The 113373-nt window shown below is 40.9% G+C and overlaps 3 protein-coding genes across 11 annotated transcripts; 2 read left to right on the top strand and 1 right to left on the bottom strand.

The window, feature by feature from the left end:
* The first annotated feature begins 7978 nt into the window (after positions 1–7978).
* Positions 7979–36659, top strand: btaf1 (BTAF1 RNA polymerase II, B-TFIID transcription factor-associated). The gene is made up of 38 exons (XM_040139078.1): positions 7979–8396; positions 9541–9664; positions 9940–10054; positions 10431–10574; positions 11507–11706; positions 12832–12965; positions 13276–13405; positions 13549–13617; positions 13941–14030; positions 14114–14209; positions 16316–16492; positions 16686–16826; positions 16945–17069; positions 18922–19042; positions 19279–19383; positions 19602–19751; positions 20408–20550; positions 20702–20876; positions 21016–21219; positions 21811–22231; positions 22508–22692; positions 22789–22945; positions 24122–24231; positions 24462–24663; positions 25224–25372; positions 25507–25659; positions 27364–27485; positions 28530–28697; positions 28868–28945; positions 29031–29160; positions 29271–29412; positions 29545–29675; positions 30045–30164; positions 30612–30764; positions 31116–31327; positions 31476–31635; positions 34505–34675; positions 35864–36659. The coding sequence occupies exons 1-38, from the start codon at positions 8383–8385 to the stop codon at positions 36011–36013; spliced, it is 5571 nt and encodes a 1856-aa protein (XP_039995012.1). The 5' UTR covers positions 7979–8382; the 3' UTR covers positions 36014–36659.
* Positions 36660–44757: 8098 nt separating this feature from the next.
* cpeb3 (cytoplasmic polyadenylation element binding protein 3) lies at positions 44758–84821 on the bottom strand. Of its 8 annotated transcripts, XM_040140006.1 has the most exons (12): positions 84114–84217; positions 82561–82608; positions 81270–82231; positions 72387–72540; positions 63398–63454; positions 59365–59388; positions 57309–57476; positions 55973–56062; positions 48033–48151; positions 47692–47806; positions 46995–47176; positions 44758–45360 (listed from the first exon to the last, which is right to left on the bottom strand). In XM_040140006.1, the coding sequence occupies exons 3-12, from the start codon at positions 82218–82220 to the stop codon at positions 45133–45135; spliced, it is 2088 nt and encodes a 695-aa protein (XP_039995940.1). In that variant the 5' UTR covers positions 82221–82231; positions 82561–82608; positions 84114–84217; the 3' UTR covers positions 44758–45132. The 8 variants fall into 8 exon arrangements, with proteins under 8 accessions (XP_039995940.1, XP_039995936.1, XP_039995939.1 ...); XM_040140002.1 differs by lacking the exons at positions 82561–82608; positions 84114–84217 and adding an exon at positions 84765–84821; XM_040140005.1 differs by lacking the exon at positions 82561–82608.
* Positions 84822–84946: 125 nt separating this feature from the next.
* march5 (membrane-associated ring finger (C3HC4) 5) lies at positions 84947–111623 on the top strand. Of its 2 annotated transcripts, XR_005708384.1 has the most exons (7): positions 84947–85444; positions 96456–96658; positions 107356–107486; positions 107801–107984; positions 108414–108580; positions 108834–109042; positions 110054–110162. XR_005708384.1 is itself a non-coding variant. In XM_040139315.1 (6 exons), the coding sequence occupies exons 1-6, from the start codon at positions 85401–85403 to the stop codon at positions 110168–110170; spliced, it is 846 nt and encodes a 281-aa protein (XP_039995249.1). In that variant the 5' UTR covers positions 84947–85400; the 3' UTR covers positions 110171–111623. The 2 variants fall into 2 exon arrangements, 1 of the variants encoding a protein (XP_039995249.1); XM_040139315.1 differs by lacking the exon at positions 108834–109042 and having other exon boundaries at positions 110054–111623.
* The last annotated feature ends 1750 nt before the right edge of the window (positions 111624–113373 follow it).

The following is a 113373-nucleotide window of genomic DNA, read 5'->3' as shown; positions in this document are numbered from 1 at the left end:
GACGTTGAACTAAGTAATGCCATAAGACATGTTAGCAGTCTACGTATTTCAATATTTCTGAAATGCTGCTCCTGCACTTTGGATATTGCCTCTTAAAAAATCACTAAAATAAGCCTTTGTTCTCAAGTCATAAGTAAAAGTAGCACATTTTCTCGTTTGAATAAATTGGACTGGTTAGTCAAAGCTTAGGAAGGGATGAGCTAAATATTTAATCTAGTGAATCAAAGCTGTACCTCTGAGGGTCTCTCCTGGACATAAGAGAAGGACTTCGGAATGAGAGACACAAAGTCTTTCTCTCCTTAGTTACATAATCTTTGTTTTTCTTCCACTTCAACATTTTGTTCATTCACCTGTGAGTCGGGAATCATGACTATACTTCAGGTCGGGGCTTGATAGAGCCTAATTAAAGTCATTTCCTGTTAGAAAACAATGTGGTAGACCCTGACGGAAACAACCCTTCAAAGTAAACTACTGATTCACTCCTGATTCCTACAAGTCATGATGTGGAAGTATTACAAAAATAGCATTTCCGTTCGGGGAATATACGCAGCTTATACAGCTTCCTGTGAAGGAGGAAGCAGACTGATGAACACGGTGAAGAGGAACCACAGTCTTCTCACTGTTTATGATTCGCTACTTCCCCCTCCCAAACACTGTGGATATCAGCTCAGTAGCCAAACCAGTAGGTGGACCAAGATTTATGAAGCCATCCAGGCAGCTTTACAACTCTGACCGGGTAGAGTAGCTACCAACTTCACACACCTTTCAAAATACATATTGGCTCTGTTTTAATCCTTTTGTCCGTCAAAAGAATTTTGTTTCTGTTCAGGGGGATGTAGGCAAACCACAATGAACAAGGAAAGAGGAATTAAAGTGAAAAAACAAACTCATCCCACCAGGCAGCATGGGAAACTTGAAATCTCAATACCATATGAGCTGCTTTACATTTCCACACAAAGTTCAGGAGAAAAGCTGTCAAAGAACTGAGGTCAGTCCATTTCCATACTCTTCTGTGGTTGCTAAATGTTTTATGTGAAAACCCCAACCACCCACCATCCATCTGTTACTCCACACACACTGAAACAAGCACTATTTTAGCAGCTTAGTGTAATAATGAGTGTGAGGTAATTCTCTGATAAATCAGGGTGACCTTGGAAAGAACTTCTGTGGGTTGTCTTGGTGCCAGTGGTCGGCCACAACACAGCAGGTCTCCAATGAGCATGATTCTTCCTGAGGAGCAAAAACAACAGTAAACCTGTCACTAGCAATGAATCATCCAGTCAAAGATGAAAAGTAAAAAAATGAAACATTGGTTAAATAATTGGTGGTACTGAGAGGAGCTTGAAACTCCCTAATTTCCCTGGGATTTCCCTTTATGTTGAGTATCGTGTTTTCCTTTCTAAATACAGCATTTTAGAAATACACAAGTCTTCGCCACCTCCTTTAGTGTAATTCTCAGTACCCTTAGTCATGGAAATGCTGAAATTGCACAGTATAAATCTCTGATTCTTTTATTCATAAGAAAGCTTGTGCCAACTTGATAGATAGGCCATGAAGATAGCCAGACTGTTGGAGTCTGAGATGCTGAGTCTTAAATACGGTCAGCTTAGAGAGATTGCACTGAAGAATATCATGTTCTAACATAAACATGCTGACTGAGACAGAGGGGGACCTAAAATGAACCCCTGCGGACTCCGAAGGGAAAATATATTTAGATATACTATAAGTAAAGCTGAGGAAGCACAGAGGTTTATCTGAAAGCTACAAATGCAACAGGGTTGCACAGTTAAAAGATTGGCTCTGATTCAGGTTTGTCTCCCAAGTTTGTCTTAATATCTAAATTTTCATATGTACGCTGAGAAAGTAAGAAGATGCTTTAATGTGAACTCCAGATGAGGGGCAATACCATAAAGAGTGAATTCTAAAAAAGACAGTAACCCACTTAATTTTACTAACTCAGACTGCTGAAGCCTCATCTTATCTTTATCTTTTCGATTAATGCTGCATTTAAGCCCCACAGTTTTAGAATTAAACATTAGTTGGTCATTAGTGACCTTTATTACAGCTGTTTAAGTATGTTGTTTTGAGTTGGCTTCAACCACACTGGAAGTGTGACAGCGGCTGGAGGGATACCACCTTTTTTTAAATTGGTTAAAAGTGAGTAAGCAACGAGGATTTAGTTAGAGAAATAGAAGTACCAACAGAATAAGCAATAACAAAGAAGTTTTGGTTCAGAGAGTAAAAGCTGCTAAACTTCAAACACTGAAGGCAGCCTGACTCTGACTCATCAGGCTGTGACACAGTCTTTGGGGCATCTAGACAAAAGCTCACGTTTCAAGAAGGGGACATTGGTGTGAGGAATGCTCCAAGGCACACTTTGGTACTTTACTAGTACCAACACAGTTGGTGCTTCATTTTGCTAGGGCTAAAAAAAAACCCTTTCTCTTTTAGAGAGATAATTATACAGATGATTGTAGATTATAAATGTAACAAAAACGTTTACGTCATTTTAACTAAAACAAATAATACCTTCTCCCATTACCACTAATGCCAGAGTAATTAAAATAGCAACTTTATGTTTGGTCGGAGGCATAAAACAGTTTCAGGGTTTGAGAAACAAAAGGTGGAAAAATTTAGCAGATAATTGCAGTGACCACTTCAGTAGCTTATTTATCATGTAGTCGTATAGTTATATAGATATGAACTGACTTTCAAGAAGGCTTCACTGAACAACACAAGCAGCACAAACATTTATAAGAATCCATTTGATGGTTAACTGTCTAATAGTAGCCAATGGGAGAAGGAACTCAGTTAAGACATGCTGTCAGGTATCACTCGTCTATGAAGGCCCAAAGTGTTCAATACTAATTAAGTAAATAGGTTATGAATTAAATGGTCATATAAATAAACTGTTTAAAATATATGAATTAAAAAATTATTTGGGAAATTATTTAAGAAATTATTAAAGCTCAACTAAACAAGGCGTTTATTTTTATTTCATATTAGAAATTTATATTTCAAAATACTCTTTATATTATTTCATTACTTTCATTTTCTGTGAATTTTTTTTTTTTTTTAATTTCATACAGTAATTTCACTTTTTATTTCAGAAAGTTTTTTTTTTTTCAGAACGGTGGCATTTTCACTGCCCTCTCATTTTTCAGCCAGTCACAAGCCCCCTGCCTTTTAAGCATGCAGAGTGCTACCAAATTTAGACAGCTAGCTCCTGTTAGCTAGAGCGACAACAATATGAAAGTCTTTCTGAACTATCTAGCATCTGCTGTAAATAAACACAGTACAAAAACAGTAACTAACATCCACTTGTATTTACTTAGCTTAACAAGGTCGCACATGCTACCTTCCTAGGTGGATAACTAGCTAGGCAAGGTTGTGAGCGTGGTTCATTATTAGCGAGAAGGAGTTAGCTAACAGTCCTAACATTGGCTATTCACTTTGAGTAATAATCCAAGCTCACAACCTGGCCCAGCCAGTTAGCCAGTTTGGTATGTAGCAATAGCAGCCTTGTTAAGCTAAAGCTTATCAGCCAGACAAGTTTAATATTAGTTACTGCGTCCATATTCTGTGTTTATTTACATCAGCAGCCTCTAGTTGGTTAATTCCCAGTAACTGTAGCATTGTTGCTCTGTTGCACAGTTGCTAACACAAGCTAACTAGCTAAATTTGGTGGCAGTGGTTAAGCTTGCTAACTAAAGAGAGGCAGAGGGTACCTGATTGGCTGAGAGGTGAGCGGGCAGTGTAACACTTTCATGAAAAGTTACATTATGAAATATAACGTGACATGAAATAAAACTTGACATGATAGAAAGGTGTAATTTGGAAAATTGCCAATGCGAAATAAAAACAGAGTTGAATAAGGGCATGTTGAAATAAAATTGTCTGTAATTAATAAAAATTATATCCAATAAAACTCTATATTATTATTTATTTAAACTGTCCATAGTTAGTTAGTTAGTATTTAATACTTTGGGATTCCATACTCACCTGGTCATTCTATGTTCCTAGCATCAAATTCCAGATTCCTGATCCAGGCTAGCAAGTTATCCCTTGTATCATGAGTCAATGTGCTGAAAACAAGAAAACCCTGTAAAAACAATTGAAGGACACAATTGCTCTACTTTCCCCCTGTGTGTGTCTTGTTGCAATATCCTGCACAATAGTAATATAATAGTAGGATGGCTGCAGGTTTTTGCAAATACTGTATAAAGGTGTATAAAGACGTTTTAAAGACCAACAGTAAATCCCACAGGTAAAGGTACATACTGATGAGCTGTCAACAAGTCAGATTGAGATATTTGATATAAGCAGCACCGCACTCACAGTCAAGCATTTACTTGCTGCTCTGGATGACTTTAAGTCAAGTTTAGGCAAGTTCTCTGCAGATGAACTCCACTGTCTCTCCAGCTCAGACATACTGCTGGACTATTTCTGTCTAAAAGTGGAACACACACAGACCACATCCCTGGACTTCTGGCAGTCTGCAAATTGAAGACCAGCTGGATACTAACTTTGAGGTCACTGTCAGAAATGGCTGCAGTATGCTCTGTAGTATGTATAGTGTTACAGTGTTGAAGCTCTGTATGTTTCAAATGGCTAAAGATAAGATCTTTTTAACATTGTAATAACATCAAAAAGCTTTGCCTTGTAATAGCATAAGGACGTATTATACTGTAGATAATAGAGTGATGTGATTTTCATGTAATGGAGTTACATGGGGCAGCTTTGTGACTACCTAACACACACAGAGGTTAAACAGGGATCACATCAGGACATTGCACATGGAAAAGAAAAAAGAGGGAAAAAACAACGTCGGTCACATTTTATGCTACAGGGACTGATGCATCCTCCTCCTTTAGATTCATGAGCTCATTACACACAAAGTGCCTCATGAAAATCACATTGTCCACCTTCTGAAGGAGGATTAATAAGCCCATTACATAGATTCAGTTGATATATTGCGTTCAAACTTTTGAAAATATATTTTCTATCATTACATTACGATGAACTCTTTCTTTTTTTATTCAGTTTTAATGATCTATTTCCCTTCAGAAGGCAGATGGTGCAAATGTGAGCCAGGATGAATATGTCACTGAGATCTCAGCAGTATATTCAAATGAGGTGAAGACGCCTGATATGACACACAATACAAAGCAACATACCATTTGTGACTGTAGTGATAGATACTTTTGCAGCTATAATTTGACAGATTTCAGCTGTACATTTTATGATCAGCTCCCATAATATTTTTCATAAGACAGATCTGTCTCTTTCTCTCTTTTTCCTGGAAGAAAATTTGCCTCAGGCATAGCTGAACAAACACTCGTTCAGTATTATTTGGTCTGAATAAAACTCAGCATGCCATTTACACACATTTTGATTCTTAAACTTTGTCCATTTTTAAACATGTTTTTTTTTAGCTGCTTTTGGACTCTGCAGCCCAATTTACTTACATAAGTAGGTGAAACAATGTTAATTCAGTTTGAAACACAATGTGCATCATCGTCAGTTCTGAAATAAATGTGCTCAGTATTCGTGCGTTGTAGCTTGTGCTGCAAGGCATTGCAATGCTCTGATGGTGTACTGAGCAAAAGCAAGGTGTTGAATGGAGGGTGGTAGGTTACATTAAGCAAGGCTGTTCAAGTCAAGCTGCTACATCTCAATACTGCAGTCCATATTGAACATATTTGTATTCTATATACAGTATTGTTTTTAACCTAACTGTCAACACAAAAAAATGTGTTAAAAGATGGACACATTTTTACACGTTTTAAGCAGTTTTGACTCAATCACGTCCTAACCAACCTTTAAATAACACGAAAAATTGTGTGTAGTTCGCATCTTGGTCACAGACAAGTTTCAGTTCTGCTTCAATATGAGCAAACAGATAAATAGATAAATACAACCACAAAGTAGGCTAATCATATTGGTTTCTTATTTAGAAAAGCATTTTTATCAATAAATAATACTTAGGTGAAAATGACTTTCACTTTGGAACCTATTCAGATTCTATACTTTGTATTGGCACATGGAACTAAAACAGGATTGACTGCAATCGAAATGTGAGCGAGCACACATAGTACTCCAAACTACAAAGCCCTGTGCTTATTTTAGATATTGCATAACAAGGTTTCATAACCAAAATTCTGCAAACAGACAAGATGCTCATTATGTGATACAATCATTTCAAATTCAAATGCAAGTGCTGTCTGCAGTGATGCTTTCATACAGTGGTGTACAAGATATTAGATGCATCTCAAAACCTGCCCTCCTCTGTAAGATATGTTTCACTTTTGGTGTTCCATCCACATCCACCATGTAATATTGGGTTGATCATATGCATGCAGTGTTTCTGCCCTTCACATTTTTTGGTGTGGTTTTATTTGTCTTTACAAGATTATCAATAATATTATTTTGGATATTTTGAAGACCTAAAAGCTGCAGTTTTCAAGTTTTCTGAACCTTGGCCTGTGAATTGAACAAACACCTGCCAGCAGAAAAAAGGAATAAACTTTCAAACAATAGAGGTCATAATGCGCTTGTGATATTCAGTCATCACATTTCCAAGAGAAGCATAGGACTCCTCCTTCAGGACACTTCAACTTCTGAGAAAGAAATAAATTCTATGGTATGAAAGTCTCCCAGTTTAAAAGACCATGAAATATTATGAGGACAGACTGAGACAGGTCACCCATAGAGTTATGCTTTCTTTTCCTGGCCTATCATGCAATGAATGCTAATAACGTCAACTATGAGGAAAACTGCTCACATACACAGCTACTCTGAAAAAAAAAGGTGTTTGTGCTCCAACCCCCATCGTGTTTCATTTTGCTCCTGTAGTCTGTGAAAAACATTGTGCTGCATTATACTGCTGTGATGATGAAAGTCATCACAGACAACATTCAGTAAAAATTGGCATGACAGCAATCAGCAAAATGTGAATGTTCATAGTGAGTGTGAAAATCTCATTGGAGAGTTTTCTGGATGTGTTGGTTTAGATCTGTTTTTAAACACCTTCAAGCACCGCTTGTCTGAATAATACAGTGTATGCTGTAGATTGCACCCGCTCCAGTCATATGGAGACTTCATTTTTCCTGACCTGTTAGGACCTGTAAGGAAAGAGTCAGTGGTAATAAATGAAGTTAATATGATCTGATAAAATATTAAAATGCAGTTGTAAAGTGTGTGCGTGCACGCGCGTGTGTGTGTTAGGTGTGTGTGACTGTGTCTGATAGGTGTGCTAACAGTCACACTGTCATAGTGCTAGGAAAATAAAACACGTATTTCATTTGCATCTTGCAAATGCTGGAACTATGAGATGCCAGCAGTACCATTGAGTTGTCTGCATATTTGTCCTGTCGGTTAATCCTTCTTAATACCACCCAGACAGCAGCTATCTGAAACACGAAGCATGATTAACCTATGCAGAATGCCACTTGTGCTGTTTTCTAGAGCACCGCTCTTTGCCATCCCTAACTCAAAGCTAGGTGAAGGAATGTTTGTTGAACCTGAGAAGGTAAACCTTTGGCTTTTCAGGACCATGGTCAGCTCAAGGTTCAATTGCAGGTATAACTGTAAACAACGTCAACACCACCAAAAGCAGAGCGAAATAATTGCAAAAACAATTAAAGCAATTTGGTTAATAGAGACGCAGTATTTTAATTCAAGATAATAGCGGTTGAATGACACCTGGCTTGCACATATACGTGCGTTGTACACAAGCACACATACCTAAATCAGTTAGTGCTGGTTTTTATTTGTAGATCAAATTGAGCCACATAAAGTGCAACAAAGTAAATAACATCAGTAGGAAAAAAAATGTAAAGTAGCCGTTTTCGTTTTTTTCCCCTTTCCATTCGTTTCCTCTTTTAACGCGCTTTTTGATTGGTTCTCCGCGATGCGTCTAGCCAATCAGCCTCCGCCTGCTATGGAGGAAGGAATAAATGCAAGATGGCTCCTCGTATAAAAACAGTCTTCTGGGTCGCCCTCAACGTGCAACAAAATAACTCTTTACATCTTATTAGGTTAAAATATTTGTCCGCGAAGAGTTCTGAGGGGTAGCTTGAGCTACAGATTGATATGCGTATGGTACTTGGCGATATTTGTTGGGAGAAGATACCGAAGGGACAAGAGGGACAACTTTGAAGCCATGAATTGGTGGTGAACTCACTCTCCTCGATAGACAGAGTTGGGGTGGTCATTAGCAGAAGCCTGGGCCTCAGCTAGCTAGCCATAGCTGCTAACTAGCTAATGACTTCATCTACTGTTATTTGTCGCTTTGGAAACGTTAAAAAGCAAAGAGGGAAAGCCTCACATTACTGGTTGCCTGTTGCATGCGGGACGTGAAAGGCTATACATTTTTTGACCATGGCTGTATCAAGGTAAGTTTGAATTACGCTTATACTGACTCGGTTCTATTTGGCTGACTTTCATTAACAATTAGTTAGCTAACCTGCTAATATCTGCTAGCTTTTGATTTGGCAAAGAATGGCATGGCGACGGCCGATTAACGGTAGCTAACAGACTAACGTTATGGTGTAACTTAGACACTACTCATGGCTTGGGTTTGCAGGCCGGGGACGGTCTGGGCTCATAACTCAGTTTGGATTCATGCTCACTCACAAATGTCAGTTAAATTAATTTCACAGTTTAGTGTTTTGCAGTCCTCTGCTGATGCCCTGCCGTTAAATACAGTCTACCTATCGTTATTGTGCAGTTGTGTAAGGAAAGCTATTTTGCAAACATGAAATACTATTATTGGTTACCTGTGTAGAGTTACAAGAATTTTGGTAAGCGGAACAGGAACACTGGTTAGTGACACAGTTTCTCACTAAGTTCAAACACACCGGCTTGTCAGGTTGCAAGTTTGCAGCTCGCCCTTGATGCTCAAATCGCGGTAATCTTAAACGTCACCTTACAATGCACTAGTATTATCTATGGCTAACATAGTTTTGCTTTGTACTTCGCTAATGTTTTCCGTTGTGGTTGTTGTGATAATCCCACGTGGTGTCAGGGTCTTTTTGCATAGAGACGTAGATTTCTCTAATTTAATTTAATTTATTTTAAGTATTAGTGGTACGTGGAGTCACGCCCCGTGCATCTCTAATCCACTTTTCTTTATTAATAGACTGCTAATGACTTCAGCGAAAGACCAGGATTTTTAAACAGGTTACCTTGGTGCAAAGACAAACAATTAATAATGCATAATTGTTTTATCCATGTTGGCATTGTGTTGCCTTGAGAGCATCTGCCATAAGGAATGAAATTGTGATATTTTATGTATTTGATTAATTATTTAGAATTCAATTAAAAAAAGCAAAGATGATAATAATGTACTCAAACAAAGATTTAATTAATGTACTGTGGTTTTCTCAAAGCTTGGAAGTGGTCCTTGCACAGTAAAGCATTAAACATTGGAGAAGACGAACCAGGATGTTGTTTGTTCTGTGCTGTGCATTGTGCAAGGTCTGTAAGCTTTATGTTGGCCTTGTGTTGTTTTTTTTTTTTTTTCTAACCTGTCTTTAGGCTTGATCGTTTGTTTATCCTGCTTGACACCGGAACAACACCAGTAACCAGGAAAGCAGCAGCCCAGCAGCTTGGAGAAGTGGTCAAACTCCACCCACATGAACTCAATAACCTCCTATCAAAGGTGTGTATGCTATATATTCTTGTTCTAACAATCTCTCACAAGCCTCCATAAGATAATGTCAGCCTGGGCATATTTGGCTGTCACTCTTGTCAAATGTGTAAAATATTTTATAATGGAAAAAAAAGACCCTTCATTTCTTGACAAAGTGGCAAAAAGCAACGGCAGGGATTATGTTTTGTGTTTGCCTTTTTATCTTTCCTTCACCTTATAGGTCAGACGGTTTCAGTTTAAGTTGTATGTGTAGTAAAGTAAATCCATTTTCTGTCAATCATAAGGTCTTGACCTACCTAAGGAGTCCCAACTGGGACACTCGTATAGCAGCAGGCCAAGCTGTAGAGGCCATTGTGAAGAATATTCCTGAGTGGGACCCGGCCCCCAAGCCTAAAGAAGGTGAGCTCCTAGCCTTGTTTGCCAAAATACCCATATTCTCCTAAATTTTGGGGACTCAAGGTTGTGCATACGTGCAGCATTAAAAACTGCCTTTGCAGTTAGAGTATATGTTTTTGTGAAATGATCGCCAACTTTGTTGAGCCCCTTCCCTTTAGTATAATTGTTTATGAGAAGGATCACTAATGTGTACCCTGGTGTGTGCTGTTTTACAGTTCAGTTAATTGGTACAAGAATTGGTCTGGATGGACGGCCAAACTGGAGGGAAAAGTTGCGTTGTCAAATTTATCTGCATTAGTGTACAAGTGGTCTCAGATTCATTTAACTCATTAGTGGGACAAATGTGTAGTTATGAGACGCTTTTGTTTGTTTCCTGTAGAGTCTTGTGAAGACTTATCTCCAGAGGACTCCTCTTGTGATCGCTTGAGTTTCTACCACTTTGACATTTCCCGCCTACTCAAACATGGAGCCTCTCTGCTGGGATCTGCTGGGGCTGAGTTTGAGCTGCAGGATGACAAAACTGGTTTGTTGTCTGTATTTTATTGTGTGTGTTTTGTTTTTTGTTTTTTTGTTTTTTGAGCTGATGTAAAATCCACACTGTTACACTTTACTCCAAAAAATATGATAAATTGTTACATTGTGTTAATTCTTTTTGTAGATTGTAACATGTGGAGAGGTGTCAGTGATTTGAACTGTGAATATAAGAGTAGGATGGTCTTAGTTATTGGCTGTTCTTTTTGGGACCCTGACTACTGGACAACTTTGGGTTTGACTGTGTCTGACTTTGAGCAAATTTGGAGATTTTGAGTCTGTACTTTCCAACCTGTTAGTTTTGACTTGTAGAACTGGATTCTGTCATGACCTTTGTCTGCTAAACAAACTTTGTGCATCCGATTTACTCACTATCCCTATCACTACACACACTTGTATGTAGTGAAATAGGCTAATTAACTGAGACTGGACCACTGAAACATCACCACTAATATTTAGAGCTGAGTCTGATGCAAACACAAATACCACACAACCAGCTGGGCTACGTAGTCCTTGAATTTGAATGCAGTTTGAATAAGGAAAGCTGCTCATCCTTATCTTTTGATGGTCATTTGAATTTGAAAATCTTGTCTGGTTGTCTTTTCCCACATTCTGCTGTCATAACAGCAGTTGCTTCTCTATGATCCGATTTCACTTCTCATTCAAGGTGCCCTGTGCTATTGAAGTTTACCAAATTTAGCAACTTTTAGGTGACTTTAAGGGCCATTTTTGATACTGTCCCTGTATTTATTTATTTGTGGCCCTAGCTTTAATCATTCTTCCACCTAGCTGCATTTAGCTCCAGAATGACACTCTAGTTCACATACACATAATCAGTATTCCTAATATGGCTGCAATGTGCTCTACCTTCATGTTTCCATGCTATCTAAAGTTTTCTCATGACTTCTTGGCATTTGTTCTCAGGTGAGATGGACCCTAAGGAACGTCTTGCTCGCCAGAGGAAGCTTCTTCAGAAGAAGTTGGGTCTAGACATGGGTGCTGCTATCGGAATGGACACAGAGGAGCTGTTTAATGATGAGGACCTTGACTATACCTGTCAAACAAGTGGACTTAGAGCCCATGGAAGCAAAGCCACAGCTGGATCCAGCTCCCGCAACCATGTAGTGGGTCTCATTTTATTCTCTTAGCTTTGAGTCAGCAGATTCTTTGTGCATTCAGTTTGTGTCCTTTGGTTCAAAATGGTTCTTACTGCAAGTGGTAGCCTATGGTGGACTGTAAAGTTAAAACATAGGTTAAGTTAATCAGAAGTTTAAGGCAGGAAGTGAGCACCTGTTGTCATCACTTTTGTCAGCAGTTTGAATGTTGCCCTGTAGTGAGATACTGTGGCTTAGGGTCAAGGCCTAACTTATCTGGCCAACTTGAGTTAAGTTAAGACAAGAAAGGCAGGCTATAACTTGTCTTGCAATGACAGAGACTGTTGCTGTGAGGTGCCTAGTCAGAAATGTGACTTGTATGTTATTGTACACCTTGTCTATTGCAGCAGTAAGGCTTGTCTCTATCTGCTCAAAAAGCTGGATTACAGTCATGCTGATTGGGCCATATTCTTTCTGGTGAATTGTTTTTTTTCTCAGCCTGTTCTGAATCAAACCTGGCTTTGTTTTTGTTTTGTTGTTTGTTGTTGTTTTTCTTTCCAGTTTTTGTTTTGGTTCATGTTTTCTGTTTTTTTTTTTTTTTTTTTTTTTTTTTTTTTCCATATCTTCCAGGCCTGTGTGCCTTTCTTCTGTTGTGAAGGGCTGCAGATATTTGAAGTTGTTATGTCAGTATTGCCATTGCAATAATACAGTAGAGTGAACAACTTTTATATTCTGTGTCATTGATATGTAGTGTGTTAAATGTGCCACAAATAATAATCCTCTAAAGGTTTGGGTGGCAAAGGTAATTGCAATGGACCCGGCAGTATGGGGCTTCATTAACAGTCTATGCCTGCAGAAAGTCCTCTACAGTATAAAACAATATAAATTACTTGTGCATGAATAGACGGGGAGAATGTAAGCCTATAAGAGCTGTTGTTGATTTGGATAAGGAGGTTAGATTCACTTGAAGAAGTATGAGTCACTCAGGGAATTTCATGATGTTTTGATCTACAGAATTAATTTGTTTAAATGATTGAGTAATGTGCTCTATATCGTAGTGAATCTGATGATGGATCTGTGTGTGTGTGTGTGTGTGTGTGTGTGTGTTGAGTAATTTTTCATAGTGTATCATCAGCTCCGCTGTTTTGTTTTCAGCCCATTCATGCTGCTGAGTTGATTGACTCAGAGTTCCGGCCTGGCATGAGCAGCCGTCAGAAGAATAAGGCTAAGAGGATGGCTAAACTAGTGGCAAAACAACGATCCAGAGACATGGATCCAAATGAAAAAAGGTATGACAACTACAACAAATTTGACTATGGCTAGAGAGTTTTATCATTATTTATCTTCTAGATCTCTTAAAAGACATACCCAAGTAGAAATAATTGTACTGGGTCTTTAACAAAATTATACAATTTGAATCGGATCCTTGTTGGCTCTTTGTTTCTTCATATACAGTTAAGTGTGTATTTGTTAGCATCAATATACTACAGTTTGTCAAGGATTGGACCCATTTCATCTTGAGAGATCTGGGCATTTATATGTAAAGTTGATTAGTTCTAATGATAAAATGATTTACTTTGTGATCTCTATCATTTTTAGTAATGACAGTTTTGAGGGTGAACCTGAAGAAAAACGAAGAAAAACCACCAATGTAGTTATTGACCAACCGGCAACAGAGCATAAAGTCTTAATCGATAACGTTCCAGATAACTCCAGTCTTTTAGAAGAGGTAAGGAATCAAAAACAGGCCAGCAACTTTGCAAATTTGACATCAATTTCAACAATTTCATTGTTAAAACTGCTATAAATGACAATATAAAAAAGTGCAAACTCTATAAAGGAGTAAATGATGTCTCATTGTATTGTCTTTAGACACATGAGTGGCCTCTGGAGAGCTTCTGTGGGGAGCTCTGCAATGACCTCTTCAATCCTTCATGGGAGGTAAAAACAATGCACTTTTTAAATTACGTGATCCTTAATTTAAAAAAAAATTCCCAATTGGAACCTGTCACTGAAAAATTGATTGACAGGTATTTTAATACACAGTGACCAAATCTGTCATCATTGGTGTGAATAATCTATATGTAATACTTAGATTTAGGCATACATACATGCATACAGTCAAACAAACTTGTTTTTATTATTATTTTTTAATCTGCCCACAAAATGGTAAAATCTCATTTTCGTATGAGCCATGCAAAATAAATGTCAGCAAATTCTATTGTATTGTATTGTATTGTATTGTATTGTCTGGTTGTTTACAGATTCGTCATGGTGCTGGTACAGGTCTTAGAGAAATCCTTAAGTCCCATGGTGCTGGGGGTGGGAAGCTGGTGGGAAGCACTGTAGAACAGGTATATCTTATCCTTGACCTCAGGTTTTTCAACATTTTGGTGAGAATTAAACATGACATGAACTGTCTGACGTTTTGGTTAAGATGTTGCGGCAGCATCAGGAATGGATAGAGGACCTGGTGATCCGGCTACTCTGTGTCTTCGCTCTGGACCGCTTTGGGGATTTTGTATCGGATGAGGTAAGTCTTTCTTTTTCCCGGACAACAGAACGTCTGAGGAAAAGTTAGTGACTTCAATGTTCCAGTTTTATTTATATCTGTATTTAGAGTCTCAGTGACATTATTTAGTGTCTTTGTTTCTCATTGTGTGTGATTTTGTTTTGTATAAGGCAGTGGTTATTGGTATTTCCACATGTCTCAACCAAATATAACAATTGTGTCAGCTCTTGATGCATGGCATAGTCACTCACGATGAAGTAGTTTTTGTTTTTTTTCCTTCTCATCATAGTAGCACTATACACAACACTGAACTGCTCTGAAACGTTATGTAGTTCAGGAAAAGACTTTTGCCCATGTAAAACGAAAGAGAAAGTGAATCAGTGTATTGACCTTGTGTAGTTTTGGTTTCAAAGTGTAATAACAACCCCCTATGGACATACTATTATACAATTAAGTACATAAGTATTTGGACAGTGAAACTATTTTCGTAATTTTGCCTCTGTAAACCACCATGATATATTTGAAACTAAGCTATCAAGATGTGATTGAAGTGTAGACTTTCGGCTTTAATTCAAAGGGTTTAACAAAAATATTGCATTAACCGTTAAGGAATTACAGCCATTTTTATACATACTCCCTCATTTCAAAGGCTCAAAAGTAATTGGACAAACCAACATACTTATTAATATAAGGATTATTTTTAATACTTGGATGAAAGTCCTTTACAGTCAATGACTGCCTGAAGTCTGGAACCCATGGACATCACCAAAAGCTGAGTTCCCTCCTGTTCGTTTGTGGGTCTTCTGCTCTGAGTTTTTTCTTCAGTAAGTAAAAAATATGCTCAAATGGTTGAGGTCAGGTGACTGACTTGGGCCATTGAAGAGTATTCTGTTTCTTTGTTTTGAGAAACTCTTGGGTTGCTTTCACAGTATGTTTTGGTTCATTATCCAGCACTTCATTAGTTATGCAGCATTTGCCTCTGAGCAGAGAGTATAGCTATATACACTTCAGAATTCATCCTGCTATGTCTATAAGCAGTCACATCAGCATTAAACACCAGTGACCCAGTTCCATTGGCAACCAAACATGCCCATGCCATAACACTGCCTCCACCATGTTTGACAGATGATGTGATGTGCTTTGGATCCGGAGCCATTCTTTTCCTTCTCCATACTCTTCTCAAGTTCATCTTGGTTTCATCTGTCCAAAGAATTGTGTTCCAGGACTGGGCAGACTTTTTAGATGTTTTCTGGCAAGGTCTAATCTGGCCTTTCTGTTTTTGAGTTTAACCAGTGGTTTGCACTATGTGGTAAACCCTCTGTATTTACATTCCAGACCTGCCTAGATGTTGTGAAGGGTTTTTCTTCCCAAATGAAGGAATTCTGAGATCATCCACTTTAGTTGTCTTCCGTGGCCTTCCAGGTCTCTTGTGAGCTCACCAGTTCATTCCTTTTTAAGAATGTACTAATTTATTGATTTGGCCACTCCTAAAGTTTCCTGCCATCTGTCTGATAGCAGATTGTTTTTTAAGCTTAATGGCCTCCTTTATTTGCATCGAAACCTCTTTGGATTGAAAGTTCCCATGAACAGCTACCTAATGCAAATACAACACTTGGAATCAACTAGAGGGTTTTTTTATAATGAGGGAAACGACCAAACTTGGCCATGAAACTGTCAGTCAATTTTCCAATTACTTTTGAGCCTCTGACAATGAGGGACTATGTATAAAAATGGCTGTAATTCCTAAACCGTTAATGCAATATTTTTGTTAAACTCTTTGAATTAAAGCTGAAAGTCTAAACTTCATTCACATTTTGATGGCTTTGTTTTAAATCCATTGTGCTGGCGTACAGAGGCAAAATGACAGTGTGTCACTGCCCAAATCCTACAAAACTCTCCACTGAGACTTAAGATAAAGCGCTATTGTGAATAAATCATAGTGTAACGAATTTGTAATCAAACAGCATTTTTTTTTATTTATTTTTTATTTATTTATTTATTTATTTATTAATTAGTGGCTGATGGGCCTACTAGACCAATGTCAGCCAGATATATTTGGCAAACTGCTGAGTCTAAATAGTTATCTTTCTGTGTTTTCTTTATCCTATATCTCTCTCCCTTGTCCAGGTGGTGGCTCCTGTCAGGGAGACATGTGCCCAGACGCTTGGCGTGGCCCTTCGCCACATGAATGAAACTGGTGTTTCAATGACCGTAGATGTCCTGCTGAAGCTGCTTAAAGAGGATCAGTGGGAGGTCCGTCATGGAGGCCTGCTGGGGATCAAGTATGCCCTGGCTGTCCGACAGGTACCACCAGTTCTGTATGTACATAATGAGCTATTAAATAAACATAGCAGGGTTCTACAATGTATTTGATTTGACTGAATATGGACATGATTTTTTTGGTCTACGTACTCGTTGTGGAGACATGGCACTGTAGAGGCCATTCATTCTGATCTCATAGCCATACATCTGTCTCTTCCTTTGTTTTTTTTTTCAGGACTTGATCTCTGTCTTACTGCCCCGGGTGCTCCCTGCCATCACTGTAGGCCTACAGGACCTAGATGATGATGTCAGAGCCGTGGCAGCTGCATCCCTCATCCCTGTGGTGGAAGGCTTGGTACAGCTACTGCCCAATAAGGTCAGAGAGGCAAAACAAGTACCCATAACAATTGAGTTGTCACTCTCTAAGTGTGTCACTTCCTAGGTAGTTTATTTCTGGAGGTCTTAATTTAGTTGTAAAATGCTGTGTGTCTCAGGTACCCTTCATAGTGAACACACTATGGGATGCTCTTTTAGACCTGGACGACCTCACTGCTTCCACCAACAGCATCATGACATTGCTGTCCTCACTGCTCACCTATCCACAGGTCCGACAGTGCAGGTCAGTCTCTGAAGGTTATATAATAAATATTGCTGTCTCAAAATTATACTAATTGATTTCCTGAATAATGGGAGACTCCAAGATATGTGTTGTAATTGAGGGGGACAGCCAGCTTGCTAACAACTACTTATTGGAATATTGACATTACCTTAAGATGGGATACACAGGGGAAAAAAGTAATCTAAGATAAACATGGTGTTTAGACTACAAAGTAGGTAATAAATGAATAGATGTTGATTTTCAAAATAGAAATTTTCTTAAATATAAGGATTTGTGGTATAAAAGTGAAATGAATGTCCTTTTTGTCCTGTTGAATACAAGCAACAATGTAGTGTAAAAAAAGCGAGGCAAAGGAAACCAGTGAAGAGTGCCATGAAGAGAGAAATTGTATTGCAGATGGGCGATAATTTTATCCATGTAGATTTTTTTTTTTTTTTAACTTTTATGTATGCTGAAACAATGGTAAACTGTATGCTTTGGGTCCACTTGTTCCCTCAGTGGACCCAAAGCATGCCAGCAAAATGCCCCCCACAGCATAACAGACACACCAGATCCCCTCACTGTAGGGGTCAAACACACAGGCCTGTACCATTTTCTTGGTGTACGCCACACAGGCACTCATCCACTTGTGGAGAACATGGTGAAGGATGACTCATCTGACTGCTTTTTTCCACATCTCTGTGGACTAGTGCCAATGGGGTTTGCACCACTGAACTCTCAAATGTGCATTCATCTTTGTAATGAAAGGTTTATGCACTGCAACCCTACTATAATAGCCCTCTCTATGTAATTGTCGAGTGACGGTTCTTGCTTACACAATCTGATCAAATTCTGCAATGACATTCTCAGTTACCTGAGAAAGAGTTGGTCTTCTGTTTTTCCTTACATATCACACTGATGCACGAGCATCGCTATCATCATATGTGCCTGTGGACCATAATATCTGATCCTATTTTCTGACGTCTTTCCCATTGATCTAAATGCAGATGTCACTTTAGGCACTGTTCCTATTGAAACACTAACCAGATGAGCAGTCTTTGTGACTGAAGTTCTTGCCATCCCTGCCCCAACAATGAACCCTCTTTCAAATTCACTTAGATGTTTTTGTCTTGCCATCTTGATACAAAATCAGAATCAACTGTTCCTGGTCGGCATTTTTATACTTGCCACAGAGCATGACAGGGTGTTAACAGCTTAATTGTACCATGCAGTGCACCTGTGGACGCATCTGCATTCATTAGGTTTCTCCACTTTATTCCATTTAATTCAGGGTTTTCTTTTAATTTGTCACCCGTCTGGACCTGGCTTCTTCAAACAGTAGATCTTTTAGCTGTACTCGGTGTAAATAAAGACTGCAGCTGGGGTAGAGATTCGCTTACTGTTCTGTTAAACACTAGATGAGAAGACGTGTGACTGTGTGTCATGTGAAATACAGTTTTACATATTGGGATTAATGGCCTCAGCATATGTTCAGTGTCACTAGAAGCTCACTATGGACTGATCTGTTTTGTCATTAAATTGAGGGTAAGCAAATTGTCTGCTCTGTATTCTCGTGTCTTGTGTTAGGTGGAATATCACCACTGTGCCAGGAGGTTGGCTGAACTTCATTTGAACTTGATTTACATAAAAGCACACAATCTGACAATGCATTCCCACCACTGAGCAGGCTTGCTATAAAGACACAATTAGATGAGCACTGACTATTGAGTCTAAGCATAGGTTAAGTGTGCAACCTTGTAAACATGCATTATTTTATTCTTTTTTTTTTTTTTTGTATTTTCTTTGAGATGATGATTTTGCATGACCTTTTCTGATTGTGTACTTATATTAATACACTTTCTTGCGACTCTAGCATGCAGCAGTCCTTAACAGTTCTGGTTCCTCGGGTTTGGCCGTTCTTGAGACATACTATATCATCAGTAAGACGTGCAGCACTGGAAACCCTTTTTACTCTGCTGTCTAAAGCTGACCAGGTAAATTTTAACTAAGAGCAACTGAACATCAGAGTAATATTAGCCGAATAATAATTGTCAATTTTTCTACATAGCTACCGGATTTAACAAAGTACAAAAAATGTTATCCAATTGTCTTACTTATAATCACAACAACCAGTGTTATGTTCATATTTTTTTCTTACAGATCACAGCTTGAATAGTAGTTAATATTAGTGTAACTAATATGGTGGTGGTTTATGTATTTTGTTCTTCAGAGCTGTGCAGTGTGGATCAACCCCATCCTACAAGATATGCTCCGGCACATCTTCCAGTCCTGCATACTAGAGAGCAATGAGGAAATCCTTGAACTGATCCAAAAGGTTTGTATTACCTGCACTTCATCTGAGCACTAAAACTAATAAGATGACCCAGAGTTTGACTATTGGAAAAAATGAAACAGTACAGAAATTCTCCCAATGCCATTTTAACCTTTTTTAAATATTGTTTTCTAATTGGGTGAGTCTCATTTTTCATTTCTTGTATATGAATGACCTTTTGGATTTTGCCTTGTATTGTTAATGTGTTTTCCTGTGTACAGGTGTGGATGGAGCTGCTGTCTCAGGCCCCCCAGCAGTATGTGGTAGCAGCCAGCTGTCCATGGATGGGTGCATGGCTCTGTCTCATGATGCAGGCCTCGCACATTCCTATAGACCTGAACATGCTGCTGGAAGTGAAAGCGCGCTCCAAGGTTGCACTCTTTCTTCGTAACTAAATCATACTTTTAAATTTTATATTCTTCTGGTCTCAACTGATCATTTGCATTTATAGTGTGTGAAGGTGTGCAGTAGTTATGTCAGTATGATATATGTCAGGACCGTAGGGGGTTTCTGTTGCAGATTTCGCCAACAAGTTCAAGAAAATAATGCAAGTGATTTCGAGACATAACACAAAATTAATGCCCCTCGCTGAGGTTGCTAGGCAGCAGACTGTCAGACAGCGTGACGGTGACGGGGGAATCTTATAGCCATGGTTAGTGTGGTTATTTTTTTTGAGGCAGAGGAGCTTTAGCAACCTGAACAGTCTGAGGACATAAAAATACAGCAGAGGAGTCACACTCAACCCAACATGTAACTTAATAGCCACTTTGTAAAATGAGGTGTGACTGAACGCTGAGGGAGAATAAATGCAAGTTAGAAATAGGAACAGCTTTACTTTGCATGTGCCAAATCGATTCAACATGCTTGTATTTTAAACAGAGAAGGAGAAGCACGTTTTAATTCCATGATGGCAATAAGCTGCTCGTTACTTTGCGTGCCCAAAGCGGGATTTTATAATATCACATGAAAATTATGTGGAGTTCCATTTAATTTAACTGTAATAGTTAATGTTTTGCTGATGCAACAGGATAAGGCTGGTACGAAGGCACGTCAGGGGACCAATCAGGTGAAGGAAACGGTCCAGGAGTACATAGCGGGTGCAGAGACGGTGACGGATGACCCAGTGACAAGGGACTATGTAGTGGTTCGAGCTCGCCTCATGGCTGCCAAGTAAGTTTTGGATTGTTGCACTAGAAGGAAAATTTTATCTGTTCTGATCTTTTGGTGAACTTTTGATTTTCAAATTGCCAAATAAATAGTTATAAAGATGCTAACAGTCCTGATGTTGTTTCCCTGCTTTTTTTGTATCTCTGTAATCCAGATTGCTGGGGGCATTGTGTAGGTGTATCTGTGACCCACAGCTCAATGCTGCATCTCAGGAGATCCGACCAGCTGAGTCTTTAGGCCAGCTGTTGCTCTTCCATCTCAACTCCAAGTCTGCCCTGCAGCGCATAGCTGTGGCTCTGGTGCTTTGCGAGTGGGCTGCACTGCAGAAGGTGAAATGCTCAGGCATTTAGTTTGTTCATTGTGGAATCATTACAAATTGAGCACTCTTTGGAGGTGGTATGAGCAGAACAGAATCAGGCATTCGGAGGCTGAATACCGCTATTTACCTTTCCGATTCCTTTCTTTCAGGATTGTCAGGTGGTGTCTTCCATGGTGCAGCCTCGTCTTCTGGCCATTCTGTCTGAGCACTTGTACTATGATGAGATTGCCATCCCCTTCACACGCATGCAGAATGAATGCAAGCAGCTCATTGCATTGCTAGCTGACGCCCACATAGACCTTCAAGACCGCCTCAATTGTAGTGTTTTCACCATTGACCAAGCCAATGAACTGGTACGTCGATGCACACACACATGAACACAGATAAAACAGAACATTTTTAACAGTCCACTGTAATCCTGAACTGAATAGGAATTGGGTAAGTGAAGAGCGAGAGATCACACCTAAAGTAAACTATATGGGATTTTTTTGAAACTTTACTCCATGCCAAAACTATTCCTCCAGTTTGCATATTGATGAGGTGTGAAGAGTGCAATTTAGTTCTTCAGATGTGCTATAATTTCCAAAGAATCATCAAACGGGAGTATTACTGTTTAGTGTTAAGGTTTTATAAAATAAATTGAAAGAGAACTAAAAAAATTTGCATCACACCACTAACTGTAGCAAATGTCAAAAAAACTAATTTTTGTTTCACTATCATCTCTTTAAGCCGTCATAGTATTTGGTTGTTTATCATGACAAGTTTTCCATGTTCTCCAGCTGTAATTTGCTTTGTGTCCAGGTTTTTATTCCCTGAGCTGACAACTTGGTATGAATGATTTGGTGCCCTGTTGATTCTCACCTCCAAAGGTTAATGGATATTACACTCTGTAACAGATCACTCCCATCCCAGTCACTCACTTTCTGCTCTTGCTTGTTCCCTAGGTAACCACCATCTTTACACAGACAACAGCAGGGCTGAATGCAAAGTCTAAACAGTGGCAGGCGCTGGACAGTAAAAGACAGCAAGCTCAGGCAACAGTGATGGAGACCAGCACAGAATGGCAGCAGCTGCATCTGCGCGTCCACATGTTCACAGCCTGTGCAGTGATTAACCTGCAAGTGCTTCCTGACAAGCTCAACCCACTGGTCAGGCCTTTGATGGAGGCCATCAAACGAGAGGAGAACACCCTGATTCAGGGTTATGCTGCTTCTTTTATAGCCAAGCTGCTCCAGCAGTGTGCTGGACGCTCACCGTGCCCCAACCCCAAGATCATCAAAAACCTTTGTGCCTCGGCCTGCGTGGACTCTTCGGTCACACCCTCATCTGCTTGCCCCGTACCCCCCACACAGGAAAATGCCAAAGGCAAGAGCTGTTGAAGCTTGGGCCTATTTTAAGTAATTTTACTCAACTTGTCAGCTACCAGCAGGATTTCAAAATTGGGTTCTCAATTACATTTTAATCATTCACTTGATGTCCTTTAAAAAGTGACTTAAATCTACACAACATAGTGACTTTGGCTTTCGGCATTTTTAAAAAGAAAAGTACAACGACAACCCTCCGATAATCATGTGTAGCACTGATGTGCTTGCTTGCATGCTGCTGACCATTTTTCTCCCTCTTCGTTTCTCATGCTCTTAGGTGGTGGGTTGGAGAAAGACGGCATGCATCACATGGTCAACAAAACCCGTGGCATCATTACACTGTATCGTCACCAAAGGGCAGCATTTGCCATCACTAGTAAGAGGGGGCCAGCCCCTAAAGCCCCAAAGGCCCCCTCCACAGAGCTTCCACCTGGCAGCACTATCAGCACTGATAATGATGAGGTACAGAGGGTTACTAAAAATGTTTACCTCACATTTAGCTAATATTGACTACAGGTTAAGTTAACCCTTTTTTTCTATGCTCTTTATATTTTTTAGAGCAAGAAGCCATTTCTTATTCAAAGAAGAGGGGCAGAGTTCTCCCTAACAACTGTTGCCAGGCACTTTAGTGCAGACCTCACCAAGTCTCTGCCGTACCTCTGGGAAAACACAGTGGGACCATTGAGGACAGTGGTGACTGAAAATCAGTGCATTGGTATGCTGATTGGGTTAATCAGATTTAAATCTTCAATAGACATTAGCAACAGGAATGTCTTACAACTTATTTTTGCCATCATAGCAACCTCTGACTATACTGTTTTTAGAGTGTTTTGTAAAAACTTTATATACTCTTTAGCAAGTATTGATATCGGCTTGTTGACTTTTGGCCTTCAATGGACTTGAATGCACATAACTGTAGCATTTTAGGTTCAAAATTCAGTTTAAACCTGTACTTGTCTTGAGATCATTCATAGTACTAAAACGGTTTTTGTATCCTGACTGGATGAAAGGTGTGTGTGTGTGTGTGTGTGTGTTTGAGAGAGAGAGAGAGCGCTCTCTGCAGTATATCTGTGTAAGACAATTCAGTTCACTTTATTTTACCAAGATAATCCACTCTATTCATATACTAAAGTACAGTCCAGACATAAGTATTTTGACACTTACACTTTTTTTGTTCTTCCCACACTGTGCTCCAGCACATTCAAGTTGAAATAAAATAAAAGATACTACATTAAAGAGCCACGTCTCCGCTTTAATTTGAATAGGTTTCCATCAATATAGAAAGATCTGTGTGGGAGATATAGCCCTTTTAACACACAGTGCCCTGTGAGCCATAAACGTCCAGGCTATAACACCATGTTTGAAACATGAGGTGGTGGGTTTGAGTCCTGAGCTGTCCCTCTTTTCTTTTTTTTTTTTTTTTTCTCCACACTTTACTCTTAACATAATTTTGATAGTTTGATTTTTGTTTCATCAGTCCATAGAACATTGTCCATGGTCATGAAGTCCTCTCTTGATTGTTAACACTGCTGTGCTGTCATAAAGGGGTTCTTTTTCACCTACCTTTAGCTCTCTGCTAGATTTTCGCTTTTTTTTTTTTGTGAGCTCTTTTGTACATGAACTTAAGTTGAAACGACATGAAACTGGCCAAGAAACATTTAGTAGCCATAGTTCTTTCTGTGTTGATGTAAACCTAATCAAAATAAATCTTAGACTTGGCACTTCAATGTAGTATCTTTTATTTTATTTCAAATTGAATGTGCTGAGGCGCAAAGGCTGAAGAACAAATATTTGTATCTGTGCAAATACTTAAAGTACTGACTACATACAGTCCAGACCAAGAGTGACTGTGTCCCACTGAATCACTGTCTCTCTCTTGTGTGTGTTCTAGATAGGCAGGTCCAGCTGGAGAGGGGAGACACTGCAGCCCAAGACCTGGTCAACTCCCTGCAAGTTCTGGAGGTCATGGCTGGGGCCATGGCGTCTGAACTCAAACCTTTGGTAAGACTGACTCAACAAGACTGGTGAACAGGACTGCTCTATCATTCTTTTGGACCATTGGAGTGTCTCAGAGTTCATTTACCAGAGTAGTTAAACTGCATTTAGGATGGCAATAGGGATTCCCTAAGGAGAAGGTGACGAGGGCATCTTTAAAACAACTACTGGAATTTAAGCCATGTCTTGAATCACCCTTGAATAATTGTTTCTGCTCTCTTTGTGGTGTACCGTAGCTACTGGAGCACCTACCACATCTGTTCACCTGCCTGCAGCACCCATACACAGCAGTGCGTCACATGTCAGCGCGCTGTGTGGGTGTGCTCAGTAAGATAGCCATGCTGGAGACAATGAACAGTTTCCTTGAGTGTGTACTCCCCTGGTTAGCTGCTATTGATGACTGCACCAAACAGGAGGGTGCCATTGAGGCTTTAGCCTGTATCCTTCACACAGTGAAATATCTTCAGATTCCATTTTCATGCTCTAATACCTACAACAATGTAAATGCATTTCATAAGAGATGTGCACGAAATGTCATCATCAGGGTACAGTACATATCCCCAACACAGCCTCTTTACACTGCTGCCATCAGGCAGATGCTACAGGAGTGTGAAGTCCAGGACAAAAAGACTGACAAACAGTTGCTATCGAAAGGCCATCAGGCCTTTGAATGACTCTCTCACACTGCCCCCTTCCATCACATCACTCTGATCAGTTGACCTCTGGCTAACATACGCACACCATACGCACACACACACACGCATTATTTACTGAATCCTTCCAAATGTTAAATTTTGTGCATGGTGGACAAACAAAATAAGAATTTCATTGTACAGTGTAACCATCTGTTTTTACTGGGCAGATAATGATAAAACTTCTTATCTTATGTGCACTGATGCTGTTTTAAAACTAATTGTTTGGGTGAGGAAAGTGTGGGGCCTTGCAGTTGTTGCTGTGTTATTCCTGTACAATACTTTCCTTGACCAACATCTCACCAGGTGTCATGGAGCAACTGGATGTGGACATCGTACCCTACATTGTTTTGCTGGTTGTACCAGTTCTGGGCCGTATGAGCGACCCCAGTGATAGCATTCGTTTCATGGCCACACAGTGCTTTGCTACACTCATCCGGCTGCTGCCACTAGAGGTAGCAGCACTCAAACAGAAGGCTAAAGTGTAGTTTTTAAACAGGCCAATCACTTACTTAATACACTGATATCATAATGTCATTATTTAGTGTTTAGCTTCTGAATGTAATATTTTTTTCCTCTTGTATACCAGGCGGGTATACCAGACCCTCCAACCATGTCTGCTGACCTCATCCGCCAGAAAGCCAGAGAACGCCACTTCCTGGAGCAACTGCTAGATGGCAGAAAGCTGGAGAACTATAAGATCCCTGTGCCCATTAAGGCTGAACTCAGGAAGTACCAGCAGGTATGTGTCATTTTTCTGCGTTCACTGTCTCTGTGATACCTCCCCAAGCTGTAGATGAATGATTCATGGCCTGTGTTTTTACACATTTAAACGACTCCTGGAACACTTCAGTGTTTTGTGTCTGACCTGCTTCTAGACCTCGAGACAGAAGATTTTTCTGCCAGATTCAGGAATGAGGTTTAGCTTTAAAGCAAGACCATGTAACTTTGCTGAGCAGAGGCAGCAGTGACATCTGCAGCCACAAGTGGTACTTACAGGATGCTGGCGCATTAAATTCTGTGGGGCTCCGAGTCAGAGTCAATATCGGTCAAAAGTTTTAGACAGTTTTACACCCTCATTTTTTTAGTTGAAGTTTAAGCAGTACAAGTCCAGCGAACAACCTTAAATGGTACAAAGGTCATCAGTAAACTGCCTAAGGTTTAAAAAAATAAATAAATAAATTTAGGTCACCAAAAACTGAAAAACCCTGTAAATGTCATAGAAATCAGGCTTTTTAAGAAATTGTTTACTAATGGAAGTATATGAAGACTTGAAAGTTAATGTAACCAATTTTTACAGGTTCCCCAATTTTTGTTGATGACATACTCTACCGTTACCAGGCCCTCCGATGCATTATTAGGACAATACTGTACTGCAGGAAGTAGAACTATATATTGTTACCAGAATGGTGAGAAAAAGACAAGTAACACAGGAAGACAGACTGGTTGGTCAGGGGTTCTTCTTACAGCAAGTAAATGACCCAAAATATTAGAAGAAAAAGAACCAGACGGTGGCTTCAAATTATGGTAGACCAGCACAGTCTTAAGACTTAAACCCCGTGGAGCTGGTTTGGGATGAACTGGACAGAAGGTGAAAGCAAAACAACCTACAAGTGCAACACATCTGTGGGAACTTCTGCAATAGTGTTGTGATGAACTTTCCAACTTTCCATTATTTCATTTCAATTGTAGAACTCATGGCATGAGTGTGTTCAGCTGCTGAATGACGCAAAAAATTAGCTTCAGTTTAGGATTTAAGATTCCATGTTTTCTTTAAAAAAAAAAAAAAAAAATCTTTTATTTGTTTTATGCTTTAATTTCAGAGCAGACTTAGACATTACACTATGTAAATTTCAGTAACAACTGGAAAAATTGAGTTGTTCTAAACTTTTGACAGTAGTGTAGCATGCTGAAGCCCCATACTTGATGGTGTGTGATGTAGTGCAAGAGCAGGCATTCGTGGCACAGTGGGAATGAAAGAGGCACCATTCTCCCTAGTGTGTGTTGATGTACCATCAAAATGATTTTGAAGCTGTTATTTTAAGGTAAAATAGTTGCATAATTTGGATATACACAGCAGATACTGATACTGAGATACTTATTTAAAAAAGATGGGTCTTCGAGACAGAGTAAATTTAAAGCAGTCAAATAGAGATGTGTATATGTGCATGTTCTGTCTAGAAACAGGCAGCTCAGCTGAGACAAGCTGTCCATCTCTTTAATGGACCAGGGCAGATCCAATCCAGTTTAAATGCTGCTACTATTGTTATTACTGTTGGGCAGCACACTGTTGCCAAGTCCTCAACAACTCAAACTTAACTGAGTCACAAGAAAATGTCTCTCTTAAATCAACTGCAGTTAAAATGGTTAGGCTGCTTTTTATGTCTATTTTAGTGAGCAAATTTTTGTGTTGGTATTTTCAGTGTTGGTCTCTCTCATTTTGCAGGATGGAGTGAACTGGCTGTCCTTCCTGAACAAATACAAGCTGCATGGAATCCTGTGTGATGACATGGGCCTCGGCAAGACGCTACAGTCCATCTGCATCCTGGCAGGAGATCACTATCTCAGGTACACATTCCAAACGGTGCTATTAGTACTGTTTGACTTTCAGCTGCAGAGTGTCAATACCCTGACTCAGCTCCTCTGTCACTTGATGACATACGTACAGGGAACAGGCTACACCTGTCCATGAACCTTTCAGTCAGTCAATTGTCCAATTACGTTTGAGCCTCTGAAAATGAGGGACGATGTATAAAAAAGGCTGTAATTCCTAAACGGTTAATGTGATATTTTTGTGAAACCCCCTGAATTAAAGCTGAAAGTCTACACTTCAATCATGTCTTGATGGCTTTTGTTCAAATCCATCGTGATGGTGTACAAAGGCAGAAATTATGAAAATTGTCACAGTCCAAATATGTATGTACTGAATTGTATATCAAATCATTCAGAAGCAACATCACTCGCATGGCTGTTTGCTGTAGAGCACATCTGTATGTCTTGTTAAGAACTTTAATAATTGAACAGTAAGATGTGTGTGTGTGTAAATAAGTTACTAATTTAAGCAGATTTTTAATGTTATTGTGTGTCAGATACTGATGTACTCTTATTACCACTGCTATCACTAAATCACAGAAAGGATTACTAACTACTTACTAACTACTTTATCATAATATAGGATTGTTAAGCCTTGCTTTTTTCCTCATTTTTGAAAGTTAATGTAAAGTAAACAATTGGCAATGCAGACAGAATCCACATTTCTACATGAGACTGAATTCTTGTCAGTCATCTAAATGTAGTGACATCAACTATTTTCTAAACACAAAATGCCTTTTTCAAGTCAACAGATGAAATTTCTCAATGAAGTTGAACCACAGTTTAAAAAAAAAAAAAAAAAAACCCTTCAAAAGGCTAATTATGTTAAACGTTGTGTATATGAAAGTGTTGTATAAGATGCTATTCATTTATAACTAAAATGTTACATCCAGTACTGTCAAATAACAGTTTTGATTCATTTGTTTGATCGCTTTCTTTTTTTTCTTTTTGTCTCTCTATGTTTAAAGTGCTGTGTAAGTAGACGTGACTCAGCTTTCTGTATGTATGACGTCTTTTCAGGGCACAGGAATATGCCAAGACTAAGGCTGCAGACTGCAGCCCCATGCCCTCCCTGGTTGTATGTCCTCCCACACTGACTGGCCATTGGGTGGATGAAGTGGGCAAGTTCTGCAGCAAAGAATACCTCAACCCGCTGCACTACACTGGGCCTCCTACAGAACGAATGCGGTAAGGTTTATTGTAAGAGAATGGTTCATATTCATTTTTGTAACAAGACATTCTTTTTAATCTAGATAATAAATATTTGGACATAGAGTTTATAAACTAAAATTTGCATACAGCTAACTTACCAAGTTTAAGTCGTCTTAAGAGAATTCATGAAGGTTTTTCTTTTTCAGGTTGCAACACCAAGTGAAAAAACACAATCTTATAGTAGCCTCTTATGACGTTGTAAGAAATGACATCGACTTTTTTAGGTGAGTACTATTCCAGTTATAATAATTTGTTTTTGTTTAGGAAGAAGGCATCTCCGTTGTTAAAATAAATTCTCCAATTTTTCAGAAATATCAAATTCAATTACTGTATTCTTGATGAGGGTCATGTCATCAAGAATGGGAAAACCAAACTTTCCAAAGCCATTAAGCAGTTGGCTGCCAACTTCCGAGTCATCTTGTCAGGAACACCCATTCAGGTGAGATGCCATCTTAGATCTCAAATAAAATTGGCTTTTGAAATTGTAGTTCTTTCGTTGTATGTTTACAAGTTAAATCATGATTAATTTCCTACTCTGTCTATCCCTAGAACAACGTCCTAGAGCTCTGGTCATTGTTTGACTTCCTCATGCCGGGCTTCCTCGGAACAGAACGGCAGTTTGCTGCTCGCTACGGTAAACCGATCCTCGCCAGCCGTGATGCCAAAAGCTCCTCACGGGAACAGGAGGCAGGTATGTCAGCTCTCTATTTTTTTTTTTAAAAAACACAGACATTTCTTTTCTTAATTTCCCATTATTACCTTTCCTAAAATCCCATTTCGATTAAGATATTAACCGTTGTTAATATTGGTTTCCTAACTCTAGGTGTCCTGGCGATGGAGGCCTTACATCGGCAGGTGCTACCTTTCCTTCTGAGGAGAATGAAAGAGGATGTCCTCCAGGACCTTCCTCCTAAAATAATTCAGGACTATTACTGCAACCTGAGTCCTCTACAGGTACTTGTGGCCCCTAATGACTATCTAATGGACAATTCCAGTGCACATAGGCAAACAGTTGGTCTGCACTACTCACTTTTAACATTGAAAGGACATGCATATTTTACCTCTTGTCTGGGTGCCTCAGCTCTGCATTGTTCTTGCTATTGGTTGTAATTTTAGTGATATATACTGGTTTCTTCTATTGACTAAAAGTAGCTAATAATATTGGAGGCCAGCTAAAGGCCTTCCATGTAACGCATTGTAAATGGGTTGAATGCTTAGATAATTCTATTTTGGAAGCTATGTGATTAATTTCCACAGGTACTACAACTGGATAATGGCACAGCCTTAGTGTAACATCCTGGTATGCTTTCTCACTACCTGCAGGTCCAGCTGTATGAAGACTTTGCAAAGTCTAGAGCCAAGGCCAGTGTGGAGGACAGCATCTCCATGGCCTCTACAGAAGATGAAAAGCCCAAATTGAAGGCCACAGGCCATGTCTTCCAGGTGCAGATTTTTTTGTAAACGTTTATCTCTTGCGGCCATCAAATATAAACCTCCTCTACAACAAGAGTTAAAGGTGACCTGTGGAGTTTTTGTGTGAGCAGACTTTGTTGAATGCATGAGTGTAACCTTGAGGTCTAACAGACATGTTGAATGCATTTCCCTCCTCCATTCTTGTGCACAAGACAAACAAAACAGGCACCCACTCATGAAAAATGATAGCGTTACTAGAGGTCAAATATTGTAAGTGCAGTTATTTTCTTAGAAATGCGCAACATTTCGTAGAATGCATTTCAATTTTGGATAAAACTTTTGTGTTAAAGAGCAGATGTTTATTGATTTGGAATCAAAGCATTAATTGTTATTTCCTAACTGTATGCCTTTTATCTTTTGCAATGCATCTCATTTTGACCATGCGCTTATGTTTTCCCTTATTTATATTTTCTTCAGGCCCTGCAGTACCTGCGGAAGCTGTGTAACCACCCAAGCTTGGTCTTGACCCTGCAGCATCCAGAGTACAAACGCATCACTGAGCAGCTTGCAAGTCAAAATTCCAGCTTGCGGGACATTCAGCACGCCCCCAAACTCTCCGCTCTCAAGCAGGTAATGTGCTGGGAAATCTGCTTTTAGATCAATTGCACCACATCATTGCTGCTTGTGAGGGCCACAGTTTGGAATATGTTTCACATCATCCATCATAATGTGGATTTTGTACAATTAAGTTCATTAATGTGTAATTAAAGGAAGCAACTTATACTATACACATTTCCTGGTGAGAGGTGTGTGTTTGTGTGTTTTTTTTTTTTTTTGTTTTGTTTTTTTTAATTAATGAATTTTATTTATTTTTAAATGAAATCATTTTTAATGAAACCAATTAGAAGACATTTGGGACCCCTCAGGTTGTCTGCCCATGGTATCCCCGATGATCATCTTTTTTCACCCCTTCTTCTCCAGTTGTTGTTGGACTGTGGTCTTGGTGGTGGTGGAGGATCAGAGGGGGGCACTGAGGCAGTGGTGGCCCAGCATCGTGTGCTCATTTTCTGTCAGTTGAAGAGTATGCTGGACATTGTGGAGCATGACCTGCTGAAACCCAAACTGCCTACTGTCACCTACCTGAGACTAGATGGCAGTGTGCAGGCCGGCCTGCGGCACTCCATCGTTTCCAGGTCAGTGGATTGTTTTTTACAGTTGCTTTTTTATTAACAAATTTGACATTTGGTTGAAAACGCCGCCCACTGCTGCCTGTTATTGTGAATGTGAGCTTCCGCTTAAGTCCAGTTCTTTTCCTTTGCTTTTTTTCTATCTGTGACTCAGGTTTAACAATGACCCTTCCATTGACGTGCTGCTGCTGACCACCCATGTTGGTGGTCTGGGTCTGAACCTGACAGGTGCAGACACCGTGGTGTTTGTGGAACATGACTGGAACCCCATGAGGGACCTGCAGGCCATGGACCGTGCCCATAGGATAGGGCAGGTACTGTTGTTGGATACACTTAGCATACAGCGGACCACAGGACACATACAGCAATGTCATTGTTAACATGAACATAAACAGTATGGGCCATGTCCCAAGCCAATCATCTGCTTTTTAACAGCCAAATGGGAAACACATCAAGACAATCGTGTTGATGTAGTGACGCAAGCAAAACCTTACGCATGCATAGTAGAAGTATAAACTGTTGGGGGAAAAAAGCATTTTAAATCTTATTATAGGGCAAAGTCATCAAATTTTTAAAGTGTTTGTTTTTTTTTTTTTATCAGATTTGACCGCTGATTCTGTACATGCAGTTTTTATGTCCGGGTGACCATTGAAAGTGAAGATATGGCTGTCTTCCCAGTCATTTAGATAGGGGCCTGATATTGTTAGCCCAAAATAACTGCCCAGGGGCATTGTCAAGGTGGCTGTCGAGTTTCGAAATTTGTTTATAGGGGCTTTGGTAAAATCTTATTTCATTGTGGAGCTGGGCACAGCGCATTGATTCGCTCAGCACCTCCTTGCCCCGCTCTCGCTCTCTCAAACATAACGAACAATGGACCCGTCTGTGAATAGCCCCTCCAGTAGGTGCACCCTCTGAATCAAAATATGATCCTGCGCGGAAGGAAAGATTGTTGTTAGCTTTCCCTGCAGAGAAGATGCAAAGCTGCTAGTCAGTATCGAGAGCTGTTGCAAGTGGATAAACGCATTATGTAATTTTCTGCCTTAAGGGCTCTGTCAATTAAAACAATAACGGGATGGAGTCTGTAAAAGTCGTGAAGTAGCGTGGGATCATGGGAGTCGTTCTCTTCGCCACCATTGCCATCATTGCAGTCAGCTTCTCCTGGTTAAGATTACTTCAGTGTTAATCATTCAGGAGATTTTTATCGGGAGTGGCAGGTTGAGCTGTCGCTAACATTTGCTCAGTTTGTTTCTCTGATAACTTAAGATCCAAACGTCCGATGACTGACTAAAATCATTCATCCAGTTCAAATATATAGTTTTTAAAAAAAAAAAACAAGATCTAAAAGGTGTATCATAAAACTGTGGCTTAAAACTGGATACAAAGTCAATTTTGACCCATGCCTGCCATTGAGAGGCAACCAAATGAAATGGACTGTTACTTTGATTTAAAATTAAAGGTTTCTCTAGGTTTGAAAATTGCTGGAAACATTTGGAGTAACAACTCAACAAAATATACAATATAACATAGGTCTAGTCATTTTTATACATTTTAATACGGAAAAGCTAAATATACCTTTTTTTAATGTTAATTTTTTAAATCTGCTGCTGCATGTTTGCTCCCTCAATCCAGATAAATATTTTTAAAATATTTTCGAAGCTTTATGAATCCTCTGACTCCTCTAACCTCCCAACAATCAGCAGCCATGGACTCCTCTATGCAGCTGCCAAGCACTCTGAAAATGAAAATGATTGATGCCCACAAAGCAGAAGATGGCAAAGATTTTTCAGGTAGCTGTTTTCTCTGCTCATAATATAATTAGAAATGGCAGTAAACAGGAATGGTGGAGGCCAAGTTGAGGTCTGGAAGACGAAGAAAACTTTTAGAGACAACTACTCGTAGGATTGCTAGAAAGGCAAAGTGGTTTCTGTGCAGCGACAACTTTACAAATATGACCTTCATGGAACAGTCATCAGAAGAAAACTTTTCGTGTCCTCACAACAAAATTCATTGTCAGAAATTTTCAAAGGAACATCTAAACGACCCTGATGCATTTTGGAAACAGGTCTTGTAAACTGATGACGTTAAAATGCAACTTTTGGCCACAATGAGCAAAGGTATGTTTGGAGAAAAAAGGATGCAGAATTTCATGAAAAGAAAACCTCTCCAACTGTTAAACACGGCGGTGGATGGATCATGCTTTGGGCTTGTGTTGCAGCCAGTGGTACAGGAAACATTTCACTGGTAGAAGGAAGAATGGATTCAAATAAATACCAGCAAATTCTAGGAGCAAACATCAGTTTTGTGAAAACACCGAAGATGAAAAGAGGATGGCGTTTACAACAGGATAATGATCATAAATACAACTCAAAATCCACAATGGACTACCTCAAGAAGCCAACGCTGAAGGTTTTGCCATGGCCGTCACAGTCCCCCTAAACATCATCGAAAATTTGTGGATAGACTTCAAAAGAGCAGTTCACGAAGGACGGGCCAAGAATCACACAGAACTAGAAGCCTTTTGCAGGAAGAATGGGCTGGGCGAAAATCCCCCAAAATAAGCACTGAAAGACTCTTAGCTGCTACAAAAAGCGTTTACAAGCTATGATACTTGGCAAAGGGGGTGTTACTAAATAAAAACTGGAAATAAAAAAAAGTAATTGTGCTTAAAATATTTTAAGAAACATGTAATGTTTAACTTAGTCTTTTGGAAATCAGGTCATCTTTTACTTGCTTAGCTATTCACACGAACAGAAATTTTGACCAGGGGGTGCCCAAACTTTTTCATGCCACTGTATTATTCAGTTATTTATTTGTACTTGGCAAATAAAATACTTGCAATGGGACACCAAATATATGGTATTATTAAATAATTAATTTTAAGAGAGCCCCCCCATCTGGTCAGCTACCACCATAAATAGAATCGACATCTGTGGGAAACTCTAAAGATGAGACTGAATCCGAGATGCTTCTGCAGCTGCCACAGTAGGAAGTGACTTGTTCATCAGTGTTTCCTTGATGCATTATTTAAAAAAAGGCCTTTAAACAGCCTTGGATTATGTGTGCTCTTTTCTGAGACTAGCGATACCAAATGAACCTAATTAAGTTGACAGGGAGGCAGACTGTCCTTCACATCTCATACGTTCTCTGAGCATTTAGCATTGTTTGTTTGTTTGTTTTGTGCAGAAACGGGTTGTGAACGTGTACAGGCTGATCACACGAGGCACACTGGAGGAAAAGATAATGGGTCTTCAGAAATTCAAGATGAGCATCGCCAACACTGTCATCAGCCAAGAGAACACCAGCCTGCAGAGCATGGGCACAGACCAGCTCCTCAACCTCTTCACTCTTGACAAGGTGAGACTAGGATGTCAGGGAGCTAAATTCAGCATGTTTTTGTCATGTCAGTCAGATCTTTACATTGTGCGTTGTCTCTGATGTCAACACAGTGTAAAATGTTCTAGGAAGATAAGTGTATCTCACAAGTGCCTTGAATTCTTTATTTTCCATTGTTATTCATTTGTTACCGTATCTGAATTCTTCCACAAGTTAAGTGGTCATATCTTTATCTCACAGGTTCTAACCTGACGAAGCCGAGCAAAGTCACTTCAGCTAGTTTACTTCTGTTTAAGAGGGAGTGAGACTAAACACACGTGTGTCATCATCACAATTTATGCAGAAAAAAACTTTTCATTTAATAAAGTGTCCATGTAGTAAATAACATCTTATCTTGTCTAACATATAGTAAATGCATTGGGGAACTAAAAGTTAAAAGCAGGCTTATGAAAAGAGAAAAGAGGTAATGAAATATAAGGTGCTACTATGATGCTAAGCTGTTTTTTGCCCTGTTTCATCAACAGTTGATCAGGTTGTGTGGTATGTTTGATTTATTGTTATTATTCACAAGTGTATAACGCAAGTATGCAGTGTATGTTGAGGACATAGTGCTGGATGTTCCCACCGAGTTTAATCAGGAGTTCTCAGAGTTACGGCCGATTTTCCTTCTAAGCCCCGCCCTTTGCAAAGTTTACTGATTAATGGCGGCCATTTTTTTTGTTTGTTTGTTTGACTGATCTTGCCCATTTATAATAGATTTGTGTATCTCAGTCCTGCAAGGCCGTATACCACATTTGGTGTTGATAATCGAAATCCAAAAAATGGATGTCACTTTACTGTTTTTCATATTATTCGAATTTCCAAAATACCATCACTTTTATGGTCCAAGAGGCTTTTTTTTTTTTTTTTTTGTAGTGCACATGGAGCTGGGTTTGTGTTTGGAGTTGAGTGAAGCTGTTGTTTTTAGAACAGCGTCTAGTAATTAAATTAGTTGAGCAATGCAAATTATCAGGAGAACAAACCCTGGTAGAGTTGGCACTATTTTCATCTAACAGAATGTCCGCAGTTCAGTCTAGTTGGGGAAAAAAACATCCGACAGAAGCCTGTTCGCTCACATTTCAATGTATTCCTGACATACACACCTCTTCATGCATCTTTTGAACATACATGATGTTTGGCTGAACTTCCTGGTGTATAAATGTGTTTCAGGACGATAAGGGTGAGAAGGGTGGGCAGACGCCGTCGACCTCGGGGAAGGCCTCCATGAAGTCGGTGCTGGACGGCCTGGGAGAGTTATGGGACCAGCAGCAGTACGACACCGAGTACAACCTGGACAGCTTCATGCACTCCCTGCAGTAGCACCCCACGCGGCCTCCATGTGCTGGCCAAGCAGGACCTGGTCAGAGCCCGAGGAGACCCCTGCTGCTGCAATTATCTGCCCCACTCCCAAGCCCACCCCCCACACCTTAAGCAAGCTAACTATAAGCAGTCACTGACAGTCAGTAGTTACAGTACATGTCCCAAAGCAATAACCAAAACAGCCAACATAAGAACTAAATCTGTATTTTAGTGTGCTCCAAAATCGACAGGTATGCTGCGACAGTGTCGAAACATGTCCTTCAGATGTTTCTGAACATTGTCAGACATCCCATAATTCCTTGTCGACAGCAAACCAACCAGGTTTTCAACAACCCTTTTACAAAATTTCTAACCGAATAATATAAGGTATGAGGACGATGTACCATCAGCGACAGACATCTCCAGTGTTGGTTTACGTCGTCCAACAGCAGCCTCATCGCTGTGTACGATGTTACTCTGCTCTCTCAAGCATGCAGTGTGTCAGAATTCTAGTTATCCTTTACAGTTACAGCACCAGGTGCTACTTTTACAGCCCACCGCCCGCCTCTCACGTCGAATTGCCAGAGTATACAGTGTTAACTACTTCAGACACCATTACACAGTTGCACCTCCCTCTTATCTGCCCCCCCCCCTCCACAAAAAAAAATCACAATGTCTTAAAAACACTGCTGTACCAAGCGACGCCTGTCAGCGGCTCTCTGATGGATACAAACATGTTTTTGTATGACAAAAGGAAATGGGGTGAGAGTGTCAAGCTTTCTGGAGAAACCACAGGATGTCGTCACAGAGCTCTGGCTTTTTATAGCGCACTGGAGACCGCTGAGCTCAGGAGCTGTTTGTGCTCAACAAGATGACTCCCATCCTCCAGGCGGCGCTAGTTTTTTGCTTTCCTCAGGAGAATCTATTCACATGACCTGTGGCCATCAAGAGGCTTTGGTGGAGAATTGATCCGTGCGGTGCCCGGTGTAAAAAGGGCCTGGGAAAGCACTGCACTTGAAGCAGCATTACAGAGACTGAACATGGGGCCAAGCGGAAACTGGTACCTGAAACTTGTCACAAGTATTTTAAAAGAATAATAGACTTGTACATATTTCTGTAATTGCTGCTTTTTGTTTATGATCGTGGAATTGTAATAAATTCTACAGACATTTGAACTACATCTTTTTTTTCTTTGCATGTTAATGGTGATGGCCAGTAGATGGTGTGGTTGTACATCCAAGAATAATAATACTGATTAGATGTGAATGAACCTAGTATATAGTCACATCATTCTTCTTTTAACACAAGTGTGTGTGTGTGTGTGTGTGTGTGTGTGTGTGTGTGTGTGTGTGTGTGTGTGTCTGTGTATATTTAAGGACCCTTTCCTGCTTTATTACAGTCATAAACTGCAAAGGAAAATGTTAGAAAATGATGCAGACACAGCAGAAGAGAGTTGTTACAGATTTTTCATTCCTCTGAGCACTTGGGAGTTTTTGTCCATGTTGGCCTTAAAGTTGCTCATCAAAGTTCATTCTTGACCTGTTAAAGCTTCTACGTGGAGCTTGGGGTGAGTTTGCTTTGTCTGCTTCTGTTTACAAGGTCAAGATTGAACTTCAAATCTCAACTTTTAAAGCAGCATGAACAAGAAGCCTTTAAAATCCTCAGAAAAGTGGATATTTTATGGAAGCAGAGACAGGCCAAAATAACTAGAATTTTTTTATTGTGTAGTCACTGCTGAATAAACGTTGAAATTTAAGTACCACTAAATTTCTAACTTAAAAAAACATCTCTTTTGATTAATGATTTGAATTCTTTGAAATTTCCAGAAAATAAGATCAAGTTTTTCAATTTCAAAAACCTTTTTTCGGGTTAACAGTGTTGGACAGAATATGTAAGAATGTTGGGTTCCCAGTCCTTTATCTGAACTTGTTGTTCTTGGGTTGTGTGATTGGCAAAATGAAACCTGCTTTATCTGCTGTAGTCCAGAGGCTCAAGCTTAATATTTTTCACCTTGAATTTTGGTGCCTGAGTTTTATCAATCCACTTTTAGCAACTTGATTTTTTTTTTTCTTTTTTTTTTTTTTTTTTTTTTTATAAACTTTAAATTCTTAGGTCAGACTTTGACTCAATTCAGTTCGAACAACTTAAATATAGTTGTAGGGTGTTTTTTTTAAAAAGTATTACACTTGAAATGACTTTCCATGAATTGCAAAGCATAAAGTAAGACAGATGGGCTTTCAAAGGAGTACTTTGTGTGGTGTAGTGCTGGTTTGCTGAGGAGGCCTTTGTGATTTGGTCAAAAGCTTCATAAAAGCTACTTAATGGACCTTGTGGTGAAATTGTCTTGTCCGATACAGAAACGGTTCATTATGGATGATTTGTCAGATTACTGCCTCAGCATCTGAACCTCAATGAATCCATTGTACTGAAAGGGCAGATGAATGAATACACCAATCAGCTGCAACATTAAAACCAGTTACCCGTTTTAATGTTGCTGCTGAATGGCGTGTGTATATACAGTATGTATATAGATCATTCAGGCGCAACATTAAAACCAGTATAAGGACAGTAAGCTGCCACGGTCGTAATGCAAAGTTAGTACTGGCCAGCTCTCGGTAAATAAAAAGGACAGAGATGGGAAAGGATGCCATGCAAAAGACCACAAGGTTTCACAGCGTCATACAACTACGTTTAATAAGATTTGCTTATTAGTACAGAAAAAGGAAAAATTAAGGTGGGAACTACAAACTCTGAAGCAGTAGTAAGCAATAGCAGCATCGAGCTCCATGTTTTCAAATCACAGTTATACTGCAAAAAGTTCAGACAACCATAGGCCCAAGTCAACAGTCTCAAAAGCCTCGCCAAGTTAGAGCCAGTGTTCAAGTCAGGAAATAAAAACCTAGAAAGTAAAAGCACAGATGCCTTCATAAAAAAAAGAAAACTACATTTCAAGAGTGGTGGGATGTTTGTTAAAAAAAAAAGAAAAAAGCACATTACCAATCTTTTTTTCATCTATTTTCAGATCACAACATGACGAGACCTACAGTGTTTACCTACCCAGAGAACGCCCATGAAGCAGAAGTGAATACACAGTTTACTATCCAAGTCTAGTTACATGAAATACATACGTATATCTATAGAGAGGAATATATAAAATGGTTGCCATCATCCAAATCATGATCTTTTTCATTTGCACATACACTTTATTTTATAGTTAAGGTATAAATTCGTTTGCTAAGTGAAAGGAAAAAAAACTTGAAAAAAAAAGACCAGGAGATAGATAAAATACTCGGTGATGTGGTGGTGATAAACACTGAGCCCTGGGAGAGAGAAAAGTGTGGGACTGGCTGAAAGACATGAGCGGGGGTTGGTGTCAGCGTCAGCTGTATAAACTGGTAGAAAAGGCCAGCCAGAAATAACATTCTCACATGAGCACTGGAGTCTGTCGGATGAAGACTATCAGAGGAAGGGACATCCAAAACATTTCAAGCCGGCCGCTTCAGCCTGAACTAAAGAAACCGTTCTGTTAGTTTGGGAAATGTGCCTATTTACTGTCTTACTGAGCGGTAAATGAGAATATAAACACCACTCTCATGTCTGTGCTGTGTATACGAAGCTCCAGCCTGAAGCTCGTTAGCTTCGCCAATTAGCATAAAGACTGGAAACGTTTTAGGCGGGCTCTGTTAAAAGTTTACAAAACCTGCTTGACCGGCACCTCAAAAGCTCACTGATTAACATTTTACTCCACAAAACTGTACAAAAACGGCCCATTATACGTTACATTATGTGTAGTACTTGTTCTCGGGCAGAACTCCAGGAAGTCACTGTCCCCGGCCAAGAAAAGGTCCAGCATATGACCCCCCCCAGCCCAACACCGAAACCTGTGGTTTTTACACTTTAGTTTTTGTATGGGTAAAAAAAAAAAAAAAAAAGATACACGTCGATCAGTGAGCTGTAGAGGTGCTGATAGGCAGGTTGTTGTTGCTTTCGGACAGAGCCGGGCTAGCTGATCCCTCCCGTTCCCAGTCCTTATGCTAAGCTAACAAGCCGCCGGCTGTAGCTTCGTATAGATCAAACGGTGGTATTGATCTTGTCACCTAACCTCGGCAAGAAGGTGATAAGAGGATGGATGCTGATCTGATTCCTCTCCATTAAATATGAGGCCGCCGCCAGAACATTTGCCTCCCAGCAACTCATTAATTACCATGTCACAGCTCGTGTTTTTGCTCCACACAAAAGGTCGAACTGCAAAAACCCATGGGCCGCAGTGAACAAGCATATTTCCCAAAACTATCCTTTTAAGGCTGAAGATCAGGAGGGGAACTGTAGGATTTTTGAAAAAAAAAAAAAAAAGGAAAGAAGAAAAGAAAACAAACCAAAAGTTGAAGAAAACAAAAAAAAACTTTAAACCATTGCCTCCTGTGCATAATTAAGATTCATACTTGCTCCTCCAAAACTGTATATTGTACAGTGCATCTCATTACTTACATTCAAACCTAGATACAAGAACCCTGGTGCACCCTGCGGGGACTGAATCAACTAGAGAGAGGAGGACGTGTGACGTGGCTGTTTCTTTAGGAGGTGCTGTTGAATGTTTCACATGTGACCGTGTGTTGCTTCCCCACTGCACAAAGTGAGGAGGAGATAAAGTAGCAGTAGTACTGGAGTAGCAGAGGCAATGGGAATGGTCAGTGGTGTTGTCCATCTTCCACAATTACATCACAACGAACTGCGTGTATGCTCCATTCGGCCATTTTTATTTTATTGCCCATTCATTTGTTTACATCGCGAATCACTTAAACATCACCAACCACCAATCTGTTGTTTGTGAGTAGTTTGTTTTGTTTTTTTCCTCCGGAGATCATTTTCACACTAATGTAAGCAACATCAGCGAGTTAACACATAAAGCTTAGCATTTCAAGAATTGAGACACTTTAGTAACAATATTACAAAGTTGTTTTTTTTTAGCTTCAAAAAAATGAAAAAAGTGAACAAACCAAAAAAATAAACTTTTAAAAGAATTAGCATCATAAAATTAATTTATTCCAAGTAAAAATACAAAATAATATTAATGACATTGACCAGATATGAAAGTCTCCCCCAGAAATAACTATTAATGGTTGAGAAATAAGTCTGTAAAGAAAAATATGAAATAAAAATGAAAATATGTAAATATGTCTAAATTCTTTTCTTTTTTAGCAAAACTTTCTAAAAATAATGAAAATTTCTCAGTACAAAGGCTACATTACTACTGGAAGGTACTAGCAGGTAGAGTAGGTAAATACACAGTAGAAAATGATTTTAGTGAATCACAATGCTTGCAATGAAAATAATTCTGCAATAAAGATTTATGCCTCTTTTTCTTGTTTTCTTCTTTTCTACAAACAGTACAAACAGTATTGCACATTACAACAAAGAGTCAAGGTTCTTAGCCTTAAAAAATGGGACTAATTCAAGTCTTGCGTGAATAGAAGGCCACCAGTCAATTGATGCACCTCGGGGGGCTTTCGGTCAAGTTACAGGTGAAAACACTTGTGTCTGTTTCGTGTTAAAAATCACATTCTTTTCTCTCTACCTCCAGCTGTTCAGTGACTCTCACAAGTCTCTCGTCGTTTTTTTCTCCCAACGTCGTCAGGCTAACAAATCGGGGTCGCGTTGCTTTTTTTTTTTTTTTTTTTACAAAACAAAAGGGAGCACATGCTTTTAGGAAACATAAAAAACTTCTCTTAAAAAAATAATGAACAGAAGATCTCTTTCACAACTCTGGTCAGCATAGTAAATGATTGATTATAAATATACAAAAAGGTGGGAAATATGTTCAGTTTTCTCTCCGAGCACCTGATATTTTTCTTTTTCTATAGAGCTCTTCTCTGATGTTTCGTCCAATTTGACCAATGGGACACTCACCCTCACTTCCACTGTAATAAAGTAGACTGTACTTTCGCTAACTATGTCATTATATTAGTTATAAAGCTCTAGCTCCTTCAGTTGTTGTCTTTTTCAAAAAGAAAAAAAAAAAAAAAAAAAAAACCTTAAAATAATAGCAAATAAGCATGATAAAAATAAAAAAAAATCATCCATCTGTTAAATCATTTCTCTTGAAGAATTAAATTAATATATATTTTTTCATCTGAATAAACTTACTTAGAAAATATCAGTTTCTCTCCTAATATATTTCAAAATTGAGGTATTGCAAAAGATCTTGTCAGTCAGAAAGCACGCTTTATCGTCTCTTTTTTTTTGTCTTTTAACAAAAAGAACTGCTGACTGTCGAAAACTGTTCAGATACAAAGAGTAGTGCATAACAAATATCTATCATAGAGAAGGAACAAACATAGAAAACCTGTCTGGGTGGGGAAAGAAATGTCACAAAAACACCCAGAATTCACTTTCATAGGGATACGTATTATTACTCATGGTTAGCCTCTTGTTTTTAAGTCTTTTTTATTCTATCAGTAAAAAAAGTATCGTCTGCTTAGTTTCAATTAGGTTTTTCTTTTCTTGGACAATAAAACAAAACATCTATTATAGAGCAAAAAACAGTTTGCGACTAAAACGAGAAAGGGGAGAGGGACTGCGGGGCGCCAGCACGGGACAATCACAACTCACGGACAAAAACAAAAAAACAACAACAACAACAAAAAAACAACAAAAAAAAAAAAAAAAAAGGGGGGGCGACGACACAGATGCAATGATGTAGTATCGCGTTCAGATTGTCCACAAAACTGCTAAACCAGTGTAACTTGCCCCCCACCCCCTTCCCAAACCAGAGCCGCCCTGTCTTCAGCAGCCAATACTTAAGTTTCTATGCATTGCATTCAGAACTACCAAACAACCCCCCCCCCCCAAAAGAAAAAAATCCTGTTTGAACTGTGCACCATCACCTTTTGATAAAAACAAAAAAATATATATGTCCACCATTTTTAAGCAGGTCCATTACTTCAAGCTTTGCAGGAAACAAAAAAAAAATCTGGATAAATATGCCCCCCCCCCCCGAAAGTTGCACATCTGCACATTCTGGCAATGTTATCCCCACCCACCCCCACCCACCCCAGCCATGTAGTGAGAGCATGTGCAGAGCTCAGTTTATCAACCTCAAGTCTCCAGTAGCTTCAATGTTTCATTTTAGCCCCCCCCCCCAAATTCTTCTTCGCAACTGCCCTCTTTCCTCATCTAATCCACTGCACCTTCAGCTCCTCCTGCAGGAGGCCGTACGAGCAGCGCAGCCTCCTCCGCGGTGGGGGGGGCCGTTCGCTGTGTGTGTGTGTCAGGTGGTCTGTTAAAAGTCGAACATGTGAGCTCTTTGGTTGCATTCTGGGACGTAAACGTGCGCTTTCGTCAACGGTGAAACGAACAAACGAACAAACGGACAAACAAAAAAAAGACCTCAGTTCTCAGTTTAAGCTCACATTGTTGCGTCTTCTCTTCGGATCAGACTCGTGTGTTTGTGGGCCTGTTTGTGTGCGTAAGAAAGACAGCCGTCCGTGTGTGTGTGTGTGTGTGTGTGTGTGTGTGTGTGTGTGTGTGTGTTCGTATGTTTCGAGAGGCTTCTGTGTATACTGGTGCAAGTGTGTGTACAAGAGAACATATATACGTGTGCATACACTAGTTATGAAGTTTCACAGGACTTCTATGTCGGACATTAACGACAGTTAAAGCGAATCACAGTTCTAGGCATACTCAGACCTAACTACATACGGTATAAAAAATTGCACAATTATATCAACAATCACTGCAAAAAAGTACTTCACCTATCATAGACAGTTTTAAATGGTAATCCTACATTTGATTTGATTTGTGATTATTAAGATCGTTTTTTTTTTGCCCCCATTGTCTGGATGTGTTCGCCGCCTGTTTGTGCAGGAACCGTCTGCTCGGGCCGCCCGGAGGCGACGCGGCCTTTCGGCCCGGCCCGCGACCCGCGACGCCGAGCCGCCGTGATTCCCTTGACCGGTCCTCCCCGTTTCTGTCCAGTTTCGCGCGAGTCGAAAGTACGCCTATGGTGTATTGTGCCAAAACATGGGCAGAATCGAATAGTAGACATGATACGGAAAAGTGTATCGCATGCAGCAACCTGATTGAAATAAACATGCAGTTAGGGGCGACCCACCCCGACCCCCACAAAAAAAGGTAGCCATCGTTGTCTAGGGGCGCCCCCTCCCCCTGCGATAGCTCGTCGTTCTAAAACACCAGGTGCTTCTCTAGATCCATTATTTATCATTTTACACCCTAGCCTGAATAAAGTACTTATGGTATCTGTTTATACCACGGATTTAGCAGCAAAGCTATTGCAGCATTACATTTACATAACACTAAAAAATAATGTTATTATAAAAATAAAGACCTAGAAATCGAAAGCAAACTAATCTGATTGTGAATATGAGGTATTAATATTTTCAGAGTCAAGATTGAGAGCAAATATAGCCGTGTTATTTTTACTCTGGGCGATACGGGCCCACTCTACTGGATAGTCGTTAAACCTTGCTACATCTTATGCCACCTATGTTGCTTTTCTCTATGCAATAATTTCATTTGCCTTTGGTAATTGTTTTTTTTTTTTTTTTTACTAGGGGCAATATAACTAAAGCTTTTGAAAATAAGTGCATGCTCCTTTTACATAAAATTTAAATTATCTATATATGTATAGATAGGTACAAAACAAAAAATATATATTTTTTAAAATATTTTTATGGTCCCACCTCTGTCTCAGTAAATGGGAGGGGGGGGGGGGTCCAACAGGACATACCACACCACCCAGTCAACAGAATGGGGAACTGAAAGTTGCCAGGTGTCTAACATACCATCCTGTGTGTGTGTGTTTTTAGTGAAATTTTGTGCCAAAGTGCAAATTCTAAGCTGATAGACTTTCGCATTTCGTTTCCCCACAATGCTTCATCGGAAGGGAACACTAGACAATGAGTTCAGAGCCATGTGGTATGAAGAAAGTCCCATGTATTTGATGGTATCCTTTTTGCTTTTTTCATGAGGTGTTTGTGGGGAGCAGGGTGGAGTAGGTGGGGCTTTGGGCGGGGGTAGGGGGTCGCAGCTCTGTCCCGGCCTGTAGGATAGCAGGGGTGCAGGAGGCCTTTTCTGGGGTCAGGTGTGGTTTCACCGGGGCAGGGCTGACTCGTGAACCCCCCTCAGCTCCAGCGGAAGGACACGTGTCGAGGGCGGTCGCCCCCTTCCTTCACCAGTGGCTTGTGAAACTCGCGGCCGGCTCGCGAGTGGATGCTGGCCCAGCAGTACTCACAGTAGTACTGCAGGCAGGTGACGTTGGCACAGAAGAAGGGGGCGAACTTCCCCCCGCAGCGTGCCCCCTGGCACTCGTCACACATCTGGTCGTCCAGGACGTACGGCTTCACCTCCACCTGGGAAGGAGACGACAGGTAGAGTTTAGTTTATTAACCTCCACAGACACGGATCGCAACAAAATCGATGTAAGTATTTTAATCTTATATTCGCTCTAATGAAAATCTCATTTTTCTCTAAAAAAATGCAAAAATCGTCACCAAATTTTTATCATCTTCTTCTGACCCATTTAACCAGTTTTCTATGCCAGATCAATACACTGCAAACCCCAAAACAAATAGTATATAAATATGCGAAAATCACAGCGATGTCGATCCAGTTGTGTTGGCTCCTCTAAGCCATTATCCACGAACCCCATGCAAGGCAATCTCTGCGCAGTTTCCTAGAGTAAAACCCAGGCAGGTATCCTCCTGTCCACCAGTGAAATGAGTTGGACCACTAAGCCAGGAGACAAGAAATGAGAGCTCAGTCTCCATGGAGACGCCTCAGTGCATGAGTGGGCAGGGGTGGATGCTAACCTTGTTATAGTGTGGCCACAAAATGAAAGGTTATCGAATCCTTCAGCAGCAGGAGGCCGTCGTTCTTAGCTTGACTCTGCAAAAAGCTACAGTGCAGAATCCACTGCTGTGAGCAACGACCTTCCACAAGAAAGGTGAGGAGAGGGCCAGGCAGAAATGGCAATGCTGCCATGCTACTAAATACCAATATCAACCCAGTGGACATGAAGCTGAGCAGGGGTGATGAGCTTCCATGTGCTACCATCGAGAGCCATTTGCGGCTAACGGACTTGTTAATGCTGAACGCTAGAAAGAGAAAATTAGAAAGAAAAGTGGCAACAACAGGCATCCCTTGTTCCATACCACAACTCTGAAGTCAAGCTAACAGTGGTTCTCAAGGATGTCCTCCCCCTGTGCCTCACTCTCTGCACTCTGCAATGGATACACATTCTTTAAAAGGGTTATTTCTGTCAACATTTAAAACATTTTGGTTCTGACCCCCATTAAGTTGACTGAGTTGAGAAGTTCTGTTTACAACTTAAAATGAAAAATCTTTGCCAATTAACTGGTTCAAAAGGCTGTTAAAAAAAAGACATATTTTGGTTGTGAATAATTTCTAAGGGAATGTCTTTATTAACACCCTTTGACGTGTTTTTTTTCTTTCATTATATGTACTCCATCCATTTCCAGTCGTAATAAAGACACCCCCACAAGGAACCCCCCGCTTAGAGAGAGATGTTGATAGCAGAGGTGGGGTGGACTGCCCCGCCCTAAAGAGGCTCGGCTTCCTGGCTGACAACCAGTCTCTCTTGGTCCCGATCTGTCCCGCTGCGATTGGCCGGCGTGCCTAAAATAACCAGGCTGCAGCACAGCCCGAGTGGATATACATGTATAGGGAACTGCTATAATTGAACCAACCGTATGTGTCTGCAACTTGAAACATCTGTCGGGACCCGTGCAGCCAAAGGCCATAGTGATTACACAGCCAGGCCTGGCCTTCCGTTATTGCAGGCTGTGCTGAGTAGTTGGCTAAAAAACCCGCCTATAATGAAAGCTCTGATACATGGGAGAGGGCTCCGGCCGAGTTCAGCTCTGCTGCATGCCATAGGAATGACTGCGAAAACCTCAGCTGTGGTGGGGATGCTGCTTTCTTTCGGGGGAAGGATATTGTGAATGAAGCGCATGAACTCGCTCACCCTTTTGTCGATGTCATTGTGCTGCAGCTGAACGAAGCGAGCGCTGATGGCAGCAATGTAGCTCTGCTGATTGGAGAAGGCCACACGGCCGGCTCCCTTTGGGTATTTGAGCTCCGGGTCGGTGTCGATGCCAGCGTAGCAGACACCTCCGTACAGCCGGTCCATGATCATAGCCAGCTCCACTGGGGAGGGGAGGGGAAGAGAAGATGGAGGGGGGGTGATTAGTGCCGCAGCCAGTCCTCTCAGCAGTTTTTTTGTGATTTAAAGACCGTTTTGCCCTTGCTTTTGTTCTCAAATTGAAAGCCTTCAGCGTCTCTCAAGAAACTAAAGAAAAGGTTTAACTTTTGTGACTGCCGCTGTTATTAACTGATATAAAAATCCACCCTACTTCACTATTCATCTGAGCAACATTCTCAATCTGCTGGTATAATTAGTAGGGGTCACATTGCAGACAAGCTAGCGATGTTTATCCCCAGAACAGAGAGACTGAGCCTTCCATTACACCATGAATTCTTAACATGGTGACCACTTGGCCTGCGTCCTGGAAACCCAAGTAGAGGATTGCTTTCTCTCAGGGAGAACTTTTCATTATACCCTCCAGCCTCTGTGCTCTATGCCAGTCAATGTTATGAATCCAATTTAGAGGCTTTTGGGGGATCTCAAAAGAAAAGATATTACATTGGTATTAGTCAGTTACCTGCACGCAGGGGCCGTGGCACTCCCCCTACAAAGATGGTCTTGCGGGGGTCCAGAGGCTGGGAGCCGTCCATGACAAAGTCGCTGTCGCTCAGGTTCCAGGGACGGATCTGGACCTGCGTAAGAGAGAAGGAAAAAATTCAGGAATTTAGAAGACTCTGTGGTATACTTCCTGTATATGTTTTAGCCATCCTAAAAAATGTCGGTTTACACGATTGGATTCTAAGCAAACATTTTGTGTCCTAAAAAAGAACTGTAGTGTAGGACAGATAGGGGGAAAAAAAGCGTCATAACGTAAACGTACTTACTTTTTATTTTAATAGATGAATGTCTGCCACTCACCGGTTTGTCTTTGATGGTAGGACTGGATACACACAGGTAGAGCTTGCTGTCCTCTTCGATGCAGGCGTCAATCAAGGCCTGAACAGAGGACTCCTCCTGGAACAGCAGGAAGGCATAGCCTGGAAAGAAGAGCAAACACGGATTTAAAAAAAAAAAGCGGATATTCACCAACAGAATCTACATCTGTTGTGTTTACTAGTCATAACCTTGTGACTCTGTTACTTTAAACCCTGTCCTCTGAGCAAGAATTCATAGACACTTTTTTTTGTGTCTACGTTGTACAAGTCACAATCCCATGACTAAGCCCTACACTTTTGTCCTTGTAATTCATAGTTTCCGACAACTTTGTCTCCACTCAGGCTTACGGCCTTGCGGCCTGTGCCTCTGTCCTCATTTGCTTCGCCTGCCTCCATAAGATGCTCTACACCTGGCACCTTGCTGCTCGAGCTGCCTCTGATGAAATGGCTCAGAGTGCCCCACTCCTACAGGAACCATGCAAAATTGATCAGCCTAACACACTGCAGATCTTCCCGGAAAGGTGGGTCAGGTAGAGAGAGTTTGGTGAAGAAAGAAAGAGTAATTCAGACAGTCACTCTGTACGATTGAATTATTTACCATTGAGAGCAGAGACCTTGTCCAAGGTCAGAGCTATTAAGCCATTTTGGGAGGGACAGAGAACCAACTCAATAGGGTACATCCATCACACAGGGCTACAGGGGTTGGCAAGCAGTAGGGATCTGATTCATAGGCCGAACAAAATGAACACCACACAGCGAGAAAGGACGAAAAAACACGACAGCTATGATATAAGTAAGAATATATATATACCGTCAAAAAGCAGCAGACACTGGGGGCACAAAGTCATCGCTGAATGGGCTGTAAATTACCAGTGTATTGCTCTGATTCTGTTAGCAGACGCCCAGCACCACCTGTGGCACCCATGAGGCAGGGGAATATGAGCTGCTGTCTGAGCAGTGCAAGCGGGATCGGCAGATATTCACAAGTGCACACGATCACATATACACACGCAATGAATTGTTTCCACCGGAGTGCACTCTGTCTCCAGCTTGCAATCACTCCGTTTGTAGTGTCTCTTGAGACTACGACAAAAGCCATGTGTTCCGGTGTCTCTTGAGAAGCCCGCTTATATAAACTGTCTCTCAGTATCATGCTCGCGCACACACATCAAGTCAGACACACATGCTTGTGTCAACAAATGCATGAGTGAAAATGGCAAAGAGGAATGTGCAACTGTCATGTTTCACTTTTAAGATTCCTGAGTGGAGCTGCTACAGATGGGATGAGGGGAAAGGAGGGAAAAAAACAAAAAAAAAACAAAAGCCTGACTCGGCAGACCCAGTCAACTGTGGTATGTGGATATGTCTGAGTGTGTGTATCAGGGCAAGTAGGGGGGAAGGGTGTGTGTGTCTGCTGCTGTAGAGGGAGGGAGACGGGAGGAAATAAAAGTAGGACAAGAAAGAGAAGGCAGCCAGTATCAAAGGTGGAATGGAAAAAAAGCAGGTGCGTCAGCAGGTGTGTGTGTCCTCATGAGGACTCAAGCAGCTGCCGCCCTGAGAGACGGCTTTTGTCTGCGCGTGACTGCATGTGTGTGACGTGTGTTCTGATGCATGTGACGTAGCCCCTGTCACAATGAAGTGCCAATTGTCCTGCGTAGAGCAGTGATGACAACCGTGTCTTCCTGACATTTGCCTCTTTATGTGCAGACAATTCTTTAGGTAACCATGTGGTATACAAAGCGTCAGTAATATAATTTGATGAATTTTAAGTGTAAGAAAACCACGTACGTGCACTGATTAGTGGACAAAATGAAAATAGGGATCCAAAAACAGCATTTTTATAACATCCACCAAACATAAAACTGTTGTTTTGGTCATTTTTCAAGGAAAAATGCCAAACATTTGATTGTTCAAGCTTCTTAACAGTGAGGATTTACTGCTCATCTTCGTCATATATGACAGTAAACTCAGTATCTTGGGGTGTGAGTCTGCTGGTTGTAGCGATAAAGCAATGTGAACATGTCACTTTGGGCTCCATTAAATTATAATGGGCATTTTTTTGCTATTTTCCGAAATTTTCAGAAAAAAGCAATCTATCAATGAATCAAGAAAATGAACAAAAGATTCATAATAATAATAAAAATCTTGGGTATAGCTGATACCCTATAATGAACACATCAAAAAACCTTCACAATATTGGTTGCTGAGAGAAGAGAACATTAGAAAGAAAACAGCAACAGCGGCTATCCTTGCTCCATACCCCAACTTTGAACTCAAGCCAACAGTGATTCTCTCTTTGTACCCCACATGCAGGGGTCTGCAACAGATCTTGATTCTATAAAGTCATAATTCTGTCAATGTTAATCATACTGTTGCTGACCAGTGTTACCGCTGTAACAACATGACATGGATGACTTCAGGAAAAATCCTTGAAAATGAAAATTAAAAGCTGTTGCAGCCTAAAATGAAAAATCCTTGTCATAATTAACTTACTCAAAAGGGTGTTAAATACTTCATAAAGGGCCGTGGTGCAGGGATATGCCATTAACAGAAAACAATAGTGTTACGATAATGGTAACAAAGAAAAGGCAGTCAGTCAGGAAAGGCAGGTGCGTAGGGTGGCATGTGTGTCCTCACAACAACTGAAACTTAATAATTAAGTAACTAAACACAGACACCATGTGTCCCTTTTGGATCAATATCATATTTTGCTCCATGCTAACACATTAACATACAGAGTGTAAAGCGATTGTATTCATCTAGTGTTATGCAAAGAAACCACAGAGGCTCTTAGAAATTAAAGGTTTTTTGCTGTTCTTATTATGAGCCCTGTAGAGTCAAGTATAAGGCTAATAACCTCAGTGGGGCTTTAATGTTTTCTCTAACAACAAGCTGTACCATCTTGGGAAAAACAAAATATTCACAGTGAAAAACTATTGCAATCAGCTGCTTTAAGTGACTAATAAAAAAAAGCAACTAATCTCTAAGTCTTTTTGTAATTGGTCGACACACAGCCAACTCCTCTCCGGACCTGCCCGAAGAAATACACAAATAGATTCGACATAAATAGGATTCAAAACAGTTTGTACTCTTCTGTGCATCGTCATCTTTCTCCATGTGCCTCGTCATCACCCGACATAAGACCCCTGTCTCTATGTTGCTGGGTTACATAAAGAGGGTTTGTCATTGGGAGAAATCATGTGGCTTAGCACTGACATCCCCCTCAGAGAAAAACAACTGCAGTCGTGCACACACGCACACACGAGCGAAATGGCATGAAAAGGCAGAGCTAGCCAGCAGCTCATACAGTCTGAAGGAGGGAACAACGTGTTCCATGACCCAGGGCAGGAGAGAGGCAGAGAGAGAGAGAGACACACAGAGAGAGAGAAAATAAGGAGGGGGAGAGGAGTGAGACACATGGAAAAAAGTGAGAAAAGGTAGGAAGGGAAGGAGAGCATGAATGACTGCCATACAAACAGAGAGTTTGGAAATACATGGGAGGGGATGGGAAGCAGGAGGAGTGAGGGGGATATAAAGGCAGACAGATGCAAAGCTGCTACTGTTAGAAAGTTACAAAACTGATGCAAGTGACATGGACTACCGTTTTCCATATGCTACACTCAATTCCACACTGAAAGTACTGTAATAGTGCTGTGTTAGCTTCTATTACAGCATTCAAACCGGTCAGGGCAAAATTAAATTTACAGCTGAGGACACCTAACTTCCAGGCAAACTTAACATTTTTAATAGGGAGCAAATTTAAGAATTTAACAATCATAAAGATAATTCATTCATTAATTCTCTTTCATGAAAATCAGCTGTATTACAGTTCAATTGTGGACAAGTGAACTGGAATAAGATCCTCAAAATTGTATGTATCACCTTATAATTGGGTTTTTCCGGGTCCCAGGTTACTGGTCTATGTTATATAAAATTGTAAAAAAAAGAAAAAAAGAACAATTCATCTACATCTGTGCTAAAAGCTATGAGGGTTTAATGTCTCACCTAATATGTCATTCTCAATTTCAACTGTTTTCTGGTAATACAGTTTACATCAAGACACAGTTTGTACTCTTCTGTGCATCGTCATCTTTCTCCACGTCCCTCGTCATCACCCGACATAAGGCCCCTGTCTCTATGATGCTGGGTTAAAAGAATGCTTCATTGCCCCAAACCTCCCGTTAAAGCAGACTGTACCAGATTCTATAGGGCACAATGCCACTTTAAGGTTCTGATATTTAGTCTGAATGTTGCTGGGGATCTTTCTCTTTTTCCATCAGCCTTGCGCAGTGCAGAGGCTTACACCATGGGAGGAGAGCGCAGATCTGCAGTGGCTCGTGCCTGAGATTTATAGGGCTTTGATGCTGAGCTCCCAGCACTGTCCAGGGAGGGAGAGAATATGTGCATCCGCATTATTTTCCACCCTAAAGAGGTGTTTAAAGACAAACGATAGGCAGAGTGTCTCATGGTTAGCGCAGACAAACCAATGACCTCATGCAGGACCGAGAGTTTCCTGTAACGGTGGCCAACAGATTGACTCATGGGGAGAGAAACGTTTACGTAAACAGCAACCTGATGACAATTCCTATGAAAACAGAGACATTAACTTGTTAAATGCTACCACTTAACTACAAAACTGCTACCAAAATATAATATTAGGCTAGGCTTTACTAGGGTAAATGGGAGGCAGGTATTAATGGAATAGTCAGAGACCACTCTCGTGTCTGTACGTTCACAAAGACTGGAAGTGGGGGAACATGCTAGCCTTGTTCTGTCCAAAAGTAACAAAATCTACCAGTACCTCTAAAGCACTTGTAAACTCACCTGTAAATTTAATCTGTCAAAAACCTGGGGTTATGTGCTGGACTATTTCTTGGCTGGGGGCTAGTGCAAAGCTAACCTAACCATCTCTTGGCTTCAGCTTCATATTAAGTGTACAGCCATGAGTGGTATCAGTCTTCTCATATAACTCTACAAAAACTATTCCGGGACTTAATCCACAACATGTCATTCTGACACTTTAGTTTTTGTAGAGATGAGACATAACATGTTAATTCATACCTTTGGAGGGAGCCAGGCTAGCGGTTTCCTCCTGTTTCAAGACTCTATGCTAAGCTAAGCTAACAGCTGCTGGCGGAAGCTTTATATAGTAAAAGAAAGCAAATAAGTATATTTCCAAAAATGTTTAACTATTCCTATAAGTACTTTAGATAGCATGGCAGTCAAATATAATATGTCAGAGTTCAAGACAAAGCAAACTACAGAAAATGCTACTATCGCAGTCTAAAATATACTGTTGAGTGAAAGTATTCAGTTGGTATTTGGTGCAAGGTGATAGTTTCGTTCTTGGAACAGATTCTGCGGGGTCAGTCACTAAGCAGTATACCGACATCTCTCCACTGCTATATCAAAGTCCCACTTAGCGATCCAATTCTCTCCATTACCTCACCAACTGAAAGTTGTGTTGACTCTGCTGAAATCCAATCCATGATGACTGAAAAAAACTGAGCGAACATAGTCACAGTGTGCATCTCTCTGGCTTTAATAGTGACATCTGAATCCAGGCTTATCTTTTCATGCTCAGCAATCGACGTGTGTCTGCAGATTTATTCCACATAGGTGAGGACGCAGACCTGTTCAGTCCCAGTGACCAGAGTGACCAAGAAATTAATCAGTCGCTCGCTATCAGAGATACATATGAGCAAACAAGAGGGCAAACCTGGGAAAAATGTCTTAAGAGCATCAAAAACACATGCACATACACACACGGGTCTGCTCCAGAAGTCTGGAGGCAGATTTCTATGGAAGCATGGATGAAGCCAAACCTCCCTGTGTACTCCCATATCCCCTCAGAGTAGGGAGAGAGACGAGAAAACTGCAGAGAGCTGTGACTCTGCCACAAAATGTAAACAGACCGACTGCTGACAGCCGCTTACACGATGAGGGGAGAGAAAGAGAAGAAGAAGAAAAGACCTTGGCAGGATGGATGAAGGGAGACACAAACATCTGCTCTCCTAAAAACAAATACGGACCCTGAGGCTTTGGAGCAATTGGAGAGTAGTCAGTAATAAAGGAGAGGAGGGGTGAAACCAAGCATTGCTAATCATCTCAATTTGAAGTAGTTACTCGCTGGATATCATCCCAACAAGGGGGCGAAAAGATAAACTGAGGCCTGAGAAATGCAGTAGGATGTGATACGGCAAGTGTTGCCACTGCGGCGCTTCTCTGCTGCCACTCTTTGAACCCTGCTGCATTCATATCAAATGGAAAAGAGAGAAAACTGTTTTGAATGGACATTTTGTATTGTGACATTATTAAAAAAAAAAAAAAAAAGGTGATCATGACTGGCTGCAGTAAAAGGCAGACTTTGGTTGTAACCTCTTGAAGCCTTCAAACAAGTGTGACACACTTCTATTGCAGTGTGACGTGAGCATTAGCATTTGTGGCAGTTTATAGCCCCCAACGCTCAGGCTCCAGCTTAGAGGCAGCATCACGTCCTCCTCCTGCTATCCCCAATCACAGACGGAAATGGCTCCTTAACATTTCAAGCTTATTGCCAACAATAGTGATGACAGTGGGCAAGAGGAGAGGATGACATTTTAACCTCTTGCATCAAAGACATAGAAAAGTTGCAGACAGATGATACCTTAGAATAATACATAAGTAAATAATGCAACCTGAATTGGATAAAAAATTAACAGAAAAATTACAAAATTTTAAAAACAAAACATGAGAGCATAGAGCACAGCTAGCTCCTACTTCCTCTCTAAGCTGCTAGTCCTCTCCAAGGACCAAATGAGTCTTACCCTGTCCCTGAAGTTGGACTGAGCCACATTATGAGTCATCCCTAAACCAAAACACTTTCATAACTGTCCAGCCACACATTGCCAGCAGTTAAATGTGAAGCAGGACGGAAAGTGACAACTATCTTCCATTCGGTCAAGCTTGGATGGACGTTTAACGCAAGGAGAGGCCGCTGACCTCTTGATGCGAATCCCACATTTGTAAATCAGCCGTTAAAAAGTACACATAACAGTAGGACACACTCCCAAACACATGCAGATGTGCACTTGCTCTCAACCCATAAGCTATTAGTGCTAAGAGCTCTGTCACCAGGCAGCTGTCCAAGTTCCCTTGCCAGTTAATATGGAGAGTGTGATACGAACAGGATATTTTAGCAGTTTTCCTTGGAGTTATGGAGTGGAGGGTTTTAAATTAGAGTGAGAGATGAATTCTACACAAATCACTAGTCCCACGTCTCCTCCCCTTACATGGCGGCGTCCTCCAGCTGCCGTAAGCTCATTCATTCCCCTAAAAGGATGCTGCATTTTTCCTCCTTGCTTTGGATATTAGGAGAGCCAGGCCTATTCAAAATAATCCCCCAAGCTAAAAAAAAAAAGGGATGTTGAAAAATGAGAGTGGGGAGAAACTGGCAGAGATTTTCGCAGGTCCTCCAGATGTAGCATATTACCATCTGCCTATGGAATGTCAGTTATTTCCAGAGCGTCTTTAATAGCTTCCCTAATATGATACATGGCAGCTCCTGGGCCAGAGGGAGTGATGTAGAAGAGGGTGGTGCCACACTGATCACCTGCCCAACAATGACACCCGAGAGGCTGCACATAAAAGTGAAAAACTTTCACACTCCTCAGGTACTCGTACAAGCAAACAGTTCTTGGGTCGAAACTCTTGGAGGCTAGTTATGGAGTCATTATACACAGTATGTGTCCTTCTGTGAGATGACTACAGGGGGTTGCTCAGATAAACAGACACCTCCATGCTTGCCCAGCATGAGCCACGAATTCTGAGTAATTTGACTCTTTATAAACGTCTAAGATGGCGACGCACCTGAGGTGATATTTATTGGTGAAGACTTTGATCTAATGGGAAAACACAGATTATGCTGTGAGAAACTGTTGTTACCTTTAGGTGGGAAGTAGGATTTGCTCTCAGCTTTGTGGGGCCAGTCGACCACCAGGTGCCCGTAGCGACGGAAACTGTTGGTGATTTCATCTGTAAAAATAAAGAAAAAAGAAGAAAAAACAGACTTGAATGTTATGTTCATGACATGATAAGATAACATTCATGGCTGTTCCTGCAATGTGCATGTGAAGGACTCTATGCAGAGCCACAGTCAGTGCTGTGACAGGCACTGTTTCTATTTTTTGCCACGTTCCTGCTGCAGAAGTAGCCACTGCATTAAACCGGAACACAGGCCAGGCACATCCAGTCTGCACTGGGCTGACTCATGCTGTTGAGGCACATGAATTTTTCAACCAGCTATGGGAACATATTGTGCATGCACTCGGTAGTACATGTATTTCTTCAACGGTGTTAGACATATATGAAAGTGAACATTCCATATTAATGTTAAAGTCTCTGACATGCTCCAGAGCTTGTGGAAAAAAAATCACAGGTCTATGACGTCACTGGTAACAGACATTAGACTAAAGTATTGAAAGTGTCTTCAAAATCTACAGACTCTAAAAATTTTTGAAATATATTTTGGGTTTTATTTACATTTCTCTGAGGCATAGAAAGTTTTCAGTGGCAAAACTGGACTGTTGCGGTGCCCTCAAAATAATACAACATTTGGGAAAACAGGCTTATTTACTTTCTGGCAAAGACTTTTAATGGAAAGATCACTACCTCTTTCATATCTGTATGGTAAACATGAGTCTATTACCAGAAGCCAGTTATCTTACCTTAGCATAAAGACCGGAAACAGGGGGAAACAACTAGCCTGGCTCTGTTTGAATGTAACGACATGATATATTGTTTTAATACATACAAAAAACCATAATACCATGAAAATGACAAGTTGTGGCTTTACAGGGGGTGATGTGCCAGACTATTTCTTGGCTGGGGGTAGTTTCCTCATCCTTCCAGTATTTGTGCTATGCTACGCTCAGCTAACTCTGTGTAAGAAAGTAAATAAGCATATTTCCCGTAATGTGGAACAACTCCTTTAACTTTGACTGTCAACAATCTGTTCTTTGGTTAGGAGTCATTGATGTAAAACTTTCAAAACGTACAGCAAACACAGGCTTTTCAACAAAAATTTACTGTGACTAAATAGTGTGTGACTAAATACTTCTGTGTAACTGTTAACGGCAAACAGCCAAAGACAAAGACTGTACTGAGAGGTTTCCAACTGTCCATGTACTGTACAGTATGTTTCAGTTTAAATCTGGCGCAGGGTGGTTCAGAAAAATAACTGAGTAAAAACCTTCTCTGATGTGTAAATCCTTTTGTTTACCTTCATCTATGTCAGGGGGAAGGCCTCCAACGAAGACCTTCCTGGAGTAGCGCTCCATCCTCTCTCCATTCTGACAGCGGGTTGGCGAGTTCAGGCCCGGAGTCAAGGAGGGGTCACCATGGCCGTCGTCAAGGAAACCATCTTCGAAGGGAAAAAGACAGGAACGACCTGGGAGGAGAGGATAAGAGAAAGCAAGACACCAGGAAGACAGACAGGGATAACAGGGGAGGACAGAGAGGTACAAGAGTGTGAAATACAAAGGGAGGGAGGGTGTGACAGATAGGGTGAATTAATCACATCTGGAAACCATTATAGTCGCAGAATCCACTTGGATAATATAGTTACAATCACAATTTTAACGAAACTCTCAGTTTTTCCACAATGTGATATGGTTGTCTACCTTTCTTCAACCTCTTAACACATCCATTCTGACTCTCATTTTATAAGGATGCTAAATAAAAGCAATGACCACAATGGCCAGATTAAATCAGAAAACCTCTCTACAACATGTGATAGATTATTAATAAAATAACAATTTCCCAGGTGATCACGTTTTCATTTGGTGTGGTGGTTTAAAGACCACAACAACAATGTCAACTGAACTGGTAAAATTATTATATACTGCTATAATTTGAAAAAAAAAAGAAAAAGGAACCAATACCAAAAAAAACCCCAAAAAAACAAAAAATGTTTCACGGGTTCCAAATTCTTGGGGAAAGTGTTCAAGGAGCATATTAATGCCAGTGATTTTGGAATAAGATGTTCAACAATCACATTTGTATGTACTTTCCACATACTTTTGGCCATGGCATATATCAAATTTTAATCATGATGTCATAATGACATTTTGGAAACTTGCTGGGGACGCCTGCTCCTAGTCATCATAACTAAAACAGTCGTCATGACCTGTAGGCGACATGCTGAACTGCAGCACATAATGAGAATGGAGGGACAGTTGATCAGCCAGTAATGAAAGTGGATATGGTATTCTCTCCTAGTCGGACACATCAAGCCTGTGGAAGTCTAAACTGCCTTTCCCACTGGGAGGCTTCCATTGGTGGAGCAATGTCGTAGCAATATTTTAGGGTATTTCCTGATTGTGGTGCTGCTTGTCCAAATGGAATATGTATGTTCTATGCTTTACAACCACATTTTTCCCTCTTCCAGTAGCAGGGTTGATGTTTGACCCTTTGATAAATGTGGTAAGAAATTAAATTTTCACGTAGTAAGGATTACCCCACTTTCTGTCTTCTTCTGCGTGTGTTCATGTCAGCACCCCATGAACACCCTTTACTGAAAGCAATTTGATTCAGACATTATTCACTGCACTTCGCCAGCTCCATCATACTACAATTAAAACATATTACTCCAGCCCAATATTGCAGTGACCTTACAAATGTCACACAGCAGCCTTCCTCCTTGCTGAAGAAAGACAGAATTAGTTAAGAAGCACATTAAATCAGAGATGAGCCCTTTTGGAAGCACCCATCTTTGCCATCCAGATAATGAATTACTTCTGAGTCAGCGTACTCCTCCATGAAATCCTCAAAGTTCAATTTGGAAAGTCCAATTTTAGAACCAAAGATTCTATAACATTTGAATAGAAGCGTACTGCATTTGACTCTGAAAAAGGGGATTGCATCCGTATTGTACCAGATACTGCAAACAGATCATATGTTTTTTGTCTTTACAAACTACTGTTACTTTTCTTGTGCGATGGGATACATTTGCAATGCAACATCCCTAATTTGAACTATTGTTCATATAAATATTAGAGGTAGAACACTGACTCAGAATGGAGAGAAAAGAAAATTGACAGACTGTTTTTTTTCTCTCATCATCAAACAAAACAAGATTCATATAGACAGATTTGGTGGACCCTTGTCCCATCTTGATTAAATGCACAACATGGAAAACAGTGTGTCGAAATTAATATGATTTAATTCAAGCACAGATGAAAAGCAGATAGTGACACCACACTAAGACCCCCCTCAGCCTCGGAGAGAGACACGGCCAGCATGGCAAGCAGAACCCCAGAGAAAATGCCACACGTTACCTCTTCTGCGGCCATAGCTCCTGGCTGCTTGTCAGCATAGTAGGGGAGGGAGACAGACACAAGGAGAGACAGAGGGTTGGGGCAGGAACAAGGGTAGGAAAGAGATACAGAGGCATGGGTCTTGTGGAAATAAACCAAAACCAGGAACATCTCTAAGGCAACAGTGAAACCACAGATGGCCACACCTAAGCTTTGGCAACAGGAGGAGGGTGATTATTACAGCCTGGCACCACCCACAGTAAACCTGCTGCACCTGCCTTGCCAACAGATGCATGGAGACACTTCACGGGGGAAAGGGGGTGATAGGTGAGGTTTAGCCACGGAAATGGCTAAGATATTTAGCAGCATAATGCAACGCCCCATAGCCGAAGATTGTCATCTCAGTTTAATGAACCTGCAATGGCTCGTGTTCGTGCTAATCCTCTGTGATTATTCACAAATGAGGCCATAAAGCAGAGTACATGCAGGACTGGAGGTAGAGCAGGTTAGTCATTATCATGGCCTTGGTGAAATATTAAAAGTTGCCCTCAAGTCAGGTATGACAGGCCAGCTGTGAGTGGAAACTTCCCACAGGATAAGGAGAGAGCATGGAGATGGCTGGCAGCCTAGGGGCTCTGAGAAAGGAGGATAACATGCAGAGAGGAGGGGGGCAGTGGAGAGCAGGCTATGAGGTCAGGGCTGCACTGATCGAAATCTATGGCACGGCACAAGTACAGCACTGTGATTACTTATATCTAATCAGCTGGTCACATGTTCCAGTTCTCAATATTATCTCTGTCTTATCTTTTTCAGATTTTTAATGCTCATTTCACTTTAGTGACTCATATGAAATCTAAAGAATTAAAGATAACAGTTGTGAATTTAACTGGTGTAATCTGAGCACTTTACTTAAATGTAGTTTTTGACTACCTAGGCACAATGTGGTTCATTTGGACCAAAAAAAAAACAAAAAAAAAAAAAAAAAAATCAAAAAAGAAAGGAACTCAAGGTCTACTTACTAGCTTTTTCCAGTGCTTCCGACCGCATTTCATGGTCTCCTCTCCCATATACGACCAGTTGTTGACCCAAGGTCCATGACAAATGAGTAATTTCCATCAGTATGAGATGTGATCAAAAGATCCAGAAAAGCTATTATGTGGGTCTTGAGTTTGGATGTTTTTGTCAAAAAGCTAAATTATTTCCAATTAGGCAAGGTCGACTTAGTACCCTTTTCAGAGCTTTCCACTGATTCCACAGTCTTCTCCCCAAATACAATCACTTGTGATTACATGATGAAACGCCATACTAATGTCACATGATGACAACTAATGTCAAGTGATGACCATACTAATGTCACCTGATGACATCAGCTGACGAAGACTGTGAGATACAGTTCAAAACTTTGGAAAAGGCTAGCGATTGGACATTGAGCTCAGATTGTTTTGTCAGCATGAGTTACAATTTTTCCAGTTAGTCAAGTTCCACTTTTTAGCATTACTCAGCAACTCTTAGTTTCCCCCCCTAATCCAATCACCTATTATCACATGACAAAACTTCAATTCTTGGGTCATGTGATGACAACTGAGCTATTTCCATGACAACTGAGCAAACTACATCCACTGAGAAAGACCAAGAGATGATTTCAGACGCTCTGGAAAAAGCTATTAAAAAGCCTAACTTTGAGTTCAGAGTTTTTGTCAAAATGAATTACATTCTTTTCAGTAAGTCAAAATTCACTTTGTAGCTTTTTCCAGAGATTTCAACTGCATCTCATGGTCATCCCACCTATGCAACTAACTGTAATCACATGACAAAATTTCTCACTTTCATCACCCCGTGATGACAACTGAGCTATCTCCATGACTATGCAAGTGCAGTCTGCTGAGAAAGACCAGGACATTCACTTGATAGCTCAGAATCAAGCTAGTATATGGACAGTGAGATTATATATTTTTTTGTTTGTTTGTTAAAAAGAGCCATATTATTTAACTTAGTAGTTTTTTCAGTAGCTTTCAATTGCATCTTAATGTCTTCCCCCATATACAAGCACTGTTTACATAATAAAATTTCCAAACTCAGGTCATTTGATAAAAAACTGAGCTATCTCCATGTCAACTCAGCAAAGTCTATTTGTTGAGAACATGGGATGCATTCAAAAGCTCAGGAAAAAGCTAGTGAGTAGACCTTAGTTAAGATTTTTTTTTGCCATATTAGCGTTTCCAAGAACAAGAATGAACTTTCACACTCAATGTAGCTCAAATTATATGGGCAAAAAACCACATCTTGATTCAGGAGTGTTTGAGTGTTTCCTTAATTACCAAAAATGTTTTCACAAACAAATTTTGCTGTAGAGTGAATGCAAAACACAGAGGAGGCAAAATGTGGCTTAAGTGCAAATTCCAACAAACAGGAGGAAGGGTAACACAGTACTAAACAGATCCTCCTGCAGCTCTAAACTCATCAGTCACAAAGTAGACTCATTGCCTTAAAAACCAATATGGGCCTTTGCATTGTGAGAGCCCCATTGTGTGACTTGGCCCTCTGGCTTCTCTCAGGGAATACATTGTCTCTGAGCCTCTTCTCCTTTGCTGTGTTTTCATTAAAAAGATCTGGTTCCCCAATCCAAAAAAACCTGGGCAGTCTCTCTGCAGCTTTGCGCTCTCACCGTCTGGCCTTGGCAGAAACAAAGTCACCTAGCAACCAGGGCAAAATGAAGAAAATGTTTCGCTGGGAAACTGTCAGATGCCTCAGTGAGAGAGAACACAACTTATGAGGAAGAGAAGGAAGCAGAAAAGTGAGGGTTAATTATAACTATCAACTTCAAACTGTGTGGTGTCTGGGAGAGAAAAAATGTTTTAAAAGAAACTAGGTGATTCCTTAGGACATGATGAGTTTGATGTCTCCTGCTCTACTTGGCTTTAAAGCCTCAGCCACCTCTACTAAGCTGCCAAGTGAACAACACCAATAAATATGAATAGAGGACTGCTGCTTACTACTCTCCACCCTTTCCTCTTTACTTCAAGTGCTAACACCATCACATCCACGGAAAGTAGAGCCCTTACAGGTTCTCACAGCATGAAGCCTCAGAGCTAATGGAACGAAATGAAGGAGAAACACTGAGTAAAACACTTTAAAGTTGAAACCAAAGCTTCCCTGTCTACACACATCACAGGATACAACAGAGCGAGCCAGTTCTGACAGACTTGGAGGATCTGGGCAGATAAGTGCTTGTCTGAGTGTTATCCCATGACACAACAGTTTAACATCAATCCAAGACACGTTCCCTTAGCATAGGAATGAAGAAAAGAACAAAATGAGGAAGGAGCACCAGTGTTGTCAAAATGTGACTGCTTCACCAAGAAAGTTTTTTGATGTTAGACATCTTCTGCCTTTACCCCTTTCTATACCCTGTAGGCCAACTGAACATGTCCACAGAGGAAACTATGGCTTTGCTGATCTGGTGGGATTACCAGTCAGTCCAGACATCCTTCATATTTTGCTGAGGTTTGGACAAAAAGATGGAAAACATAATTGCCCCTATCTGAACTAGAGGAAATCACGACCCGAAGAAATCATATCCCTGACCCCATCCAAAGACAAATAAAGATCACTCAGAAGGGCAGTCTGGCCTGAAATACTCTGTGGCATCCATGTAACAGCACATGGGATAAAGACCTGATTTCTCTCTCTGGCTCGTCTCCTGTCACCATTGGTCATCTGCCGGCTTGTAGGACTCTGGGGGAAATCTAATCTTACATGTTGGGGTATTTTTGGAAGTGCTATTCACAGGTCAACTGCCAGTGCTAAGAGGACTGTCCTAGGTGTATGGTGTCAGGGAATCCAGGCCCTAGCAAAGGGTAGGCAGGTGTTCCCCGTGCATATTGACATGGGCCTGTGTGGTTAGGGGGCAAATGTTTTTCAACAGAACACACCACAAATACTTATTTCAAAACACAGAGGACAAAAAGCAGGAGCAACACATTAATCAGTAAAACTTAAACAATTCCAATTAATTTCAAGAAAATTATGGGTACTCCAGTGAAATGTGACTTACTATTCAATGGCATTATGTGGTCTGCTCCAGGATGATGAAAGTTGAGGCCCATACGTCCTGTCACAGAAAAAGACAAAAAGATTTTACAAAAGGGGGACAACATGAAAATTACTGATAAAAGCCAGCCTGTTGAAAGACATTCATTTAATCTTCCATTCTACCGTTGGCAATGATCAAATACCAGCCATGATGAAATGTTTAACATGACATGAATAAACAACAAATTTACTCAACATTATACAATGGCAAAAAACACGACCACAGATTACAGATGAGAAAAGCAAGGTGGAAACATATCTCATATGCACACACAAACACAAACAAAGGCAGCTAGGAATAAGGCTAGGAATTCAACAGAGCATGCATTTTGCTATGGTGACATTGAGCGCATGTTACAAGGGCCCATCTGTCAGTTCTTTCGCAGGGAGACGGGTGGTGTGGGACATCTAAATGGAAGTCTTCCTGGTTATCTCTGTCTCCATCATTTTACTTGTACAGACAACAACAAGAAAAATAAACTTAAGCTGAGGCAGAAATATCCTACCTGGTTTAGGACAAAATATTGCCGTCTCACTGTCAACATCATTTGCATTGGCAGCTGCAAAGGCACACCTTTTATCCCTAACAACTTAAAATTAGGTCCCCTGTCAAAAGCCACCTACACCAGCTTTTTACTCAACACACAGCAGGAAAGCAGCCTACCTACAGTCATTTAAGCTAGAAGGTGAAGCAACATTTTCACCTGGATATATTTTACATTTAGATTCAATGATCACAATTGTTAACACTGGGGTGTTGGTGGTTAAGGATGGTAAAGGTTAAGGGGCAGCAAATGCAATGGATATCTTGCTTTACCGCTAATATAGGTTTTCCCGTATACAATATGGAAGCTGAGAGACAAACTGACTGCATGTTGCAAGCTGCTATGGCGCAAACGATGATGGCATGTCAAAAGTTTCAAAATTTGGCTACAGAGGACAGACAGTGGGGGCACCACAGGGGCCTCTTCCTGGCTCACAAACAAGAGTGGAGCTAGCAGTTAGGCCTGGTTGAAAACCAGAAAGGCAGTGTAGGGGCAAGGCAAGGGGGTAGCCACACTAGAGCTCCACAGATGTGGATTGCCACACTCCTCTCGGCCAATCAGAATCAAGACAACATTAGGGCTTGGGGCCAATGGAGTGTGAAAAGCTCAGACATTCATGCACACATTTGTATGAACACGTAGATTATCTGACATTTGGATATGTGGCCTAGTGTCACATTCTCTTTACAATTTATTATCATGAGGGAATGACCATTTTATTGGCAAAGACTAGATGCACCCGAAAGGAGGAAAATCCAGTGTTATGTCCTGACACTATGGATTTTTTTTTTTAACTCTATAGAAAGTTCTCTAATCATCTTCTGCTCTTTCTATCTCACCAGCTTTACAACTGATACTGCGGCCAGGCTTTCTTCACAGATCCAAGGGATAGAGTCACGGAATCAAGTATTGGTAAACACGTGGGTGGTCTATTTGTTAGTCCTCTAACCAAATCCGGAGGGTTTAAGCCCAAATGCCTCAATGGCTGAAATGTCCTTGAGAGAGAATCCCTTCCAGCTCTAAAGCACACTGTGCACTTTGACCTAGTCCCATTGCATTTGGTTGAGTAGAAATAGAAAAAAGAAGAGGACTCAATAGGGGCTAGTACAATCCATTGAACAAGTTCACAATCAGAGTCTTTGCTTTGCTGATAGGGGGCCAAAAGTTGCAACAAACACTGTCGTCTGTGCTTGCCTTTTCATCTACATTAGTCATTTTGGGTGACAGAGGGGGACAGTTGCCCTCCTGAAGACTTAAAATAGCTATGGGCATGTGCCATCTGCTTTCCCCAGGAGTTGAGTGGCAGGGCCCCTGAGTTGCTGCTGCTGTCACTGCTGTTCTGATAACATTTCCTCACCAAGAGCCTGAGCTATTCTCAACCTCCCCATGATGGTTGCACAGCAGCACAGCCACTCAGGAGACACACCATCAGCTACCTTGGGCATGGATTCAACAACAACTCCCCTTCACTCGCCTGACAATCTGTCGACTGGACAGTGACCTTTCTGTGTCTGCTTTGATAGAAATGAGATCAAGAGCAGGGGATAGATTAGCTGAACATAGCCAGTGGCCATCAATTTGGGATCTGGTGTCCCACTGGGGTTGCTCCAAAGTTGTCATGGTTGGGGAGCCTGAGGCCTCTGAGCTTTAAGCAAAGCAGTCTGATTAAAAGACTGCAAAAAACCAGGACAAATGACGTTAAAATCAACATCAACTTGAAGAGGTCTAAAAACATTTATATCTTTCATCAACTGCTATGAACAACAATAAAGACGTAGGCAAAAAAGTATTAATAGCAATGCTGCTTTCTGATTAGCTTCTTCTGCATCTCAAATTTTTGAAAATGTGAGAGCATAGTTTATTATCTACAGGGAGGTTGGAGTGGGCAGCCAAAAATCTCATCATCTAATGAAGTAACTGCTGAGTCACTGGCACTGATCAACAACCCTATATATCATCACAGATATATCATGGTCATCGTGTTGGACACACTATGTGGCCCTATCTACGGTGTACAGGATTTGAGAAAAATGTGGGAAAGAAAACAGACCTCAAACAGACTATCAAAAACTACTGAAGCTATGTGAGAGCTGTCCTTCAAGTTCCAAAGTGGTTAAATTTTCACTAGATTCTCCACCAACTGCATCCTACCTAGGGCTCATCTCAGCTGCTTTAGTCACGTTTTTGCTCCTTCTGGTCCACATTATAGCACATATTTAAGCCCCCAATAACACCTCTAGGAGAAAGCTCTGGCCAGAGTTATGAGAGGAGAGTGGGTGTACCAACAGCAAGGTGTGGAAATGTTAGCCATGATGAAAAAAAACACCTCAGCGGCAGGGTGCCCTAAAGCTGCACTCTTGCTGACTACTACCAGAGAAACCCTTCAATTACCTACACAACATTAGCAGAAAGGGCTAAGAATCATGACAATACCCACTGTGGGGCATGTGTTCTGCACACATTCAACAGTTGACTGCAAAGATTGAAAGGGATGGATGCTTCTGTGAGAAAACCTGAAGAGAGAAGTGTTTTATGTGTGTCTGTCAGAATGCTCTACTTCCTCCACTTCATACCAGCTTGTGCTAAACCCAACAACCCTTGACAAGATGATTAAAAAAGAGCCAAGGTTCCTTTAGCTATCAAGCCATAACACGTAAAACTATAAATATGTACGGTATAAAACACTCCAGCATATTTTTTTGAAGTAAATCCCCAAATATTCCAACCTCCCACTGTCATTTCATGTTTCATAAAAGTAATAATCATAAAACTATTAAATTACATTCATATAAAAATAGAGGATTTCCAGAATCTAGTTAAGCCTGATGCACAACTTGGCAGTAATAGTAATACTTCCATGGTTTGTGAGATCTGGGCAAACCGTGATTTTAATAGACAAAACAAGCCCAGACTTGTTTTGTTGCCTGGACTGGATTAGCTTAGTCATGCTTGCAGGAGGCATGAATTTTCCACCATAACAAAACATACCGCTCTGAAAGTGTAGTTTATTGGAAGCAAGGTGCAATTAAACCTTTAACACAGCCAACAAACACATCATCTTATACCTATACAGTCATTACTAGCTGTTTAAAGTACAGGGGCACCCCTCTACAGTTGAGATCATATCAAGTGTTGTTAACTACATGGGTTGAAACGTTAAGGGGTCAAGTCCAGCTTGTCAGCCAAACTTCAGCCCAACCAAATACTGACCTTTAACCTCAAGTTAAACTGGTATGACCACTCTCTGAACCTAAACAAGGAAAAAGGTTCACATAGACTTCCACTTCTAAAAAAATGTGATATTTAAAGGACCAAGTAGAGATGGAGTAGTATTTCTTTTTTCTTTCTGTGTCTTAAACTAAAAACTTTATCTTTTGACCTTTATCCTTAGATCAAACTTTCCTGGAGACATTTAACAACTTTACAACTTTACCTTATGTATGGGCTGTGTCTTTGCAAAAGTTTCAAGAAAAGTTATATACCCAACCCTTCGTATTATTCAAGCACCTTGCCTAATCAAACTGTTACTCATCTGACCTGTACTGCTCGTGCAATTCTTGTTTTCCTCCTGATAAAAACCCTCGTGTGTCAACTCTTATCCACTGACCAATGCTCTTGTCAACAAACACACAAAGTCAAACAGCACCAGTGTTTGCTCTCCCTCGACTACTGAATACAGTTATAGCTGGCCCCTACTATCTTTTACGACAACATTATACTTCATGCAGAATGTTAACCAGCACATGACAAGTGACAACCAAACACAACACAGGCTGTAAAATCAATAGAAAACTCCTTGTAAAAGCTTAACTAGTTAGCATTTTCAGAACAAAAGCCAGGTGGGGGCATTGTGCTGAAATAGGTAGTTGACTTTTCAAATAGTTGGCCCCAGATTTTAATAAACTGATTAAATATTTTAATTTTCAAATAAATTTCCAAACATTTGTAGGATGCAGGCTCTGCAGGGTGAGCATTTCCAAACTGATTCACTTTGGGGTTTTTTTAATGGTTGTTATAGACTTAATATGCAATGTCCTCATTTTGTGATATATTATAGACTTGAAAATGGAGAATAGTTTGACATTTCACTCTCACGTCTGTACACTAAATATGAAACTACAGCCTGGAGACAATTAGCTTATCTTAGCATTAGCACCTGGCCAAGAAATAGTCCAGTATTCCTGTAAAAAAATTCATTTTTAAATTTCCTTTTTTGTACAGATTAATCAAACAGGATGTAATGTGTTAATTTGTGAGCTTTAGAAGTGCTGGAAGGTGTATTTTTTTAAAAACTTTTGCACCAGGTCAAACTAACCATTTCTCCAAACTTTATGCTAGGCTAAATTTAATCGGCTACTGGCAGTAGATTAACATTTGCTGTGCAGACATAAGAGTGGTCTCCATTTTCTCATCTAATTCTCAGCAAGAAAGCATATAAGCATTATTCCCAAAATGCCGAAATATTAGTTAATTAATTAAGTGAAACAGAAGCTCTTAAAGAAAATAAACACAAGCACCTCTACTTCATGACTGAACTTTATTAACTTTGTTAAAGTTAATGAAGTTCAGTCCTAAGGCTCATTCAGTAAAGCTGCACTCTCAAACACAGAGAGACAATGCAAATTGTAACTGACACATGAGTAAGATCATGTGAGTCAGACCAGCTGAGGAAATGTGTATGTGTGCTCAGAGAGACGCTGTGGGTGGGGAGGGATCCACATGCAGTCTCCACAAGGACTTAAGGGACTTATTAACAATTATGAGTATCTAAAGTGGCTAGTGACAACATCAAGAGATTGTGTGTGTGTGTATGTTTCTGTGTGTGTGTGGCTTCAACCTGCAGACACAGTATCGTATCTGTTGAGTCGTCTTTGTCATGAGTGACAGACCGAAACAGTGTATGAGGTGAGATTGCTTTGCATGGAATGTCACAGTTGACTTACATTTCAGAAACAATTTGAATGTGTGTATCCTGCATGTGTGTGACAATACTGCTGGCAGCAGCGGCTGGCTGTTGTCAAACTGGTGGTGTTTTTCCTGGTCAAGGGGAGAATCTCTTATGTGTGTGTTAGTATGGGGGTGCCTGGCTCTCCACACGTGAGCTCAGCTGACCCAGTTCAGGAACGACATGCAGATCCATTGTGTGTGAGGGAGTGCAGAAATGGCGATTGTTCAGACTTCCCTGTGGCCCTGTTCCCCTCACCCAGGATTAAATAGCTTTTAAAAAGTTTGAGAGGATAGAAAGAATAGACTGTCTCTCTCACAGACAACACAGACACCCACCCTTTGAAGCAGACTCTTCTCCAAACAAGTGCTCAGAAAAAAAGTAGACGCCCTCATCCCTGTCTTGACAGTGAGAGCAGGGGGTGTGGGTGGGGTCAACTAATGCAGTCTTTAGAAGACCTACCGTCTCTTCATTCGCATTATACAAGAAGTACTTTAAAACACACACACACACGTACACACACACGCACACACAAGCGCACACACACACGCGCGTGCGCAAACACACACACACACACACACACACACACACACACACACACACACACACACACACACACACACACACACACACACACACACACACACACACACACACACACACACACACACACTCATAAAACACTCAAGTAAACACAACTATTCCAGTCACAATGAGAAGTATGCAATAAATGTTTGTGATGGGATGGATGTTGGTGGTGTTGGGGATAGGGATGCAAAACTGGGTCTAATGGGTTAATTAGTTTGGACTGGTGATATTCAACCAGTGGGTAGTATCTTCATGGTTGGATGCCAAACTTACAGCAACAGTTGTTGGCTTCAGAAACAACTTGGAAGAAAAATGATCTTGTCTAGGTCAGTATCTGGTCAAAAGTGGAGTAGTAGTTCAGTTGAGAATTATCAGCTACATCTGTGAATTCTTAAGTTATAACCCAAAGACAAAAAAGACTGCTTAAAGTCGAAGTCAGTAAAGTATTCAAATTCAATTATCTTATATCATATCATCTGTATGGTGGATTTTTTTTGGTTGAATAGTCTTAATTTGCTTGTGAGAAATATTGAGGTGGTTCGTCAGGTAGCACCTGTCCATTTGACAATGCACATGCTGACCCTCAGTAAATAATATATTCCTGTTCATATTACCTGTGCCCCATTCCCAAAACACATATTTAGGTCAAGATGATCTTAGCCCATAGACTTACAATGGGAACAAGTTCATCTTAGCCTTAAGAAACAAAGCCCTGGTCAGTCTATGACAATTTCTCGGCCTACCAACGACTAGGAGGAAAACAGTTTCACAACTGCAGAACTAGATGCTCTCGGCTGCATCATTAGGGTGCATGGGCCTAAGACCAACACCTGAACCCAACATGCTTCCAAGCCTGTGAATCTGCACCCACATCTCTAGATTTGTTTGGCAATTCAGACATGTCTAGGGTTCTGCTCACTGACAGTTGTAACTCCCAGTTGGAGAAAAAATTGACCAATCAGAGCTTAGTAGTGGGGATTAAGAATGGGGGCATCATCTTTCTACATAGCTAGCTTGTTGCCAAGCTTCATTCAAGAATAGCTACAGAAAAATGGCGACGGATGACATTGATAGCAACCGCTACCTAAGCCTCATTCTCAACTGAAAATTACATCGGTGGGGCCGGAACATTTTTCACAACCGATTGGTTAGGGCAAAACAAAACAAAACACCCCCCTTTCCAACGGGAAATCACCTAACACAAACACAATGTCAGGATGATTGAATCAAGTCCAAATAAATGGTAATTCAGTGTACTGATTAGGCTAACCTGAACCTGGCTTGTGCCTTTACAACCTGACCTAACCCAACTGTTACTGCCAAATTTGAGAACTTGAGAATTTGAGAACTAAAGATACATTGTTGTCACATTTTTTTCAATTATTGACATTTAGTTTGTCAGCACATTTTCTTTACTTCATCTCTTTCCCTATTCCCACTGGGCATTCAATTTCAAAATTTGCACAAACAGGTAGCAAACCCCAGGTGCAAGGTTTGTAATACAATTCAATACTCAAGTGTTTGAGGTGAAAAGTTCTGATCTAAATAACCTCATCAGCTGAAAAAAAGGATCAGCAGCCTCTTGCTGCTGATTATTCAGCAGATGGTGGACCTGGCTGAAGCATAGAGCCCTTCTCAGACAGTGAGTAGGTATGCTTCCAGGGTGGAGCTGCTTTGTGGTTGATACAGTAGCTTATTGCACCCCCACAATGTCTAGATGACGACCAGAGGGGTAAACAAGCAAAGAGAGATGCAGGAATGCACACCCATGTTTATTCACCACCCTCCCGGTCTTTCCTTGTATCTCCACTGTCTCTGTTGTGCTTTGGTAAACAATCACGAGGGAAGCCCCGCAGAACATTACAACACCTTTCCAGTAAAGTTGGGTCAGGCCATAACCGTTTTGCTCTAACAATGCTCACTCAGCACAAGATTGGGAAAACAGACTATGCATGAGAAAGCGACATGCTCTGCTCACTATATACCCCTCCCACAAATCTTTCCATTGTTAAGATGGGAGGATGGGGGAGCATGAAAACCCTACACCCAACCTGACAGGGCCCCATCTGGGAGACAGGAGTTTTTACAATAGACACGTGACCTCTGCTACAAAAATACTGGCTTAGAAGGCCTGACATACATTGGATGGCCTTAAAAGGATGTAAAGAGAGATTTTTTTCAGGATTTGATCAATTCTCTATACTTCCCAGGAGATAAAACAGCGGGATGCTAATTTATTTTAGTTTGAATCTGCATTTCACCATTAAGAAAAACTGCTTCTCTGTATCAAAGTTGCTTAGAAACACTGATTTGATCTTCAGGCTATGACTCAGTCATGATAGGTCTAAGCCCACAATCACACACAAAATAAAACTCCAAAGTATGATTTCTGAATTCTGCTCTTTGGTAATCATGTCACTTAGGAAAAATAATAGTAACAATATAAACCACAAATACACTCAATCACTCCACATTTATGCACACAATATATTCAGTGAACAAAAGCACAAGTCATGTGACACTGATCAATTGACCCATTGATTCCAATCAGCAGAGAGCCAACAGGCAAAGAAAAAGAAAGGGCAAAAGAAAATGCATTGTGTAAGTAAGACCATGAGTGCACACTGCTGCACTTCTGCTCCACCACACACACAGACACACAAACATGAAATAATGCGAGATTTTGCAGGTAAGGCTCATAATGTTAATTATTCATTTCAGTTTCAAACAGAACATGGTGATCGATACTGGATTGGTTGACAGATTGGCAAATAGAGCAAAAGAAAAACAAATGTACCCAGAGATGATATAAGCCCATGAAGCAAAAAAAACAACCCAAATACTGTAAGCATGGACGTATGAATATTCCTAACCTGCAAAATGATTCCTCCATATAATATCAGCGATAGTCATTGGTGGGCCACCGGCAGGGTGTGGTTTACCTTTGTCATGGTCAGTCCTTATCATATCCATTAAGGAATTCTCCAAAGAGTGCAAGCTAAAAGCATCAAAGGGCCGATTCCGGTCCTGCAACACAGCAAAACAGGAAGAGGGTTAGCATTAGAGTCAGAGAAGAACATAGCATGGGCAATCAGGAATCCATACACACGACATCTACTGCATGTCTATCTTAGAAAAGCAATCCCTCCTCAGTTGCTCTTCTTGAAGTTTCTTCCATTATTTTTCCAGTTAAAGGTTTTTTGGGGCAGAGTTTATCCTCATCCGGCACACTCAGCATTAGTATAATATATAATATAATTAATATAACAATATATTAATATATATACATAAATATGCAATAAATCCTGTACATTAAAAAAAACACATTCACTAGTATTACAGCTGTCACGGTTGTGTAAATATTGTGCCTAACATAAATAATCCCTGAATGAAGGACATGATGATGCATCTCTAAAAACTTCCAGACCTGAACTTGCACATTTAGCTTTGCTGTTGAAATTCTGGTTGGTCGGTTACCTTGCTGAAGGGCAGATCACTGACAACAACTTGCATGTACCAACAGCTCCCACTTTTGTAACAACAGCAGGACAGGCTGGGATGCATTCTTAGCTAATCTAGACTAAGATAAATTAGGGATGTGAGATTAGATGTTACAGGTAAAAAAAAGAAAAAAATACAGTATGTGTCAGCCCCGGGGATGATGGTGAATACAGTTGATGTTGACTGATGTCTGCCCTCAGGAACCTCAACTGTCTGTAATTTGGGAGAGAATTTCTTAACCAATCAAGTGAAGGTGGCAAGGTAACAGTAGGGCAATTTAGATCCATGATCAAAACAGTTACTCCTTGGCCTTTCATGTAATTGTTGAAGTACTCCTCACTTTGCTTGTGATCCCCTGGAGGTTCAGTCTGGAGTATCATTCATTTTGTCGAAAGTCACTACCATACAACTGAAGAGAATCGGACTAGAGCTGGAATAACTGCTCAATTGTTTGATTAGTCAATCAAAAAAGTAATCTGCGTTTTCATAATCAATTAAACATTTAAGTAATGTTTTAGATTAAGACGACAAAATTCTGCGGTTTCAGCTTCTCAAACATGATTATTTGCTGGCAGTTTTCTATGATAGCAAACTGAATATATTTGTGTTTTGAACCGGTGATTGGACACTACAAACCATCTGAAGATGACATCTTGGGCAATTTGAGGTGGACACTTTTCCACTATTTTCTGGCATTTTATAGACGAAAAAATGTATTGATTAATCAAGAAAATATTTGTAAGATTTGTCGATATTAAATAATCAGTGTTTCCTCCACAATTTTTTTTCCAGCAGCAGAGCTGCTGTGCTTGCATCAGTGGAGGATAGCTTAGAACGACCTAAGAATTATTATAGATAGGGTTATTCTAGCCTTGTCATGTGTATATAAATTTAATGGGAGCTTTTGACAATTGAAGGGCTCTGGGGGCCCAGATAGCTGTAGTAATAAATGTCAAAGAATGAAATGCTTCAGCGGAAACAGAAAATTGCTGACACTATTTTTATAGAGCATAAAAAGAAACATAAACATAACATACTAACATAAACTCTTTTAGACTCATCTGAAAATTCAAATATTATTTAACTAACAAGATAAGTGTACAGGACAAAGTTGCACCAGTTTAGTCTAATTTTGTACCTCTTTGAAGTTGATCAGGATATTAATAAACCCATTTTGATTCATTTATGCATCGTTTGTACAAATCTGTGCAGGCAAAATAAAAAGTTGTGCTCGCACCGTTTTTGAGAAATTACACATTACATTTTTAAGCGTAGGCATCAGCCCCTCATTGACATGCAAATGACTCCACAACAGTGACTCTTTCATTTGCACATCGTTTGTGCACGTTTGTGCAAGCAAAACAAACGTTTTTGCGTCATTAATTCTCAAGTTATGACTCATTAGTAACCATTTAGCTTGGCTTGTAACAATCACTTGGCCATGGATGTCACTTTGTTTAACTCAATTCTGGACTTATGTTATATTTCTACAGCCTTTGCCAAAAAAGTTAGCTAAGACTAGGGAAGTAGGGAAGTCTACTTTGTTGCCATGTGCCAAGTCTGAGTGAATCGGTCATCTGCTGCGCATGCACTCACGGACAGCCTATGTCGGACCGCTAAATGGTGGCGTCACTGTGTGTGCATACATGTATTTGTTTGTGGGTGTGTGGTAGGGTTCCCTATGTGTCCTACTAGCCCCAGTCCGCTGCTCACGGTGCAGAAAGCCAAAGTTGTGTTGGTTATGTCTCGTCTTGAAGAGTAATGAAGCATGTGAAATTTCAGCAGTAGAAGATTATGCATAGATGTTGCGAAAGCCCCTTAGTGCTCTATAGACCCTGTCTGTCAAGTCCATCTGACAAGAACTCAGTTCCATCTGATGCAGCTGGTTTTGAAACTGCCCTCAAGTTAAAGATGGGTGCTGTGGCTGTGATGGGGCACTAAACTTCTGTTTGTGCTGTGGCAGTAACACTGTCATTTGGTGAGTATTTTACCCTGGTGATTTACAGAAAACTTCTCCAAACTAATTTCCTGATCCCGCTAACCAGATTGGTCCTCTCGAGTCCAGGACTGCACAGTGAATACTACATCAAACTCCTCAAGGCTAAAGCACTCATTGCTGATGAAATATCAAGGAGCCCGCTGTGTGTGAATTAATTTATTAGAATGACACGTGTGCCAAAGGTAAAGGCTGAGAGCGCGCCTAGCCGGAGCTGGAGGCAGCAGCCTTGGCAGCTGTGTCCTGTGTCCGCTGCCCGAGCCGGGGCCACATTGTTTGCACACCACAGCTATTGTTGCCCATTCGGCTGAGCATTCAAAAGTGTTATTCCCCCCACTTTGGACCCGACAGCGCCACATAGATAAAAATCTGCCCACTTGGTACAAACGGTAAACACTTAAAACGCTGAGCTTTTAGTTTCCCCTCCCTCCCCTCCTCTCTGACACATGTGGATGAACACAGTGACGGGTGGGGGTCGGAGAGCTCACTGTAGTCAAATGACCTAAAGAGATAGTATATACAGAAGTCCCAAACAGACATCACATACGTTTTCAGAGTGTGGAATGCAGTTTCAAGCTGACCTATCCTGACTTCACCGGGGCTCATCTTTCCTCATGAACCATAAACAAGATATAAGAGCGTGTATATGAGGGAGATCATGATAAGAAAAAGACTAAGCATTTAAGATATGAGTACGGAAGAAGAGTAAGGGCTACCAGGTGAACGTCACCTTCATCATTTATTGTTTTTTTTCCTATATATACTATAAATATGCAAGCGGCAGTGAATTCTTTTGATGTTAAACATAATAGTGCACTTTCACTGCCACGTCAATCAATCAATTAATTAATCAATGGGAAAAGGCCCACAGAAAATACACAAAACAGCCTAAGGGATACAGGCCTAAACAGTTATGACAAATACACATGTATCCCAGCTGATTTTGAATTACATATTGCACTGAATCTTAAAAAATTGTGTTCCCACAAAGCCCGTTTAAATCTACAAAATGTCATACAAGATATTCAACCTTGGGATATACAGTATTTATTATTAGCTTAGTTATTCCCTTGCAGAATTCGAGAACCTGTTCCGACTAGAGATGCAACAAATGATTATTACCTCTGCCAAGGCGGTTATGTTTTCACCAATGTCTGTTTGTTGGTTTATTTGTCAACAGGATGACACAAAAAGAACTTGGTGGAGCGATCAGGATTATTTATTGTGAATTTGAATTTTGTTTCTCTCATGTCTGGTCTATGTTGTTTGACACTGGCCTTGGCGGATGTCTGCGCTCTCTGAGTGCCATTCTAATTTTCATTGTCGGTTAATCTGTGATTCTAATTGGTCAATCTGACAATTTTTTAAAATAAATGTATTAATTGGTTATACATTTTTCTAGAAAATGTCAGAATATAGTAAAAAATTCCAAGGTGTCCAAGGCGACGTCTTCAAATTGCTTGATTTGTTTGGGTTTTCAGAAAGTTAAAGATGAGACAAATACCTGGCAAAACCGAGAGGCCGGTTTAGTTGGAAAATAAAGCAAAAACAGTGCAACAAGCTTAACCGCAAAAATTTCCTAATTTAAATCACACTGGTCACACCCTCAAACCCATTGAAGCTACTGCTGTTTTGCATGACCATCACACAGCATTGGATTGTGAGACTCAACCTGTCAGTCTGCCGACTAACTTCAAACTTCTCGGTCTGATACAAAGTGATCATGATAACAGAGGACCACACAATAATTACCATTACCGTCATTTCAAATCAGGGTAACTGCTGGGAAGCTCATGTGACTTTGTGTCTTAAGCCTCACACTGACATGTTAAGTTGCATTCCACACATTCCTTGGCCTTTAAGCGGCAGCCAGCAGCAGGCGAGTACGAGCACATATCGGGGCAAACGGGACTCAACACTTCACCCTGCGTTTCTTCCACGGTGTCTGAAAAATACTGACCGGGATCTACAGAATGACAACCAGTACACATATCACAAGCTGTCCACATGACACTGCGGAACCGGCGTGTGTACCCCGCCTGCTGATCCGCTCAGTGAGTTGCCTTTGAGTTTCACTTCAGTAAACAGGCCAGTTGACATGTGGCACCAGGACCTTGCATCCTGGTGATAACCCTTCTCCAATTATGGATGTAACAGTTAAGCAGCTAAGTGTGACTTAGAGCTGGTATCGCATCACTGAGACACCCCTGAGCCCTTTGAAGAAATATCTTCTCCGTCTAGTAGATATTGTTCAGTAGCTGAAATTGCTTACAGATACAGAGGATTATTAGAAGTACTAATACAAGTATTTGTATAGGCTATATGTCTGATCTTAGAGGAGCACTTCAATTTACACATGAAAGCTAGGTTACTACTCAGCCTTTGAAAATCACTGTATAACGTGCTCTGTGGTTCTGAAAGAAGCCTCCTAAAGTCTGAGGAAACAATCCTGATGACATCATTAGGTTAATGAGGTTAATTTCAGTTAGGCTTGAGGATTCAAAAATATTTTCAGTCATTTCTCCAGCAAAAATAGTGAGGAAGGAGTGGGGTTTTTTTTTTTGACTATTTGTTGAACAAAACGAGGCATTTGAAGACATCACCTTCAGCACAGAAAATATTTGGACAGTTTTTTCCATATTTCATATTTCATAACAATTAACCAAAAAAATAACAGGCAGATTAATACGATTTCTAAAATAATCGTTAGTTGCAGGCCTAACTTTTGTCCCTATGTCCTGTGTTATAAACCAGGGTCATGGGGTTTGAAAGACAAGGGTATTTAACAGGCAGGGAAGGGCAAATGAAGGATGCCGTTAAGTTGCATTATGGGAAATGTAGGACCCTGATTTTTTTTTAAAATTAACATATACAAGGGGACAAATTGTCAGCATAACCTGGCCTGTACTGCACTGCTTTTGACCATTCTTTCTTAAATCTGTCTTTTACAAGTCCCTCAACATCCTGGAAGAGCAACACTAACATCACTGGCATGGCCCTTTAAAGTGTATTGTTCCTGGATTGATCAATGTTAATTGGCAAAAAATGTATCTAATTGGATTTTCCTTAAACATGGCTTTTATTTTTTAATAGGGTGACCGTGTAGCTATGGCAAGTCTGAGGAAGAGGTGCATGCTTGAAACACCACTGTTGCAAGAAGTCACTGAAATGGGAGCAACAAATTATCAACATTTTCTGTTTTGTTTCGTAGAGTGAAACCTCCACCCTGTCAGTGAGAACATGACAAGCTTATATTGCACATAATAGTACATAATTTGCAAGTAAAGGACCTTACTGGCATCAGGGCTGCAACTAATGACTATCTTCATTATCAGTTTATTCATTTTCTTAATTAATCGATTAATTGGTTTATCTAGAAGATATCAGAAGATAGTGAAAAATGCCCATCACAAGTTCCCATGTAAAGAGGTAACATATTCAAATTGCTTGTCTTGTCGAATTAACCCAATCATATTCAATTAAAATGAATATGGAACAGAGAAAAGCAGTAAATACCTACATTTAAGAGGCTTTTGCTGACAAATCGTTGGCAATTTTGCTTAAAAACTCACACCCAACTTTTGCTTGACTCAAACAGATAACGTATTATCAGAATTATTGCAGATTAATTTTCTGCCAACTTATCATTTCAGCTCAAATTGGCAAATATATGAGTGAATTACTGTATTTGCCACTTTTGTTTCATCTGACAACACTTGATCGCACGCAAGCAGACGACTGCTGTACTCCATCTCTGTTATTTGCCTGAGTTACACTTCAGTAAACAGACCACTCTATACTGCATGACATGTGGCCCCTTGACCTTGTCGACTGGTGATAACTGGAGCTGTAAGCTGGCCAAGTCAAGAACACACAGATAGAGGGTCTTGGCAGAGGAAACTGAGTAATAAAGCCTAGGGAGGCCTGACTGACACACACAATCATCATCCCCTCAACAGGCTATACGTTTCAAGCCGATTGGAATTTCACCCTGTGCCTGGCTGTGTTTCCTCTGCACATGTACTCGTCCCTGCAGTAATAGGTTAACATTTTGGCTTGTGCTCCATTCCCCCGAGTCCTTGCTTTGATCAGGTGAACAAGTTCTCCTTCTTAAGTAAGCCGGTGACTTAAGGGGGGAGTATTCGGCTGGCTTATTTTCCATGTTGGCTTGTTTGTCAGGCAGCATAGCTAAACATAGGGAAAACACATGACTAGCCATGTGAAAAAGCCATACAGTGATGGGACTGTTCATGTTAGTCAGGGACAGACTACCTGCTGAGATACATATGAAGCACACACGGTTGTCCACTATAGTGCTGGTGAAGACACATCAGTCTTGTGGATTTTATCTATATTCATATATGTTTCATATATTAATACATATTTGGAATTTGATGGGAAAAACACCTATAAGAAAGTTCACAGTTATTGTCAATGTACACATTTTCTCTGTCCCACTGAAACTATCATAACTCTGTATTCAATGAATAAACAGGAGAGGCCCTTTCCTCTTGACAACATTTTTATGTTACTCAAACGCTCTCCACATGTTGCGATATGAACCTATACACAAAAATATTGTTGTTATTGAGAGATACACGGTGCTACAATGCGACTTTGCTCGTTAGCTGTCCGTTTTTGTTTTTAACATGAGAACAACATATGTTCACTCATGACCTATTAGCATGTTTTGACCCTGAATAAATGTAGCTTTCATGGTCGTGCAGCTTCCTCACAGAAACACACATATAAATCTATGTCAGCAATTGTATTATTATATATTATTATTTTTTTGTCGAAACTCACAATAAGAGCTTAATATGAGCTTCATATTTCTGTAATACGTGGAAAAACTCTCTACATACCGGGCTCGACCTGGGCTCCGTTTCCATCCCGGGTTCAAACAACGCCCACTGTCCATCACAATCCAATCAAATGCGAGAACAGGTGTTGCCTTCATGTATTGTCGGAAGTTTTGTAATTACAGGAAGAGCGCATATGAACTACGGGCGAAGTTGAAAATAGCAACAGATAAATAAATAATTTTCTACGAGATACGGAGGGGGCGGCAAGGCCACCGCGTAATAACGCACCTGTAAAGTGACACATAATCCTCGTTCCTGTTGGTATTGTTATTATTATTGCTGTTGTTGTTATTGTTGTTGTTGTGATGCTATTATTACTACATGTTGGTGTGATTTAATAATGAGCCGAAATGTAACCCTCAATGTTCAGGCTTAGTTACCATGTATTCTACAAAGACACAGAAGCTTAATGACTGATGCATGATTTCGCCTACGTACCGTGCGGCACAGTTTTTCTGCAGCTCACTCTGCCCTAAAAGTCAGTGTCATGTATTTTATGACATGTGTTAGTGAAAACAATGAATCCTTCGCCATAATTTGGGCGAACCGGTTATAAAGTATGCATATACAGGTTTTGTCAGTCGGAGTTTAGAAGGTTACGTGGAGCACGTGAATGCGTCATATGTCCTTTAAATCCCACGGAGAGTGAGCTGGCAGAGGGAATTTAACCGTTCAGTGCAATAAACCGCGCACGGCGCCTCTTTCCAGGACTCACAACGTGTGGTTTTGTCTTTGAACGCGTAAAAATAGCCATGATCGATGGTTAATGCTTCAAGGACCCACTGTCCCATTCGATTTCTTTGACCTCCACGAAACAATCTGCCAGCAAACAAGCCATTTCATAATGTTGACAGCTACCGGCAAAACCCGATGTTCATTTGTCAATTCAGCTAAGCCATATAAGTCACAGCTTCGGCATATCGCTCATTTAAAATCGAGGTCTTTTATGCTGAATGACCCAAATCGATTCAAAATGTATGCCTGCGTTGGCGTGCCGATGGTAAACTGTAATGACTGTGAAAAAGACTGTAGAATATAGGCTATGGAAAAATTATTGACAGTTTGATTCGTGCCGTAGAATGATTAACTGCAAATTGAATATGACATAAATAGCCTATTAATCACTAGAATATACGGACCCATAATGAATGCCTGGCACTGATGAGTTCAGGGTGACCTTATCCTAGGCTAGCCTACTTTGTTGAATTTTTATCATAGACACTGATGGTTTTTCTTGAATATTTATACAGAATACATAAAATAAAATAAAGATCTTCCTATATTTTATAGAGGTCAACCACCAGGGCGAAACTGACAACATGTCAAGGTAGTCAGCATATTTAAACAACTCTGAGAGCTAGGCCCAGGCCTGCTCTTACTGGGAATGCATTTACCTGGAAAGGCAGTATGTTGTTGCTGTTGTCAGTCCTGAAGGCGCTGTCCTCCATCCAGGGTTTGGGGGCGAGGGGACCAGGTCTTGGGAATTTGGGGGGTGCTATAACATTGCTGGTATAGGACTTTTTCATGGGGGAGATGGGGTTCAGGGGCGACGGCACCCCGACGCCGACTCCGACCCCCACCCCGACGCCCACCGCTCTGCGCGGGTCTCTGCCCGCCTGCAGCCCGCTCCAGGGGTTGGAGGCTGTGCTCCAAGCGGCGTTTTGGTGATTATTCCAAGCGGACGACGAGCCAGAAGATGACGACCCCTTGCTGTTATTCATGATGGTCTGATAAGCGTTTCTCTGGGGGAAGGGGCCTTGACTGGGGCTGACAGGGGATCTCCTCTGCTGGGGTTGCTGCTGCTGCTGCTGCTGCTGCTGTTGCTGCTGCTGCTGCTGTTGCTGCTGCTGTTGCTGTTGCTGCTGCTGCTGCTGCTGTGCTTGCTGTTGATGCTGCTGGGACTGGGGAGCCAGGCCGATCTGCGGGGAGAAACTACCCCCGAAGACCGGGTTGACGTGGTGGGGGAAGTTCTGGAAAAGCATCGTCCCGTTCACCGAGGGTATTCCCTGGAAAAAGCCATCGTCCACGGCGTTTGTGGTGCCCGTGGACCAAGTGCTCCCGAACGAGGAGGAAGGGGAGGAAAGGGGGCCGCCGGTCTCCTGCGGCTGGTGGTGGAAGCTCAACCCGGGCAGGATCGGCGATTCCATCGGCACTTTGTCCTTGCTGCTGATGTTCAGCGCTGAAGCCGCTTGGTTGCTCCCGGTCGACGGGCTCTCCGACTCCGATGAAGAAGAAGTGGGCTCCGATGACGGGGTCGGTGTGGAGGGAGGAGGGTCTACTTGCGTCGGATCTTGCTGATGGTGAGGCTGGGCTTTGTTTTTGTCCATCAGTAAATCATCCTGCATGGTTTGCTGAGCTGAAACGGGGGGGAAACAGAGACGAGGAGTTATTATTATTGTTGGAACTGAGGAGATCATACAGCGGGCTCGCTGGGCTGCTGTAGTATCTGATGAAGTGGGACAACTCCGACAAGGATATGATGTTAGAGGGACCAGGCGACTGCAAAGCGAATGCGTGATCACCCATTTAGCCGAAAAAGAGGAGGAAAAACACACACACACACACACACACACACACACACACACACACACACACACACACACACACACACTTCCCAAAGACTACACCAGAATGATTCACAGATCCCACAAATTATACACGGAGCACACGGCTGCAGATATTCACCAGATTTCGCCACGTCTCGTTTTTTCCTTCCACGCAGGAACTCCGGAGCTGCAATGTGAAACTGATTCGGTGTGTGTTTTTTTTTTTGCCCAAGGACCTCCCCTATATTCATTTACATACGTCAGTAAATACAGCCGTCCTTCAGCAAGGTTAAAATGCACTTCTACCTTGACCCGGGCACTTCGACACACACGACAACAGAGCTCTCCCTCAGCTAAAATGACTTCCATGGGAAAAAGAGAGCGAGAGGAAAAAAAAAAAAAAAAAAAGGCGCACTTCGCCGTTTTTTTTTTTTTTACACAGCAGAAAGTGGCGCACCTGAGCCACTTTACTACACCGCAAAGACCTCTCGTGTACCCTACTGGCTAGACGCGTCCCTTAAAATAAAACATGGACCAGTCTTATCATATTTCAGCACAGTGTACAAGACAAGCATAATCTAATAAAAGGAGATAAAAGTGACAGGCCAAATGAGAGTGCAATACATAAGCCCCTACAGGAATAATATGATTTGTAGTAAGAGATCTGATTATAGCGCAGAGAGGGCCCTGCCTGAGGTCCGCATTGACACAGCCGCGGGTTGGCAAGATGCACCCATGGAACTTGCATCTTAAGGCAGCACTATAATAACGCAAAGCCGGGAAGTCTGGATAGCAGTCAGAGCTCCGCTCGGCAGCCTCTATTCAAAGTTAGAGATTATATTGAACCTTTCATGCAAAATGATCCTTTACTTTGCTTATCAGAGCCAGCGCCCCGCAAAAGCGAAAATCAACGAGCATACACTCGGACAGGCTATTATTACGACTGTTTTGCAATTCAGAGAGCAAGGAAGTTGCCATGTTATTAACACGACATCACAGTGACCAGGGCAATCTCAAATGTAAATAGAGCAGAATATGCTTGATTATTGCAAGGCTATACTGAGCAGTTGATCATAATGTCACCCGCAGCGCATGCACGGCGCAACCATAGGCTATGGCACAGTGTCAGATCCATCCAAGGTTTAAAGTGATGCTGAACTAAAAACCCATGGTGACATTGATAAGGCTCCCTCCGGACCGGTTGTCGGAGCCTGGCCGCGGCAGAGCAAGCCCGGAGCCCACGCTCAGGCCTGCCGGAGTCGCGGATGCGACAGTCCGCAGACTCTGAAAATGACACTGCCGGATGACACGCGGGATCGGTTCGGCAGCACGACGGCAGTGGTGCAAGGTCGGACTTTCGAGGTAATAGCAATAGCCTGCATTGCACACACCCCACCAGATAATCCGTGCTTTCTCCTCCAAGAGCTGCGCTTCCAAGGTCATCAAAGCAGCATAATCAGCAGCCAGCGGGGGCTCACCTCACCGGCCCCTTAACCACAAACGCTGCCCAAGCCCGACCCTTTAAAACGCCTATTAATCGCGCTGATCGAGGCATCCGATACATTTCATGAAGCTGTCTTTGCCTTCAAATCCCCCTTTAATCCATATGTGTCCCCCCCTTCCACACAAACGACAAAACAGCATGCACACACAGCGTTGTCGCTCCTCTGCCTAGGGTGAAGTTTGAATTACCTTTATCGTTCACCTTTTTGGGACTCTGTAAATAAAGATATTTCAGTTTGCCTCGTCTGGGTTTAGATATGACAAACGAGCTACCCTTGTGCCGAGATAGTCAGCAGTTGCCTCAACAGCTGATCGACTGCGGCGCATGGGTGATGCCGAGGAGGCTGTAGGGAGTTGTAGTTTCTCACGCTGCAGTGGCCGGTAACCAAAAAAAAATGTAGAGTATATTCCTTCTTGACTGCTGCGGTAAATTAAAAAAAAAAAAATATATATATATATATGTGTATATTATCAGCTTCAAAGATGAGCCACAGGTGAAGTTACAAGATAAAGCGACTCATTAAAGCGGCAATAAAAAATAGCGATGATTGACAGTAACACATCTCTCTCTCTCTCTCTCTTTCTCTCTTTCTCTCTCTCTTTCTCTCTCTTTCTCTCTCTCCTACACAGGCGCATTCACTCACGCGCATGTTTTATATGCAAGACAGCAATAAATACTAAGTGTGTATAAATGACTTAGCCCACATCTATTTTGCAGGAAATCTTGCTGTTACATGATTTAAAAAAAAAAAACAACTTTAATACTCAAGTACAAACAAGAAGAGAAGCCCTGAGCACATACTTTGTCAAGAACAATCGAGTCTAATTTAAACGTCTTACCACTATTAGAGGTGTTCTGTAGCCATATGTGCATCTTCATGATGGCTGTATCTCCAAGAAGCTGTGGTGTCCTTTTGGCACTTCTGTTGGGAGTGGATTCAGATCATTAAGTTGATGTTTTTAGCAATAAGAGGGAGGGAAGCATTGCGAGACTACATTTCCCATGTCCGGGAACTGGTGCCCTTTGCGGTGCTGTCCTTGTTTTGATGACGCAGACGCGCACGGCCGTGCTATTTTGCGTTACCTCAGAGACGGCCAGTCAATGGAGTCAATCGGTCACGCCAATGCGATGATATTAGTGACAAACAAGGCCGTAGCCGATGTAAAGAGGATTTTACTTGAAATAGTGCATCGGTCGCAGATAAATGCTAGTTAGGCTGTCATGACCGTGAAGCAATAGTTTTATGCTAAATAACTGGCTCGTTTGCAGCTGACGCGCCGTGTCAACACAAAGGCCTATGCAGCTAGTTAGCGTTAGTTCCTCAGCTAGCTAGCAAGTGGTTTAACGCCAACCTCAGCTGCAGCAAATCAACAGGCGTGCCATTTTAATGTTTTATCTGTAACGCAGTTAATATCCTCTACCAAGAAGACAGCATTTGAGCATTTTTTTTTTTATTTTTTTGCCTCTTCACGGTAATGGCGGAAGAGGGTACAGTGGTCATGCAGCAGAATTTGGACAGGTGAGTTCAAGTTTAAGGCTTACATGCTAATGGCAGCTACGTAGCTTTATGTAAAATCAGTGCAGTTGACTTATTATTGCTTGTCAAAATAGTCAGACAAATGTCGACTTCAATAGCAACTTTTATACCAACTACTGACTTTAAACTCAGTTCTGAATATCATTAACATTGGCTAGTTAGTGTGTTTTTGCAGTGTTGATACAACATGTCCTCCATTATTACTGTCCTAAAAGTAACACAGCATTAAGTGATCTTAATACCTGCATGTCACTTTGAACTTATTCACCTTAACGTTATATGTGTACTTCTTTTCCGTTTACCTTGTTACCCGTAAATTAATAAAGGTCACAGTGTCAGCTGCACTTCTCCCAAAACATTTGGCCTGTTAACTATTGACCCTTAGGCGAGGAGAAGGCTATGCTCGGTAAGATTTCTGAAATGGTCACGTTCATGGCTAACAATCATTATGACACTTAAAGGGTAAACTGCTTATCTTCTGTTAAAAAAGACACTGAATACCAATTCCGTGGCAAGTTTACTTTCGTTCCCCTGGATATGTACTATTCAAACACACACTCATTCATAGAATAGCCAAAACTTAAGTAACCCACTCAGTTACTTGATTAGATGTCTGAGTTTGTCGTGAAGGAGGGAAAATCTTATTGAGCATACATTTGGAACAAAGCCTGAGTGGGCTCGCTGACACGTTTTCGGAAGAGTTGTATGAGAGAGGAGGTACTAGCAGGTATCATCATCTGTTAGCTAGGCATGTTGGGATCATCTGCTAGCTAAAAAACAAAGCAGCAGAATTTGAGTTCTGCAGTGCGAGTGTTGAGGGGCAAAATCAGTGTTGGAAACTTCCCCACCACATGTCTGACTTAAAAAGAAAAGAAAAAAAAAAAACTTGACGCATCATGGGAATTAATTTGATGAAGCTGTACAAGTAACAAGCATCAACCAGGAAGAGTATGCAAGAGCAGTAAACATAGATGGAAGCAATAATGAAAAGAAACTGTCTAGAAACCAACAGGAAAAAATTCAGCTTAAATACTGGTTATTTTTTGTGCGGGTTGACACTTAATTGAACATATTTAGGTTTGCTTCAAATTGCCAAACTATCATAGCTGACCAATGCATGTACACACAGGTTGGTGAATTCCTTTTGAAGCCATTGGAAAATACTGCAGTGATAGGTTTTACAGCTGGCATAAGAAGCTCAAGCATATCTTCTGACATCGAAATGTCTGACAAGACTCTGGATAGACTGAAGCTTTGCTTTGCACAGTGCAGAAACCGCAATTTTAACAGTTTTATGGTCTCATGAAGGTGAAATCCGCGGTAAAGCGTGGGGAATTATTTTGAGCTATAAACAAATACATCCTACCCTCATTGCATTTCTTCAGGGATGTCAAGGCACACAGTCAGCATCTCTGCAGGTCCCTCAGAGCAGTACAAGGTCCTGAACATTGCTCATAGCTGTAGCTCGTCACTTTGGTGGTCACACTAACCATAAAATCCAGACAGTGCAGCCTCAAATTCTGCCTTTGTTTGGCTTCCTGTGTTGTTTTGGCAAGAGCATCGATTTATGCTGCTAACATTTTCAGTGTTTTTTTTTTTTTTCTTTTTTTTCCTTCGGTTTGTGATGCAGATTCTTGCTCATGCTGCTCCATAAAGAAATAGTGATGCACACAGGAAGACAAAGGTTAGCTCACTTCACAGTCTTAAGTATGTGATGTCATGTAATATCACATCACATCACACTGATTAGATGTACTTGAGAGGATTGCAGCTAGGTATCTGTACTGCATTGTGTTTGTGGTCAGCTCACATCAACACATGGCTCAGCATGTTGTGACTAAAGGTGGCTTGGGTTGGTGTGTGATTTGGGTTGATGTTCCTATAGCATTAATCAGTATAACAAAATAAGGTGATCAGTTCTATGTGATAGTGAAACTGGAAAAAATAGTCACAGCCCACCAGATGTAGAGAGGGTACAGTTTACTTTACTAACTGCATTAAATCATACTGGTTTGAATTCACAGAGCACAGCTTGGTTAAAAAGTCGCAAGTTTAATCGTTGGGTCTAACCACCAAAGGCTAATTGACTGAGCAGTTAGGTTCTTTCAAGTTGTGCAGTCAGGAGGAAAAACATGTCAACAAAAACACTACTGATCTGCTGTTTTGAAACACAAAATAAGTGATCCCAGAGATTTCTTACCTGCCACAGTCAAGCTGAAGATCATCGGCCACTTTGGTGAAAATTTTCTCGTCAATGATGTTAGTGTTTATTGAACTTTATTTAAAGGCTCAGTCTCTGATCAAATGTAAACAAAAGGGTTACCACACCACCAAAATTCACCAAACACTAAATTAGAACCTGTTGTCATCCTCAGTTTAAGTCAAGGATGATTTTATTTTTATGTTACAAAAATTAGATAACAAATAACAAGTTAGTTTTCTGATTTCAGTCATGTTTTGTAAAACAGGGCTTTTCAGTTCTTTTGGCATTTTTAAAAATACAAAAAGCTGGTTTTCATTTGTTCAGTTATTAATGTAAAAACACCTCAGATTTTTATGATTTTTAAACAAAAAAAGTTAAGTTAGGCCTTTTTTTTTCTCTGATATGAACTAAATATATAATTTAAGCCAAACAAGAATTGGCAATTTATTAAATTGCATTTTTTGGACCTCTAGTGAAACCGTTAGCAAGGCTGAATCTAGTAGTTTATGCATCAAGTGCAGTTCTGATTGATCATAATGCAGTTGTATAACAAGAATAGTGAATGTACTTGATCAATTCCGTCAAGATGGGAGTAGATATTTCAGTTGATGTTGATAATCATATTAAAAAACAGTGGAATAAAATTGTCATTGTAGAAAGGGCAAGTCATGAAATGCCATTCGTTATCATCTTGACTCTATTTTTATTGAAATGTGTGTTAAAAAAATAAATGACAGATAATTCAATTCCGTGTCTTACAAATTGTGGGGATGTTTAATTGAGGTCCATGTTACTGAAATCAGTAAAATAACTTATGATTGAATGGACTGGTGATGCATATTAAGTTTTGTCCCTGTTTTCATATGTCTGGGACTACACAAAATTGAAGTGCAAACCTGGCCACATAAGTACTACAGAATAAGATAAACTGTGTTAAAATATAATTGTCCTCCAGTAAGGGAGCAAAGGAATTTTGTTTTTTAATTCAGACACAGATAAATCTCAAAAATTTTTCACAAGTGATTAGGCTAATGTCTACACACCCTTGTTCTGTATGTAATAATGAAACAAGGCTCTGTGTTTTTTTTTTTTTTTTTTAAGTGGGACAAAGCCACGCTGGCTGCCTCCTAAGTGTTGTCATCCTACATGTGTGACCAGAATTTTCCATCTTCTGAGTGAGTGGTGGTGAGCGGATGCTGCAACATTAGGTCCAAGCTAATTGGTGTGTTATTTCCCTCAAAATAGTCACTGGCATTTGATAGCTTTTGCAGTGCGTACTAAGAGACATTTGTAGGAATTTGACACAGTACTTTCTGTCAGTATTGAACTTTGGACTTTGAAACCATTTCCCAAGCACATGGTAGAGTAGCAGAAAGAAAGGAAGGGCATGTGAGCTTTATGAAATGTGCTTTAGCTGTGTGCTGTGCTGTGTGCTGTGCTGTGGGTGTGTGGCAGAGGCAATAACCCTGACAGTGTTTGAGGAGCCGATAGCAGGAAGATGTATGTCATGTCCCCTTGCCCACGGTTGTGTACCCAGCCTCTATCACTGACAAACATAAGGCTCCACAGGCTCTTATCTGTCCTGCCACAAGCAGCCAGCTGCCCCTGCAATGCAGTGTTTCACAAATAGATGGAGGAGACACATTTCAATCCAGGCTGACCTTTTTATTGGCTCTCTCACAACCCCCTTGTTTTATTCTTTTCTTGTCTACTTTTGTTGTCCAGATCACTGCCCCTTTTGCTGTCGTATGAATGGATATACAAATATGTGCTGTACGTGTCTGTATGTGGAGGGGCTAATAATAATTGACAGAAATCATGCTTAAACTCTGTAGCCATGATTTGGTGCAATTTTGCAATGGGGTGGTGTCAGTGTTTACAGGCTCTCTTTAATCGCGAGAAAGTGACATTCATTTTCTCGTTAAATACAAAACTTAAAAATTAGAGCTCATAGTTGAATTGATATAAATGCATATGTTTTATCAAACTGTATTGTCAGGGATTTTTTTCTTACCATAATATGTTCTAGTAAAGAGATAAGCCTACTTTTGTAAGATCAAAATGCAAATGAAGTAGAATCAACACAGTTATGTCTAATATTAATGTTATGCAGTCCTGATTCTGACAGCAATCAGGAAATTTTTTACAAATTCATCAGTCTGTGGATTTATGTCTATATTTAACATATTTTTTTGTGTGGTTGATTCTACATTTTTTGCATTTCAGTTTAATATTCTACTTTTTCCATGTTGTCTTAAAGTGCTTGCATTACCGTTACTCTCTATTTTTTCTTTGTTGTAGCTGAGTGAAATGAAAAGCATGTATCTGCTCGTCCATCAGGGCCACATAACTAATATGTATTTTTTTCAAAGACCATCCCTAGTTTCGAATAAATAAATGAATATGTAAGCACCAATTGTCATGGCCAGAATATGATCAAGTTTTTAGAAATTATACCTTGTATTTTGAAATAGTCCATATCTGTTAGCTCTTTCATGAAAAACAGCTTCATGAACTTAACATTTTCTCATACACTAGGTTATGGACATACTCCAAACAGAAATTAATAGCTGGTCAGCACCTGGTAACCTGCATCTGGTAAAAACCTGTGCTACATGGCATTAACATCAGTGAAAGCTCATGTCAAATGATATGTCCTGAGCTAAATGGTTTAGCTAGCAGGCTTGAGTTATTCGAACCCCAAGCCATTAACTACAGGCCATCCTTTTACACTGTTGGCCCCAAACTCAGGGTTGTACCTCAGACTTTTTTCGGTGCTGTTGTACCCTACATAACTTTTGTATACTGTGAATATTTGAAGACAGCACAATAAAATGACCATGATATTTATGACAAACACTACATTTGAAAATTAAATGACGGCCATATGAATCAAGAGACATGCATAAAAAGGAAGTTTTGGATTAATGGATTGTAATCCACCCCTGTCATAGTCTCATTTACTTTGGACGCCAGCCACTCGTATGCCAGTCAAAATGTAGACAAACGCCTTTTCCTGGACTCCTGTGCACGTGATAATACTGTATGATACAAAGATCACAGTGGCTAGTACTGCAGGTAGCAGAATTACATAAATTTGTCATGATAAGTAGTCTGATGCTGTAATAGAGACGGCACACTCCTGTGTTAGTCATCTCAGTGGACAAACATTACTTACCTGTCAGTGAGCAACATAAACACACCTTAAATCTAAAGTACTGTTGCTTTTGAAATGTCACAAAACCGTAATATACTATAATGCAATATACATGCAATAACTACAAGACTTTTTTTTTTTTTTTTTTAATTGAGACTGTCAATAAGGTGTTGATTAAAATCTGGTCATTTTAGAAGCTGGAGTTCATGTTGATGCATTCAATTGCACAATTTTGTAAGGGCACCCTGTTATTATGTCCAGCTCATGTGGAAAATACCCAAGACTATATAGCTATGACATCTTTTCAGGGTCCGTGTGGCAACTGAAGCTCACCAATTTATCGGCCAAAGACTCATTTAACCAGACACTGACACATTAAAGTTACTAATCTTAGACTGTGAGTGGTTGGGTACTATACTGTTCAAGGGTTTCGAACACCCTGGATTGTTGTTTAACTGACATGGACAAGACTAGTTTGTGATTGAGTTGAAGCAGTCAGTAATGGAGAAGCCCCCCTAGGCCTTAACCTTCCTTTAAGACCTTTTATAGGCCAGAATCTGGTCCTCCTGTGCCCTGCCTTTGTGCTGAGGAGCCTCCAGTTTTCCCACAGTCACGTGACCTCTACTAAGTGAAAGGCGCCTTTGTGGGGTGGCTTATGCGCTTCTTAAAGAAGGTGAGCCTGACTTGTGAGACGATGAGAAAGTTCCTATGCGGTCACACTCATCTTTGTACACTGTCATCCTACATTCCTTCAGAGCCCACCATCAGACCCCCCCCTCTCCTGTGTCTGTGTGACTTTATGATACAGTTCTGCACTTTCTTAGATTGTCAAAATCCCATTCAAAGCTTGAGTGGAATGCATGATGCTGACCTAGCTTTACAGGAAGGATCTACAGTCATTCACTGTTGCATATTCTTTTGGTCCTGGCAGCTTGAAGGTTTTTCAAAATAACTGGCAAAATAAAAGGGATAATGCACACTGCTGTTCGCCTGCCCTTGAAGTTTCAAAGCAGTTGGTTAGCATTAGGTGGATTAAAGCTCATTGTGGAAACAGCAAAGCCCCACATGAGTTCGCCTGTTGAACATGTAAATAAGTGGTTGAGACGGCAGGTCACGTTGCATCAGTGAAGTTCAGGCAAGCCGCCATCATCAGATCTCATAAACTTGAAGGACACTTTGATGGAAACCTTCCAGAATTTGTTAGGCAGTAACCAGGGAAATTGTGCAAGCTGTGACAGTATCTTTCAATGTTACGTGTCCATAGGTTCGGGCTTTCGTTTTTGTTAGGTGTAAATATGCTGTAAATATTTGTTGTGACCACATTGTAGATTCACCAGCAAACAAATATTTCCTACACCTGTTAAGTTTGTTATTAATCAAATCTGAGTTAGATTGTTGTAAACGTTTTTGTGTCAGACTTCTGTTAAATTCTTAGGTTTATAAACCAGTTTTCGTGTCGAATTGCAGGCATTCTCAGTATGCATGATACCATTTTGTACATTTGCATATGTAGGCTTATTTCCCCGAGTGTTCTGTTAAACAGGGTTGAGCTGACACCGAGCTAGAGATTAAAGTTTCACACAGAGGATAGCATTTCAGTGCTGTTGTATTAGGTCCTGTCATGCTGTGGGGCTGGGTTACAGGAATAGGAGCCAGTGAATCTAAGAGAGCACTAGGTTTTGTTCTCCGCTGTCGTGCTCCTCTGTAGACATCTGTCCAGTATTCTACTGAGCTACTCATCCTCACTTTTTATAGTTGCCTCGGTTTCAGTCTCTGTGTGGTCTTTTGGGATATTAAGCCCCTCAGTGTAGGACATTGGAAATAGCCTCAAGATGCACATTTTTTTGTATTAGCCTTTGCCAGCTTTGCGGCGCAAAAAATGTGTTAGATGTAGTGTCAGAAAGCTTTGAGTATAGTGCAGGCTCACATACCTCTCAGTAGCAAAGAGGAGATGAGCAGTGACAGGTGGAGTTTTGTGAGACTCAGATTCACCATGTGTGCCCGCACTGACCCTTTAACTGGCCATGTCACTTGAGCGCCTCTCCTGCATCGTCATGTTTTATTCAGCACCAGGGGAGCATTGGAACATCATCTATTGCAAGCAGGCAGCAACACGAGCGAATAATCCAAGTTGGCCATCCACAGTCTTTCACAGAGGACCCCTCTATACTCCCCCGTGGCCTCAGTAACAGAGCACACCTAGACCTCAATATAATGATGACAGAGGGCCACAGATTTGACATCCTTCATTCAACTGTGGGAGTGGGAGGGTTGAAAAGTACACTGTGTACTATGGGGATTCGCTGAGTCAGCTGCTGAAGAAATGTTGAAGCCAATGTGGAAGTGCTGCTAGAGGTGGGCACCCAGAACACTTTATAACACTTAGAACACCTTTTATTCCCCATAAAAGGCAGTTTTCAGGCATGTTTGCTTTCACTGACCAGTTTCTCTATCACAGTGAGTCATGGTGGTTGCCATGACTCAGATGAACTGCCAACAACGAAGGATTTTAAGTATTTCTTCAGAAACTTGTGGGTGATATCACAGGCATGCAGGCATGTTGATCTTTTCCGAACATATCTCAGGGAAAAATCAAGATGTGAACGAAACAGGTGATTGATACACCAATGCACTGGGACAGTGTGGAAAAAACTGGCACAATGGTAACATTCACAGGCATTGGATGATTTTTGGCTATTTTTTTCCTTGCATAATGGTTGTCAGTAAACTCACCAGATATTTTCTATACATACAAATGCATTTGAGGGTCATGGGACTTTCTCCATTCTGGGAATACATTAGGCAATTGGAGCTGTAGTTCATACCACAGCTGGATATTTCTAATATTCCTGATGTGGAAAGAACATTTCCTACTTCCTAGTGAGAATTAAAATGCTGCAGGTTTCCTCCAGGCATATTGGTTACCTGTTAAAGACAGGAAATGGAACACTTAACAGGAGAGATGTTTATCAGGTCAGACACAGGCAGCTAGTTGTCTAAACCCTGTCAGAGAATAGATACTGCCCTGTTTGGTCCCTCTCACCCCAAGTTTTGCCCCATTTCGAAACAGCCTTTTGCATGATTATTACATGGATAAACGTAAACCTGAGTTGAAATGGCTGTTAATAGTATAGCAGTGTGTATTGATAGTGTACATGGTTCTTGCTGTATATATATTAATAATGGGCTTTTTTGCACAGATTTAGTAGCACATATGTCTTAAGCTGAATAATAGCCAAATTGTACATTAGCACAGCCTGAGAGAAAAAAAACAAACAGCTCTATTAGAGTCTGGCTCTCCTCATTGAATTTTTGCCAGGGGTTTATGGGAGGTGTGTGTAGACTAATCATTGTTTCATTCATCCAGTGAAATGCCAGCTGATCAAGGTTCAGTGTAATTATGAAAATGAGAACGTAAATATCACAGACAAATAGTCAGGCTACAACTAGGTTGAAGGCAGCAGTCAGCTTCAGCAGCAACAGATCTTCTAGCAACAGGCTGGTCCCAGGCCCAAATGAATGTGGATGTTGCTTAAAGGAAAATCCTGACAATTTGGATTTTAGTTGGTAATTTTTCTCCATTTTAAAGAATTATCACACACAAATTGCATTTGCTCCTAGGTTTTATTAGAATCAGTAGAACTCCCTAGTCATCATATGGGAGCTTAGCTGTGGTATTCATGGTCTGGTGTTGCTGATTTTCTTATTTAGTTATTCACATCTAGCCTATGACTACTTTGATTGTTTATATAGCAGCTAATATAAGCATGTAACTGGTCTAGATTCTTGAACTTCAGGCCACATGCAGTGAGACACAGGGGTGGTGAACCTTCAAGCCAGTCACACTCTGCTGATTAATTATGGAAAAGCAATATAATATCACAGTTGGAGATGTAATGTGGTATGGTCAAGGAACTTAGATATCAAATTACCTCCCAAATGCGCCGGGGGGGGTATATTGGTCACAAAAGTAGTCCAATTAGTTGGAAGATAACACAGCAGAAATTCAAATAGCAACTTTCTTGTTAGTGAGGAGGCACAAGTTGGAGGAAGTAGACTCCTGCCTCATGACTCTTCACTAAGTACCTCACTGCGTGGGAAGATATAATGTGGGAGGAGGGGAGGTAGGATGTGTTGGGATAGTTGTGAGCAGGAGGGGGATGTTAAAATATGGTGTGGCTTGAGGCCAGAACAAGGCATTTGTCTGGATGTCACCCAGAAGGGAGACTGTCTCCTCAGTTTGTCTGCATTCTATCCTATCCCCCTCTGCTTTCCCTACACATCCAAGCTGTGGTTTATCAGTACTTTGTGTGTTCACATTCACAGGGATGCCCCATTGAATTTAGGTTTTAGTAGCGTTGTGACTGATTCTAAAGGCAATGTCGGAAGGATTTAGCTCAAACTACAGGCAAAGCAAGAACTCAGCCATGAGGAAAAAGTGCACAAGTAAGGTGTAGGTTTTCACCCTTTAATATATATTGGTCAAAGCAAAGTATTGATTTAAAAAAAAAAAAAAAAAAGTGTAATCTGACATTGTGATGTGATCTAAAAACTAATCCCTTGGGAAATCTTTTTTCTTTGTATCCAGATGGCAGGATGAAGGACCTGTTTGTTTTGAACTGCTGTGTGTATGTGCTGACAGCACTTCCTGCAGTGCTGTCAGATATGCTTGACAAGCAGTCAACATTATATCATGTTTGCCTGTAGGGTTTATGTATTGATCTTGGCTGATTTCATACAGATTGATTGTGTATGTGTGTGTGTGTGTGTGTGTGTGTGTTCCATCTAGGCCATTAAGTCTGGAGTCATTGGAGAAACTTTGATCGCTACCTCTATCGTTGTTCTCGAAATGCTGTAAAATGGCTTCGCCAACACTTTTCTCTGTAAGAAGTCCAAACAAACCTGATCTAAGCCAAAGCCATTTTTGAAGTGACTCTGTGCTCCTGACTGCCTGCCTTCACTCAAAGGGGATATGAAAAGATTACATTAGTCTTGCTTGCTCCCTTTCACGCTCCCCTCTCGTCTACCACACGCACAAACAGATGCTCTCACACACATGCCTCAATAACTTTAGAAAGTTACCGACTTTTTATTCTCCTCAGATGTAGAAGGATTTCAGCTTTATCATGATATTCATGGACCGATTTGACCTTTACATAATGATTATGAACACTTTCTAAATTAGTTCACTTCAGTGGTATTTATTTATAAAAAGTAGCCTTTGATTGAAACAGAATCTAGTCACATGGGTGGTAGGCAGTTTTTTTTGCTATCTGGCTCTCTAGTTGGCTTCTGCCTTTATGGAAGTGCCAGTGGGCAGTGCCAGTGCTTAGGTTATGTTTTACTAGAGCCAAAGGTATTTATCACACCACTTTGATTTGGAAGCACAGAAGCTCTGTCTAATCTGTTTGTGTTTTTAGAAATCACATTATGCGTTGTCATCAGCTGTGTCACAGCTGGTCTGTAGTTTTTTTGTTTACACTTGAGGGAAGTGTGTGTAAAACTGATGTAATTAGCAAAAATGTCAGATTCATGTAGAAATCTACAACCTTATCCCCAGTTATCAGGATGTGTGTATATTTTTCACGATCTTCATCCCACCTGTGGGTGTGTGTCTGTGTGTTTGTTTTTAGGAGCTGCTGGGTGTGCTTCGCCACAGACGAGGACGACCGCACGGCAGAGTGGGTGCGTCCGTGTCACTGCCGCGGCTCCACCAAGTGGGTTCACCAGGCCTGCCTACAGCGCTGGGTGGACGAAAAACAGCGGGGCAATAGCACAGCACGCGTGGCCTGCCCACAATGCAATGCAGAATACCTCATTGTCTTTCCCAAACTGGGTGGGTTGCTTCTCACGAGGGATAAAACTGGGGATGGGGAGATAAGTAGAAGACTTAGAAATAACAAGATGACCTTGAAGAGTTGCTGGCTTATGTTGAGTTATAGGGCTGAGATGGTTCATTACTGATCAGTAAGCAGCGTCGAAGGAGCTCAAATTTCAGAGCAAGGTTTCTGTGCTTGCAGAAAACTTTAAACAATTAAGAAACGTTATGGGGACAAATATTCCTTCAGTTATACATCGATCAGTCACAACATTAAAGTGGCAATCTCAAAGATTTTCATTTAAATAAATGTCTGTTAAGTCACTTTCTATTGCTGAATGAGGTAACACAATGGTGCTTGAGCCCATGGCCCACTAATGAAAGTATTGCATTATTTATATATTTGCAGCATTTTGAACTGTGTGTCTTTGGAAACCCGGAAGAAATGCTGTATTAAGTAACTGCCAATGCAAACCGAAGATTTTATACTGCTGCAGCTTCACATTAAAAAGCATTTAACTGGCGAAACACGAGTTCACTTTTATTTTGAAGTAGTCACAGGAAATGCAATGGGTTTGAGCTTAACACGTACTGCTATTGTTCTTCAAAAATGCATCTACAAATCAACCGTTAATATTTAGCATTTCTGGACAGCGGATCAGTTTGAAATATTGCAAGGATTAATGGAACAAGAAGAAGCAGCCACAGTGAGCTGTTAGATGAAGAGCTGCAGGCGACAGGCTGCACACATCCAGCACTCACTGTGCCCTGCTGTTCGCAGACTCATGCTGTGTGCAGCATAAAATCAGATCATGGTTGCCCACAGAATGATGGGAGAAGGCCAATTATTGCCTGAATTTATTATTTTATTAAAACAACGATTGTTTTGCGAATATTATTAAAGTAGCAGTAACTACAGGTGTCGCCAAATCAACCAGGAGTGAAATCTTTTAGATTGCCGTTTTAAAACCAGTAACTAATATTAATGTTGTGGCTGATCGGGCGTTTTCCCAGGCCCAATTGTGGCTGCACGTAGCTGTAGTTAGCTTCTTGGAAATCAGGATCATTAGGATCAGGTAAATGAAATTAATCTGAGAAGGTCATACAAGTAATTGTAATAAATTCCAATCCCATAATGTTTACTGTGTGATGTTCCATATGGTATGGTACTATGAAGAAAGACTGCCTGTCTGCTGGTTGCCATACAACACTGAGATATATACTGAAAAAGTGCCATAACCTAACTCATAAGTCTGAATTTATTTAACTGTACTGTCAAAATTTCATGACAACTCTCATTTTCCACCAGCTGTCAACATTGAAGCAGCATTATAGAGCAAATTTCCATGTAAACAGACTGCTGAAGCGTCTCTTTGAGGGCGCTCTTACTAGCTGCTGCCTGTAACTATACCCAAAGCTCTGAGAGCTATTCAGTTTGTATGGCTGAGTGCATGTTTATTTACTCCGGAGCCAGCACAGGTTCTGTGGTGATCTGGGTAAATATTTCCTTTCAGCCTGACGAGGAACAGAAGGGTGTTCACTTGTTATGCAGCCCAGTTCCTGGCTGATTGACCAGCAACAGTTCAGAAAAGCAACTGCTTCAATTATCCTAACACGTCAGAGTGACGAGGGCTTCAATTGTTCCCAAACACCAGCCATGACTCATCTAATGAAAATACACCATACATTGCCATGCCTATTTGGCCACTTAGTGCTCACTTTTCAGTTTCTCTCTGTCTCAGATCCCTTCATACCTCTCTAAGACAACGACAGACTTGTCCTCATCCATTGTTATATAGAATTTTGCAGTGACAGAAAAATATTCCAGATAATGTGGAAAGAATAATGTTGGTTTAATTCCACTGTTCATTTATTTACTGCCTAGTATGAAGGCGTGGACATATTTAAGGTTAATAGTTCACACTAGTCACTTGGTTACCCATCAGCCACTGGGCCACTGGCATTTCAACCTCAAAGAGAGAGAAGTTGCAATTTGAGACAAGTGCTGGCATTAAGACAATGTGAGTCTGCAGGAGGCCTGGGCCGGCTGGTAAACAGGTTCATGTTTATTTATAGTGACCAACGCTGTGCTGTCGCTCACTTTGGTGCTATAAGCTGAAGGTTTCAGCTCAGCTTTAAGACACATCCTCAGTAAATTACCCCCTGTCTGTATCTCCCTCTGAGAGCTGACTATTGGCACTAGGCTGGTTGCTGGGTTTTTTGTGAATTTGTCTGTCTGGCTTTTTCCTTTTTGTATTTAAGGTCGTGTTAATTGGCTCACAGGTCCCAATCGGCCTGTTAATTAGTGCTATATCACCCTTACATGCAGAAAAAAATAACATCCATTAGAACAGCCCAACAGGCCCTGATAACACATTTAATTGTTTAAATGTGTTAATGTAATAATTAAATATCACACTTATTGGCCCACAAATTAAATAATATTGGACAGTTGATAAAGTTCCTAGTGGGTTTTGTAAAATCGGAAAGAGTCGTCCCAAATCAATGCATGTCTGAAATAGACATTCCAAAACTAAGAGCACAGGGTTTGAGTGGAGATTTTCTAAGGGTATTGTAGTTTTCAAGAAAAGGATTTGATCTTTCAAACAGTTGAGTTGGAGCCCAACAGGAAAGAGAAATTAATAGCGGGTTCTATTGAATAAGGAGTCTGCAGTATCTGTCAGACCCTAGATCTGCATGTGCACTGAATCCACTGATAGTAGGAAAATCACAAGTATAAATAATAAAATGAGTGATGGCTGAATTCCATTTTAGCTGCTTCAGTTTCAGGGTCCTCGTATTGAACATGCCGGCTCACTGTCACACTGTCATGACTTTCTGGGACACTTGAATAGAGTGAAGCTATTATTATGTAATTAGTAACACCTGTGCTTTTCTTACTGTGACAAGTCAAAAGGTCTGCTTTTAAAAGCCCTGCTGTACAGTTTATTCAAATTATCGATGATTCATTCGTAGGTTTTTGCATTTTTGACTACAATCGCTTGTTTTATCAGTTGAAGAAAAGGTTGTGAAATTTAATTGAAGTCAAAGAAATAAGATTTACACTATTTAGTGCGAATGGGTTGGCGATGTATACCACTTGGGGTGTTGGCACTTTTCATGCCGAGTATTAGTGTTGTAGGTAAAGAATAACTCTGTCGCTTCAGAATTCATCAAATTACACCAAAGATGGAAGCACAAAGATGATGGTAGTGATTCAGTGAAATTGCAGTGAAGCCATGCCGGACTGGTTGCTAAGCAACATGGTAAAAGGAAGCATGAACTGTAGGCTACATTGGGAACCATCTCTCACAATTTAGGATACACAAAATATTCTTACTGTTTGTGTGGTTTTTATTAATGCAGCTTACTACTTCAGAAAAGGATTATATTATAATGTCTTTAGTTTTTATATATATATATATATATACATATATATATACATATATATACACACACACATAAACTAAAGACATCTTACTGGAAGACTGAACAAATCTATCTTGTATAGTTGATTTTGAAGTCCATTGAATATAGATATTTGCAAATTTAATTTGTAGTATTTGCTTAATGTCTGTTCAGAAACTAGTCAAATTTTTGTTAGAGAAATATTCAAACTCAAACTAAACTGAATGTAAATTGCGTTTATTTCATCTGATTCGCCCCCCGTAGGGGATATACAAACATGTTTGTCTTATCTAATGTTAGAGTTCAGTCACATGTTCTGGCTTCAAGACACGTTATGAATTAAGTCTCTGTTTCACACAGTAGCTTTTGAAGTCATGATTTAGACACATTGCATCAGTGTTTTCTCAGTGTGCCACATCATTATGATGTTTTTGTGGTTAGTTATTCTTGGCCAGCTCTTATTTTTATAACAGCCAGTTATAAAAAGGTCTTGGGGCCCAAAATTTAAAATGTTTAACGTCAAGCTCATCAGCTCCTGATGCCCACTCCAAAATGTGTGTTGTTCTGTCATATGTGCGAATGCTCGAGTGGTTTGGCCAACAGCCAATAGAAGATTGTGATGGATCGGCCAGTGGTTTATTTTGAAAAGGAACTTCCTCTTTACGGTGCCTGATCTACTGCATGATGGCACCGTTAGAGAATGATACAGCAGGCCTTTGCCACCATCACTCTTCATTTATTGAGGCCTTTATATAAGCAAGCAGAGGCTTGTGTTACGTTTGATTTAGTTGTGTGTAACTTTTTTTGGTTTCCCTTCAGTTTAAATGACAGAGTGAGAGGATGAGTAGAAGAAACTAACTAACTGGAAGCCTATTGGAGGGAGAAATCACATTGCATTTTTAAGTGAAAGAAGTGTCTGGTAAGGCTTAGACCCATCTGGGAATCGGTGGGATATCTATGCTATGTAAATTAGTGAGGCCTAAATCTGGAAGGTAGTGCAGCTCTGGAGTACAGATGTATTCCAGACAGAAATGTGAGAGTGTTAACCTGTCCTGCCACTGGTTCCCACTTTCTGTTAATAAGAGCCCACTGGCTGGAAATTAAGTAATGAGCTTTAGTCTCAAACCCACTACTGTGTGGTTAAGTCCTCTACCCTACTATTTTCTGTAGCAGGTAACTTACCATGATCTGGAAAATCATTTATTTTTATTGAAGTAGTAAAATCAAAACAACAGTTGCAGTCAAGTGATTGCTAACCACAATGCTCCGATGACAAAAAAAGATTAGGTTTCCTCCTAGCAGCTGAATGTCACTGAATATATCTGGGCAGGAAGTGGAGCAGTGGTTTGTTATATGCTCAGAGCCTGTTGAGTTTACTTGAGAGCCAGTCCCACCACAAGGTGAAGTGTCTTTTTCCTAATCCCATTAGGGAGGGTCAGACAGAGGTGGCGAGGGAGCTGTGCAGGGATGCTGGATGCGTCTGGGAGAGAAGAGTGGGAGTGAAAGTGGGTCACGGGAGGAGCCGACAGAGCAGCCCATCAAAGGCTGAGAGGAGATGAGTGGAGTGACACTGCCGCTCTGCCGATGAAGCCATGAAATCACAGCTGTCCTCCAGTATTTGTCTGTGATTTAAACATCACATTCACGCATCATTAGAACTCTGCTTGGTGATGGTGACAGCTCTAGATTATAAACAGGATGTGCCTCAGACTCAAATCTTTTCCTGCAGAGCGCTCCATGCAAACATTACAGTCTGATTTGCTAATTTTGCATCTTTGGCACTGAACGACTTCAGAGGTCAAAATGCATTAGCAAGATATTTGGGTTTGTTATTTGGTCTACTACATAGATGGATTTTACCACATCATGATTGTTTTGTTAGGGTCCGAGTTAAATTTCCAGTACTATGCTGTAATTGTTCACAGTGTTTGACATTCATCCTCCAGTAAACCACAGGGTTCTGAAAGCTAAACCAGCAATGATAACATTTGAACCAAACATCTAGAAACAGATTATATCACATCTGTAATCAGTGGTTACACAGAAGGCAGATGGGCACTTACAGGGTTTTACTGTAATCTTGTTTTATACTGAATGACTATTTCTAATAAATACAGAAGAGTAAATTTCTCACGTCTTAACTGATATTGTATTTGTACCATCTGAGGAGTTCCAGTCTCTAGCTGCAGGATATACCGGGCATTAGTGCGCTTCATAGTGAAGAGGAAGAGTACAGCTTTGTCTGTTTTGCTGCATCATTGCTGCAGAGTTTCTTTCCCATTTTTTATTCCAGCCTGCTTATTTTATTATGGTTATACAGAGACAGGGACGCATTTTATATTCATGATTTGCGTGTTATTCAGGCAGTTAATTGCTGTACCATCTTTATTTTAAAGCACAGATATGTATTTCCCTTTGAATGTAATTTTTCTGGCTTGGCTTCACAAGCTGTGGTATTTTTCAGCAGTTTTAATTAGCCCTTAAAATAATAGCAGTCTCACAGCTTGCTGACAATACTGTGATGACAGCTTTCCATTTGGGTGATAGTGGCAAAGCTGTGGACAGGTAGAGACGGGGAGCACTACTGGGAAGCTGCCACAGTAGTTATTTTGTCAGGGTTGCTGCTGGGGACAGCTCATTTCTACAGGCTTGACAGGCATTACTTGTGTTTGGCTCTCAGGGTGGGACCCCTAACTCTCACCAGATCAGATGGGGGGGTTGATTTGGAGTCACAATCACCTTTTCTATTAACCTAGGTTTTGATTGTTTCCACTGACTTATTACGCAGGAGAGAAAGAAGCAAGCAACCCCTGCAGCCCACAAAGAGCAGGGTACCTATATACTGTTCTGGCCGTATTCCCACCAGCACCTGCTGCAGAGCCAAAGCCTGCCTATCATGCTAATTTGGCTGGCAATATAACTCAGAGGACAGTGTGTCCTTGCTGCTCCTTCTTTATGGACTCTCTGCCTAGAGAGAGTAAACAAGCCAGCTGGAAGGCCTTGCCAGCATGTGTGCCCACTACCAAAGAACCGCACTTGCACTTTTCCCCTCTCTCCTTTACTTTCCCCCTCCCTTTTTTCTTAATTATCTTAATTATGGAATCTGCTGCCAGTGGCTGAAACAAATCGCTCAGCTCTCTGTCCAGCCAGTGGCCATTAAGGGCGACCCAGTTCTCTCCAGCCGCGATGTAGTAATGCTTAGGCAGGGAGAAAGCGGAAGAGATTCAAACGCTGTCATCAAAATATGCCGTATTAATGCGCTCAAGCATTGCAAGATCAATCTGGTCGGCAAACACAGGTGCAGTAAAAGGGAGTTCTGGAAGGCATCAAAAGGCTGGCAGTAGATGAAAGAGAGCCACTGTGTTTATAACTACTTTGGAAGTAAAAATGTGATATTTCCGTTGTGAGTCAAGTAGCTTTAAAAGTGCGAAATGCTTCTTGCTTGCTTTGGGTTCCTTCCTCAACAAGCGGGCCAGAGTGCTGCAGTCTTCAGAGGAACATCTTTAGCATGAGCTGCTTTAAATGCTACATGGAAGTGTGCTCGGAGCTCAAAGCTTTTATGGAGTGAATGTACTCAGCTGTAGAAATTAGGTGTACAGCTAACAATGGCTGAATTGTATACAACTTGTGGCAGGTACTTACGGGTAACAGCCTCATGGTGGCCCGGCTGTACAAACACCTTAATAAAGTCTGTCTTATGTTCAAACTTTAAAAACTCTAAAATAACCACGGAGCCTCAGAATTATTTTAGAAAGCTGCTGCTCTTTTTACATTTGATGTGTAGGCTAGACTGTGGTGTAGTTGTTAGTAGCACAGTTGTTACAGTTTGGTCTCACCACATTGGTTTCGTCTGCAGGCTTATGAAAATTTATCTGCTGAGGTGTTTACATCAACTCCATCCACGTCTTACGGTACGTGATGACTTGGAGATGGCTCGGCATCTCTGGTAGTAATCCCTCCCGCCAGAAGCCTGTCACCAACTGTAGCACAGTTGTCCTTAACTTTAAGTGATAGAGGCTTTCTGTACAACAAGGTTGATGTGTTTTTTTGTTTTTTTTTTCACTTGCTGTAAACCAGCCTTGTAGCGTAAATGAACAGGATAATATATTTAACAATCTGCTACTGACAGGGCCAGAGGGGAAAGTGGTCTTGAACCAAGTCCTGCTTTCACAATGACTGATGACTCACTACTGTTTTAATGTTTCGAAGCTTTATTTCTCAAGTCGAAAAGATCGGTCAAAATCACGTTTCAAAACTATTTTAAAAATGTGATTAAGTGTCACCACTCTCAAAGAGACAAGCATATCTGTCAGGAAGCCTGTTGACCTTGGGACTACTTCTATAAATATGTTACTGTTTCTGTGGAAAATAATCCATCAAATAAATGAATGAAAAATGTTTTAACAACTCAGAATTAAAACATATCAGAACATTTTTTTTTTCAATATTTTTTTTTTCAATATTTGAGTTCTGGAGCCAGTTGAACTGACTGTTCATACGTTCAAACTTAGCCCAGTTCTAAAGTAAGGTTTACGCATCACTGAATTAAAACAGGTTTCACCACACAAGCTACTTCTTCTCTAGAAATGAGTTGTTAATAAAAAAAATATTCACACCCCCTACCTGCCCTGTGTAACTGTTGTAGTTAACTGAACCAGCTGACAAACCTAAGGCAGCTTGCTAATATCAGACCCATGTAGATTGAAGAGTACGAGAGACAATAGGAAATACGGTCCACACATCTGACCTGGAACTTGTTTAATGCTTTTTAAGATTGATGTAAATGTCTAAGATTTTAAGGTACATGTCAAAAATAACACAACAGACCTCAAATTACGAAGCTAACTTGACTAAATGAGTAAATAAACAGCAGTTAGGTTAGCTTAATTAGACATTCACTATTTATTTTAAATTGTATGAATACTACTTACTCTGAAACAAACATATTTCCCCATGTGTGCTGGCATAAATCAAGTAATAACTACATTTACATAAGATTTGTTTTGTGCCTTTAAAACTGTCCTTTTTGGAAGTTGCGTTAGTGTGTTATGCTACAGTGACTTCCTGTTTAAATAATTCTTTGCTCGTTTGGACAGCACTACAGATGTTCACTTGCAACCAATTTACACATTACTAAAGCCTTTACTAGCTAAGACATTTCTGAAGCTTTAAGGGTGAAACCTAAATTAGTAAATCACAGGTTTGAAGCTAGCTAGGAGTTGCCAAAGAATTTAGGAAGGACTTTACGTGTAGACTAAGTCATGGGTTTATAAATGGCTCGTGCGATCAAATCCTGGTGAATATGTTTACTTTAGCTTGTCAGAAGTTGTTTCAAAGCCCCTGAAAACCTGGCATCAAATCTTGATAGCTATTTCTGTAAACTTTCATAAATATGGCTAACTAGCTTAATGCTGTACCTACAGGCCAAGAAGCATTTCATTAACTAACTATTATTATTTTATGGGGTTATGTTTTATTTTTAAAAAGCCACTGTGTAGTATTTACGCACTGTGCGGGACCTGGTCCTGGATGCAACCTGCATTTAGGCTAGCATTAGGAGCTCTGTCCTGCTCTTTATTAGATTTGTGAAAGTTTACACTCAAACAACTCCTGCCAACTCCTGATAGTTCTCATTCTTTAAAGGCTTTACTTTTGTAACGTCAAAAGTCAAAAATACTGTTTGAAAATATGAACAATAAATCCTAACCTCTATCTTGCTTGTCCAAATTTGTAAGCTAAGTAGCCAGACAGGGTTATGATACAATGAAATAAGAGTCTCATCTTGAAATTTTCCCTATCATACCTACAATGCTAAAACTAAGTAGTTCTACACTACAATACAGCAACTGTGCTGTTTATAAAACTAGTCAGCTGGAAACACAACGTCAGCCAGAGACAGCGTATTTAAACAACTCACTGAACTCATGTTAGCATAATTAACTAGCTAGCTGCAGCTAATAAAACCTGCTTGTGACAGTTGTCATTTTAGCTGGCAAAATCAACCGTTTCCAGCTAGAAATGAGACGTTTGCTCTTGTCTGAAATCAAGGACTAATTGTTTAAAAAATAATTAAGAATTGAGAGTGGTAAATCTGCCACTTTTATTACTGTAAACTGCGTATGTGCCACGTGAGAATGGAAAGCTTGACAAGTATATAAACAGTAACGAAGCGGCGCAGGGCTTTGTGATCGGTCAGCTCCAGAAATCTTTCGTGTGAAATACCCAAAACTGTTCCTACTTTGGCAGAACATTTTGTGTGTATGTAGGACAATACTGATTATAGTAAGAAGGTGTTACAGAAAATAGGTTTTCAGGGCCTACAAACCCAGACTGCTCTGTGCTGTGGGCCTCAAATCTTGCATTTAGGCTGTAGAGTTCCACTGCAACACCTCCAGGCCCAGTGCTGTGTTCTGCGCCAGGTCCCTCTGGTAGCATCCCCACCCCGCTCTCCTCCCACTGACTCCTGGGGTAGTTATTAATAGGTTGTGGATGGGTCTGTCTGAGTGAGGAAATCAGGTTGCCTTCCTGTAAATATTGAATGATTTCCCTCGAGGCAGCCCGGATTGCCAGATAGGAGGATGTAGCAGAGAAACCCCCCCCCCCCCCTTTTCTTTTTTTTTCCTCTCTTTTTTTGGTCTTGCTCCTGATGTCAGGCAGGGACGTAAATACTCAGGATGTCAGTTTGGACTTCAAATTAATCCTTATTACATGTCGAGAATCAGCCCGGTTATTTTAATTCTAGGTGGAACCAGTCTGTGAGGCCTCCTCCCAGTCTGTCAATACAACACTAGGTGTGCACCATACCTGACATGCTTCTCTCTCTGGTAAAGCCTTGAGGAAGAAACTTTACTTTCCCAGAACAGACAAAAAAGGAAACCTTGTCGTCGCAGGTCACAGTACTGGTTTCATTCCTGCGTCACTTCACCCATCAGCTTGACTTTTACACAGAGTAGGACACCCAAAGAATGATAGCTGGTGCTGCTTTGTAGATGGATGCGAATTATACAGTGTGTGGTGAGTTTGCAAACAGTTTATCTTGAATATGTCAACCTCAAAATATTCTGACTTTTTACAGACAAATTATTAATCGGGAAAATAATCAGCAGATTAATCAATAATGAAAAATAATAGTGAGTTGCAGCCCTGTGTTTTATACCTCAAGTTATTTTCAGGAAAGGGCCCACAGGTCGTGAATGTAACTGTCGATGTCAAATACTTCCAAACAGACGGAAGAAGAACTTAGAGCTGAAAGTTGTACACGTCGTCTCTCAGTGCAGACTCCAATATCTGATGTTTTCCTCCATTAGGTCCCGTGGTCTACGTGCTTGACCTGGCCGACCGGCTCATCTCCAAGGCTGGACCCTTTGCGGCTGCTGGCATCATGGTGGGCTCCATCTACTGGACTGCTGTCACCTACGGAGCTGTCACTGTCATGCAGGTCGGAACCGTGATCCCTCCTGAGAGGTTTTGGTTTATCATCGGCCTGTTCAGTCTGGTCGGTGTTGTAACGTTGACTGTACCTGTCAACGTTACAACAATATCATAGTGTGCTCAAAGGTAGTTTTCCAGCTCATGGAAGTATTTCTATGTGGAAGTTCCATTTTATAAAAGTGCAGCTGATGTGCATGTGGTTAGAAAAAGCAGTGGTCAAGTCACAATTGCCTTTAGTGCTCCTCCGTTGCTCCTTCCTCCTCTGATATTTAAGTAGATGTCAACCAGTTTTCCATTCAGATTGTGCTCTCTGTCGTCCAGGTGGTTGGCCATAAGGAGGGCCTGGATGTTATGGAGCGGGCCGACCCTCTGTTCCTGCTCATTGGCCTGCCCACCATCCCTGTCATGCTGATCCTCGGCAAGATGATCCGCTGGGAAGACTATGTCCTGCGGCTGTGGAGGAAGTATTCTAACAAACTGCAGATCCTCAACAGCATTTTCCCAGGTCAGGAAACACACTGGTGCAGTGTTTACAGTGTGTTTTATAGTGTTTTTTGCTTTGAATGTTGGCCATTTAGAATTTGGACTTTATTCAGATGTTACTCCCAATGCAATGTGAAATCAATTTGCACAGAAGCTGTTACTGTGTTACTGCACGTAAAGCACAGCCACTGGTGCTGGAAAAATAAGAAATGAACAAGACAGATATTCAAACCCAAACAAAAATCTGCTAAAATTTTTAATTGAGCATCTTCACTGTGATATCATGAATCCATTTATGAAGCAGAGGGTGATAAGCTTTGTGGACATGGTTGACGATCACGCAGAAAGGTATGCGATGGAGAGAGAGGTGGCTTAATTAACGTAAGCACACACGACTGAAATCATTTGGGTTTCAACTGGCTCACTGCTGCTGTTTTCTGTGCGTCTGCAGGGATTGGCTGCCCAGTTCCTCGCATCCCCGCAGAGGCCAGCCCGCTGGCAGACCACGTGTCGGCCACACGGATCCTGTGTGGCGCCCTGGTCTTCCCCACCATCGCCACCATCGTGGGGAAGCTCATGTTCAGCAGCGTCAACTCCAACCTGCAGAGGACCATCCTGGTGGGTACATCAACACACCGCTCTAGAATTACAACCAACCTGTCACACAGTGGCGGAACGTGGCACGATGGTGATCTCAGACTGACCATGAATAGAAGCTTCAAAGTCAAAATGATTTTCATTTGTAGTACAGTCAAGTCTGCTTGAAGAGAACCAGGCAATACGTTCTGCTGTTTGAAGGGAACACGGACACAGTGTTAGTGGATAAAGGATTCCACTTTATTCATACGGCCCCACCTCCTCACTCACCTAGTGCTGATGACTGAGAGGTAACCGGAGCGGCTCATGTGATCCAGGCCGCACCCACGCCGCTGAACACGCTGTCCTCATCCGCCGAGCTCAGGCTGCTGCTGACTGAAAGCTCCGTCATGACAGAGTCTCAGAGGAGGGACTTTTCTAGAATGAGGTTCTGAAAAGATTTGTCAAAAGAAATTTCTCAGCCAGAGCTTCATTCAAACTGAGGTGATTTGAGCCTTTATTGTTTTTGGATCATGCTTGTGACATTACATTCACTCAGGTACTGTAGAAGTACAGTTCTCAGGTACTCCTGGGCAAACTAGATAGTAATTTGGTTTTTGAAATGAAAAGAAATAAATCCAACCCCTGCAGCAAACCGACATTAAAATGTTAATACACTGTTACCTTTTAGTTCATAACTTAAAAATAGAAAAAATTGTGGCATTTGCAAACATTTGGGCACCGTTCCAAGTCAGTATTTATAATCCCCCCCTTTCAGTTCACTTCAAGTCCTGAGGTATTTTTAGTTGCGTGTTTTCATTTCCTGCTACTTCAGACTTTTACCCCCACTAAAAAATGAAACTTTATATTTGTGATCCACTTTGAAATGTTTGTCTTCAGTAGGAACCAGTGGGCTTAGCGCTGAGAGGAGACAGGGTAGGGACGAAGAAAGTGTTGAGGGACGGACTCATACATTGTTGGTTTTGGCCTTTTCATGAGATTTGTTGGCAAAAAATTCAGAGTAGCACCAGACTCGTCATTAAAGTAAAACTTTTAATGCAGAATTTTACTGTATTGAAACTAAAGTACAGGATCTGAATATTTCCTCCTGGGAACCAACAAAAGAAACCAAACTAGGAAAAGTTGATTACGGTCGCAGGTGCATGTGCCAGATTCCTGTTCGGGTGTGAGGGCTGCGCCTGCACATCAGAAAACCAGGTCGGAGATTTGAAGGAATCCTCCACACCTTCATTCACACTGAAACTGCTCTTTAACGTTAACCGGGACCCCACACAGCCAACAAGTACAACGGAGTATCATAAATGTTTTCAAATATTGGCTGCTCACAGCTGGACAGGAAACAACCAGGAAGCCTTGACACCTCTCTGGTGTGGCGTGTGTGACAGTCAGCGTGGAAATGTGAAGATCTTTCTTAAGCCAGGGGTGGAGGGAAGAAGCTTTGAAGTTCTTTGAACACGGTTATTTTTTAAATGTTTTATTTATTTTTTTCCACAGGGGGGCATTGCCTTCGTGGCCATCAAGGGAGCGTTTAAGGTGTACTTCAAACAGCAGCAGTACCTGAGGCAAGCCCACCGCAAGATCCTCAACTTCCCCGAGCAGGAGGAGGCCTGAGGAGGCGGCGCAGTCCGGAGGGAGGACGGCCGGACGGACGAACCCTACACACACACACACACACACACACACACACACACACACACACACACACACACCTCTGCTGATGAGCTGGGGGGGTGGGGGGTGGGAGGAGATGAACACGTCAGTCAGACCCTTAGCAGGAAGTGGTGGTGAAACAGACATGGGATCAGTGTCGCCCTCATTTTCCTCCTCCTCCTCACCCCTCTCAACTCCTCTGGAGCTGACATTCAATGCAAGGATCCTCACCACCGCAACTACACATCATTTTTAATCTTCTGACGCTTTCGTTGAGTGAGGACTGAAGAGAACATGTGGACACAGACCCGGAGCATGTTTGCAGTTACACACACAAACACACACACACACACACAAACTAACACACACGGCAACTCTTTCCCAAGAGCTCGCGCAGGGTGGATGTGTTTCACCAATCACATAACTAATGCTTATTGTAAACTTAACTGTATTTTAAGGAAAAGAAAAATGCGGGGCACGTGTAATTAAGTTTTATAATATTAATAAATGATTGTTTTATAATGTTTGTTTTTTGCAGATTTGAAAAGTCCCCTTTGCCAGTGTTAGGGGGTTTATATTGAATGAGGAATAATGTTTAGTGTATGGAATGTATAGATGATAAAACAATAAAATGTGTTTATTTCATGATGCAGTACATTAACCACAGCCAGGAGGAAAATTTGTCGGGAGCGACGAGGTTTAATCTTAATGCTACACCTATCGAAACTTAACACACAAAGTAGAGGGGTGGGTTTCAGACCCCGCAATTATTATTTTTTTTCCTTTCACATGCCTTGGCAGTGTTCCCATCGTCTGTAGCTTCATCTCCATTTAAAAAAGAAAAACGCTCTTATGTAGTGTGTTTTTAAAGCTCTGCCGCCCATCACAGCGCTTCAGGTTTGTGCGAGCTCCCGCAGCCTGTTGCCATGAGACCGTCTCTGCCAGCCGTGTGGATGTTTTAATCCGTTCAGCGCTTTCTGCAGCGACGGGATGTCGGAATGGAAAGCGTCGGGAAGACTCGCACATGACATTGGATGCAGCACTCTTCACTGGGGGATGTGGAACACTTGTGTTTGGACTTTTCCTGTCTGGGCTTTATTTTAGATCTTTTTTTTTTTTCTCTTTTCTTCCCCCTCTCCTCCAACATGTGATGATCGGGCTGTTGTGTTGCGTGGGTGTGAATTGGAGCTCAGGTCAGAGAGTGGTTGGTGCAGACTTAAGTGAAACTTGGACAGTGGCAGTTTAAGATGAGTCATGGGAGCTTCTGACACTTTGGCAGGATTCTTGTGGAAATTAAAAGGTCAGTTCACCCAAATGACAAGCCATATTTTCCCTCACTCAATACTGTTATGTAGCCATGCAGATAGTTTGGGTTTTTTAAATTCCTGGTTCCACCCCGACACTAGTGATGAATTTTATTTTATTTAAACATTGAAAAAAAAAGGCTTTTCCAAAAAACTTTTTTTTTCAGAATTTCATGTCATCTGGAATAATTTCTTGAGTAGAAAATGACTCACAGCAAGGTCTTTGGTAACTGCACTAGAAAGGGGGGGGGGAAACTATTTCCGACATTTAAATGCTGTTACTCCAACAGAAGAAATGTACTTGGGCAGCAAGATCTCAAGATCTGCATTAGAGCTAAGAGTGAAAATAGGTTTTTTTTTTCTTAATCTCATTGAACTGACAAACAGCACTACATGATACAAAATAGGTGTGTTTTAAATTATTGGGAGCATAATGTTACTATCAATTCCATTTTTTTTTCATGTGGCAAATATTACCATGTTTTGCTGTTTATTGCCCCTCGTGAAACACGAGAACCTGTAGTGTGACTTCCTGTGAAGAGGCCTGACGTAGCGCCGACCACCTGGAATATTTAACCTGCACATGTAGACTGTGCCTGCTTTACAGATGTCCTCCCATCATACGCAAGCCACAGCTTCCCCCGCATGGTCAGTTAAACGTCTCTCTTGGCAAAGTGGAGACTTAAGTGTGAGCTGTGTTGTACAGACGGCGCTTCTGACTTAAGAGTTAAATGGCATCAGTTCTGTGAATAAATGTATTTTTCCAAAGGTTGAAGTGCATGTGTTGAGATTGTAGCCAAGGAAAACTCTGCATCCGAGAGACACACACACACCTACACCTGGTTCCATTCAGTTGTTTATTCATTAGAAACACACAGGACACAATGAAAAGAACATCAGCACTCTTGTATCATCAGCCCATGAACCCAACCAGCCAATCACAGTCCCGTGTTGCCAAAGACATCAAGAAATTAAAAAAAAAAAAAAGCTGATTTTCTAAATGTATACTGAGCTCTAGATACTTCACAAGGTAAACAGTGCATGGCCCATCCAAGCCTGATATGTAATGTTGCTAGTTTCTTCTGAACACTGCATGGAAACGGCTTCGTCACTGCCCCCAGACGCTGTCGAGCTACTGCCTGTGGGAGTGATGGACTACCTAAGGCATGCTGCTGCTGCTGCTGCTGCTGCTGCTGCTGCTGCTGCTGCTGCTGGTCGTCTTTGGGTTTTGACCACAAGGGAATAGTGCCATTTAACACAGTAGGAGTTTATAATGAAAGGCGGTCTCGTTTTTAAATTAAAAAAAATTAAAAAGAATGAAATGGTTTTGATCTGACATAGTAAAATGCTGGAAAACATTGAAGAAGCTTTTTTTTTTTTACAGCACAATCACGCAGGTACTCCCAACGTTCTAACCTTTAATCACTCTTTAAATCTGCGCAGCATCTTGTGAGTGAGTGATGAACTAGACCTGAGAGCAGGTTCATTTAAAAAAAAAAAAGTAAAAATAAACCCTAACTCTGATTTTTGGCTGTTTGAACAGCGTCGTTGGCATCTCCACTGGCAGTGGTTTTTACACAGCAAAGCTGGTTAGCACCTGAGAGCAGGTCAGGCTTACACGGCACTGACACTTGCTATCCACACACCACCAACCACTAAAAATGGACACAGTCCCCTCCACGGTTTAGGCTGGAGCCCGGGATCAGTGTGGATCCAGCTGCTGTAGGTGCTCTAGGCCACATGTCATTCTGCCACACACTGTTCGCTGTCCACTTCGTTCAGTTTATTGCTTTGAGAGAGAGAAGTGCATATATTCAGAAAGAAATCCAGACCAGAGCTTTTCTCTAACCCCCATTAGAC

The sequence above is a fragment of the Xiphias gladius genome, chromosome 11, assembly GCF_016859285.1.
Source record: "Xiphias gladius isolate SHS-SW01 ecotype Sanya breed wild chromosome 11, ASM1685928v1, whole genome shotgun sequence".
Lineage (NCBI taxonomy): Eukaryota > Metazoa > Chordata > Actinopteri > Istiophoriformes > Xiphiidae > Xiphias > Xiphias gladius.
This window is presented reverse-complemented; position numbering and strand designations above follow the sequence as displayed.

What these genes read in the sequence shown, in the direction of transcription:
- cpeb3 (XM_040140001.1), bottom strand. Translation starts at nt 82,672, where the DNA reads ATGAATATAGGGGAGGTCCTTGGGCAAAAAAAAAAACACACACCGAAT. An exon ending in CCACATAATGCCATTGAATA is followed by an intron (nt 59,389 to 63,397) that starts GTAAGTCACATT and finishes GCTGACAAGCAG; the next exon opens with CCAGGAGCTATGGCCGCAGA. An exon ending in GAGCTATGGCCGCAGAAGAG is followed by an intron (nt 57,477 to 59,364) that starts GTAACGTGTGGC and finishes CTCTCCTCCCAG; the next exon opens with GTCGTTCCTGTCTTTTTCCC.
- march5 (XM_040139315.1), top strand. Translation starts at nt 85,401, where the DNA reads ATGGCGGAAGAGGGTACAGTGGTCATGCAGCAGAATTTGGACAG. An exon ending in CATTGTCTTTCCCAAACTGG is followed by an intron (nt 96,659 to 107,355) that starts GTGGGTTGCTTC and finishes TTCCTCCATTAG; the next exon opens with GTCCCGTGGTCTACGTGCTT. An exon ending in CCTCAACAGCATTTTCCCAG is followed by an intron (nt 107,985 to 108,413) that starts GTCAGGAAACAC and finishes GTGCGTCTGCAG; the next exon opens with GGATTGGCTGCCCAGTTCCT.
- btaf1 (XM_040139078.1), top strand. An exon ending in GGCCCCCAAGCCTAAAGAAG is followed by an intron (nt 10,055 to 10,430) that starts GTGAGCTCCTAG and finishes TGTTTCCTGTAG; the next exon opens with AGTCTTGTGAAGACTTATCT. An exon ending in GTGCCCATAGGATAGGGCAG is followed by an intron (nt 31,636 to 34,504) that starts GTACTGTTGTTG and finishes TGTTTTGTGCAG; the next exon opens with AAACGGGTTGTGAACGTGTA.